Source organism: Microcebus murinus, chromosome 16, assembly GCF_040939455.1.
Source record: "Microcebus murinus isolate Inina chromosome 16, M.murinus_Inina_mat1.0, whole genome shotgun sequence".
NCBI lineage: Eukaryota > Metazoa > Chordata > Mammalia > Primates > Cheirogaleidae > Microcebus > Microcebus murinus.
The window spans coordinates 65,762,348-65,903,299 of NC_134119.1; the positions used below are offsets into that span (position 1 = coordinate 65,762,348).

At 48.1% G+C, this 140,952-nt stretch overlaps 4 protein-coding genes across 11 annotated transcripts; 3 read left to right on the forward strand and 1 right to left on the reverse strand.

The window, feature by feature from the left end:
- Nucleotides 1-273: 273 nt before the first annotated feature.
- On the forward strand, nucleotides 274-73,576 carry SAE1 (SUMO1 activating enzyme subunit 1). Its single transcript, XM_012761524.2, has 9 exons — nucleotides 274-479; nucleotides 14,217-14,328; nucleotides 20,923-21,096; nucleotides 23,156-23,298; nucleotides 25,280-25,379; nucleotides 35,628-35,733; nucleotides 58,294-58,438; nucleotides 69,171-69,240; nucleotides 72,586-73,576. Exons 1-9 carry the CDS (start codon nucleotides 382-384, stop codon nucleotides 72,676-72,678), a joined length of 1,041 nt encoding a protein of 346 aa, XP_012616978.1. The 5' UTR covers nucleotides 274-381; the 3' UTR covers nucleotides 72,679-73,576.
- Nucleotides 73,577-82,368: 8,792 nt separating this feature from the next.
- Nucleotides 82,369-90,035, reverse strand: BBC3 (BCL2 binding component 3). The gene is made up of 4 exons (XM_012761525.3): nucleotides 89,738-90,035; nucleotides 86,970-87,258; nucleotides 85,339-85,529; nucleotides 82,369-83,439 (listed from the first exon to the last, which is right to left on the reverse strand). Exons 2-4 carry the CDS (start codon nucleotides 87,241-87,243, stop codon nucleotides 83,323-83,325), a joined length of 582 nt encoding a protein of 193 aa, XP_012616979.3. The 5' UTR covers nucleotides 87,244-87,258; nucleotides 89,738-90,035; the 3' UTR covers nucleotides 82,369-83,322.
- Nucleotides 90,036-106,847: 16,812 nt separating this feature from the next.
- Nucleotides 106,848-120,082, forward strand: CCDC9 (coiled-coil domain containing 9). Of its 8 annotated transcripts, XM_075993195.1 has the most exons (15): nucleotides 106,851-107,496; nucleotides 109,100-109,173; nucleotides 109,314-109,414; nucleotides 110,994-111,095; nucleotides 111,220-111,462; nucleotides 113,489-113,572; nucleotides 113,665-113,838; nucleotides 114,538-114,719; nucleotides 116,109-116,155; nucleotides 116,281-116,416; nucleotides 116,813-116,906; nucleotides 116,984-117,395; nucleotides 117,763-117,855; nucleotides 119,323-119,372; nucleotides 119,938-120,082. In XM_075993195.1, the coding sequence occupies exons 1-15, from the start codon at nucleotides 107,417-107,419 to the stop codon at nucleotides 119,953-119,955; spliced, it is 1,890 nt and encodes a 629-aa protein (XP_075849310.1). In that variant the 5' UTR covers nucleotides 106,851-107,416; the 3' UTR covers nucleotides 119,956-120,082. The 8 variants fall into 8 exon arrangements, with proteins under 8 accessions (XP_075849309.1, XP_075849308.1, XP_075849311.1 ...); XM_075993194.1 differs by lacking the exon at nucleotides 119,938-120,082 and having other exon boundaries at nucleotides 106,848-107,496; nucleotides 110,994-111,092; nucleotides 119,323-119,926; XM_075993193.1 differs by lacking the exon at nucleotides 119,938-120,082 and having other exon boundaries at nucleotides 106,849-107,496; nucleotides 119,323-119,926.
- A 77-nt stretch (nucleotides 120,083-120,159) lies between these two features.
- INAFM1 (InaF motif containing 1) lies at nucleotides 120,160-121,542 on the forward strand. The gene has a single exon (XM_012761578.3). It carries the CDS (start codon nucleotides 120,473-120,475, stop codon nucleotides 121,160-121,162), a length of 690 nt encoding a protein of 229 aa, XP_012617032.2. The 5' UTR covers nucleotides 120,160-120,472; the 3' UTR covers nucleotides 121,163-121,542.
- Nucleotides 121,543-140,952: the final 19,410 nt, after the last annotated feature.

Below are 140,952 nucleotides of genomic sequence, written 5' to 3' on the forward strand. Positions count from 1 at the left end.
TTGGCTGTCGCATTCACCATTCTATTTCACAACACCCTATATACCATATCTCAGTAGGAGCCCCTTAAATATTTGCAGTATTTAACAGCCTCATAAGTGACCACGTGGGCATCCCCGTGGGGCCGTAAGCCGCGCCATTTTTTTTGCCAGGATTGGCTGGAGTCTCTGTAACTCTACGACGTGACCGGCAGTCGGCAGCCCGCTTTTGAAGCCCGGGAGATATACCAGGGCCCGCGTTCGCGCGGGAGCTACTGCGCAGGCGCGGGCCCCGGCGCAGGCGCAGAGTGGCCCGGGCGCGCTGCCGGCGGCGGTTGGCGGCGCGCGACGCCGGTGAGCGGTTGGAGTGAGCAGGGCCGAGAGGAGGCAGCGAGAGCCGGCGCCATGGTGGAGAAGGAGGAGGCCGGCGGCGGTATCAGCGAGGAGGAGGCAGCGCAGTATGACCGGCAGATCCGCCTGTGGGGACTGGAGGCCCAGAAACGGTCAGGGCCGGCGCGGCTTGCGGCGCCAAGGGTCTGGAGGGGGCGTCTAGTCGGAGGCGTTTCGCGGCCCTGAGGGAGTGGGAAGATCTGGTTTGAAGAGAGAAGGCGGGAATTAATGTGCCCAGGGATCGTAGCGCTCTTTAGGGGACTGGAGGGGGTGATTGTGTACGTTTCTGGAAGGTGTGGGCAGTGGGGACGCCCCAGGAAGGTAGGAGGGCTGTTCGAGGGAGTGAGGCCTCTGACTCGGGCGTGGGGAGGTCCTGAGGCAGGAAGGGGATTCAAACTCGGGGAATCGGACGCTCGAAAGTGGTGTTGGTGGGGTTCAGCTCGCGGGTGGGGGTTAAGGAAATAAGGAGCCAGAGATACCTGGAAAGGGCGAAGGAGGGGCGTAGTTCATTCATTGGTATGTAATGGGAACCTGGCACGTTACCTCAAATGGGAATCTTGAGAGGTTCAGAGGGTCTGTGGTGGGGCTGGAAGTATCATGAAAGGTTGCTGTGTCGAGCGAGGGGTTGGGGCTGTGTCAGAGAGGAGACAGAGGTTGAGCATTGTGGAGTAGGTGGGATATTGAGGAGTACTTAGTTATCTGAGGGGGATGAGGTCTCTGAAAGAGGTGATCGATTCGATCATATAATTATTTTATTTTATTTTTTTTATTTGAGACAGAGTCTTGCTTTGTTGCCCAGGCTAGAGTGAGTGCCGTGGCGTCAGCCTAGCTCACAGCAACCTCAAACTCCTGGGCTCAAGCGATCCTTCTGCCTCAGCCTCCCGAGTAGCTGGGACTACAGGCATGCGCCACCATGCCCGGCTAATTTTTTCTATATATATATATATATTAGTTGGCCAATTAATTTCTTTCTATTTATAGTAGAGATGGGGTCTTGCTCTTGCTCAGGCTGGTTTCTAACTCCTGACCTCGAGTGATCCGCCTGCCTCGGCCTCCCAGGGTGCTAGGATTACAGGTGTGAGCCATGGCGCCTGGCCCCAATCATATAATTATTTAGCACCTACCATAGGCATAGTTCTAGGCACTGAGCATTTGTCAGTGAGGCAAACAGGCTTCCCCATATGGCTCTTACATTCCGATGGGGCAGACAACAAACCCAAATAACATGTGAGGTAATACAAGTGCTAGAGAGAAAAATGGAGCAAAAATATTGATTGATCAATAAAGGCTGGTGAAGTGGGAGAGGTGTTTTGATAGAGTGGCCAATAAAGTCCTCTGAAGAGGTAACATTGAGGTTCAGATCTGTATGAAAGGAAAGAGCCATGTGGCTGTCTGGAAGAACTTTCCTAGCAAAATGAATAGCAAGTGCAAAATCCCAGAGGCCCAGGGATGCTTGGCAAATCAGAGAAATTAGGGTGCCTGGAACCTAATGAATTGAAGAATAGCTTTTATTCTGAGTGTGCTAGGAAACCCACTGAAGTGTTTTGAGTTTAGGAGTAACGTAATCTGGTTGTATTTTAAAAGGATCACTCTTGCTGTGTGGAGAATAGGTTCAAGTGTGCAGAGTTGGAAGTACAGATTCCAGTTAGACTGTTGCAGTAATCCAGTTGAGACAAAAAGTATGGTGGCTTGAAACTCTAGAGAAGGGATCAAATATATATTCTGGATATATTTTGAAGGTAGAGGGAACAGGATTTACCGAAGGATTCAATGTGAGGTTTGAGAAGTAGAAGTCAAGGATGACTCCAGTGTTTTTGGCCTGAGTACCTGGAATGATGGAATTGCCATTTACTGAGATGGGTAGGTTAGGTGGGCTTAGAAGAATGAGTTCTCTTTTGGACTTAGTTTTAGATGTTTTTTATACATCTAAGTAGAAATAAGTGAGTGGTTGAGTTCAGATGGGAGGTCTGGATGATGGGAGGGATATGTGATGTGAATATGGAGTGTAGAATCAGAAGAATTTAGTGTGAGGGTGTGGGAGCTTTCAGAAGTTTTTGGTGAGATAGAGTGAATGTGTGGGGGTGGGATGGGAGTTACCTCAGGCTTATTTCATGTGTGTGGGGTCTTCAGGGGTGTGGGTATGTCATAAGGAGACATTAACATAATCGGTCAGAGGACTGAAGGCACCTCAAATAGAAGATTGGGAATTAAGTGATGAGAATGTGCCTTAAGACATAGATAGATTGATTGATTTCAGAGATCCTTATTTTCTGGAAAGGGGACTTATGGGAGTTGGAGGAGACTTTGAGGGCATAGAAACCTTTGGGTGTTAGGAGAGCTAATGGGTTGGGGATGGGATCCTAAGTGGAGTAGAGTACTAAGTATACAAGGAGTTGGGGATAGCAGGTAGTTTTATTTGAGCAGCGGCAGAGTTGGTAAGGATTAAACTGGAATGTAGTGAGGGAAGTTTCAGAGTGGTGGGAATGATTTATCTGAGGAGCAGTAAAGAATGGATGGGAGCACCTGAGTGGGAGATGACCTAAGGGACACAAATCAAGGTCAGGATATCGAATTCTTGGGAGGCAGGAGTTATTCTTAGGGAGTGGAGCTATACTAAATTTGGTAGAGAATCTGAAAAGGGTTGGCTGAGGGTCTTGGAAAGGAGGGAAGAAGTTATCTGTAATTTCTAATTTCTGTATTTGTAGACAGTCTTAGAGAGTTTATTAAAGTGTTCTCATGTCCATTTTAAACCGAGTCTCATAGCAGCTCTCTGGCGTAGGAATGGCAGTGATTTCCTTCACAAACTGACTTGCCTCTAAAGGGGCTCTGGGTGGTATAGGAGAACTCTGGGGCTGGGATTTCTTTGTGAAATGGAAGCCCTGGGAAAGGGCAGACTGATAAGATGTACTGAATGTGGGACATTGTATAAGACAACTGCACTGCTTCTTTTCCAGAAGTGTGTCATGGAAAAAACAAGTGAAGGGACTTGAAGATTAAAAGAGAGTACAGAGGTGTAGCCAAATGTGTATGAACTTGGCTGGATCCTGGTTCAAAAAGAGAACTATAAAAAATATTTAAACACCTAAAGCCGGGTGTGGTGGCTCATGCTTATAATCCCAGCATTTTGGGAGACTTGAGGTGGAAGGATCACTTGGGAGTTCTAGACCTGCCTGGGCAATGTAGGGGAGACCTCATGCCTACATACTAACTAACTAACTAAATATATACATACATATAATCTTTTAGACAATATGTGAAATTTGAATATTTGGTCCTGTTTAGATTTTGGGGAATTATTTTCTAGATGTGAAAATGGTATGGTTGTGAAGGAGAATATATTACTTTTGGAGATACATGCCAAAAGTATAAGGTGTCATGATGTATTTATGTAGGTGTATGGATAAAGTCAATAAGGCAGAATGTTAATTCTTTCAACTTTTCTGTGCATTTGAGAATTTTTATAATGAGAAGTTGGGGGAAATATCTTCTCCTTTCCAAGACCTGGAGATTTCAATTTCTGATTTCTAGCTTCTCTCTTTTTTTTTTTTTTGACTTAGAGTCTCACTCTGTTGCCCGGGCTAGAGTGCCTTGGTGTCAGCCTAGCTCACAGCAACCTCAAACTCCTGGGCTCAAGTGATCCTCCTGCCTCAGCCTCTGGAGTAGCTGGGACTACAGGCATGCGCCACCATGCCCAGCTAATTTTTTCTATATATTTTTAGTTGGCCAATTAATTTCTGTCTATTTTTATTGGAGACGATGTCTTGCTCTTGCTCAGGCTGGTTTCAAACTCCTGACCTTGAGCAATCCACCTGCCTTGGCCTCCCAGAGTGCTAGGATTACACAGGTGAGCCACCATGCCCGGTCTCTAGCTTCTCTTGACAAATAGAAAGACCAGACATCTACGTTGGTTGGAGCTAAGTAGATGTTGCCTCTTTTACACAGGGCAGGTTTGTCATTGGTTCCACCAGTGAAGCTTTACTCTTCCAATGTATCTGCCTGGCACCTATAAGCATGTGAGTTTGCATGTCTTGCCATGGTGCGTGGAGCCCATTTTGTGGCTGAGGTTCAAGAAAGGGAACCAGCATTCCCAAGGTCACATACCAACTAACTGGAAGATTTAGACTTGAGTCTCTAACTGCAGGTTCACTGCTATTTCTTTGACAGCTCATTTTCTACAATAGAGGCAAGCTGGCTGCTGTGTATGTTCTCAGAATGTGAGCACCAGCAGTTTTTGCACTGCTTGTCACACCAAGGCATGTCTAATTTTTCTTCTTGCGTGCAGCAGTATTTTATCCCTGGTCTAAAAATGAGGAAGGGAGTGTGATTGGAAAGAGAGGGAGATAGATTGTAAGCATCATGCTGGCAAAGCACTGTGTAAATGTTTGTTTTTGTTTTATTTTTCTTTCTTCTTTTCCCAACATTCACCCTATGTGAAATAAATGTTTGTTTTTGACGACAGGGTCTTGCTCTCTTGCCCAGGATAGAGTGCAGGGGGGTGATTATAGCTCACTACAACCTCAAACTCCTGGGCTCAAGCAGTCCTGCCTCAGCCTCGTAAGTAGCTGCAACTACAGATACCTGCCACCACACCCAGCTAATTTTTCAATTTTTTGTAGAGACTGGGTCTTGCTTTTGGCTGATCTTGAACTCTGGAGCTCAAATGTTCCTCCTGCCTTGGCCTCCCAGAGTGCTAGGATTACAGGCGTGAGCCACTGCCTCTAGCCAGCATCTCCATTTTAAAATATTATACTCATTACCCATTACTGCTGCTATTCAAAAGAACTTATGTTGGTTTCATAGGCCATATGTTTTTCATAAAAGAGATTGAGCATGTATGTACTGTGTACTAGATAGAGGCCAATCCTGGTTGTTTCGTATAAGGACAACTTTATTGTGATTAACAGCTGAGTTTGAATCTCAGCTCCAGAACTTTCTAGTTATTTAAACTTGGATACATTTAACTTCTCTGTGCTTTGGTTTTTTCATTTATCAAATGGAGATAATAGAATCTGCCTTATAAGATTGTTGAGAAGTAAATGAGATAATGCATGGATAGTGTCTGCTCACAGAAAGCATCAGTAAATTACAGCTACAATTATTTGACAAGTATAAATCACCAGCAACAAAAGGGAAGATACATAGGAAGTAGGTTGAGAAAAATAAAGCAAAAGTAAAGCAGGAGTCAGACAGAGGGAGAGTAATTGAACCATTTAAGTTCCCAAGGTTTTTAGAAAACTGTCTTTTTGTGTGTGTGACAAGGTCTCACTACGTTGCCTGGGCTGGAGTAGAGTGCAGTGGCATCATCATAACTCACTGCAACCTCAAACTCATGGGCTCAAGTGGTCCTCCTGTCTCCGCCTCCACAGTAGCTGGGACTACAGGCAGGTATCACCAAGCTCGGCTAATTTTTTAAATTTTTTGTAGGGATGGATCTTGCTGTGTTGCTAAGGCTGGTCTCGAACTGAACTTGTGGGCTCAAGTGATCCTCCCCCTTTGGCCTCCCAAAGTCCTAGGATTACAGATGTGAACCATTACTACCAGCCAAAAACTGTCTTTTTAAATTAAATTCAGATTGCCATGCTATAACCGAAATTATTTCTTTATTTGAGGGTCTTAAAATATAGCACAGTGGTTTATGTTATGGCCTCTGAAGTTAGATCAACTATTCATTTAACCTTTGTGTCTCACATTTCCTTATCAGTAAATGAGATGATAATACCTAGTTGTTGTGAGGATTATTTATTACTGTATTTGATGGAAGCATGAGCTGAAATATAATAAATCTCTTTATAAAAAGTGCTGTTGAGTGATTAGCAAACTCTCTTTGAACCAAGACTTCTAGTAAAGAGAGCTTGAATGTTGAAGACTTAGGAGGAAGTGCAGTTTATTTTGCTCATTTAGAACTTATGTGACAGGCACTACTCTAAGTGCTTTGCAAACATTTATTTGTTTAATTTTTGTAACAGCCTTGAGAGTTGGATACCACTATCATTCCCAAGGTGGCACAGTGGCAGAGTGCACACTGAAGAGGAGGAGGTGATGATGATGGTAACACTGTCTGATTGTTGCTTTTATTTTATTTATTTACTTATTTTGAGACAGAGTCTCACTTTGTTGCCCAGGCTAGAGTGAGTGTCGTGGCATGGTGTCAGCCTCCTGGTTTCGAACTCCTGACCTTGAGCAATCTGCCCGCCTCGGCCTGCCAGAGTGCTAGGATTACAGGCGTGAGCCACCGCGCCAGGCCTGATTGTTGATTTTAAGTATGTGAGGCTCAGGTGTGGTTGAGAAATAGGGAGGTGAAGAAGCTATGGATGGTGGCCTTCCCTGCAGGGAAGGAGTGGGTACTTGAGCTTAGTGAGGAGGGAGCTGGCATAGTATAGTTCATCCCGGTGCCTGATAATGTATTTTTACCTCTATTCAAAATTTTTGACAGAAAGTGTTATTGAACCTCTTAATTTAATTTAAGTAATTTATTTTTTAGATTTTATTTTAGTAGATTTAGGGGATACAAATGATTTTTTGGGGGGGCCTGGTATGGTGGCACACATCTGTAATCTAAGCACTCTGGGAGGCTGAGGTCAGAGAATCTCTTGAGCTTAGGAGTTCCAGACCAGCTGAGCACTAGTAGAAGTCAAAGGGGAGAACAAATCAGCAAATATTTTTTAGAAAGTACTGTATGCAGGCAGCATGGGAAAAGGAATGAGACAGGAAAAATCGTAGATGATGATCACAACCAAATTCTGATTCCCATTCTGGCCAGTCATTAGCTGTGAGAACTTGGACACCTCTTTTCAGCCTCAGTTTTCTCCTTTCTCAAGGCAGACATAAGTCCTTTCCTGTGATGGCCTACACCGAGGTGGTTGGACATTTAGGGAGAGAAAATTGTATGCAATGTTTAGGGTGTATATACTTTTTTCTTAGGGAGAAAAATGATGAAGAACCAAGGTCAAGTTTTCTTTTCTCTTTTTTTTGAGACAGAGTCTCACTTTGTTGCCCAGGCTAGAGTGAGTGCCATGGCATCAAGTTCAAGGTTATTCTTTTTCTTTTCTTTTCTTTTTCTTTCTTTTTTTTTATTGTATTCTCTCTATTCTCTCTCTTTCTCTCTCTTTTTTTTTTTTTTTTTTTTTTTTACCTGTTTCACCAGATAAAAGTCAAGTTTTCAATGAGGTATATATAATGTGCCTAGATCAGTGCCTGGAAGTTAGAGAGCTCTCTGTGAATGGCAGTTACTGCCATTGTTACCAGTATTCTATTAATATATGCATAATATGTTGTGATGTAATTTTATATTTATTTGTGATATTAAGAAGCAGTATAACTTAGTGTTTAAGAATATAGACTCTTTTGCCAGATATTTGAAGGAGACTCTAAAAAAAGAAAAAAAAAATTTAGACTCTGGAGCAGTATTTCCTGATTCCTGCTTTGCCATTGGATATCTGTGGTCTTCAGCAAGTTCCTGACAGCTCTGTGCCTCTGCATATTAGTTTCTTATTGCTGCTGTAACAATAATGACACCCACCCCCAAGATGTCCACACCCTAACCTCTGGGACCTATGAATATTACCTTACATGGCAAAAGGGACTTGACAAATATGATTAAATTAAGGATTTTTTGAGGGTGGGGAGATTAAATTATCTGGATGGGTCCAATGTAATCACAAGGGTCCTTTAAAAAAGGAGGCAAAAGTCAGGCGAGGTGGCACACACCTGTACTCCTAGCTGCTCAGGAGGCTGAGGCAGGAGGACTGTTCGAGCCAAGGAGTCCAAGGCCAGACTGGGCAACAGAGCGAGACCCCATCTCTTAAAAAAAAAAAGGGAGGCAGAAGGGTCAGAATCAAGGGAAGGAACTGTGATGACAGAAGTCATCGTCTGATGGATTTGAAGACGCTGTGCTGCTGGCTTTGGAGGCAGAAGGGGCTACCAGCCAAGGAATGCAGGTGGCCTCTGGACACTAGAAAAGTAAAGCAAATAGATTCTCCTCTAGAGCTTCCACAGGAGCCTGGCCCTGTTGACACGGTGATTTTAGCACAGCGAAACGGATTTCAGACTTCTGACCTCCAAAGCTGAAAGAGAATAAATGTGTGTTGTTTTAAGCCACTGAGTTTGTAGTAATTTGTTACTAGAAGGGGACTTGCTACATCAGAGTGTGAATAATAATAGCCGACATTCATTAAGTGCTGACTGTGTGCCAGGTGCTGTTTAAAGCACTTTCGTGTAATTGAGCTATAAATAAACTGTAGTCTCAGGGCCCCTAGCATAGTTAAGGATTAAAAACATAAACATGATATTCAGCGGTGATGGCAGTTGAATAAAAAAAACTCCAAAGTCTGTAGAGCTATGTAGGAATGTAGGTCATGGAGAGGAGATTGGTTGTCAGAGACATTTATATGTCACTATTGCTGGAAGAGTTCAGGGGAGGGAGTGCTCACGTGAGTCTGCCATGAAGAGAAAGGGCTATTTGAGAAAATGACATTCGAGTTGGGTTTTGAAGTCTGGGGGAAAGGCTTGGCCAGACATAGAGAGGAAGAGATGGTGCATTTCAGGTGGGTGGAATGTTGTGATTTAAAGTATGAAGGTGGGAAACCGGAGACATGTTTGGGAGTGAGTAAAGTTATCTGGTACTAGTGGGAGCTAAGGCTGGTAAAATAGAATAGAGCCAATACTGATTTATTTTTTGTCAGGTTTTTTTTTTGTTTTAAATCAGAATCAAACCTGTTTTCTGAGCCCTTTTATAATTAAGGCAATGGAGATTGAGGAGAAGTTCAGTAAATTCAAGTAACATTTATTGAACACGTTATATGCCAGGTATTATGCTGGGTGCTGTTGCATGTACATTTTACTAGGTTGTCGAGTGGATTAAAAGTAGTATCCCCATTTTACAGATGGATAAAGTTTAGAGAGATCCTGTAGTCTTCTAGGGCACCCAGTTGGGAAGCAGCGGAGCCAGAATTCAAACCCAAGTCTTCACACTTATAAGGAACTAGTAGTGATTGGCAATGCTCATTGCTGACGGAACATCAAGGAGAACAAGCCTGAGAAAGTTAGAGGGTTTCGAGAGTAGGAGGCCATTGGTAATGTGTTTTTTTTTGTTTGTTTGTTTTTAAGACGGTCTCACTTTGTTGCCCAGGCTAGAGTGAGTGCTGTGGCGTCACCCTAGCTCACAGCAACCTCAATCTCCTGGGCTCAAGCAATCCTGCTGCCTCAGCCTCCTGAGTAGCTGGGACTACAGCCATGCACCACGATGCCCGCCTAATTTTTTCTATATATATTAGTTGGCCAATTAATTTCTTTTTCTTTTTTTTTTTTTGAGACAGAGTCTCGGTTTGTTGCCCAGGCTAGAGTGAATGCCATGGTGTCAGCCTAGCTCACAGCAACCTCAAACTCCTGGGCTCAAGCAATCCTCCTGCCTCAGCCTCCCAAGTAGCTGGGACTACAGCCATGTGCCACCATGCCTGGCTGGTTTTTTCTATATATATTAGTTGGCCAATTAATTTCTTTCTGTTTATAGTAGAGACGGGGTCTCGCTCTTGCTCAGGCTGGTTTCAAACTCCTGACCTCGAGCAATCCACCCGCCTCGGCCTCCCAGAGTGCTAGGTTTATAGGTGTGAGCCATGGCACCTGGCCCCTTGGTAATGGTTGAAGGTACAGATTCCCAGAGGAGAGCTGGGCTGTGCTAGCCATCCATGAGCTACTTGAGTAGCCAAACAGGACAAGACCCAGTCACTTAGACTGAAAGAGAACTTGGAAGGTGGAATTCCAGGTGTGGCAGTGGCAGGGCCAGGTGAAGGGAGGGCTTGTAGATTACCAGGAACAGCAGAGACCTAGAGGGTGCAGCTAATGCAAGGGTGCTCAGCCTTTCTGATGTCAGAGGTTTGATGTGTGTAGAATATTCTCTTTGGAAATATTGCTTCTTATGTACATGCTGACTTGTGAGGGTTTGGAGGTCCTCTGGGAAGTCTATAGCTTTCCTTCCCCCTTCCACTCTTTGATACAATGCCATAAGTCTGTGTGAGAGACCTGCTTGTTGCTAGCATGTTATTTACCTTGCTTGCTTGCTTGTAAGCCCTCCTCCTAATTCACTCCTTCTAAGGAAGTGGAATTGTCACTTTAAAGGCTCATGTCTGCTAACCTGTGACATGGCAGTGGAAGGCCCCATAGAAAAAAAGCAGTAATGGAGAAGCTGAGATCCAGACACATGATTTTGAGAGTAATGTCAATATCTACCATGTCCAAGTTTTACACTTTGATTGTATCAGCAAAGGAAATCCAAAATTTTCTAGCATTAAGAATCAATACATGGGAGGCCGAGGCGGGCAGATTGCTCAAGGTCAGGAGTTTGAAACCAGCCTGAGCAAGAGCGAGACCCCGTCTCTACTATAAATAGAAAGAAATTAATTGGCCAACTAATATATATAGAAAAAATTAGCCGGGCATGGTGGTGCGTGCCTGTAGTCCCAGCTACTTGGGAGGCTGAGGCAGGAGGATCACTTGAGCCCAGGAGTTTAGGTTGCTATGAGCTAGGCTGATGCCATGGCACTCACTCTAGCCTGGGCAACAAAGTGAGACTCTGTCCCAAAAAAAAAAAAAAGAATCAGTGGGTTGGCTAGAATGATCCAAAGTTGGTGGGGTGGGGTGGAGGAATCAATATAGGATTTTTTTTTTTTGAGACAGAGTTCCACTCTGTTGCCTGGGTTAGAGTGACGGTGGCGTAAGCCTAGCTCACAGCAATTTCAAACTCCTGGGCTCAAGCGATCCTGCTGCCTCAGCCTCCTGAGTAGCTGGGACTACAGGCATGTGCCATCACGTCTAGCAAATGTTTTCTTTCTATTTTTAGTAGAGACAGGGGTCTTGCTCTTGCTCAGGCTGGTCTCGAACTCCTGAGCTCAAACGATCCGTCCGCCTCGGCCTGCCAGAGTGCTAGGATTACAGGCGTGAGCCATTGCACCCGGCCTATAGGATTTTATTTTATCTGCCATCATTATTAAAGGTTCCTGGTCTAATTACATGCAAGTGCTGTGCCCATAAGAGAGTCATTTTTGGAAAAGAGTTTCTGCATGTTCTCCATAATACTGATATTTGGAGAGAATCTATTACATAAATTAATAACAAACTCATCGGCCAGCAGGAGTTGAATTTATGTGAGACTATTCTTAGTTCTTACTGATCCTTTTCAATGTGAATAATCATACATTTGCTGCAGAAATATTAATGAGTTTGTTTACAGGATGCTGCCCAACATTCTGATGGGTTGTTTCATGATACATGACATAAAGTCTATATCTCCTTTCTGAAATTTAAAAAATTATAATTCTGAAACACTTCTGTCTAGTTCAAGAGATTTTGGATAAGATATAGTAGACCTATCCTTCCTCCTGCTGAGTTAAGTCTTGGGATGACCCAACCTCTGACTGCCTTTTTTAATTTTAATTTTATTTTTTAAAATTTTTATTTTTTGAGACAGAGTCTCACTCTGTTTCCTGGGCTAGAGTGCCATGGCGTCAGCCTAGCTCACAGCAACCTCAAACTCCTGGGCTCAAGCGGTCCTCCTGTCTTAGCCTCCCAAGTAGCTGGGACTACAGGCACATGCCACCACGCTGGGGGTCTCACTCTTGCTCAGGCTGGTTTTGAACTCTCGAGCTCATGCATTCCTCCTGCTTTGGCCTCCTAGAGTGTTAGGATTACAGGTGTGAGCCAATGTGCCCGCTCAGCCTTTTTTTATTTAAAAATTTTTTTTAGATTTGCTCTGTCACCTAGGCTGGAGTGCAATGGTGCAATCATAGCTCACTGTAATCTCGGATTTCTGGGTTCAAGTAGTACTACTGTCTCAGCCTGTCAAGTAGCTGGACTATAGGTGTGTGCCACATCCAGCTAATTTTCTTATTTTTAAAATTTTTTTGTAGAGATGGGGCCTCACTATGTTGCCCAGGCTGGTCTTGAACTCCTGAGCTCCTGCCTTTGCCTCCTAAAGTGCTGGTATTACAGGAATGAGCCACTGTGGCTAGTCCCGACTGCCTTTTTTTTTTTTTTTTTTTTTTGAGACAGAGTCTCACTTTGTTGCCCAGGCTAGAGTGAGTGCTGTGGCGTCAGCCTAGCTCACGACAACCTCAAACTCCTGGGCTCAAGCGATCCTCCTGCCTCAGCCTCCCAAGTAGCTGGGACTACAGGCATGTACCACCATGCCCGGCTAATGTTTTCTATATATATATTAGTTGGCCAATTAATTTCTTTCTATTTATAGTAGAAACAGGGTCTTGCTCAGGCTGGTTTCGAACTCCAGCCTGCTTCGGTCTTCCAGAGTGCTAGGATTACAGGCGTGAGGCACCACGCCCGGCCTCTGACAGCCATTTTTAAGCCTCATCTTCTGTCATTTTACAGACTTGGGAAGATCTAAGCAATTCCTGTATATATCCTCTTTTCATGCCACCATGTATTTTGCTTGTGTATTATAGCTTAAATAGGCTCCCTTCTCACCACCTCTTCTGCTGTTATACTAGTCTGAGCCACCACCATCCTTTCTCGCTTGAGTGACTCCTGCTTGCTCCCTAGCTCTCCATCATGCTTAGAAGAAAATCCAGAATCCTTCCATTGCCTTCACGATGGGCCCCCTGGTTCTGTCTGTCCTTATTTCTAACTCTTTAGCCTCTCTGTCCTTCATTTCCCTGGAAAATGCCAAGCACTCCTCTGCTTCAGGGTTGCTGTTTTCTGTCTGAAATGCTCCGCTTGCAAATATCTGTGTGGTGGTCCGTTGTTTCATTTTGATTTTTGCTCTAATAGCATGTACTCAGAAAGGCTTTTATGATCACTCTGTCTAAAATAGCATCTTCTCTGCATGTACTACTAGTCCTCTAGAAATAAGTCTGTTTAAAGTAAAGCAACTTGAAACTCTACACAGGGCTTGTTTTCCAAAGAAGTAGTATTGTTTAGAGGAGTAAAATTATAAGCCCAACCCATATGTGTTATAAAACTGTTTTGAAAAGTGAGGGTTGTGAATAGAAATGTAGTGCCCGAGTCACAATCCACTTAAAACTTGTAACAAATACAGATAAATTAAAAAGTAAAAATATAAAATAAAATAGCATCCTCCATCATCCTTGATCCTTATCATGCTTGATTTTTACCACTTTTTTTTTTTAAAGACAGTCTTGCTCAACTGTTGGGCTCTCGCTGGGAGCCGGGCCCTGTAGCTGAGCGCTAAATTTAAATATTATAAATTTGTTATTAATTTAAAAAAAAAGAAAAAGAAAAAAAAATAAAGACAGTCTTGTTCTTTTGCCCTGGGTAGAGTGCAGTGGTGTCATTGTAGCTTACTGCAACCTCAAACTTCTGGGCTTAAGTGGTCCTCCTGCCTCAGCCTCCTGAGTACCTGGGAGTACAGGCCCATGATGTGCCTCTAGCCTGGCTGATTTTTCTATTTTTAGTAGAGATGGGGTCTCGCTCTTGCTCAGGCTGGTTTCGAATTCCTGACCTTGAGCGATCCTCCCACCTCAGCCTTCCAGAGTGCTAGGATTACAGGTGTGAGCCACCTCCCCTGGCCTTTCAGCACTTTTTGTTGTATTGCTTGTCTCTGTATTTGTTTAGCTGTCTCTTCCTCTGGGAGGGCAGGGACTATGTCTGTCAAATACTGTTGTATTTGCACACTAACTTAGAGCGGTGTCTGGCTTAGTAGATACTCAGTAAATATTTGTTAAATGAATTGTTCTTTGCAGTATGGATCGGAGCCTGTATAGATTTGAAGCTATGATGCTTCAGTTTTCACTATAGGAAACCAAAATGATTTCCCTGTTGATTTGTTCTGTGATCCATCAAGCTTCACTGTTCTGTATCATCAGGTAACAATGTCTGCCTTACAGGCTGCGGGCCTCCCGGGTGCTTCTTGTCGGCATGAAAGGACTTGGGGCTGAAATTGCCAAGAATCTCATCCTGGCAGGAGTGAAAGGACTGACCATGCTGGATCATGAACAGGTGCGATATTATCACCTCATCACTCCCCTGCCCCAGCTCCCCTCTTCGATATGAACACTAGCAGATTTTGTGAGTGCCTACTTGTGCCATCAGGGCTGTGTAAGGAGGGCTAGCATGAATGAACTACAGCCTTTGTTCCAGGTGCTGGCGCCGGTTTCGAATTCCAGCTGAACTATATCTAGCTGGATGACCAGTGGAGATTCACATCACCTTATTGAGCTTGCCTGTCTCTAAAATGGAGTTAATAGCATCTCCTTTGGTGGGTATTTGTGAGGAGTAGAGAAGTGGTTTTCCATGTGTGTCTAAAAATTGCCTGATTGAAAATGCAGAGTTGCCTGAGAGGCTTTGTTAGGGTGTAGCCTTCATCTCCAGTGATTCTGATTCAGATCTTAGAGGAGGCTCAGGAATATGTACATTGAAAAGGTGTCTCAGGAGATTTTGATGTTTATGGTCTACAAACATTATTTTGAAAAAATGGTTTAGAATGTGTGTGGACTGCATAGCATTATGCTTGTACATAACAAGCATCTAATAATGCTAATTACCTGACATAGTGCTGTTTGATTAATATTATAGAAGTGCCCAACTCCAGCGGAGCTTTCTTTGACTGCCTCATAGTCAAGGTGAAAGTAAGTGCTTTTGCTATCTCCTTGTACCTCAGTGACATTTTAGTTTTCTTTTATAAAAAATTTCAAATATATATATAAAAGTAGAGAGAATAATATTAATACTTGATACCCATCTACCTCGCTTCTCCAGATACTGATATTTTGTTGAATTTTTTTTTTTTTTTTTTTTTTTTTTGAGACAGAGTCTCGCTTTGTTGCCCAGGCTAGAGTGAGTGCCATAGCATCAGCCTAGCTCACAGCAACCTCAAACTCCTGGGCTCAAGCGATCCTCCTGCCTCAGCCTCCCAAGTAGCTGGGACTACAGGCATGTACCACCATGCCCGGCTAATTTTTTCTATATATATTAGTTGGCCAATTAATTTCTTTCTATTTATAGTAGAGACGGGGTCTTGCTCTTGCTCAGGCTGGTTTCGAACTCCTGACCTTGAGCAATCCACCCGCCTCGGCCTCCCAGAGTGCTAGGATTACAGGCGTGAGCCACCACGCCCGGGCTTATTTTGTTGAATTTTTAAATCTCCTTCCATATATATATATATATATATATATTTTTTTTTTTTTTTTTTGCACAACATTTTAAAGCAAATTCCAGAAATCATGGCTTTTCTTGGGAGGTAAAATACTTCAAAGATTGTGATGTCACATTATATTATTTGTATCTTTCTTTTTAGGCAATGAACAGGGTTCCTGTCATGAGACTACTAAGTAACTAGCACACAGTGTAAAGTGTGTAAAGTGTATAGGCTCTGTGGACAAAAGTGAATGTTAATGAAAATTTTAAAAGCTCATCTTGTTTTGGGGTTCAGGAGAAAAACAATGTGGAATTATTTTTTTAAAATTATTACTACAATATGAAGAGAAATGTGGGTTGGCTCACTTAATATTACAGCTATAAGTTGGATTTTGAATGGAATTTAAAATCCTAAGAAGAAAATTCCTGCAAGCAAGCTGCCAGGTTTTTAATGGTCAGGGCACTGACTGCTTTGACATCTCCCCAACGGCGGTGCCCTCTAGAGGCAGGAACACCCCTTGGGGGAAGAACTTGTATAGAAGAGGATTAAGAGCAGAGAGACCTAAGGAAGGACTGTGCCTAACTAAGAAGGCCCTTGGTACAGAAAAATGAAACCACATGGGGATCGTGACTTCCGTATCTGGTTACATGAACCTGAGAATGGGGGACAATCATATAACAATGAGAGGTGTGGTTTTGATCCCACATCAGCACGGTGTGATGAGTGCTGCCCAGTGCCGCAGTAAACAGGCTGATTGTCATCCTTCATCTCTTTCCTTGGCGGCCTTATGGTCCCTTCCACCTGCCTAACACAGTGGTTCTCAACGCTAGCTGCACTTTAGAATGATCAGTAAGTTTTGTGGCTTTTTAAATTTTTTTTTTTAAAGAGACATGGTCACCCAAGCTGGAGGGCAGTGGTGTGATCGTAGCTTATTGTAACCTCAAAGTCCTGGGCTGGAGTGATCCTCCTGCATTGGCCTCCCAAGGTGCTAGGATTATAGGCATGAGTCACCACTTCTGGCCCAGGCAGTTAATTAAAAATAAAAGTTCTCAAGGTGAATCTAATAGCCAGGAAGGATTGAGAACCACTGGTTTCATATGGCCTGGTCCCAGTCAAGTTATGCAACCAGACTTCCATCAGATAAATTTAACGCTTTGTGTACACACTATGCTTATTTTCCCCTTTGCAATTGATTTGTGCTCTTTCCCTAACTAGGAGCTCCCCAGGAAGACAGTGCCACAACAGTGCAAAGGCTTTGGAATCATGCAGACTTGGGCTCAAAAATCCCAGCTCCTCGAGCTGGAAAAGGGACTTAAATTGCTCAGACTCAGTTTGTTCATCTCTAAAATGAAGATGTTAATGCCTGCCCCTTAGAGCTTTTTATTTGGTTACATTCAACAAGTATCTGAGAGTACCTGCTGGGCATCCTGATGTCTGCTAGGTCAAGGTTTGTTTCCCATTCTCAAGTTGGTTTTTTTTCTTTTTTTTTGAGACAAGGTCTTGCTGTGTCACCCAGGTTGGAGTACAGTGGCCTGATCATGGCTCACTGTATTCTGGAATTCCTGGGCTCAAGTAATCCTCCTGCCTTAGCCTCCTGAGTAGCTAGGACTACAGGTATACGCTACCACGCCTGGCTAATTTTTTTGTTTGTTTGTTTGTTTGTTTGTTTGTTTGTTTTTGAGACAGAGTCTCACTTTGTTGCCCAGGCTAGAGTGAGTGCCGTGGCTGTCAGCCTAGCTCTCAGCAACCTCAAACTCCTGGGCTCAAGCGATCCTGCTGCCTCAGCCTCCTGAGTAGCTGGGACAACAGGCATGTGCCACCATGCCTGGCTAATTTTTTCTATATATATTAGTTGACCAATTAATTTCTTTCTATTTATAGTAGAGATGGGGGTCTCGCTCTTGCTCAGGTTGGTTTCAAACTCCTGAGCTCAAACGATCCGCCCACCTCGGCCTCCCAGAGAGCTAGGATTACAGGCGTGAGCCACCACGCCCGGCCACGCCTGGCTAATTTTAAAATTTTTTGTAGAGACAAAGTCTAACTTTGTTGCCCAGGCTGTTCTGAAACTCTTGGCCTCAAGCAGTCCTCCCAGTTTAGCTTTCCAAGGTGTTGGGATTACAGGTGTGAGCCATTGTATCTGGCCACAAGTTTTTTTGTTTTTTTTTTAAGAAATAGGGTCTCACTGTGTTGCCCAGGCTAGAGTGCAGTGGCTATTCATAGGCTCCATCGTAGTGCACTGTCGCCTCAAACTCGGGCTCAAGTGATCTTCCCACTTCAGCCTCTCCAGTAGCTTGGCCTATGGTGTGAACCAGTGCACCTGGCCTCCATTCTCAAGTTTTATTGAGAAACCAGAGCAGGGTACCTAACTCAGGTTGTGATGCAGAGACATGTGAAAGGTGTCCTGGTATTCCAATGTGTTTTTGAAGAACAAGGAGGGGTTTATCAAGTTAAGGGGCTATGTTTTAGGCAGGGGACATTAGCAGCGGCACAAAGGCATCCAGTAGCATGATAGGTATGGAATATAACAAGCAGTTTAGTGTTTTTAGAGTGTGAGACACAAAATGGTGGGGGTTGGGGCGGGTCGCAGGTGAGGTCTAGGTCAGAAGGGCCTGCTAGGAAACCCCATGGGAAGCTTTTACTTAATCCTCTAAGTCAGGGTTCCTCAAACTTTTTAAACGGGGCCAGTTCACTGTCCCTCAGACCGTTGGAGGGCTGTTGGAGAATGCGGTGCACATTCCACACATGTGCACTGTGGGCCTGGGATGAGTCGGCTGCTAAGGAGGACAGGCAGCGGTGGCAAAAATACCTGGTGGGCTGGATAAATGTTCTTGGCAGGCCGCATGTGGCTCACTGGCCGTAGTTTGAGGACCCCTGTTAGAGGAAATGGCTGGTGGGTAGTTTAATAAAAGACTCAAATGCATCAGGAGAAATCTGCACCAGTGAGAGTGATTTGAAAAATAACAGCAGATTTTGGTAGAAACTAAAAGAGGCATTGAGTTGGTTTATGGAGCTATGCAGAGTGAACATACAGATGAGTGGTTCTGAGATGGGGACAGCCATACCTATGAGGGCCCAAATAGAGACTAGAATTTGTAGCGAGGGCGGAGGAGAGCTTAGCAAGGAAGGTGTTATCTGAAGACTTGAAGTAATAACAACTCAAACTGATGGAGTGATTTGTAAGTGCATGTTTTTATTAGCATCCCCATTTTACATGTGACTCCTGCATTCTTGGTCAAGATCACACTAGTAAGAGGTTGAACAAGGATTTGAATGAAAGACTTTAATCCAGCCTGAATTATTCCAGAGCCCCTGCTGTTAACCATCGTGATGCACAGCCTCTCAGCACATAATGAGATCCCTGAGGAAGCAGGATGATGGGTCAGGGACCGTTGGTAGAGAGTCTGTCATGGGGAGAGGGCCGGCTCATTTTCTGGGAGGCTGGGAAGGTGAGGTTGAGTGTGTGCTGTGGATAGTTGGTAGGAGAAGATGAAGGGAGATTATTTCTGTTGAACTGGACTTGGTGAAGGGGCTAGGTCATTTGCAGAGATTAATGGTTGGTTTAGATGTTTAATGTGTGAAGAAGTATTTTGTGAGCAGTATGGAATCTGTAAGCCTACTGATGGCTATTAGGGGATTATGTTATTCTGTCTTTTGAGGCTCTGCTCTACTGATATCCAGCCTTAGGGATGAAATCATTTTTCTGCTCTAGCTTCCGCTCTCTCTCCTTTCTGAATTGTAATTGAGTTTAAGAGTTCTTTTTTTTTTTTTTTTTGAGACAGTCTCACTTTTGTTGCCCTGGCTAGAGTGAGTGCCTGGCGTCAGCCTAGCTCACAGCAACCTCAAACTCCTGGGCTCAAGTGATCCTCCTGCCTCAGCCTCCCAAGTAGCGGGGACTACAGGCATGCACCACCATGCCCGACTAATTTTTTTTTTGTATATATATTTTTAGTTGGTCAATTAATTTCTTTCTATTTTTAGTAGAGACGGTGTCTCGCTCAGGCTGGTTTCGAACTCCTGACCTGGAGCAATCCGCATGCCTGGGCCTCCCAGAGTGCTAGGATTACAGGCGTGAGCCACCACGCCCGGCCAAGAGTTCTTTTTTATTTTAAGGAGACAGTCTTGCTCTGTCACCCAGGCTGGAATGCAGTGGCATCATCATAGTTCACTACAACCTGAAACTCTTGGGCTCAGGCAATCCTGCCTCGGCATCCCAAGTAGATAGGGCTATAGCCGTGCCACAACGTCCAGCTAATTTTTCTATTTTTTTTTTTTTTTTTTTTTTTGAGACAGAGTCTCACTCTGTTGCCCAGGCTAGAGTGAGTGCCGTGGCGTCAGCCTAGCTCACAGCAACCTCAAACTCCTGGCTCAAGCAATCCTCCTGCCTCAGGCTCCCAAGTAGCTGGGACTACAGGCATTCGCCACCATGCCCGGCTAATTTTTTGTATATATTAGTTGGCCAATTAATTTCTTTCTATTTATAGTAGAGACGGGGTCTCGCTCTTGCTCAGGCTGGTTTCGAACTCCTGACCTCGAGCAATCCACCCGCCTCGGCCTCCCAGAGAGCTAGGATTACAGGCGTGAGCCACCGCGCCCGGCCTATTTTTTTTTGTAGAAACAGAGCCACACAGCAATCTGTGGAAAAGTGATCTCAACAGGACTTGTTTGTTTTCTTTATCTTAACATATCAATCAAAAGAAGGAAAAAAGAAGCCCTCATATTTTTTGTTTTGTAGAAACAGCCTAGTTTAGGCTGGTCTTGAACTCCTGAGCTCAAATGATCCTCCCACATCTCAGTGTCCTAGAGTGTTAAGATTACAGGTGTGAGCCATGGCACCTCGCCAAGAATTCATTTTGAATCCAGTCACAGCGGTAGGTGCCTATAGTCCCAGGTACTTGGGAGGCTGAGGTGGGAGGATCGCTTGATGTCAGGAGTTCGAGGCTGCACTGTGCTGTGATGGAGCCTGTGACCAACTACTGAACTACCAGCTTGTGCAATGTACCAAGACTCTGTTTTTTAAAAAAAAATTTTTTTAAATGTTCGTTTTGAGCATTCTTAATTGTGTCTGATTTTCGCACTGGTCTGAGATGCTGGAATGCTTAGGATTGGGCACAGTGGTAGGTATTTAGTCAATTCTTTCCACTGGTAATCAGTGGTTTTGTTGGCAGTTACAAATTTAAGTGGAAGAGGAAAGCATAGACTTTTCTGTTCAGAATAAATTTTTTTTTTGTAAACACAAGGGGGTGCTCTTTAACTGTCAGTGACCAATAAAAGAAGTTTAATGTCCTATTTTCAAACCTCAGAAGGAACGAGAGAGTAGGAAGCCTGAGTTAAGTAAATTGCTGCAGGAACAGTAATGCAATTAGACGGTAGGTATTTTAGCTATCCTTTAAAATTGAGAAGGTGTCTTTGAGATTTATTTTCCAAAATATTCAAGAATGAAAAAATATTATTCCTAGGTATCTCCAGAAGATCCCGGAGCTCAGTTCCTGATTCGTACTGGGTCTGTTGGCCGAAATAGGGCTGAAGCCTCTTTGGAAAGAGCCCAGAACCTCAACCCCATGGTGGATGTGAAGGTGGACACTGAGGACATAGAAAAGAAACCTGAGTCATTTTTCACTGAGTTTGATGCTGTAAGTTTCTTAGCATAAAATCTGCTATGGGAATTATGCAAATTAAGGCACTAGTTATATATATACCAGGTGATATTAGAGCATTCAAATCTCAAACTTTAAGCTTTTTCCCAAGTAAATTTGTAAGTTGTTCTGTTCTTTAGGCTTAGTATATTGCAGGAATGTGTTGCTAGAGAGGTCCAGTCTGTTGGATCTGCTGAAACTGTTAGCGACTTGCTGTCTGCTGGCTTCTTCTCTGGGCATATGTTCTCCTAGACCAGGTTTCATCTTTGGTGTTTTGTCTTCCTTCCAGAATCTTTGCATAGCTTTAATCCATGTTATTGCAAATGTTTTCTTCCGAAAACTGAACAAGTTGGTGATTAATTTCTGTGGTAGAGGCATTTTTTTGTTAGAAATATCAAGCTACAGCTTGTGTTTTGTCTTAAGAAAGAGCACACCTGATCTTGGTCTGTCTATGTCTGTCTGTCTGTTTTGCACAGTCACTATGACCATGTTGCCATGGATAACTAGACAAAATCACTGTGGTCTTAAGCCAAAGGAGGCATATCTAACCTCATTGGGTTTCATTGCCAGATCTATGCAGAGGTGAAAGGATAAATTCAGTTATATGTTGGTGTCTCTGACTTTTCAGATATAGTTCCCCGTACCCTAAACAAGCTTAATGAATCTTGGATAACTGTGAAATAGTCACAGATGAGCTACTTGTTTTTTAAATGAAAGGCCTCATTACAGGAGAGGTTAGAATTTGGGTTGGATAGTTTGTTTTTCACACTATTATATTTCATACGTGCATCTGTTCAAATATGTGCTTGGAATGATGGATCATCTGTGCATTTGTCCTGTTTTCTTTTTTTCCAGTCCCTTCTATTTTTTAACTCCAGGTATTGGGACACTTTCCATTTGGACATGTCTCTTCGTTTTCTTATCCATAGTAACCACATTTAGTTTATTCTAGGTGTCCCTTGAACTTGCAGAATTAGAGAAAGGGTTTGTTAAAACTGAAGCATGAGGCCAGTTGATTGTATAATACATGTGCATGGGGCCAGGATGACTGCCTTGTGGGCCATGTTTGGCTGGTCCTTGTAGGTTTTATAGTCGCTTTTGACTCTACAGGGTTCCATTTGATCAATTGGTTGCTTGTTCACCTGTGGCTTTCTTGCCTTTTAGATGTGATTTTTCCTTGGGTGGCTGCATCCTTTGAAACACTAAAGGAACACATTTCTCTGTGAGTGTTATTTCAGTATTCAGGCTGCTAGACAACAGCAAAGAGGGTCTATCAAATGAAAATGTTCTTTTGTTCAGGAGAAAGCATGTGCAATTTGGAAGTTGTCTTTTGACCATGATCAGAAGGCTGCTCCCGAAAAGATAGTTTTGTGCAGAACTTAGTCATTTCCAATACCTCACCTTATTGGAACACAACCTAGAAGCCCCAGAGCAACATTGATAATTCCACTGAGTGAATCACCAGTTCATTGTCTAAGTCTGAATGGAAGGTCAGTTAGTCTGTAACCTTTTCTTTTGTCCTTAAATTCAGATAAAGTTCCACACAGCTATCTGTGGAAAAGTGATCTCAACAGGACTTGTTTATCTTCTTTATCTTAACATATCAATCAAAAGAGGAAAAATAAAAAGCCCTCATATTTAAACATGACCTTTGGATCAATTAAGAAAAGTGGTTTTGCTTTTCACAGTAGTTTATTTGGATTTTAATAGATTTAAGAGTTTAGAAATAACTTGCTAAATTTTTTATCCATGAAAATTATGAAATGTGTTCATGGATTAGGGGAAACCAGTGTATTGATTGGCTTTTGCTTTCTAGCCAAAGACATTGTATTTTGGTTGCATGAAGTGATGATCTCATAATTTACATTTTCTACACACTGAAACCTGTAACATTTCTTTTGTCGTCTAACCATAGGACCCAAAGAACCTGTTGTACCAGTTTGAAATGGTCTTTAAACATGCCCAGAGAGACTGTTCATTAAGATTTATTTAGACATCAGGGCAGTGATTCACAGTTTGCAAAACTCACACCCAGCCAATTTCTTTCTTTCTGCAGGTGTGTCTGACTTGTTGTTCCAGGGATGTCATAGTTAAAATTGACCAGATCTGTCACAAAAATAGCATCAAATTCTTTACAGGAGATGTTTTTGGCTACCATGGATACACATTTGCCAATCTTGGAGAGCATGAGTTTGTAGAGTAAGTGTTGGGAAAGGAGGGGAGAACATAACATTTTCAAAATTTAGTTTTATTTACTGATAGGAAAAGGAAAGTATTTTACTTTAATACTTAGAACATTCTAAAACTGAGTCATTAACAACTTACTCTGAGTACAGTAGATTGTGAATTCGGAATTGTAGAAGATACAGCCTTCCAAATGGTCTAATCTAAAGACTAAAGCAAGCAAAGTTCTACAGCAATCAGAGTATACCACATGGGTATTTATTTGATCAGTCTGGACTTCAGGTGGTAAAGTCATATTTTCTGCATAGAGAAGGCTTGCTTGGATTGTAAGCTTGGTCTTGTGTGTTTCAGGTTGAGAGATAGTAAAATGAATATGAAATAGTTAGATGGCTAACTCTGTAGGCACATTCAGCCAAAGTCAACCTTGTAAAAGCATTGAAGTCCAGACACTGCTTTGGTGGAACAAAAAGATCATATCCTCTCATTTTGAACACTGAGGCTACAGACCTTGGTAATTCTCACATGATGGGACCTGTAGTGTTTTGAATTTGTAGTTTCTAGATGAAAGATGGCAGATGATACAGTATTGTAAAGCTATATGAGTTGGTTTTTTTGGCTGCGATTTCTGGCCCCTCCTCGCCAATTTGCTAATGAGAGGCTGAGAGAAGCCCTGTGTGGTGGGGTGGAGCTTCCTATCAAGAGACTGAGAACTGCTCTTTTGTTCAGCCTCTCAGGCAAGTCCCTGAAATTTCTCTGGTCTGCAACTTTCTTGCCTGTAAAATCAAGATGGAGAAAGGGCAGACATGTTCCAGATAGCTCCTAATTCCAATGTTTTATGGCTAAAGGAAAATCTAGTTCTTTTGGGCACATTATGAATGGATAAAGAAGTCAGCAGTGGTAGAAAGCAGGACAGATGTTGATGATGATTTTTTGAGATAGGGTTTCTGTTGCTCAGGACAGAAGTACAGTGGCATGATCATAGCTCACTGCAACCTCACATTCCTGGTCTCAAGTGATCCTCCTGCCTCTGAGCCTCCCGAGTAGCTGGGACTACAGGCGTGCACCAAGATGCCTGGCTAATTTTTCTAGTTTTAGTAGAGATGGGAGTCTTGCTCTTGTTCAGATTGGTCTCAAACTCTAGACCTCAAATGATCCTCCTGCATTGGCCTCCCAGAGTGCTAGAATTACAGGTGTGAGCCACTGTGCCTGGCCCAGTCCAGATTGTTTCATTTTATTTTGTTTTGTTTTGTTTTGTTTATTGAGACAGAGTCTCACTGTGTTGCCTGGGCTAGAATGCTGTGGCATCAGCCTAGCTCACAGCAACCTCGAACTCCTGGGCTCAAGCAAACCTCCTGCCTCAGCCTCCTGAGTAGCTGGGACTACAGGCATGCACCACCATGCGCGGCTAATTTTTTCTATATATATTGGTTGTCCAATTAATTTCTTTCTATTTATAGTCAAGACGTGGTCTCACTCTTGCTTGGGCTGGTTTTGAACTCCTGACCTTGAACGATCTGCCCGCCTCGACCTCCCAGAGTGCTAGGATTATAGGCATGAGCCTCCGCGCCCGGCCTATTTTATTATTTATTTTTCTTTTCTTTTGCAACATGGATGAACCTTGAAGGCCACATTATTTTAATATGAGCTCCCCGCAGCAGAGGAGAGGAGTTGAATTGGGCTGTTTATTTCATGATTGAGGTAGAATGTCTCCAAAGTACTCACTTTTGTTTATTGAAAGCTTCTATGTCAGGTGTAGTGTGCTGAGCAGTACATATTACTGTATTTCTCCTCTTACAGTAATCAGGAATTGGTATTCCCACAGACTGGCTAACTGATTCATCAGGTAATCAGTGGCAGAGCTGGGATTTGAACCCAGGTCTGTCTGACTCCAAAGCTTTTACCCTTAACCATTATCTGTAAGCTAGTGATATTCATGTTATTCTAATGCCATGATTCATGGGGTAGAACTTGATTTCCTTTCCTTATCATCCTCCAGGGAGAAAACCAAAGTTGCCAAAGTTAGCCAAGGAGTAGAAGATGGACCTGATACCAAGAGAACAAAACTTGATTCTTCCGAAACAACTATGGTCAAAAAGGTATGTGTAATGGCGGGTAGAGCAGAGGTCAGAAACCCTGGGACCTTATAGGGGATGGGCAATTACAATTGCAAATGAGAGAAGTGAGCTCTGTAGAGTAGCCTGGAAAGGAGGGGCCGGTGCCTGTCCCATCTAAAGAGACACTGCCCCTGCCTAGTGCCAGCCAGCTGTTGCCATGAGGGAATGAGGCCCAGTGATTCTAGATATGATTTTTTTGAGAGAATCAAAAATGCAGATTTTTGTATGCTGTGCCTCAAACTTTTATTTATTTATTTATTTATTTATTTTTGAGACAGAGTCTCACTTTGTTGCCCAGGCTAGAGTGAGTGCCATGGCACTAGCCTAGCTCACAGCAACCTCAAATTCCTGTGCTCAAGTGATCTTCCTACCTCAGCCTCCAGAGTAGCTAGAACTACAGGCATGCACCACCATGCCCGGCTAATTTTTTTTTTTTTTTTTTTTTTTGAGACAGAGTCTCGCTTTGTTGCCCAGGCCAGAGTGAGTGCCGTGGCGTCAGCCTCGCTCACAGCAACCTCAAACTCCTGGGCTCGAGTGATCCTTCTGCCTCAGCCTCCCGGGTAGCTGGGACTACAGGCATGCGCCACCATGCCCGGCTAATTTTTTTATATATATATATATCAGTTGGCCAATTAATTTCTTTCTATTTATAGTAGAGACGGGGTCTCGCTCTTGCTCAGGCTGGTTTCGAACTCCTGACCTTGAGCAATCCGCCCGCCTCGGCCTCCCAAGAGCTAGGATTACAGGCGTGAGCCACAGCGCCCGGCCTCCGGCTAATTTTTTTTCTAGATATATTAGTTGGCCAATTAATTTCTTTCTATTTATAGTAGAGAAGGGTCTCACTCTTACTCAGGCTGGTTTACTCCTGCCCTTGAGCAATCCCTCCCAGAGTGCTAGGATTACAAAGGTGTGAGTCCTCAAACTTTTAAATACTGACAACCTAACTCAAATTGATTTGAATGCTATTCTGGTCAACACTGTGGATGCCAAACAGAACATGCCCAAAGGACTTATTTGGTCTGTAGGCCACCAATTTTGACCACTGGTGTATGGACTAGTATCAGAAAGACTGGTTTTGAGCAGAGGCCATTAATTTTGTACTGATTTTTAATCTAGATTGACAATTTAATAAAGTCCTAAGTGGGCAGGAGCCAGTTTAAACTTTAATTGCTAAATTGTTTTGCCTGTTTAAAAAAAGTTTTTTGCCTTGTTTTCTTTTTTACCCAACAACCTTTAATAAGAAAAGCTTTCAGTGTTGACAGATGTTATCAGGTGTGTTTTGTTTATTTGTTTGAGACAGGGTCTTGCTCTGTTACCTGAGTGCAGTGGCATCATCATAGCTTATTGCAGCCTCAAACTACTGACCTGAAGTGATCTTCCCACCCTAGCCCCTCAAAGTGCTATGATTATAGGCATGAGGCACCATGCCCAATCAGGCATATATATATGTGTGTGTCATATATATTATATATATATATTATATTATATTATATTATATTATATATATTATTTTTTGAGACAAGGTATGGCTCTGTTGCTGAGGCTAGAGTGCAATGATGTCATCATAATTCATTGTAACCTCACACTCCTGGGCTCATGCAATCTTTCTGCCTCAGCCTCCCTAGTAACTGGGACCACAGGCACATGCCACCATGCCCAGCTAATTTTTTTTTTTTTTTTTGAGACAGAGTCTCACTTCCATTGCCCGGGCTACAGTGCCATGGTGTCAGCTTAGCTCACAGCAACCTCAAACTCCTGGGCTCAGGCAATTCTCCTGCCTCAGCCTCCCTAGTAGCTGGGACTACAGGCATGTGCCACCAGCCACCATGCCTGGGTTCTCGCTCTTACTCAGGCTGGTCTCGAACTCCTGACCTTGGGCAATCCACCCATCTCAGCCTCCCAGAGTGCTAGGATTATAGGCGTGAGCCACCACGCCTGGCTCCAGCTAATTTTTTTAATCTTTTGTAGAGTTGGGAGTTTTGTTGGTTGTTGTCCAGGCTCTGGTGTATATTTTTTAATGTAGTTCATGTCTGGGGTTTAGCTTCTATTTGGATCAGGTGCAATAATTAAATTCATTTTGTAGAAAGAAGTGGGAAAGGGATCAGAAAACAATGGTTTCTGTGGCAAGTGTTGGAATTTGAGACGGTAACTATGCAATGGGAAAAATAAGATGAAGGAGCCAGAATTGGCTGAGTAGAACTCACAGGAAAGGCATCACCAAGCCCATATTTACTCTTTGCTCTGTAGAGTAAATGTGGAGGAAAAAAAGCAGCTAAATGTTGAGAAAAACATTTAAATGTTGAGGAAAAAAACAGCTGGTCAGAATGTAGAGTTAAAATTGCTCTAAAGGGGGATTCTAAAGAGTGCAGAAACCACAAAAGAGACTGCAGAAAACCGCAAAAGTGGAACTCTTTAGAGTTTCCAGCAAGACAGCATTGGAGGTTTTCTTTCTCTTGCTTTTTGTGTTTGTACTGGAATAGTTTGGTGCTGTGTGATACAGAGGAATTATTAAGCCCTAATTTTAGTGTCTATTCACAGGACCATAATTATCCAGAGTGAACCTTGGTGTTTTGGCGAAAACTTGGGGTCTTTTTCTGTCTTTCTTTCCTTTTGAGGCCCAGTCAAGCTGTATCTGAATAGCTCCGTGAGTTTGGTGGGGGGAGATAAATTGTTAACAAACGGAGGAATACAAAAGCAGCTTTGTGGGTGCTGTCAGTTTATAAATCACACTCTCTTACAAGTGTGACACTTGGCCTTGGTGTGAAGGGTTTTATGGCTTAAGGGCCTTCTCTGATTGAGGCAGGTCTTTCACATTCAAATAGGGACAGCTCAGCCTAGCTTTGTTAGCCATTCACAGCTGGAAGTTTCCCTGGAGTCAGTTCTGATGGTGCACACTGGGGTGGATCTGGAGACCTTTTTTGGGAGCCACTTTATCTAGCTATGAGGAGAATGTGGGCAGCCCAGGCAGGCACTCCGCAACCTTCGCGTACCATTCCTTAGGGCTCTACAGTCACAGAGCTTTTTGTGCAGCCTCTTCCTACGTGAAGGTATCAAAATATTCCCCAGCTGACATTGTTAGTCAGCTGTTATACATGGACAATTCAGGCTTGGATTCCAGCCCTGAGCCCTTAAGGTTGTGAGGCATTCAGTGCATTCCTGGTGACAATCCCTGGGATTCCAAACCTTGTCTTTGTGCTGCCTCACCAAGAGCCCTCTGGGAGGACTAGGCTGAACTGGGTTTTGGCCATGGCGTTTCCACCTTGTAATATAATACTAATACGTCTTCTCTATTTGGGCGGAGATGACCCTGTGATTTCAAACATTTTTTCCTACTTGAAGATTCCTTGGTTCAGATTCTGCCCTTTTGCCTGATTGTACAGAATAACTATTTGGGTTGTGCTCAGAGGGCAGGATGGGGGTGGGGAAGCAGCCACTTCCTGTTTCCTGTGAAAGGTTTCTGGTTAGGGTTCCCTTCCCCTCCCCCCTTTCCTTAGGTTTAACCAAATGTTGTAAAGCCACTATCGCTTCAAGGTACACATTGTGCTCCTAAATTAGAAATGTTAAAAAACAAAGAGGAAAAACAGAGCTTGTGGTTTTCACACCCTCTAGGAAGATACTGGGCCTTTCTAGCACCTGTGTGGCAGGAAAATGCCTGGCCCAGAGATAGGTGCTCAGTTGTTTGTTTGCTTCCTTTGGTGCTCAGAACTTGTGAGACAGGATTCATCAGAGTCAGGTCTTGGGCACAAGTGTGATACCGACACTACTGTGCATCAGATAAAGGAAAGAGCAATGAGGTGGCGGTGAGGAAGTATCCAGAAAGATTTCTCAGAGGAAGAGTTGTTTGTGTTGGCATGTGAAGGGCAAGCTTGCCAACACCAAAGCCAGAGGAAATAGAATAAAGAAAAAGAGTCACTCTGGCTTCCCTTGTTCTAAAACAGCCAGCTCTTTCTATGATTACAAAATGCCTACTGTGTGCAAGGCACTATATGGGTGCAGGGAAGCGCATCTGGTCTTGTTGTCTAAATCTGTAGCTGATGGAGAAGCGAGGAGAAATTAAATGACCTATCCAAGATTACACAGCTGCAGAAGAAGGAATAGGCAGAGAGAAGCCCAGACAGTGGATGAGGGCACAAGCGCACTCCTTGCCTTACAAGGGGAATCCTCCTGGAGTTTCTAAGGTAGTTTGACATTTTCTGAGAATGGTGGGATAAAATATGTGAAAATCGGGATAATTCTGGAAAACCTTTAGGTTAAAAGGCCGCTGTCATGGTCCCATGTTCACATTTCTTTATTGTGCCTCGTCTGTGTTGTTAGGGGCTGCCAGAGATGATTAGATGCCTGACAGTGGTTACTGTCTGTAATAGCTCTTTAAAAATTAAACACAAAGTATGATGTGTTCGTAATGTGCTAAGAAATAACAGATTTAATTTTACTTCTCCTGAAATAGTAGGTGACTAATTCAGGGTACTGTTAATACTCTTATCATGAATCAGTTGAGAAATTCCACAGTAGAGAGGTGATTCATTCTTTCAATTCCCTCTTTCTGAGCCTTTTGTTGACAACTCTCATCCTCCTCTCATGCCCATTATTAAAGAAATAGTTTACGGAATCCACTAAGGAGTGTGTAACAACTCACCTGCCGAAAAAATTTAAAAAAGAAAAGAAAAGAAATAGTTTAGTGCTCCCTCTTCATATGCACCTTTTTCCCAACGCTCATCACATTTGATTACTTGTTGCTGTCTCTCCCCTTAGACTTACAGCTCTACAAGGGCAGGACAGTTTCATTTGCTGCCAGACTTCCACCCTAGTACCTAGCATAGTCACATTCAGAAAAGATTTGTTCAGTGTAGTTGTGGCTATTACTGATTATTGGGGCATAACAGGACAACTCTGGAAGAGATTATTGTAATTCAAAAAAACAATTTATTGAATTAATTTTCTTTGTTATTAGCTAAATGAATTGACCTTATAGTATATTAGTTCTCATAGTTTAGGTTATTTGAGCTGAGAGAACAGAATTCTGAAGAAGACAAGGGTGTCCAGAAATATTTAGAAGCAGTCCAGTTGCCGGACTGGAACTCCTGGGCCAGAGAGCTTCAAGACCCTGCCAGTTACCAGAATCCTTTGATTTGGAAGGGTAGGAATAGGGTAATGCAGGGTACAAATTTGCAAAGTTGGTGGAGTACTGATAGCAGGTTTTCCAGGTAGGAGAGTAAGTTGGGGTAGGGAGTGCTAGGGGTGCCATGTCTCTCGGGGGATAAGTTTCAGGGCTCTAGGGGTCAGGGGGGTACTCTAATATCTCAGCATAGTCTAGTCTATGTTTTTTTATTGTGATATTTGATGCATAAAAGAAGACATGCAACATCAGTGCAAGTCAGAGGACAAATCAACAAAGAAACACAATCCAACTTTAAAATTCACACATACATTTCAATACTTTTGTACTGATCCATGTGTTTCCTTTTCTATCTTTTACCTGTTCTCCCTCCTCTGTGGTTATCAGTTAGGTAACCCCAGGGCTGCTGGTATGTGTGTGTGGTTTAAAAAACACCTGGAAAAGGCAGATACAGCCCTGCTTGGCTTCCTGCTCTATCATGTGTTTATTGTAAATCTAAACAATGAAATAGAACTTATGCAATATTTTAGGCATAAATCAAGGGTGATATTGCTAACCACCGTGGACTCACTACCCAGTTTGAAGATCAGACATTACCATTGTGGGTGAGGCCCTCTGGCTATCTCTTCCCCAACAAAAGTAACTGCTATCCTCAGTTGCGTATCTCATTCCCATGCTTTTCTTCTTACTACACATGTATTTCCAAGTAATATATAGAATTTCTTTGCATACTTTTTAACTTCTTAAAAATTGGTTTCATATTGTATGCATGCTGCCACCTGCTTTTTTTTTTTTTTTTTTTGAGACAGAGTCTCACTTTTGTTGCCCAGGCTAGAGTGAGTGCCGTGGCGTCAGCCTAGCTCACAGCAACCTCAAACTCCTGGGCTCAAGCGATCCTCCTGCCTCAGCCTCCCAAGTAGCTGGGACTACAGGCATGTGCCACCATGCCCGGCTAATTTTTTGTATATATATTTTTAGTTGGTCAATTAATTTCTTTCTATTTTTAGTAGAGACGGGGGTCTCGCTCAGGATGGTTTCGAACTCCCAACCTCGAGCAATCCGCCCGCCTCGGCCTCCCAGAGTGCTAGGATTACAGGCGTGAGCCACCGCGCCCGGCCTGCCACCTGCTTTTTAGGAGCAGCAACCTGTTTGTCAGGCCATCTGTTTTATATGTAGTTCTAGGGCTTTACTTACTATCCATTGTGGTGGCCATTAGCCACAAGTAGCTATTTAAATGAAATTAATTAAGATTAAACAAACAAAAATTCAGTTTCCTAGTCTTTCTCACCACATTTCCAGCGCTCAGTAGGTACATGTGGCTATTGGCATTTGCATTGCACAGCGCAGATTCAAAATGTTTCTGTCATTGTAGCAGGTTCTCTTGGATAGCACTGCAGGGCACTCTCATTCTTTTTCTATTTCTTGTGTGAATATATTAGTATTTACTTATCCATTCTTCTATTGATGAACATTTAGGTATGTAAGTTTTTGCTGTTAAAAATTGTGCTGCAGTAACCATGTTGTGTATGAGTGTCTTTAAATAATCTTCTTGGATAATTGCTGATTTCTCTAGGGTATATTACCTGGGAGTAAAATTAGGATAAGGGCATCTTCAACTTTATCAGACCCTGCTAAGTTACTCTCAAGAAGTTTTATCACTCTGGGAGGCTGAGGCGGGCGGATTGCTCAGGTCAGGAGTTCAAAACCAGCCTGAGCGAGACCCCGTCTCTACCATAAAAATAGAAAGAAATTAATTGGCCAACTAATATATATAATATAAAAAAAAAATCAGCCGGGCATGGTGGCGCATGCCTGTAGTCCCAGCTACTCAGGAGGCTGAGGCAGGAGGATGGCTTGAGCCCAGGAGTTTGAGATTGCTGTGAGCTAGGCTGACACCACGGCACTCACTCTAGCCTAGGCAAGAAAGCGAGACTCTGTCTCAAAAAAAAAAAAAAAAAGAAGTTTATCAATTTATATTCCAAAAACAGCAGTATGTAATAACAGTAACATTTGGTAACGTGAGGCTTTTTTGCCACTGTGCTGAGTGTGAAAACTGTCTGTTGATTGTGGTTATCATTTGTTAGAATGCTTTTGAAAGTTTTTGGACATAGAAATCTGCAATTTTGAAAGTTGTTTAAATTCTGATTTACATTCATTTTTGTGTCCAGAACTATATCACCTGTTACTGATGTTCAGCCTGATTTAAAGAGTAAAATAAGCCTATAATCCCAAATATGGAAAATAAGGAACAAATTGAGAAAATGTGAATTCTATTGCCCAATACTAACATTCCATTTGGTATTTTTTCTGTGTATATACATAACAAAATTGGAGTACTAATTAACATTTTAATACATGTATGATATGTACATATATAGTCAGCCCTCTGGTTCATTGGGTTGCACAATTGTGGATTTGACCAACTGTGGATTGAAAATATTTGGAAAAAAATCTGTGTCTGTTCTGAACATGTACAGACTTTTTTCCTTGTTGTTATTCCCTAAAGGATACAGTATAGCAACTGTTTACATAGCATTTACATTGTATTTGGCAGTATAAGTAATCTAGAGCTGACTTTAAGTATATGGGAGGGAGTGTGTAGGTTACATGCAAATACCCCACTGTTTTATTTCAAGGACCTGAGCAGTCCCAGACTTTGGAATCCTTGGAGGCCCTGGGACCAGTTCCCCATGAATACTGAGAGACAACTGTACATGTGTATGTGTTATATATCTGTCTGTATATGGTTTTGTCTTTTGCTCTTTTCACTCAATATTTTTTCATAAGCACTCCCCAAATCTTCACATCTATATTGGAAGAGCATGATTTTAAATGGCTGCATCCATCTTCTTCTTTTGCCTCACTGTAATGTTTTACCCGTGTCCTGTTGTACTGATATTATTGTACTTTCCTACTATTCTAAATGGCTTCTCACAACCATAATTTGATGGTTGATAGGCTATGTGGAGAATTCATCCTTTATATTTACTCATGGGCTTCTTTTTGGTAAATGAAAGTCAGGTTAAATCCTTTCAGCTCATGGGTATTTATTGAAAATCTAGTTTCTTCACTATGCCTTTCACTGTGGTCTCTCCCTGAGGAAACTGACACACCCATTTGAGGAGAGGAGGTCAGTTAATGCTGTGAGAGGGCTTGTTACTAGTCTTAACTGGACTATCAGACTGAAGTCCTCAAGCCCAGAATTGTCAGGGAAGGAAATGGATAAGTAGAGGGGAGTGGGTCAGGATTCTAGGCAGAGGGATACAGGAGCCGAGGACATGGGGAAGTGGAGGCATAAGATAGGTGTGTAACTTTACCTGAGTTAGTGTGTTCACTCAGTGGATGGTGAATGTACTACCTGACAGACACTGTGGAATACCTCAACTGAAAAACTCTTCATTCCTTGAAAGCACTGTTGAGTATGTTTTCTCCTTACAACACCAATGTTAGTGGGGTGGGTAAGCAAGTATCACCTTCTTCATCCGTGCTGCTACAGATTTGGTGACTTGGTTAAGTTTAGTTTTGTTTTTAATTGTTATGAGTGACACTAGTAGGCTTTGGGTAGTCTGAACCAAAAGGGACATTAATTGGAGTGCAAGAAGCCATGAATAACTACTGTCATCTGAGAAGGGTAATAAAGACTAGGGCCCCTGGGGAGCCCTGGAGGCAGTAGAAATTTGTGGCCTTTCCCTTTAGAGCCCTGTCATTAATGTGTCTCCTTATTCCAGCTTTCACATTTTCAATTCCCAGGAGAATCTGATTGGCCTGTCTGGGGCTATGTGCCCACCTCTGGCTGTCACATGTGGTTGGAGGGTTAGTGCACATTACAGACAGGGCCACTGGGGGCCTCCTCCAGATCTCCAGATACCAGGAAACTGCCTACCACAGACAGGCCCAAGAGAAGTACATTAACTTGCCTAAGGTCCTAAGCGGGATGCAGAACTATTGCTAGTTCTTAGACCCAGGCAGAAAGGGCTTCTATCCTTGGACCCAGTGTACTAGAAGGTCACTCTACAGAGTCTTGGAAATGTGCCTACCCAGAACCTGTACCTTTCTGCCCTACTCCTAGACTGCACTCTGGGTACCTGATACCCCTGGACTCTATTGCCCCAACCCCAAGACAACCCCAAGCTTACTTCTCAGGATTTTTTGTGATCTTCCCTGGTCTGCTTTCAGCATACAGCCTTGCCACAATGTCCAAATGCCTAGACCTAAGGAGTGGATGTTGGTAAGGAAGGATAAGCTGGGTGACCACACTCAAGTTAAAGCCTCTTGTAGTATGGGACAGAGCCAGAGGTGGGAAGAAGAGGTGGCATGAATAGGGACCAGCTTTCTCAGTTTGCCTTGTTCTGGCATAAAACTCCCAAGGAGTGTAGATTTCAAATTTTGATCCAGGAAGCCTTCCAGGTGTTTATAAAGGAGGTATATTTGTCAAGGCAAGAGAATATAATATATTTTATATAACAGCTTTTGGTATAATTTATAACCAAGTATGTAGACATGATATATGGGTCTTTTTTTTTTTTTTTTTTGAGACAGAATCTCACAGTGTTGCTCAGGCTAAGTGAGTGCCATGGCGTCAGCCTAGCTCACAGCAACCTCAATCTCCTGGGCTCAAGTGATCCTCCTGCCTCAGCCTCCTGAGTAGCTAGGACTACAGGCATGCGCCACCATGCCCGGCTAATTTTTTTCTATATATATTAGTTGGCCAATTAATTTCTTTCTATTTTTAGTAGAGACGGGGGGTCTCACTCTTGCTCAGGCTGGTTTTGAACTCCTGACCTTGAGCAGTCCTCCCACCTCAGCTTCCCAGAGTGCTAGGATTCAGGTGTGAGCCACCACACCTGGCCTGGAACCAGGTCTTTAGGAGCTTAGCTCTGTCTTCCTTCAGTGCAGTAAATCCATGGTTTCCATCACATTGTCCCCAGTGCCGAGAGGAGCACACAGTAAGTGCTCAACAAGCATATCTTGGTTTGAGAGGGTATCATCCTCTTTTAATGATCAGTAAACTTTAAATAATGAAATTTCTTTGAGACACAGACAAGCTACTGCGTTGTCATTTAAAGCAAGAATATTTTATCCCTAATCAGTTCTGCCTTTTTTTTTTTTAACAGAAGATAGTCTTCTGCCCTGTTAAAGAAGCGCTGGAGGTAGACTGGAACAGTGATAAAGGAAAGGCACAACTGAAGCGCACAACTCCTGATTACTTTCTCCTTCAAGGTGAGCACTCAAAGCAGACCTCCCCCAGGGAGGGCTTTGGCTCTGATTTCTGCAAATGTGGCTGCAGAGTCCAGGTTGTTTTGTGATGTTTGCTCTGAGTCAAATTCCTCATTAGCTAGTTGTCAGTGACCGCCTGAGAGATGCAGAGTGAATGGGGATGGAGCTCCTCATTGACCTCTGGGTTCTAATGACTTGCTTTAGACCTGCACTCTAAAGTCGATCCTGAGATAATAGTGTCACAAATAAAGCAACTTCTCTTCACCATTTCTCCCTCTTCAGAATTCTTTCTTGGGCTCAAAACCAGCCTCACTCTCATGAAAGGTGGGGTTTTTCTGTCCCCTCACTTAAAGTTAATGAGCTACTTTTCAGTCCATCCTTGCTGGTACTCAGGGGGCTGCTAGCTAAGTATTAATTGGCTTATCAGTATTGTTCCTGTGCCTGGCACTTTTAATTTTTTTTTTTTTTTTTTTTTTTTTGAGACAAAGTCTCTCTTTGTTGTCCAGGCTAGAATGAGTGCCATGGCATCCAAGCTCATAGCAACCTCGAACTCCTGGGCTCAAGCAATCCTCCTGCCTCAGCCTCCCAAGTAGCTGGGACTACAGGCATGAGCCACCATGCCCAGCTAATTTTTTTGTATATATATTTTTAGTTGGTCAATTAATTTCTTTCTATTTTCAGTAGAGACGGGGTCTCGCTCTTGCTCAGGCTGGTTTCAAACTCCTGTCCTCGAGCGATCTGCTCGTCTTGACCTCCCAGAGTGCTAGGATTACAGGCATAAGCCACCGTACCCGGCCAATTTTTAAAATATTATTTTAGAAATAATAATTATAAACAATGAGTGCTTAGTACAGGTCATTGGGGGTAGGTACTATTATTAATACTATCCCTGTTTTACAAACAAGGTAGCGAAGGCACAGAGAAATTAAGGTTATCCATGTTCTCAAGATCACGTAGCAAGTAAGTATAAAAGTAACTTGTATTGTAGAAACTACCAGAAAAGCACAAAGAAGAAAAAAATTTCCTTGACATTTTTGTGCTTTGGGATTGTGCTTCCAGACTTTTTTTTCATGTCTTGATACATGTAGCATAATATTACACAGGATACTAGAGTCCTAGAGCCACCTGTGCCCGCCCCATCTGTCCACTCCAAGGCCTGAGAGAGTCAGTTTCTCTGCTTAACTATATCCCATTTGTAGGTATACTCTTTGATAGAGAGGTGTGGCTTTTATTTAGTAAATATGCAAATCATCTTCTGGCTGCATTCAGCCAGTCTTCAGCCCTCTTTTCCCCAGGGCTTATTTCATTGACAACTGTATGCCTACCTCTTCCTTCCTTCTCCATGCAAACTCCAGAAGTATATCCCCCACGGTCGTCAGGACAGACGATTGTTGAATATGGTATAAAAAAATTCCTTGCTCCCCAAACCATATATGTATATGTGTGTGTGTGTGTGTGTGTATTTATTTTTTATTTTATTTATCTATTTTTTTGAGACAGAGTCTCGCTTTGTTGCCCAGGCTAGAGTGAGTGCCGTGGTGTCAGCCTAGCTCACAGCAACCTCAAACTCAAGGGATCCTGCTGTCTCAGCCTCCCAAGTAGCTGGGACTACAGGCATGCACCACCATGCCCGGCTAATTTTTTTTTTTTTTTAGTTGGTCAATTAATTTCTTTCTATTTTTAGTAGAGATGGGGTCTCGCTCAGGCTGGTTTCAAACTTCTGACCTTGAGCGATATGCCCGCCTCGGCCTCCCAGAGTGCTAGGATTACAGGTGTGAGCCACTATGCCCGGCCTCTAATTGAGTACTGTGTGAGATACAAGGTGATAAGAGCATCCAGCTTCCATTCTCTGTGCTCTGTGTATTAGCTCATTAAATTCTTACAACATCCATAGGAGGTAGCCAATGTACCCCATTTATAGATGTTTTTAAAAGGCACAGACTGATGAAGACCAAGGTATTGTGACTGTCCCTACACTCTGGGAGCTGGTCATTGAGCAGAGGAAGCCAAACTAATATTTTAGAGCAAAGTGAATATTTAATGCAGAAGCTGCTGACCATTGCCCTCAGAAGTTACAAGGGACTGCAAGGTGGCTCACGCCTATAATCCTAGCACTCTAGGAGTCCGAAACAGGAAGATTGCTTCAGGTCAGGAGTTCAAGACCGATTTGAGAAGAGCGAAACCCTGTCTCTACAAAAACTAGAAAACTTAGCTGGGTGTGCTGCCATGCACCTATAGTCCCAACTACCTGGGAGGCTGAGGCAGGAGGATCACTTGAGCCCAGGAGTTTGAAGTTAGCTATGATGATGCCAATGCACTCTAGCCAGGGTGAGAGAGTGATAGATACCCTGTCTCAAAAACAAAAACAAACAAAAAAGTTATAAAGGACTGGAGGAGGAGACAAATCATTGAGGAAGAAGCACTAGCTTTAACAATATGACCCACAGGGCAGACAGTGATGCACAGTTGTTGAGGACGGGAATAGGCAAAACAGACCTGGCTCTGCCATATTTTTAGTGGGTGATCTGGAGTTGCTAACTTAAATTGCCCGAGCCTCAATTTCCCCCCTGCAGAGGGCAGTGTTAATAGCAGTTCCTTCAGAGGGCTTTGTGATACACACAGAAAACACCCAGACCAGAGCATGTCCTAGAGAACTGTGTTGTCTGTGAAGCTATGAGCATTTTTCTTTCTTTTTTTGTGTACACTTTGCAGCTATGTAGTATAAGGTTTGACAATGATTCAATTTACCCTTAATTTGATCCTTTAGTAGGTATTATTAGCATGACAGCAGTCTTAGTTTAGGGCTTTGGATATGGTGATCAAAACTATATTCATGGCCAGGCTTGGTGGCTCACGCCTGTAATCCTAGCACTCTGGGAGGCCGAGGCGGGCGGATTGCTCAAGGTCAGGAGTTCGAAACCAGCCTGAGCAAGAGCAAGACCTCGTCTCTACTATAAATAAAAAAAAGAAATTAATTGGCCAACTAATATACATAGAAAAAATTAGCCGGGCATGGTGGTGCATGCCTGTAGTCCCAGCTACTAGGGAGGCTGAGGCAGGAGGATCACTTGAGCCCAGGAGTTTGAGGTTGCTGTGAGCTAGGCTGGCGCCACGGCACTCACTCTAGCCTGGCAACAAAGTGAGACACTGTCTCAAAAAAAAAAAAAAAAAAAAAAAAAAAAACTATATTCATACTTGCAGATGGTAACTTGGGAAAAGTTAAAATAAAATAAATTTTTAAAAAATGATAAAAACTACATTCATTTGTTAATAATCATAGAATTTTTTGTTGACATGGTGAAAAGCACATACAAGTTATCATTATAACTATTTTTAAGTGTACAAGTCAGTAATAATCATAGAATTTCAGGAGAAGGCAACCCCACATATTGTCTAGGCCAAAAATGAAAAATACATGCTTTCCATTCCTCCTTCCATCCCTCACCTGTGAAGATGTGGCTAGAAGAGCCATTATCATTGGCCACTGTATCTAAACCATCAAGCCACTTTCCTCATGGCCTCAGAATCCTTTACATAGCATTGCATGCAGTCTCTGTTAATTAGCACTTCTCAATGCTATTTAGGACAACTCTCTTTTTATGATATAAGACCTAGTTGGGAAGTGACTCTACATGGTTGTACAAGTTAGTGGTGCTCTTAGGTCTAAAACCCAAGTTTGCTGAGTCTTCAGGGTCTAGTTCCTTCATAGCACACACAGTGCCCTTCCTGATTTTTGTATAGCCAACAGAACCTTTCCTGGCCTTTTCTCTTAGCAGCAGATGACAAGTCCCAGCCTTTATTGTATGTTATCACGTACATATTGCCCCTGTCGGTCTTTCTGAGCTGTTAGGTCTTTCCAGAGGTACTGCAAACACTACAAGGAGTGTTCCAAATACAGTGAGCACAAGAGCCTGGTTTTCTTTCTGTTAATGCATACTAGGTTAACTCCTTGGACCACCTGTTAGACTATAGGTTCCAGAACCAGAGGGAAATGACTCTTATGGTCTCTGTCCTGGGTTATTCTTATCAGCTGAGAACCCTCAGCTTGTAACTATTAAGCTGACTTTCTATGGGTATATCACGTTATTCTTACATTCAGAGAAATGCTCCCTCCCATTTTCTGCCTGGCTATTCATATCACTGAGATTCTCTTGGAATTTGACCTCATTGGACTTTTTTTTTTTTTTTGAGACAGAGTCTCACTCTGTTGCCCTGGCTAGAGTGAGTGTCGTGGGTGTCAGCCTAGCTCACAGCAACCTCAAACTCCTGAGCTCAAGTGATCCTTATGCCTCAGCCTCCCAAGTAGCTGGGACTACAGGTGTGCACCACCATGCCTGGCTAATATTTTCTGTATTTTTTTTTTAATTGAGACGGGGTCTCCCTATGTTGCCCAGGGTGGAGTGCAGTGGCTATTCATAGCGCAGTGCCACTACTGATCAGCACAGGAGTTTTGAACTGCTCTGTTTCCGACCTGGGTCGGTTTACCCCTCCTTAGGCAACCTGATGGTCCCCGGCTCCCAGGAGGTCACCATATTGATGCCGAACTTAGTGTAGACACCCATTGGCATAGTGCACTGCAGCCCAGAACTCCTAGGCTCAAGTGATCCTCCCATCTCAGCCTCCTGAGTAGCTGTGACTATAAGGCCCACGCCACCGCGTTCGGCAATTTTTTCTGTTTTTAATAGAGATGAGATCTCACTCTTGTTCAGGCTGGTATTGAACTTCTGAGCTCAAGTGAGCCACCGCGCCTGGCCTAATTTTTATATTTTTAACATCTTTATTGAGGTAAGATATCAAGGTTTACTCACTTTAAGTGTATTTCCTTAAAATTTTTTTAAAAAATTATTTCATTAATCAAACACAATCCTCTAGTCAGTCACAAAATTTGATTGTAGTTACAATCACGTTCTTACGACAGCCTGTTGTAATTGTCAACCATAGCATTAAAGGTGCAGTACAGCTAGAGGGATGGGCAGTGGTGTGTCATGGGAAAAACACAGGCTTTGGAGACTGAGCTTGGCCTGAGCTTGGGTCACAGCTCCCACTACAATCTCATCTGGGATAACATTTGGTGTGTGAACTTTGGATCCTGGATCCTGACCTGTTACAGAGGCTAAGGGAGAATCCCACTTTCCCTCAGCTATCAGGAAGATAATGTACTGGTGATTGTGAAAGGTGTCAGTACCAGGGACATGGCTTTTATACCATTTTCATTTTCCTCTTTGGCTCTCTTCTGAACATTTTATAATCACATACTGAGTAGCACCAGGAAGGGTTTTTAAAATTAAGGTTTAGCACATTAGAAATGAATATAATTAAAAACTGGCCTTGATTTTGCCTGCTATAAAGTCAAACCTCAGTAAAATTCTCACTTTCGGATGTGGGGTGGCTTTGGGGAATATCCAGTGTGAGTGGTAAACTTTGCAGGAAGTATTTTATTTTTTTTTTTTTTTTGTTTAGCTTATTATGGAGGTACAAGTGTTAAGATTACATATATTGCCCATGCCTCCCTCCCCCCTTGAGTAAGAGCTTCAAGCATGTCCATCCCCCAAATGTGGAAGTATTTTTTTTTCATGTTTATGGCACCTAAGAATGGTTATTATGTGTTGAATACTACTTGCTGAATTACCTGGCTCTGTGCTAAGAAGTTGACATACTCTTTAATAGTCTTGTGACAACCTTTGAAGTATAGTTATTACCCTATTTTCCTATATGGCGGCTGCGATTGAGAATGGGTGTGACTGTTCAAATCAACACATAATTGGTTTTATAGGCAGAGTCGGAATTTAGACCATGAGGTCTGTGTGGTATGTGGACTATGCTCTCAACCTTTATAATATACATCTCTAAGCAAAGAGATTTTGTTACATTTCACATATGCTGCTCTGTGTGTTAGGGAAACAGGATCGCCACTATGCTGCAGAAAACTCTGGTTCTGATCGTGTATTAGACACAGAGATTATCTGACTTCTGCCTCAGATAGTGGTCTTCTTTTTTCCCCAAGAAATATTTGAATTTTATTTCTTTTAGAAAAGTATGATAATCCTAGCTCTCTGGGAGGCCAAGGTGGGAGGATTGCTCAAGGTCAGGAGTTCGAAACCAGCCTGAGCAAGAGCGAGACCCCCGTCTCTACTATAAATAGAAAGAAATTAATTGGCCAACTAAAATATATATAGAAAAAAAAATTAGCCGGGCATGGTGGCGCATGCCTGTAGTCCCAGCTACTCGAGAGGCTGAGGCAGAAGGATTGCTTGAGCCCAGGAGTTTGAGGTTGCTGTGAGCTAGGCTGACACTATGGCACACACTCTAGCCTGGGCAACAAAGTGAGACTCTGTCTCAAAAAAGAAAAGTGTGATAGGTCCAGGCGCTGTGGTTTATGCCTATAATCCTAGCACATTGAGAGACTGAGGCAGGAGGATTGCTTGAGCCCAGGAGTTTGAGGCTGCAGTGAGCTATGATGATGCCATTGCACTCTAGCCTAGGTGACAGAGTGAGACCCTATCTCAAAAAAAGAAAAGTATAGTAAAAATTATCAAGCAACTCACAAAGGTGTAAAATGTTTTTTTATTAAACTCTCTCCGTTTTTTTCCTCTTCCAAATTTCTGGGGACAGTACTATTAAGAATTTCTTGGCCAGGTGTGGTGGCTTACGCCTATAATCCTAGCACTCTGGGATGCCGAGGCAGGAGGATCCTTTGAGCTCAGGAGTTCAAGACCAGCCTGAGCAAGAGCAAGACCCCATCTCTACTAAAAAAATAGAAAAAATTAGCTGGACATCTAAAATATCTATAAAAAAGTAGCCGGGCATGGTGCCCCATGTCTATAGTCCCAGCTACTTGGGATAGGGTTAACTCTAGCCCAGGCAACAGAGTGAGACTCTGTCTCAAAAAAGAAAAAAGAAGAATTTCTTGACGATCCTCTTAAAAAATCAAGTTACAGTCATGCAGTGAGTGTGTGTGTTAAACACTCGTTGGCAGCTTGCTTTTTTATATTAATATTTAATTGATCTGGAAAGATCTTGGAGCGTATATAGAAGGATCTCCTCCTGTCTTCTTGGCTTCATAATGTAGTATACCTTTGGATGCACCGTCATCTATGACCAGTCTCATGTTGAAGGGCATGTAAGTTGTTTTCAGTTTTTCTCGGTCCTTGAAACTTATTCCTAAGATTTTTTCTAGGAATGTGACTAATGTGACCTGATAATGCCTTAGCAATCCTAGTGAGGACAGGGTACTTTACTGGATTGCACACTAAGAGGATACTTCACGAAGTTGGATTTACCATTGCCTAATGTAGCATGTAGTCGGTGCTCAATAAATATTTTTTGCATTGGTTATTGCTTGTCTGGTTATTTGTTCCACTCTAGAGGGAGAGCTATGTTCCCACTGGTGCCCCCCACAGGATCCTCTTGCCTGCCTGCTGCTGGCCCCTTCTCACCATTCCCGTACCCACCAGGCTTTTCATTCCAATATCTTCCTGGCCTTGACCTACCACTTACTCATAGGTAGACGTTTCTTAGTGCACCATTCACAATTCAGCTTCCAGGGAAGCAGCTGCCCTGTGCTGTCCGTGTGCATGCACTTGCCTTGTTTGGGTATTAAATGTTTTTCCAGTTTACTTAATAAGTTAGTGGCCAGGCCAAATAAATGCTTCCTGCTGCATTTCTCCAGTGTCTTAAGAGTTGGCCTCACCATCTGTGAGCAAAAGGTCTCATCTTTTTATTATTCTCCCATGGCATGTTGCAAAACATTAAGCGTGAGCTGGTTTCCTGTGGCAAAAAGTTGACTTTGATTTGTTCTTTTTGAGGTTACTGTGAGTTTATCATAACAGGAGTGCTAAAAATATCAGGTCTGGTATGGAAACAGCATTCACTTACCAGCGTGAACAATAACATGCAGGTTTAGCTGAGAGCAGGGAGAAATGGACTTCATCTCAAGATGAGAATTACTTATCAGAGAATCCTTGGCAATCTTAGCTTTCTCAGTTTCTGTTCTGATGAGTTGTGGAAAAGTACTCAGGCCATTTTTCAGCCATAGAATTGAAGCTTAAAATAATCTTAGACCAAACATTTTGTGAGCACCTGCTATGTGCCAGATCCCATGGCTGGGAATCATCAGAGGAGGAAGAATAGAATATGTCTCCTTGCCAGTGGAAAAGACAAACAGAAAATTCAACTCCTTGTCGGAGGGCTGTAACAAAGGGCTATAGAAAAAGCTATTGCATTGTATTGTTTGGTTTTTCAATACACTTGAATTATTCCATAATAATGAAAAGTAAACTGTTACGGGAGCTCAGGGAACTGAGGGTCTGTCCATCTCTGGGGAGTTGTGAAGTCTTGACAGAGGAGGAGACAGCTGGATTTTAAAGGACAGGCGGCCGGGCGAGGTGGCTCACGCCTGTAATCCTAGCCTCTGGGAGGCTGAGGTGGGAGGATTGCTTGAGGTCAGGAGTTCAAAACCAACATGAGCAAGAGTGAGACCCCTCTCTGCTATAAATAGAAAGAAATTTATTGGCCAACTAATATATATAGAAAAAATTAGCCGGCCATGGTGGCGCATGCCTGTAGTCCCAGCTACTCGGGAGGCTGAGACAGGATTGCTTGGGCTCAGGAGTTTGAGGTTGCTGTGAGCTAGGCTGATGCCATGGCACTTACTCTAGCCTGGGCAACAAAGCGAGACTCTGTCTCAAAATAAATAAATAAATAAATAAATAAATAAAATAAATTTTAAAAAAATAAAGGACAGGCATTTGCTTGGTGGTAAGGAGAGGTGGGACTATTGGGAGGCACAGCAGCAACAAAGGGCCAGGAGGACAGAGACGGAGACAGAGAGTTGGAGCTTAGGGGGACCTGGCCAGTGGTTTCCCAGTTGATAGGATATTAGAATCACCCAGGGAACACTTGAAAAATGCACATTCCAGGTCTAGCTCAGACTGACTGAATCAAAATACCTGAGGGTGACTTGCATCTCTACATTTTTCCTAAAGCTCCCAGGTTTCAGAAGGATCCAAGTTAGGGAAAACTGCTGCCATTGGAGGATGGGAACCTACCTATATCCAAGATAAAAGCCTTTGCTTACTCATTTGTGTATTTATCTAAAAATGTATTCAGTACTATATTTCAAATGAAAACATTATTACACTGAGGAGGGTAGAGGAACTAACCCAAGTAGCTCTTCTTTCGTTTTTGTTTTTTTGCCAAGTCCTGAAGAAATTGAACAAAGTAGCTCTTGAATATAGTATTTTGACTTGTATACCCTAAGATAAAAGAAAAAAAAACTCTAAATATTTAACTCTAGTTAGTAGGTTTGTTTTTCACAGTGGTATGGGTTAGCAATGCTGAAATTACTTTTTATTCTAGGATTGAGCGTGTAGATATAGTGTGGCTAATGAGAATCAAGTTTTCTCATTGTCAGAAAAGCATTTTCCTGTGAATATGAAAGGCGGGAAAAGCTAGAAGGAGCTCTATGGTATTCAATTGGAATTGGAGTTACCAGGATGAACTCAGAGTTTCTTTCTTTTCTTTCTTTCTTGTACTGGCCAGGCGCAGTGGCTCACGCCTGTAATCCTAGCACTCTGGGAGGCCAAGGCGGGCGGATTGCTCAAGGTCAGGAATTCGAAACCAGCCTAAGCAAGAGCGAGACCCCGTGTCTACTATAAAAAGAAAGAAGTTAATTGGCCAACTAATATACATAGAAAAAATTAGCTGGGCATGGTGGCGCATGCCTGTAGTCCCAGCTACTCGGGAGGCTGAGGCAGCAGGATTGCTTGAGCCCAGGAGTTTGAGGTTGCTGTGAGTTAGGCTGACGCCACGGCACTCACTGTAGCCTGGGCAACAAAGCGAGACTCTGTCTCAAAAAAAAAAAAAAAAGAAGTATGGCCAGGGGTAGGGGGAAGGCAGGTATCTATGGTTTCTTATATGTAGATATAGAAACAAATGTATATATATGTATTCTCAACAGTTTGTTGAAAGGGTTTAGATGCAAATATATCCCAGTAGCAATGAAGGCATTCATACTCAGATCATACTATTAATATCTTTCTCTACTAATTGGAATCAAGGCTCGTTGAAATGGCTGATTCCCCAGCTGAGATAGGAAAATTACAGGTGAGCTTGGAATATTCTGCTATGCCAGAAAGTAAAGAAGTGCTTTAAAAATGATGGGAGCAAGCCTGGGCGTGGAGGCTCATGCCTGTAATCCTAGCACTCTGGGAGGCTGGGGCGGGAGGATCCCTTGAGTTCAGGAGTTCAAGACCAGCGTGAATCCCCATCTCTACTAAAAATAGAAAAAATTAGCAGGGTGTGGTGGCACTCAGGAGGCTGAGGCAGGAGGATCACATGAGCACCAGGAGTTTGAGGTTACACTAAGCTGTGATCACACCATTGTACTTTAGCCAGAGTGAGACTCTGTGTCAAAAAAAAAAAAAAAAAAGAATGATGGGGGCATATCAAATGAATAAGAATAATAACCAATAAATGTAGAAGGAATGATAAAGATAAAAAATTTTACATTTGACCTTAACTATAATGGCAAAAATAGTTTTAAGCAAGAATCATCGGTAAATGCTAAAACAAATGGAGAAAATTTGCTGCAAAACAGTATAGGTGATTCCTCATAAGATATTTTTAAATTAGTTACAAAGAGAGACATTAGAGAACACTGGCAGATTGTACCTACACCAAGTGATCAAAGTTAACATTCTGGGACAAATAGATCTCATGCCTCCTGGTATGATGTGCTGAGGAGGACAGATCACTCTGGAATTCCTGTCCAGTGTGTGTGATCTGAGTCTAATGATGAGGAGACATCAGACAAACTCAAATTGAGGAACATTCTTGAAAATATATGGCGTGTGCTTTCCAAAAGTATCAAGAAGGACTAAGGAACTGTTCTAGATTAAAGGAGAATAAGAGATATAACTAAATGGAATGTGTAACCCTGTATTGGATCCGATAGCAGTGGATGGGTTTGGTTTTGCTTTTTGCTCTAAAGGACATTAGTGGAACAGTTGATAAAATTTGAAAAAGGTCTATAGATTAAATCTTAGTTCTGTCTCAGTGTTATTTGTACAATTTTGATAGTTGTTTTGTGGTTATGTAAGAGGAAATATACACTGAAATATTTAGGGGCAAATTATTTTCAAATTATTCAGAAAAAGAAAATTGTTCAATATGTAGAGATAAATGATGACAAATGTGGGTAGAATGTTAACATTTGGGGAGTTCTAGTGACGTTATATCGGATTTCTGTGTCTAATTTTTGTAATTTTTCCATAAATCTAAAATTATTCCAGAATAAAATTTAAAAAGGGGTGTGGGAATCCCCAACTCTTAACACCTGGAAAATCCCCGATATTAGAAGGCTGGTTGTATGATACCTGCAAAGAGCTTAGATCTGAGCTGAGTCCTTACGAAGGCTCCTTTAGCAATACATCATCATCTCTTCAGATCTGAGGATAGGAGTCTTAATCTGAAATTCATTGTGTATATTTGCCTCTGGAAAGGAACCATATAGGTTCCCCCAGATTTTTAAAGGCATCTGAGGTCTCACTGTTGTGGGAGAAATACCACACCTCTTGAGTGAGAAGAGCAAAGCCCTAATGAATCAAACAGCGATAGTAAGAACCATTCCACTGCTGACTAAGGATCATGCGGAAAGAGGCTGGGATGGGCTCCAGTTTGGGCACTTGGCTCTGCAAAAAGAATTTTCTCTGCCAAGCAGTAGTGTCAGGCAGACTGTAGGGGGGTGTGTTTGCACCACATATAAACAATTAACGGTGTTAACTGCAAACAAACCCTCAGCTTTTGTCAAGAGCTGGGCAGGACCTTACTAGGAATGCAAATGGTGGCTGGGAGTTGAGGTACTATAGGAGGCAGAGGACATCCATGGTGGCCTAAGGTGAGTCACTTTGCCCTGCTGAGCCTCCTTGGAGTAAAGATAAGGTATGAGATGTGCCTAAGATACTACCCAAGTATACTCCAAGTCAAAATGAGTCTGTTGAAAATCAGTGTTCCAAGTTGATTTATTAGTTTTGTTCTGAACCATTTGCCATTTTCTGTTTTCTGCAGAGTGTTGAGTTCAAGGTCTTGATTGGCAGCCCCTTTCACATAGAGCCCCAGTCATGCACTCTGAGTCTCTGTGGGAGTGGCATCTGCATTCATCCTCCTGCCCTCTTCCCTACCTCATATTTATATCACATCATCTCAGTGGCTTAGCTGCTATAGCAGCCTCCTAGCTGGTCTTTGCCTTCACATCTTCTAATCCATTTTCTTTACTGGTCACCAGACTGATCAGTCTAAAAACCCAAACCCTAACCATGATTCTCTTTTGCCCTCAGGATACAATTCAGACTCCCTGAATTGGCATCCTAGATCTAGGGCCAGCTGACCTCCTTTTCTCCTTTCTGCTTCCTTCTGCCCTCCTTGGACCCTGTACTAGTGTCATATTGAACTATTTGCTATCTCCTAGACATGTCACTCCCTTATTTCTCCATGTTTCTGTTACTTCTGCCTCAAATATCCTGCTTTAGCCTTTCCTCTTATCCTCCCTGCTCAGCTTCACTATTGTCTTAGGAACCTAACTCCCTACGTCTGAGTTAGACTTTCTTCCCCCGGAATCCATAGCATTCTCTGGACAGTCAGCACTCTCTGTGCTGACTGAGGGCAGCACAGGCCTGTGGCAGAGCAGGGGCTTAGTACATGTGGACTGGTTCATGGCGCTGGCCACCTGTCCCAAGTGTGGAGAATCTGGCCTATTCTTTTCTTGCTTGTTTTTTGTTCTGTTGCCCAGGCTAGAGTGCAGTGGCATCATCATAGCTGACCACAGCCTGAAACTCCTGGGCTCAAGCGATCCTCCTACCCTAGTCTCCCAAGTAGCTGGGATATAGGTGTATGGTCATCATGCCTGGCTAATTTTTTTAAAAATTTTTTTCTAGATACAGGAGGTCTCACTGTGTCACTCAGGCTGGTCTCGAACTCTTCGCCTCAAGTAGTCCTCCCACCCTGGCCTCTCAAAGTGCTGGGATTATAGCTGTGTCACCGCACCTGTGTTCTGTGATTTTTACATGACTCTGTCTCTAGACCCCAGCTTGATTTGGTGATCATTTCTCTTCAGAAGAAACTTCTTATATTAACTTTTTAACCGTTGCAAACCAGGCCATAGGCAGCCATTGCTGTTGGGGAATGGCGTTCCTCAGTGGGGTTTTGGTGTCCAGCAATGACAAGAACTGCTGAGAAGAGACAGCCACAGGGAAATGGGTTCCGATAATGGGGGAGCAGCTGAGTGCTTGTTGATTTGCTGCTGTCATGACCACAAATGTTTAAAAATAATTTGTACAGAGAAAGAAAAAAGCAGTGGTTGGCGTCTGAGTCTGTGTATGCCACTGTCTTATCGGTGGTACAGAACGCAGAGACCACAGTCATTCAGAAAGGAAGAAGGCACTGCCATGCAGAGAGGAGAGGTGAGGGGAAGGGCAGAGGTGACCCACATCACAGTTAGTGCTTTCCAGTGGATAGAGCTTGTGAGAGAACAGATTCAGGTTACTCACTGACTCCACTCCTGAATCTGTAAAATAGGCCCAGCCCCAAGGATTCACACATACTGTGAATTATTAATTTTGGGTTGTATACTTTATGGGCATCGTAATCACATTAAATCTTCATAACGCCCTTATGAGATCTGTACTTTTACCCATTTTCACATGAGGAAATTGAACCTTGGAGAGGTTAAGTCTTTTGTCCAGGGTCATCAAACCCAGTAAGTGTTAGAGTCAAAACTTGAGCCAAAGCTGTCAGGCAGTCATCCACACAAAGCCTTGTGTTTAAGCATCACCCAACTAAAGTGCTCAGTCTTTAATTATTATCATTATTAATAATATCATTATGACCCTCATTTTATCTGAACCTCACACGCACCCCGTGACATTTTCTTATTCTACTTTTGCTGAGAGGAAACTGAGGCCCACCGAGATCAGATCACAATAATGGGCAACATTGTCAGCAACCTGCCTTGTTTTTTCTTTGCAGGCCCACATCTCCCCCACCCCTGGCATTAGTCTGTGTTTCAGCCCCAAGGCCCAGCTGCAATTCTTGTTTAAAGCCTCACATCTTTTCTCTGACTGTCAGACAACAGTCACGGGAATGTCCTGTGCCATCTTCTCTCGGCAAAAGCGGTTGGCAGACAGCAACAGATGCCCAGAGTCAAGGTCATGTGCCACTCAAGTGCTGGGCTGGAGAAAAGACCCTCTCTCCCTGCTGCTTGTGACCAGGCAGGGTGGGTCTGAATGTAGAAGGCACTGTCAGAGTAGCTATGTGACTAGAGGGTGCAGTTGGCAAAGCCATGCACTCAGTGGGGGGTGAGTCCGTGGAATTTTATACTGTGTCTTCTGCACAGTTTTCCTCCGCATTTTAGATTGTTTTTGTTCTCCTCTTTTTGTAAATTAGTCTTTTCATACTAGTTAGAATATTCCACTTTAAAGGTGAGAGTCAACTCAGGAATCATTTGACTTTTTTTTTTTGAGACAGTCTCGCTCTGTCACTTAGGCCAGATGATGATGATTATTATTAATTTATTTATTGAGACAGGGTTTTTGCTGCCCAGGATAGAAGTACAGTGGCATTATCATAGTTCACTGCAACCTCAAACTCCTGGGCTCAAGCGATCCTCCTGCCTCAGCTTCCTGAGTAGCTGGGACTACAGGCATGTGCCACCATGCCCGGCTAATTTTTTTTCGTGCTCTTGCTCAGGATGGTCTCAAACCCTTGGCCTCAAGCAATCCTCCCACCTTGGCCTCCCAGAGTGCTAGTATTGTAGACATGAGCCACCTCACCCAGCCTCATTTGACATTTTTAAAGGGGAGGAATAGAGTTATTTGGCTGGGACTAGCATCTGAATGGATGGTTTGCATTTTTCTAAACTGATGGCCTCTGAGATGGGGGCGCCAAATTCATTTGAAGTGATTTTTTTATTTTAAGCATGTCTTCTGTGTTATTTCTGTGCCCAAGGTGGGAGTATAACTTAGAGGTTAGGAGTGTGGTGACTTCTGGCTGGGCAAGGTGGCTCATGCCTATAGACCCAGCTACTCAGGAGGCTGAGGCAGGAGGATCGCTTAAGGCCAGGTGTTTGAAGCTACAGTGAACTATGATAATGCCATTGTACTCTAGTCCAGGCAATACAGTGAGACGCTGTCAAAAAAAAAAAGGAAAGAAAGAAATTAGCTGGGCATTGTGGTGCTCATCTATAGTCCCAGCTGAGGCAGGAGGATCACTTGAGCCCAGTAGTTCCAAGTGAGCTATGTCTAAGCCACTCCACTCTAGCCTGAGCATTAGAGTGAGATCCTGTTTCTTTAAAAAAAAAAAAAAAAGGCCAGGCATAGTAGCTCACGCCTGTAATCCTAGCACTCTGGGAGGCCAAGGTGGGTGGATTGCTGGAGGTCAGGAGTTCGAAACCAACCTGAGCAAGAGTGAGACCCCATCTCTACTAAAAATAGAAAGAAATTAATTGGCCAACTAAAAATATATTTAAAAAAATTAGCCAGGCATGGTGGTGCATGCCTGTAGTCCCAGCTACTCGGGAGGCTGAGGCAGGAAGATTGCTTAAGCCCAGGAATTTGAGGTTGCTGTGAGCTAGGCTGATGCCACAGCACTCTAGCCCAGGCAAGAGTGAGACTCTGCCTCAAAAAAAAAAAAAAAAAATATATATATATATATATAAAATTCAACCATCGATTAAGAGTCATGACTTTTTGTAAAAATCCTTAATACCACATTTTCCCATGCGTTGCTGAGCATTCATGCTCCTATCAGCTGTGGGTGAGGATGTAGGTCCCTTAGCTTTCTCGCTTGGGTTGAGTAATGTTGGTCTTTAATTTGGTAGGCAAAAGATGGCATCTGGTTTTGAGGTTGTTTCTGAGAAAAAGTACTCTTTCCCCATCAACAACTTTCATCTGGCTGCCTCAGAATCTCCTCAGAGAGAGTGAGGCGCAGAGGAGAGGCAGCTGCTGCTTTGCCTGTTTTGAGCTCATACATGGTGAGGTCACAGACTAGGTTTCATTGGAGAGACGAAAGGGTGGGCAGGACTTGGAGCACAAAAGGGGACATTTCAGGGGAAGTCTTCAGGGGCAGCCACTCAGGAGGTGAAGTTTTCTAGAGAAAGAGATCAAAGCACCGTGTGGCTCTGGTGGCAGGCAGGCTTATGAGTGTGCCCTCTGTAGATTGTGAGCTCCACATGTGAGGCAGGGCCTGGGGCTGTCTGGGTCACCTCTGGGTCCTCAGCACAGCTCAGCATAGGAGTGGGATAGAACTCCAGTGCTGAGGAAATGTGTGTGGAATTCATGCATATTTCTCAGTTTCTGGGTTAATGAGGAAAACTGAGAGTGAGGTAAACAGAGGAAAGTAATGTGGAGCTGGACTGAGCCAATGAGGCTAAGAACCAAAATCATGGTGGCTTCCATGAAATGTCCCTGTCTCCCCCAGCCCAGCTATGTTCCACCTTTGAGCTTCCTGCCCACTGGTCAGCCTGCACCTTGGCCCTCAGATGGTGACTTTGAAAGCAGGACTTCCATCTTATTTCCGTCTTGAGGGCAGGTGTGGTGCATTGTGAATCTTTTTCTTTTTCCTTTTTCTCACTGGATATTTGATGTCCGGCGTGATTGTAAATACTGACTGGAATTTCTTATTGTAAATAAGAAACGGAACCATCTTGAATACCTTAAACTATTCAATTCAGTTAGTAACAGAGCAGGCCGGCTTTGGATTTGGGAGGGCCTTGTGTCACTTTATTGTGAGCCACCCTCCCTAGTTTTCCCTCATTCTCCAAACACTGAGGCTTCTTGTGTAACATATTCTTCAGTGCCTGCTGTGGGGCAAGCCCTGTGCCAGGTGTTAGGTGTGTAGTGGTGAACAAAACAGACATGGTCTCTGCCCCATGGAGCATAAAATTCTCGTGGAGGAGACAAGGCAGTCGTTGTGCAAATTAATTTCCATGGGTGAATATAAAATCCCAAACTGGGAGTAAAAGCCATGAAGGGAGAGAGCAGGGTGCTGAGTGCGAATGTCAGGAGACAGCGAGGTCCAGTCAATTTCATGTCCAGAGCTCACAGCTAAGTTAGTGGCAACACAGTTAAATGAACTGCTGTGTGACACAGAGGTTACCAGAGCAAGTGTGTTGGCTTTTCTACGCCGTTTGTGGACATTGTTTAAGAGCAGTGACAATTCTGGCAAACTGTCATTTACTAAGTGCTCGCACTGCCCCAAGCACTGTCCTAGGTACTTTATACATATTTGTTCATTGAATCCTTAAACCTCACAAGGTAAGTGCTCTTAGGATTCCCATTTTACACAGGAGGCTCAGAGGCCTTTTCTTGCCCAGAGTCACAGTAAGTAGAACAGGGATCCAGCCCAGGCTCCAGAGCTGTGCTCTTAACTGCAACACCCTGCCTGTCCCCAGGCTTGGGATGGGCTTTGCAGAGAGGAGGCGCAGCAGGCCCAAAGAGCAGCAGCATGGACTTGCCAAGTGTGAGAGGGTGGGACAGGCAAATATTCAGGGGCTGGGGGCCTTGAGGACTGAGGTCGTTGTGCCTGGTCACATGACAAGATACCTCATTACGCCCCCTAATACTCTCATAGCTCCTTTTCTCATTAGCACGTTTTGTTATCTTCTGTGTAGTAGTTTTTGTTGCTCTCCCTCATGAAATGCTCTGAGAGGGCAGAGTGCCTGCTGTCCCCTGCCCAACCTAGGACCTTGCACAAAGTGATTGCTCAGTATGTATTTATTGAATGAACACTCGACTAGGTGTAGGCCCAGAGTTTTGCCTTAGTGGATAGGCTGTTATCTAAGAGGATGACTGTACTTTTGTTTTCCTGGAAGTTTACGTAACCCAGGAGTAGAGCAGATTTCCAGGCTGTTGCCAGAGATAATGAGTCTCCATTAAGCGAGCCAGCTTTGGGAGAAGGAGTCTATGTGTGGTTGGGGAGAGCCCAAGAGATTGGGGCCAGGGTGTCTGGCAGAGTAAAGCTTTAGGCATCAGTCAGGCAAATGAGCTTTTGAATAGACTTGGTTTCCACCTCCCCCAGTTGAACTGTTTTGGGGAGCAGCAGTTGGGTTGGGAGCTGATTTGTGACACTGACTTCATTTTCTTCATATTAAAATACTTTGGGTAATTAAAAAATACTTCCTTATTTGGTATGTTAGTGATTACATTAAATATAAGCATAATATTTGAATGCAATAAAAAGTAAGTATTTAATAGCAACAAACTGATTAATAGTGCTTTCCAAATTCCTGTTATAGCACTAATCTGATGTTCTGAGTTCAAATTAAATTTGAATGTTTAAATTCTTTTGCAAAGGTGGTAGTAAATCCACAGATACATACTTTTTTTCTTTTAAATACATGAAACTACCTGGGTGCAGTGGCTCATGCCTATAATCCTAGCACTTTGGGAGGCTGAGGCAGGAGGATTGTTTTAGGCCAGGAGTTCAAGACCAGCCTGGGCAACATAGTAATAATCTGTCTCTAAAAAGAAAAAGTTAGCCAGGCGTGGTGATCCCAGCTACTCAGGAGGCTGAGGCAGGAGGATCGCCTGAGCCTAGAAATTAGAGGTTATAGTGAGCTATGATCACACCACTGCACTCTAGCCAGAGTTACAGAGCGAGACCCTATCTCTAAAAAAACAAAAAAACATGAAACCATACTTGGTTTGTCTTTTTTCCAAGTTGACTTTTTCCATTACATGGACAGGTCCTGAACCTAAGCAGACACTAGCCCATCACCTCCAGTGATGAATGTCATTCCCCCAGATTTCAGCAACCTCAGTTAATTAAAAGGTTCATATGAAGTTAATCAAGTTTGGAACTCTAATTTTGTGCAGTGTTTGGATACGATTCGATGAGTCATCTTTTGGCAGAGTAGTTCTCTATCCCTGACAGTGTTTGATCTTAACAGAACGGTTTTATAATCTGTAAACTGGTGGGGAGGCACTCTTCAGAAATGCAGAGTCAACAGTGATGTGTGTGTGTGTGTGTGTGTGTGTGCTTGGCTCTTTGGGAGGGGTGGGAAGCAGAACAAAGAGGAGAATTTAATAAGCAAGAACTTGTCATGGGCTGGGGTCAGTTCTGAGGCTGTTGCCTGTCTAGAACACGGGCTTCTTCCTGCCCCTTCTCCACCCCTGCTAACTGGAGTGCTGACCTTCGAAAAAGAGTGAAAAAGGCAGCTCTGTTTGCTTTGCTGCAAATAAGTGGCTGGACTGACTGGCCCCCTTCCCAGAAGCCCTGAGAGGACTTCAGATGTGGTCAGCGAGGTATGTGGATGGTGCCAGCCTGCCGGCTCTCGTCCAAGCAAACTGCACAGGGAACAGGCAAGGGGCCCAGAGAAACTGAGGGGCCAGCTGCTGGCTGCCTGTGCTCCTCCTCTTAGTGCCATCTTATTTCTTCTAAGATAAAGCTATTCTTACTTTCTAAAGATTGATGGGCAAGGCTTTGTATGATCTGTGCCTCCACTTCTCACCCACTGAACTTAACATCTTAAAATTAACAGACCAGCTGCAAGAGGGCAGAGCCCATCAGGAAAATGCATCTCTCAGAAATATGGTCAAATGGAGGGCCCCCTGAAGCAGGGGGGGCAGGGGGGGCGATGTGCAAAGAGCCAGACCACTTGGAGTCCTGGGTGCTATGTTCCTACACGGACCTGCTGTTTCTTTTGGATCCCATTAGGGTTAAGAAGCACAGATTCTGAAGCCAGATTTGAGTTTACATTTCTGCTCCACTACTTCTTGGCAGTTACAATGACCAAGTCACTTAATGTCTCTGAATTTCAGTTTCCTGATCTGTAAAGCAGAGAAGGCAATAGTAATTACCCACCTCACTAGGCTATTACAAAGATCGAATGAGTGAACACATGTGAATATTTAGCATGGTGCCTAGCACATGGTAGGCACCATAATGGTTTGGGCTTTGATGCTCCCAGAACAATATTTTCTAACCAAAAAATGAAAAGCTTTGTGACAAGGGCTGAAAAAATTACCTCCTCTTCTTGGTCCCTTGTGACAGTTGGTGCTTCCAACCCAGTGACACAGAAATAAGATCACACAGGAGGCAGCCAACATGACCTCCTGGTGCTGTTCACCACTCTGGCAGCTTGAGAGCAAGCAGCCACCCCTGCTCAGGCAACACAGATACCCATTCTGGGTCTTGTTGCCCTGTTGTCTCAGGAGTGACTGACAGGAATAGCCATTGACATTCAGTACATTCCAATCAGAGTATCCTCTGCCTTAGCTGCGCTAGCAGGTGTCCTGATTCGTTTGTTTTCCTGGGACATTGTTGGAAAAGGGGTTTGGCACAGACAGGGAGTAACTGGCATTTCTGCAGTCTTTTCACCACCCTGCCCCCAGATGCTCACTTGATTGCCTTTCTCTACTGCAAATTGAGATAGCAGCAACACATTTGCAAAGTTAGAAGTTAAGCTTGGGTGATAGCAGATCAGTGTTAGCCAACATCCAATTTGTCGTTGCTTTGATTTGACTGCCAAGTATTCAGGTAGAAGTGAGGGTTCCAAAAGCTGTGTTCTTGAGAAAGAGAAAAGTAACATTTCCAGACAGCAAATAGTATTCAAAATAAATGGGTGTTTTGGAGCTTTTTGTTTGTTTTTTAACTTCTAATATGCAGAGCCTTATACTGGGCATATATGTGATGGTTGCCAGAGAAACACAGACCAGGGGCCTTTGTCTGACATTGGCACTGAGGAAAACATAGCCCAGAGGCAGGTTGTGTCTTCTTTTACTTGGGCTTCTGTGCTTTGAGAACTTGGGACCCTTTATAACCCACTTGTAAACTTCTCTCAGGGTTCAGTGGAACCACCTGTTGTGGCCCCTAAATTCTCTAACCACCCGGTTTATTCTCCCAACGGTCGCCGTCGTAGATGCACAGACCAGGGCTCCCTCATTTGCCTTTGTACCTTTAGCCCCACAGGTCTGCCTGGCACATCGTCGGTGCTGGTTGAATGAATGAATTCTTGTTACTTGGAAAGTGGTTCTCATCCCCAATCTGCTCATCACCAAAACTGTTTGTGAGTCTTTAAAAAGTATGACTCTGATTCATTAGTCTGGGTTCCAAATACTTGCATTTTTAAAGAGGTTCCTGGGAACTTAAGATTGTCCGAGTTTCAATCTACCTAAATTTTTAGAGAAGGAATCCTTTGTACTAATGGAGAGTATAGTTTACTGAATAAGCTTACTTTTTCAGTCAGCAAATACTGATGAGACATAAGTGAAAGTACTTTGCAAACTGTAAAGTCCCCTCTCCAAGTACTGTCCCAGAGCACCCAGGGCTTGAACCTAGAAGATCCCCATGTTTCTACTTCTACCCTGAAATGGCCTGTGTGATACGGGAGAAGGAGTGTTGCCCTTAGGAGGGACAAGGCTCAGGCCAGCTGTAACCCCTTCTTTGGGGAGCATGTAGGTGACAAGAATGCCTGCCCACATGGCATGTAGGTAACCTCATGGAGAGGGTGTAGTTGACAGTGGAAGATGCTTGTATTTTGATCAGTCTTATGTTCCTGTCTGTGTCTTTTTGTTTGGACTAAAATTTCTGGCCTTGTTGGGGTCTCCTTACACAGTAGCTCTCACTCACACCCATCATCTGAACCTTTCCTCTGGTTCACCACCAAAATTAAACATCCATTTCTGGGGGTTGACATAGTTTTTGTACTAAGGGAGGTTTTGTTACTGTTGACCTGCCTGTCTGATGAGTCTGAGTACTTGGCTGGCCTCTCTGGCTGAAGCAGCCTTTGAACTGCTGCCTAGAATGCATGCCTCCTGCTCCTGACCTCTCTTCTGGGTCTTAATAGAAACTTTTCCCTCTGCTGGAAGCTTCTGCTTCCCTCCTCCCCAGAAACTCACAAACACTTCAATCAATTGTTATTTCCTCAGAGAAGCCTTCTTGACACCACCCTGCAGATGGTGTCAGACCATCTATTATGCTATCACAGCACTTCTCACAGCAAGGTTAGATAGGCAATGATTTGATTGCCTACCTATCTAACTATATTTGTCGAATAAATGAAAAATGTATTACCTTTCACTTGGCCCACATTTTATTTTTTTATTTTTATTTTTTATTTTTTTGAGACAGAGTCTCACTTTGTTGCCCAGGCTAGAGTGAGTGCCCTGGCGTCAGCCCAGCTCAAAGCAACCTCAATCTCATGGGCTCAAGGGATCCTCCTGCCTCAGCCTCCCAAGTAGCTGGGACTACAGGCATGCGCCACCATGCCTGGCTCATTTTTTCTATATATATGTTAGTTGGCCAATTAATTTCTTTCTATTTATAGTGGAGACGGGGTCTCGCTCTTGCTCAGGCTGGTTTTGAACTCCTGACCTCGAGCAATCCGCCCACCTCGGTCTCCCAGAGTGCTAGGATTACAGGCGTGAGCCACCGCGCCCGGCCTCCCACTTGCCCCACATTTTAATTAATGTAATACTTCCTACAAAATAAAAATTTTTAATTATCAGTATCTATGAATATTCATTATAAAGAGACTGGCTTTATAACCTACCTTCTTTTTCCCTTTCCCAGTGCTCCTGAAGTTCCGCACAGATAAAGGAAGAGATCCTAGTTGTGATACGTATGGGGAAGATTCTGAGCTGTTGCTCCAGATACGGAATGATGTGCTTGACTCGCTGGGTGTGAGTCCTGACCTGCTTCCTGAGGACTTTGTCAGGTTGGTCTCAGTATTTATCACAGTTTGGTCCGGAGAGAGAAACATGTTTTCAGGATTTTTCTTGATTGGGGAAAACCTTTATGGAGACCCAAAGCCCTGAGGAAAGCCCCCTTTGCTGCCTTCTGCCACCTCCTGCAAAGTTCTGCCTCTCCACTAATGTAATAGTTTACAGAAGATACAGAGAGGGGCAGATTCTATTTTTTGCAATATGTATTTTATATTCACATGGTTCAAAATACGAGGCAAGGAAGTGTGAGATCTATAAACACTCCTTAGGATTCCAGCATGTGGAGCTGTAGGTACAGTTTAGCGAACCAGTTGTCTGCTCACTTGTGTTTAGACTGCTCTTATTGCATAATGCTGCAGTGTGTGACCTTGTGTCAGACGTGTACAGGTATAACTGCAGGATAAATTAGTAGAAAGGAAATTGCTGCGTCAAAGGAATATGATTTATCATTTGGTAGATATTGCCACTCTGCATTGTATTGGTAGCCTATCAGTTTATGGCCCCAGCAGCAAAGGCAGCCATGTTCCTAGCATCTACTCTGTCCCTTGGGGATTGGGATACTTTACTTAGGTGACTAGTGTTCTGCTCTATACACAGTCAAACTTAGGTTTTGATTAGAGAAGATCACGTGGTGGCTAGGTCATGATCTCCTTCCAGGCAATTCTGGAATCATCTGCTCACTCTTAATTCCCTTTCCATGTCTTTAGGGACTTTAGGGCTTTGCTGTGCCTCCAGGTTGTAGGAATAATAATAATAGCTACAATTTATTGAGTAGTCATTGTGTGCCAGGCATCACGTAGTAATACACAAACAACATTCTACCCTGGGTCTCACCACACTGCTACTGTCTAGTAGCAGCATACTACCTTGGTTTCTTTTCAACAGTAATGTCAATCAAAATCAAAGTCCCTTCTTTCTTTTTTTTTTGAGACAGAGTCTCACTTTGTTGCCCAGGCTAGAGTGAGTGCCGTGGCGTCAGCTTAGCTCACAGCAACCTCAATCTCCTGGGCTCAAGCGATCCTCCTGCCTCAGCCTCCTGAGTAGCTGGGACTACAGGCATGCGCCACCATGCCCGGCTAATTTTTTGTATATATATTTTTAGTTGGTCGATTAATTTCTTTTTATTTTTGGTAGAGACAGGGTCTCGCTCAGGCTGGTTTTGAACTCCTGACCTCGAGCAATCCGCCCTCCTCGGCCTCCCAGAGTGCTAGGATTACAGGCAGTGTGCCCGGCCCCCTTCTTTCCTTAGTCCTTCCTTTCTTCACTTCTGGCTGGGAACCTCCCGTAGACTCTTAACAAACCCTACCCTATTTAGAGCCAGCAGTGGTATCTGAACCACCTGTGGAGCTCTGAACCAAAAAGCCATCGTCCAAAACTAGGCAGCAGTTTACAAGGCACTTTTGTAACATTGGCACGGTTGGGTCAGGGCCTGATGACACTGCAGGCTTGGGTGAGTCCCTGTCCTGTGCTGACACAGCTGGGCACTCATTGCATGGTGGAGGAAGGACCAGTGTAGCAAGTGTTTCTCTTCTGTGCTTCACAGCAGGAGGAGGGACTGGGTCACACAGGGCATCAGTTCCAGCAGACCCAGCCAGGCAGTCAGCAGCAAGCCGACGCTGCTTGCTGTACTGGTGCCGGGTGCCGGGCCGTGAGCGTGCAGCCGAGTGGCTAATTTGGGCATTTAGAGTGATGAACGGTCTGGCTCTGCATCACCGGCCAGCAGAGTTGAAGGCTCTGCTTCCCAGAAGGGGAAAGCCACAGGCTAATGAGCTGCTGGCCGCTTCTCTCTCCGAAGTGTTTGCTTCCCTGCCCACCCTCTTTGCAGAAACCACTTTCCCACGTCTAGGTCTCATGTGCTCAGGCGCTCCCACTCTATTGCCTTTCTAAGTAAGAGGGGTTCGGTGGGCTCTTGAAGTCTGTCTGTAGATAGGCCGCGAGATGGGATAGGGATGCGATAGGGATGCCGGCGAGGAAATGAGGCTCCGTCTCGCAGCTGAGCTCCGCTCACGATTGCCTGCTGCCACCGCCCCGAGCAGGGCGTGCAGGAGGGAAGCCTGTGCACAAGTCTTCCTCTCCCTCATCCGTCTGCCAGCTCCCTGTGCCGTCCTTTACGTTATGTTATTTATTCTCTCTTCAGAGAACTTTGTTGTTTTTCTCATTATGAAAGTAACAGATGCCCAGTACCAGAAATTGTAAAATGGAAGAAAGGATGGATGGTCCATAATCCCAGACACTGCAACATTTCGGGGTTTAGCCTCACAAACATTTCTGTATTTACTTATGTTTTTTTCTCATTTTAAATATCAAATGGGATCATACTATCTATACTGTTTGATAGCGTTTTCTCCAAGAATATGGACCTGTTTGTGTCTATAAATATAGATTGATATCACTAATATTTCATGTTTCATTGTCTGGACATACGGTTATTTAACCAATGCTTTATTGGTAGATATTTATGTTATTTATATTCTTTTACTTTTATAAACACTTTTGATAAACATGCATAATTTGTATATTTATATAACTTTACTGGGTTTTAAAATATTTTTTTATTGAGGTAAAATACACTTAACATAAAATTATCATTTTAATTTTTTTTTTTTTTTTCTTTTTAATGTGAGACAGAGTCTCACTTTGTTGCCCAGGCTAGAGTGAGTGCCGTGGCATCAGCCTAGCTCACAGCAACCTCAATCTCCTGGGCTCAAGCGATCCTCCTGCCTCAGCCTCCCGAGTACCTGGGACTACAGGCATGCACCACCATGCCTGGCTAATTTTTTGTATATATATTTTTAGTTGGTCGATTAATTTCTTTCTATTTTTAGTAGAGATGGGGTTTCGCTCAGGCTGGTTTTTGGACTCCTGACCTTGAGCAATCTACCCGCCTTGGCCTCATTTTTTTTTTTTTTTTTTTTATTTTATTTTTTTTATAGAGACGGGGTCTCGCTCTTGCTCAGGCTGGTTTCGAACTCCTGACCTCGAGCAATCCGCCCGCCTCGGCCTCCCAGAGAGCTAGGATTACAGGCGTGAGCCACCGCACCCGGCCTCTGGCTTCATTTTTTTTAAAATTTTTTTTTATTTTATTTTATTTTTTGAGACAGAGTCTCGCTTTGTTGCCCAGGCTAGAGTGAGTGCCGTGGCATCAGCCTAGCTCACAGCAACCTCAAGCTCCTGGGCTTAAGCGATCCTGCTGCCTCAGCCTCCCAAGTAGCTGGGACTACAGGCATGCGCCACCATGCCCGGCTAATTTTTTTTATATATATTAGTTGGCCAATTAATTTCTTTCTATTTATAGTAGAGACGGGGTCTTGCTCTTGCTGGTTTCGAACTCCTGACCTCGAGCAGTCCGCCTACCTCGGCCTCCCAGAGTGCTAGGTTTATAGGCGTGAGCCACCGCGCCCGGCCTCGGCCTCATTTTAACTATTTTTGGTCTATAAATCTTTGGCATTATCATGTAACCATCACCACTATCCATTTCCAGAATGTTTTCACCTTCCCAAGCTATAACTCCATACCCATTAAACATTAACTCCACACTTCCTCCTCCTCCTAGCCCCTCTGGTATACTGTCTGGCTGGTACACTGGTAACCTCGAGTATATAGTTTCTGTCTCTATGAATTTGACTATTCTAGTTACCGCATGTAAGTGGAATCATACAGTATTTATCCTTTGTGAATTTAATGGTTTTTAAATTACACAAATAGTATATATGTTTGTTACAGAAAAGTCAGATGGCACAGAATAAACTCAAATATGACAGTGCAGGTCACTCATAATTCTATTCCCCAGAGAAAACCTGGAACCATTTGTTGTCACTTGGTTATCCCAGCATATGTAAAATCAACAAAATGCTTTATAGATTTTTTCTTTTATTGGGAGGGAGACAGGTTCTCACTCTGTTGCCAGGGCTACAGTGCAGTGGTGTCATCATAACTCACTGCAATCTCAAACTCCTGGGCTCAAGCCATCCTGCTGCCTCAGCCTTCCAAGTAGTTGGGACTACATGTTTACACCACCATGCCTGGCTAATTCTTCTATATTTTGTAGAGATGGGGTCTCGCTCTTGCTCAGGCTGGTCAAAGTCCTGATTTCAAGTGATCCTCCTGCCTCAGCCTCCCAGAGTGCTAGGATTACAGGCGTGAGCCACCATGCCTGGCCTGCTTTATAGGGGTTTTATTTTTTTCTTCTTTTTTGGGGGGGGGGCATGTCATTATTTAAACAATGCTTTATAGGTTTTTAAAAAATATTCATAATATTTGTTGTTAATAAAGGTGATTGAAAAAGGTATGACCTTTTTAGGAAATATAGAAACCTTTTAGAAATATAGAAAGAGCCTTTAAAATGTTCTCTTTTTGGCCTACTAATTTTGCTCGTTTATAATGAGAATATACCCTGAAGAAATAATGCCAAATAATATGAGCAAACATTTTTGTACAAAAGATAATCATTATGTTATATATAAGAATGAGAGATTAGGCCAAGCATGGTGGCTCACACCTGTAATCCTAGCACTCTGGGAGGCCGAGGCGGGCAGACTGCTCGAGGTCAGGAGTTCAAAACCAGCCTAAGCAAGTAAGCGAAACCCCATCTCTACTATAAATAGAAAGAAATTATTTGGCCAACTAAAAATATATAGAAAAAATTAGCCAGGCATGGTGGCGCATGCCTGTAGTCCCAGCTACTCAGGAGGCTAAGGCAGGAGGATTGCTTGGGCCCAGGAGTTTGAGGTTGCTGTGAACTAGGCTGATGCCATGGCACTCACTCTAGCCTGGGCAACAAAGCGAGAGACTCTGTCTCAAAAAAAAAAAAGAAGCAGAATGAGAGATCAGAAATGCATTAAAGGCATAAAGGTATAGAACAATGCAGTATTATATAGGGCTCAAAATGATGTTTGTTATAAAAAAGGCAAACATAGAAAAATTGAGGCCGGGCGCTGTGGCTCACGCCTGTAATCCTAGCTCTTGGGAGGCCGAGGCGGGCGGATTGCTCAAGGTCAGGAGTTCGAAACCAGCCTGAGCAAGAGCGAGACCCCATCTCTACTATAAATAGAAAGAAATTAATTGGCCAACTGATATATATATAAAAAATTAGCCGGGCATGGTGGCGCATGCCTGTAGTCCCAGCTACCCGGGAGGCTGAGGCAGAAGGATCACTCGAGCCCAGGAGTTTGAGGTTGCTGTGAGCTAGGCTGACGCCACGGCACTCACTCTAGCCTGGGCAACAAAGTGAGACTCTGTCTCAAAAAAAAGAAAAAGAAAAAGAAAAATTGAAAGGATGGTACAATAGTGAATACCTATTATCTGCTCAGCTAGCTTCAGTTAGCATTTTGCTTTTTGTTTTGTGAGGGTTGTGACATCATGATGACATGATACTTAAAAATACATCAAAACTCATCTGTTGCATTTGTGTCTTCTATCTCTTTTAATCTAGGATAATGGTTGGCAAACTGTCTTGCCACCTGTTTTTGTAAATAAAGTTTTATTGGCACACTTACTCATTTACATATTATATGTGACAGCTTTTGTGCTACACCAGAGTTAAATAGTTGTAACAGAGACCATATGGCCTATAAAGCTGAAAATATTTATTATCTGGTTCTTTACAGAGAAAGTTTTTCAACTCCTTATCTAGAATGGTTAACTGATTTGTCTGATTATTGTGATGACGTTTGTTTTGTCTTATTCAATTTTTATTATTTATATTCAGGCACAGTAAAATTTTTTCTTTATGGTGTGTTTTTAAAAAATTCACATTTAGTAAAATTTATTCCTTTTTAGTACACAATTCTGAGGTGTTTGTTGGGGGTATTCAGTTCTATGAATTTATTTAAAGATATAGATCACTACCACAATCAAGATACAGATTGCTTTTTTTTTTTTTTTTTTTTTTTTTTGAGGCAGAGTCTCACTCTGTTGCCTGGGCTCAAACAATCCTCTGTCTCGACCTCCAGAGTAGCTGGGACTACAGGCATGCGCCACTATGCCTGGCTAATTTTTTCTATATATTTTTAGTTGGCCGATTAATTTCTTTCTATTTTTAGTAGAGACGGGGGAGGGGGGGATCTTGCTCTTGCTCAGGCTGATTTCGAACTCCTGATCTGGAGCGATCCTCCCATCTCAGCCTCCCAGAGTGCTAGGGTTACACCATGCCCGGCCAAGATACAGTTCACTTTGATCATACCACAAAATTCTCTGAAGATGCCTTGCTTTAGTCGGCCCCCTTGCTACCTGCAACCACTGATCTAGTCTCTATCCCTGGAGTTCTGCCTTTTTCATAATAGGATATAAATGGTATTCAGAGTCTTTTGAGTCTGGCTTTTTTTACTTAGCTTAATGCATTTGAGATTCATTCATGTGGTATAAATTAAAAGCTTGTTCCTTTTTATTACCCAGTAGTATTTTATTGTATGGATATACCACAGTTTGTCTGTTTGCCAGATGAAGGACACTTGGATTGTTTTTGGCAATTATGACTAAAGCCAGTATAAATATTCATATGTTCTTGTATGAACATAAGTTTTCATATTCACTGGGGTATATAATTGCTGAATCATATGATAACACTACGTTTAACATTTTGAGGAACTGCCAAACTGTTTTCCATAGTGGCCACAATATAGTCTTAGCAGCAATGTATGAGGGTTCTCCACATCCTTGCCAGAGAGTGTCACTGTCTCTTTTATTTTAGCCTTTGGGAGTGTTAAATTGTAGTTTATTGTGGTTTTTTTTTTTTTTTCTTATTGTAGTTTTGAATTGCGTTTCCCTAATGACTAATGACATAGACCATCTTTTTATGTGCTTGTTGGCAATTTGTGTATCTTCTTTGGAGAGATGCCTATTGAGATCATTTGCCCATTTTAAAATTGTTATCTTTTATTGTTAATTTGTAAGAGTTCTCTATATACTCTGTATACAAGTCAGATACATGATTTGCAAATATCTTCTCCCATTCTGTGGATTGTCTTTTCACTTTCTTGATGATATCCTTTGAAATACAAGTTTTCAATTTTTATAAAATATAATTTCTCTATTTTTTCTTTTTTTCACACGTACCTTTGCTGTCATAGCTAATAAAGTATTAATTCAACAAGATCATGAAGATTTACTTTATTTTTTTTTCTAAGAGTTTCATGTTTTAGCTCTTATATTTAGACCTGTGACTCACTTTGAGTTAATTTTTGTACATGAAGGTAAGGGTCCAACTTATTCTTTTGCATATCAAGATACTAGCACCATTTGTTGAAAAAATTTTCTTTCCCCATTGAGTGGTCTTGGTACCACTGTCAAAAATCCATTGACTATATATGTAAAGCTTTATTTTGGGTCTCAGGTTTATTCCATTGATATGTATTTCTGTCCTTGTGCCAATATGATGCTGTCTTGATTACTGTATCTTTGTGTAATAAGCTTTAAAATGGGAAAGTATGAGTTCTCCTAACCATTTGCTCTTTTTTTTTTAAGATTGTTTTGACTATTCTGGGTCTCTTGCATTCCCATCTGAATTTTTTTTAAGAGACAAGGTCTTGCTATGTTTGCCCAGGTTTATCATGAACTCAAGTGAACAGAGCTCAAGTGATCTTTCCACCTCAGCCTCCTAAGTAGCTGGGACTACAGGTATGCGATACTGTGCCCGGCCCCATCTGAATTTTTTTTTTTTTCTTTTTCCTTTTTTTTTTTTTTTTTTTTTTTCTTTTTTGAAGTATCTCTTCTGTGCTACCCATCTGAATTTTAGTGTGAGTTTATCCTTTTCTACAACAAAAGCAGCTGTAATTTTGATAGGGATTATGTTGCATATGTAGATTAATTGGAGGAGTATTGCTATCTTAACAATATTAAGTCTTCCAGTCCATGAACATGGGATATCTTTCCATTTGTTTAGATCTTCTATAATTTCTTTTAATAATGTTTTGTAGGCTTCAGAATATAAATTTTATGCTTTCTTTGGTAAATTTATTCCTAAGTATTTTATTCTTTTGGATGTGATCATAAATGGTGGAGTTATTTTCTTGATTTCATTTTCAGAATGTTTATTACTAGAAGTATAGCTGATTTTTTTTTTTTTTTTTTTTGAGACAGAGTCTCACTTTGTTGCCCAGGTTAGAGTGAGTGCCGTGGCGTCAGCCTAGCTCACAGCAACCTCAAACTCCTGGGCTCAAGCAATCCTCCTGCCTCAGCCTCCCAAGTAGCTGGGACTACAGGCATGCGCCACCATGCCTGGCTAATTTTTTCAAAATATATTAGTTGGCCAATTAATTTCTTTCTATTTATAGTAGAGACGGGGTCTCGCTCTTGCTCAGGCTGGTTTCGAACTCCTGACCTTGAGCAATCCACCCGCCTCGGCCTCCCAGAGAGCTAGGATTACAGGCGTGAGCCACCGCGCCCGGCCTATAGCTGATTTTTGTATATTGATCTTCAATCCTGCAACCTTATCGAACTCATTTCATAGTTTTTCTGTGTATTGCTTAGGATTTTCTGTACACTGGATCATGTCATCTGAGAATATATCATTTCTTCCTTTCCCATCTGGATGTCTTATTTCTTTTTCCTTCTTAATTGCCTTCATCTCAACCTCCAATGCAATCTTGAATATCAGTGGTAATAGTAGACATCCTTTCTTATTCCTTATCTTAGGGGGAAAGCTGTCAGTCTTTTACTCTTAAGTATAATGTTGGTTGGGGTTTTTTGGTTTGTTAGTTTATTTGGTTTGGAGACAGAGTCTCACTCAGTCTTCCAGGCTACCAGGCTGGATGGCATCATCATAGTTTACTGCAACCTCAAACTCCTGGGCTCAAATGATCTTCCTGCCTCAGCCTTCCAAATAGTTTGTACTACAAGTGTATGTCACCATACATGGCTTTATACACACACACACACACACGCGCACACACACACTATTTTTAGTGGAGATGGGGTCTTACTCTTGCTCAGGCTGGTCTCGAACTCCTGAGCTCAAGCGATCCTCCTTCCTCAGCCTCCCAGAGTGATAGGATTACAGGCGTGAGTCACTGCATCCTGCCTGTTAATTGTGGTTTTGACCTTTATTCAATTAATATGACATGTACTACATTGATTTTTTTTTTTTTTTTTTTTTTTTAAGATGTTAAACCTGCCCGGGCACAGTGGCTCACGCCTGTAATCCTAGCTCTCTGGGAGGCCGAGGCGGGCGGATCGTTTGAGTTCAGGAGTTCGAAACCAGCCTGAGCAAGAGCGAGACCCCGTCTCTACTATAAATAGAAAGAAATTAATTGGCCAACTAATATATATATATATAATTAGCCGGGCATGGTGGCACGTGCCTGTAGTCCCAGCTACTCGGGAGGCTGAGGCAGGAGGATTGCTTGAGCCCAGGAGTTTGAGGTTGCTGTGAGCTAGGCTGACGCCACGACACTCACTCTAGCCTGGGCAACAAAGGGAGACTCTGTCTCAAAAAGAAAAACAGAAAAGGAAGCTGAGCATGGTAGCAGGCATCTGTAGTTCTAGCTACTTAGGAGGTTGAGGTGACAGGATCCAGGAGTTCAAGGCTAGCCTGCGCAACATGGTGAGACACTGTCTCTAAAATTAAAAACAGAAAAGGAAAAATATCCCCACTTTTGATTATCTTTGAATAATAGAATTATGGGTGATGACGGTTCTTTGCTGCAGTTCTCCATATATGGTAGAGCTCTGTAGTGGACTTCGAAGAGCAGGAAGGAAAGTGAACTGTGCGGCCAAACAGAATGGGAGTGCTGTGATCCTGGGCGGGGTGTGAGGAGGCAGACACCTTCAGAGACAGCTGGTGGGAGTCGGAGTGGACACAGCCTTTCTGGAGGGCATCTTGGCGATACATAGCAAGACCTAGCACTCTATATTTAGAATTTTGCTATAAGGAATTACTTGGCCACCTGTGCCAAGATGAATGATTACAGTGTTGAACAGCTTAAATATCCCTCAATAGGTTATAGAACAGAAGGAATAATAGTTGGTATTATTCGAGTTTAAAATTATATCTATTTAGATATGCACACTTTTTTTTTTAAGTATCTAGAAGGATGTGCGCCACACTGGGAGGATTGTAGGCAGTCTTGGTGGTAGCGTCCCTTAGTGAGGCTTTCCCTCTCACCTGTCTCTGTTCCCCTTCGCTTGGTAACATACACCTTTATGTTCAGGAGTGGGAGAGGCAGAGCACACTTCCCTGGGGAGGTGGTAGAAGAAAGTATTCTGCTCTGCAGGCTGGGTGACAATAGCGTCAGTGCCCCATCCTGGCCCAGAAAAGGGTTGGTTTCTGTGTGTGTTGTGAACACTTCTGCCCTCCTGTCTTGATTTCAGGCCCCAGATTTCCCATGCCCCTTACATGTTAACACAGGCTTGTTCCCTGACATTTGTCTGGGAGTAGCATATAGAACACACCACCCATTATGGGTAAGAAGAGAATTGCAGGAATGTGACCAGGGCTGTAAAACATCTGATATTTGTAGGACCTTATTTTTAGGAAGCACAGATATAGTCTTTCCTTTAACTTAAAAAAGTATTATGAAAGAATTCTGCTTGTCAAAGTTCAGAGGTCTTTCCCAGCCACTTACGGTTTCATTTTCACGCCTAGATGCCAGCATTAGCACTGCTATGTGAATCGACCCCTCCTGGTAAGAGATGTTTTTCTGCAGGAGAGCCCACTGCCGATCTTTCCCAGATGTCGTCTGCGCTCCTGTTCCCCAGCGCTCTGTTTCACTTGTCTTCCTTCTCTTTTAGGTACTGCTTCTCTGAGATGGCCCCAGTGTGTGCGGTGGTTGGAGGAATTCTAGCACAGGAAATTGTGAAGGTAAAAAGTCACTGTGGAGCAGAAGACAGTTGCCCAACACACCGTGACTTTGTCCGTGTGCCAGCAGAGACCACCCGGGCTGTCTTAGCAGCCTGCTTTCTCTCACCCCACTCACCTTTGCTTCATGCCTGACCCTTTTCCACACCAGCCGGTTCTTTCCAGCCCATCCAGGTGGCCATTCAGCGAGTGACATTGAACACCTGCTCTGAGCTTAGCTCAGAGCTGGACAGTGCTTTTAAGGTGCCATCCACTATCCCCTGGGTTACCTGCGGTTAGCTAGTGCATATTGCATTGGTCAGGGCTCCTGCTTCTCACGGCTCTAGGAAGTAGGTACCACTGGGATCCCCGTTTAAGAGAAAAACACTGAGGCCCAGAATAGAACCTGTGCTCGTAACCTCTATCCAGTTTCTCCCCATCCATCACCATGGCGTCAGAGCCCACTTTTTAACCTACATCATAGGGGTTTTTAGAGAGGGGAGAAAAGTCCTGCAAGGCTCTATGCAGGGTGACCCGTGACTGCGTTAGGTAGGGAAATATCTCATACTGAGTCACATTACCGATAACTAGCACAGCTCTTGAGTCTCTTGGAACATGTGGGTTGCTAAAACTGTAGCATGCCTCTAAATATATTTATTTTCTTTAGGGACATTGATATTTGCCCCAAGAAGTTAAATTTGCTTTGTGGGCTCCTGCCTGCTATAGTGGGCTTGCAGTGATGGTGTGTCCCTTTCTTTCAGTGGGCACTGAGGCGATGTGGAGGGAAGAGAAGCATGCGGTGGCCATACCTGTTTCCTTGGCCACATGTTCTGCTTATCCCAGAGTGCTGTGAAAATTCCGGTTTATATGCCCAATCTGAGAAGGCTGTAGTGGCTGCCCAGAGGACTGTATTGTAAAGGATTCTGGGGCTGCCTGTAGACAGACTCGGCAGGAGAGAGTGCAGTGATGGAGAGGCCATCAATGGGATGGGGAGTGGGAACATGCAGATTTTCGTTGCCTAAAATAATGACACCACCACCGCCACCACCAATGATAATAGCACTTATTGAAAGCCCATGATGCACACACAAAGCCACAGTTTTTCCCATGGATAACCTTATTTCGTCATACAGCGACCCTGTGAGGTCAGAGCTGTAGTGACTGCTGCTGTCGCCATCACCTACTGCTGTGGGCAGGGACACCTGCCGTGGGTGGTGTGGACAGAGAAAAAGAAACATGATTTCAACCTATGGAAGCATGACCGGACAGCAGATATGGATAGAAAATACGGTGTTTGGAAGGATGTAAGAAAGGTAGGAAGCAAAGATGATCGCCCTCTAACACGCAGTGTGTACTTTTTATGGGTTTATAAAGCAGGAACTGAGGTGCAAAGAAGGGAAGTCGCTGCCCAGGCTAGTCAGGCTGGCTGTTCTGGTTTCTGGGCCTATGCTGCTCACCGCTTGCCAGTTGTGCCACAGGTGTCACCCCTTAATGGCACCCCCATCCAGAGACTCTGTGTGGACCCCAGGGCCACTCTCCTTGCACCCTCAGCCTCACTTTTATACCTCACCTTGAGAAGCTGCTCCTTGAATTTCTCATGTGGGATGGAATAGCTAGAAGTCAGGGCAGGTGGCCCTGACCCCATCGTTTGTGGCGGCTTCTCTACATCCCCATCCTAGTGCAGCCCCCTCCTTCCTGCCTGCTGGGGACAGCTGTTGCCCAGCGTCCTATTTCTGTTTATCCCAGATAGCCAAAGTACTCTGCATTCTTGGTTGCTGGGCGTGTTTGGAATCTCCTCCTACCCCATCTTGCTTAGGAAGTGCTTTACCTTTTGCCCCATGTTCACCCCATGCCCTGCTCTCGGCCCCGCCACTCCCCCCTACTCAGCACAGGTCCAGCCGTCAGCCAGCTGGCAGGAGCGCCCTGTGGTTGAGGGCCCCACACTCGCCCTTTGCTGTCTGACCCTGCCTACAAAAAGCACACTGGTGTCAGAGGGCGATCATCTGCTTCCTACCTTTCTTACGTCCTTCCAAACGCCGTGTTGGATATCCGTATCTGCTGTCCTGTCGTGCTCCCTTAGGTTTAAATCATATTTCTTTTCTTCCATCCCCACTAACCGTGGCAGGTGTCCCTGCCCACAGTAGCAGAGGGGATAGTGAAAGCGGCAGTCACGCCAGGCTCCATGTTCAAACGTATGTCATCTCCTGTAACTTGAGTTTGGGTTCCAGCAGTTCCAACTGTGGGCGTTGAGCCCTTCCACCTGCCTGACTTCACGGGATCTGCACACATTGGTGAAAGCCCCCTGGCCTTCACCAGCAGCTTCCGCTCGCTCCGAATTTCCCATGTGCGGGCAGGTGCTTTTCACTCGCCTGTTTTCTGTGCAGGCCCAGAAAAGCAAACTTCTGTCTGATGCAAGCTCCATGCAGACAGAGACCTTCTCAGAATCTTTAATGTCTCGCATAATACCTGGCACACAGTAGGTGCTTAATAAAATTTCCCTGGATGAATGGCTGGATAACCACTTGTGGTGGGAGTAATCGTCCCCATTTTACAGATGAGGCAGGGGAATGAGATGGGTACTCAATTCAAGGAGGAATAGTCCCGGATGTGTGGAGCCTGTTCCTGACCTCCTCAAGGAGGTCACCTTCCTTATGAACGATGGGACAGTGTTCCCGGGAACCATGAAGCCCTGCCCTGGCCCCTTGCTTAAGTGATATTCTCTTTAAATGGCAGCTTATAGTAAACTTTCAACCCCCTTGGGTTAAGCACCAAGCTCTGATAACCCTACAAGATAATCACTGTTGCCGTCGCTGAGTGGTATCGCCCAGGCCCTCTGCATCCCAACCGTGGCCCTCTGTGGAAAGCTGGCAGCATTGTGTCCTCATGGAAGAGCTGCCTCTGCATCAGTGTGTGTCCCTTGAGTAAATGTGTCCCCTAGGGTGGTAAAGGCTGAGGCCTAAGATGTGTTGAAATGAACAGCTGCCTTTCTCAGTGGAATAGTCACGAAGAATCGTTTGTGCTGTTTGCTGTGCGGTGGGGAAGGTGGGACTTCGCACTAGCCGTGGTTTAGACACTCAGATACGCGGCTTCTCTCAATCCCCAGGATAATACGGTTGTGATGCTCAGGTTACTCACAGAGTAAGGAAGGTTCAGAGAAGTGAAGCGATCTCCCCATGATCTCTCCACACAGCTGGGAGGGACAGAGGAAAGAGAGGACAATCAAAATTGTCTCCAGACGTTGCCGCGTGGGCCCTGGGGAGCAAAGTGGACTCCAGTTGAGAGCCACTGCCCTGGCCTGCGCTGAGAACATTCCCCCGGCGTGTCCCTTCACAACACAGAGCTGAATCCTCTGTTCGTTTCTCTCCCCAGGCGCTGTCTCAGAGGGACCCTCCTCACAACAACTTCTTCTTCTTTGATGGCATGAAGGGGAGTGGCATTGTGGAGTGCCTCGGCCCCAAGTGAGTCCAAGGCTTGGTGGCCCTGGAGATGGTGACCCACAGCAGGCCCACATGTATTCCCTGTCCCCTACCCCTGTCAGACGAGGGACAAGTGAAGTCACTGGCCCAATATGAATCATTTCTGCCAGCAAGGAAGTGGTGCTTTTGTCACCAGCAGCTGCTGCATACAAGGGCGCAGGGACGACTGTCTCCACTCCAACACTGTTCAGGCTATCTGCCACCCCAGGCCTGCCAGCTCCCCTGAGTGGCGATCACCTTAAGGCACCCCTCTGCCCCCTCTCTGTCTTGGTGCCGTCACGGCGTCACCAGCCCTCTGGGGCATTGCTGGAGGTGCCTGCCAGGAACCAGCACGGCCTGTTGCTTAGGAGCCGCTTGCCACCTTCTTGGACTTATTCCCCACCTGATGTCACACAGAAAGGAGCGTGACTTCAGGTGGGGAATAAGGCCCAGGCCCGATGAAACACCAGTGGAACCACAGTTCCAAATGCAGACAGGTGCCCCGAGAGGAAAGCGCGACAGGCGGAATGTGTTTCCTCCAGAGTTTGAGATCCTGACAAACAACAGGTGGCATCTGGTGGGCCGTTGTTGAGTTTAGTTAGGATTAGTCATGTTCCAGCCTGGATTGCGAAGAGAGGAAATGTTACCACGTCGTGGATGTTAGGGGAAGACCTTGCGAGCTGAGTATCAGTGAGAGCTTGTTTTAAAAAGGCGGATGCCTGGGGCTCGGGCTGGGGTGGAGGAACCGCAGTCCCTGATGCAGCACAGACGGTTCTGGAAGCTGTTCCATTTAAAGGCTGTGTCATTTCTTCATTACCCCCTGAACTGCAGCTGTTTGTGTTTTATATGTTTTCTGTGTTTTCTTTGGTTCTTTTATTAATAAAAGGAATGATAATAGAAATAAAGTTATTTGTTTTAGTATTTGCTTGTTTTTCTTCCACTTTAGAAAATTCTTACAGGGCATGATCTTACCAGTTGCCTTAAGAGTTCTCCCCTCTGTCCCCATTCCTGCCACCATTTTTTCCGGGTGATGCAGCAAGAGTTAGATTGCTCAAATTCTAGAGTGTGTCGATGCTTCTGGTTCCATTTGTCTGTTGAGTAATTCAGCTCACTAGTGGACATTTCAGTGGCAAGAATTATAATAAGAAATAAAACAGTTGATATTAGTGCTACCATCTATTTTTTATTTATTTATTTATTTTTGCTTTGTTTTTTTTTTTTTTTTTACTACCATCTTTTTTGTGGATTCTCTATATGCCAGGCATTGTCCGAAGTAAAAGTGGGTGATGGCCCCATTGTAAAGTTAGGAGCTGGGTGCGGTACTGGTAGGATTGTTACTCAGGAGGCAGGAGGATGGCTTGAGACTAGCCTGGGCAACATAATGAGACCCTGTCTCAAAGAAAAAAAAAATTAAGTGACGTTTGACATGCCCAAGTCCCATGGCTGGTAAGGCCAGAGCATTCATTGGAACACCAAGTTTGTCTTGACTGGGCAGCCAGAGCGCATTCCAGTTCCCCTCACTCTTTTATTTTTGAGTAAGAGTCTCACTCTGTTGCCCTGGCTAGAGTGAGTGCCGTGGCGTCAGCCTAGCTCACAGCAACCTCAAACTCCTGGGCTCAAGCGATCCTCCTGCCTCAGCCTCCCGAGTAGCTGGGACTACAGGCATGCGCCACCATGCCCGGCTAATTTTGCTACACATATTTAGTTGTCCAGCTTACAGGCGTGAGCCACTGCGCCCGTTCCCCTCACTCTTGCTCGTGTTTCTCCTTAATGTAGAATGCTGCTTGATTTAAATAGTCCCTTTCCTGTTTCAATCCTGCTGCAGTCAGCGGGGAAATATTAATAAATGAGTCTCCACTGGGAAAAGGAACTTGATCCCCAACCGTCCGCCACCCCTGCTCCTACCCTAGGTGGGGCTGGGGCTACATTTCTGGAAGAGGTCCCTGTCTGTGCACCTTTAGTGCCAGGATCAGCAGTTTCATTGCTGTGTGAAAATCTCCCCTGGTCTTTGAATTTTAAGCTAATTACACTCTTGACTTTGCAATGCATGGCCTTGATCACAAGGGGGAGCAGGTGAGTCTGAATGGATAAAAACACAATTGTCATTGTAGAATCTTCCCTGAAGCTTTTTAAACTTTTCCACCCTGTACCTCTTACGGCACAGTTCGAGTCATCCAGAGAGGACTCCTCAGGACTCACGGGGAGATAAGAGGTGGTGCTTGAAGTGGCCAGCCCTGCGAGAAATGAGTCTAGTTTTTTCAAGTGTCATAAACTCCCATATTACATGTTTGTACTATCATAAAAATGGATTTTTCACTGGGCGTGGTGGCTCATACCTATAATCCTAGCACTTTGGGAGGCCAAGGAGGGAGGACTGCTTGAGCTCAGGAGTTTGAGACCAGCCTAAGCAAGAGTGAGACCCCATCTCTACTAAAAATCGAAAAATTAGCTGGCTGTGGTGGAGCCCAGGAGTCTGAGGTTGCTGTGAGCTATGATGATGCCACTGTACTCTATCCCAGTGAAAGAGTGAGACTCTGTCTCATAAGAAAAAAAAGAAAAATGATCCAGGCATGGTGGTGCATGCTTGAAATCCCAGCTACTTGGGAGGCTGAGGCAGGAGGACCGCTTGAGGTCAGGAGTCTGAGGTTGCAGTGAGTTATAATGACACCACTGCACTCTAGCCCAGGCAACAGAGCAAGATCCCCAAAAATGGATCCCCATAAGTCTCCAGGAAAGTACACAACGATTATCCTGTGGTTTCTAGTACCTCCGGGAGGCACGTAGCCCACTTGGGAAGGAGGATCTCATCTGCAAAGGTGAAAATACTTTTGGGGTGCTGGCATCACCAAATGAAAGCAAAAGTGACCTGCCTCTGTGACTGCCAGATTTCTTCATACCACAGTTCTGTTGTCTCGGGTGTGTGTGTGGTAGCCAAACTGCCAAGTGCTCACTGCGGTGAGGTCATTGAAGCCTCAGAACATTCTAGGGGAATAGGTGCCACTCAAGTAAGTTACGAAGCTATAAAATTACAACACAATAAAAAGGTTTCAGTCTCATCACACCTCTACATTCCATGGTTTCCCTTTGCAGTGCTCTTTTGCTGCTCTTCCCTTTCGCTGCTCTTTTTTATTTATTTATTTATTTTTGAGACAGTCTCGCTGTGTCACCCAAGCTAGAATGCAGTGGTGTCATCACAGCTGTTATCTCAAACTCCTGGGCTCAAGCAATTCTCCCTCAGCCTCCCAAGTAGCTGGGACTACAGGCTCATGCCACTATGCCTGGCTCATTTTTTCTATTTTTTGTAGAGACGGGGTCTCACTCTTGCTCAGGCTGGTCCTCCAACCTCAAGCGATCCTCCCTTCTAAGGGCCTCCCAAAGTGCTAGGATTATAGGCGTGAGCCGCTGCGCCCCATCACGTGTGTGTGTGGTGAACATAAATGTGTATCTATTGGCCTATGTCCTACTAGCCCATTACAGGGGTGGAAGTAGAGGCCTAGGTTGCAGTTGGGAAGTCAAAAGTTTAATAATAATAACTAGGCCGGGCGCGGTGGCTCACGCCTGTAATCCTAGCACTCTGGGAAGCCGAGGCGGACGGATTGCTTGAGGTCAGGAGTTCGAAACCAGCATGAGCAAGAGCGAGACCCCATCTCTACTAAAAAATAGAAATTAGCCGGGCATGGTGGCGCATGCCTGTAGTCCCAGCTACTCGGGAGGCTGAGGCAGGAGGATCGCTTGAGCCCAGGAGTTTGAGGTTGCTGTGAGCTAGGCTGATGCCACGGCACTCACTCTAACCTGGGCAAGAAAGTGAGACTCCGTCTCAAAAAAAAAAAAAAAAAAAAAAATACATTCAAGCAATGTACAAGCCTAAGGAGTAAAAGGATGAATCTCCATGCAGCTCCGTGTTAGCCACAGAACGGACAGCTGATTTCACAGCTAAACTCTTGTTTTTGGAGACAAACATGAGATGCTTTTTGAACATGTTAGCTGTGTCCCCTTTCACACGTACTCCTGGAGGTCACCTCTGGCAACTGTTGAGAGTCAGTCCTTACAGACTACCACATTCAAAGCGAGACTCTACCACTTAGCTGTGTGATTAGGGGAAAGTGATGGTTTTTGTCCTTCTGTTGCCCCGTCTGTAAAATGGGGTTACCAGTAGTACATTCCTCACATGTGTGGGGATTAAATGGATTAACCCATGCTGTGCGTAGAAATTGCTCAGTGTTAGCTACTATGATGCATATTCATAAATAACTATTTTTCGGCGACATGTTTGTTTCGCAGTACGTCTTGGAGATCCTTGTCAGTGCCTCGTGCATCAAATTCCCAAACCGCAGATAAACCATAAGCTATTTAATCAGTCTGCTGATGAGTGATGTTGACCTTGTTTTCTTTGTGCATACTTAGGAAAGACTCCCCAAAGCCAAATTCCAGGGGTAGAGAGTATAGAAATGTGTTTTAGGTGTTGCTTTTCAAAAGGCCGTAAGGTGGTAGCATTTGCAGTGACCAGTTTTGGTTTTGGGTGTTTGTTTTTTGGGTGGTTTTTTTTTTTTCTTTACATTTTTGTTGTTGTTTGAATACATAATTCATGTGGTACAGAATTGAAAGGTTTACAGAAATACACAGTAGGCCGGGCGCGGTGGCTCACGCCTGTAATCCTAGCTCTCTGGGAGGCCGAGGCAGGCGGATCGCTCGAGGTCAGGAGTTCGAAACCAGCCTGAGCAAGAGTGAGACCCCGTCTCTACTATAGATAGAAAGAAATTAATTGGCCAACTAATACATATAGAAAAAATTAGCCGGGCATGGTGGCGCATGCCTGTATCCCAGCTACTTGGGAGGCTGAGGCAGGAGGATTGCTTGAGCCCAGGAGTTTGAGGTTGCTGTGAGCTAGGCTGACGCCACGGCACTCACTCTAGCCTGGGCAACAAAGCGAGACTCTGTCTCAAAAAAAAAAAAAAAAAAAAAAAGACACAGTAATATTTTTTAAGGTGGGAAAAAAAAAAACAGTCGTATGAACAGTGCAAGGTCTTTTCTTTCCAGAAACAACCTTTGCAGACTGGGAACATTTGGAAGCAGATTTAGGGTGCTGGTTCCACGCTGGGACTAGTTTACTAGATTTTGCCTAGTTTGCAAGTGGTAATGGCTTAGCTGAGGGGCTCCCTGCCAAGTCCTCTGTATCTCAGCCCTACTAAGTTGTGAACCACTCAGCACTTTGGTCCCAAGGCAGAAGGCTACATATGACCTACCTGTTTCCCTTTGGAACAACTGATCCCTCCCTCCCTTTTTGTTTTTCTAGGAGCCCTTTGGACTTAGAAAATGTGGCCTTCTGTGGCCGTGACTGTCCCTAGGTCTCTGCCTCTATTTAGCTAACCTAAGTGGTGGGGTGGGATTTCCCACTTTTAGTCTTAGAATATGATAGGTTTCATTCTATAAAAAAGGAAGAGGTGAAAGTTCTATTTCTGGTATGGTAGAGTAAGTTTCTACCAGACAAGCCCTTCTGAAGATAACTATAAATTCTAGACCAAAAAAAAAAAAAAAAAACTACAGCTATTTGACAGCTCCAGAGAGTAAAATCAAGCAGGTAGATGTACCCAAACCCTAAAAGAAAAAAATTTTAAAAAAGCAAGAAAAAAATTTAAAAAAAAAACACAAAAAAACACAAGCATGGCCAGGCGGGGTGGCTCACGCCTGTAATCCTAGCACTCTGGGAGGCTGAAGTGGGCGGATTGCTCAAGGTTAGGAGTTCGAAACCAGCCTGAGCAAGAGCGAGACCACGTCTCTAACATAAATAGAAATTAATTGGCCAACTGATATATATAGAAAAAATTAGCCGGGCATGGTGGCGCATGCCTGTAGTCCCAGCTACTCAGGAGGCTGAGGCAGAAGGATCGCTTGAGCCCAGGAGTTTGAGGTTGCTGTGAGCTAGGCTGACGCCACGGCACTCACTCTAGCCTGGGCACCAAAGTGAGACTCTTGTCTCAAAAAAAAAAAAAAAAAATGATGGAGGCCACTGCGGGCACCATGGCTCATGCCAGTAATCCTAGCACTCTGAAAGTCTGAGGCGGGAGGATCGTTTGAGCTCAGGAGTTCTAGACCAGCCTGAGCAAGGGCGAGATCCCATCTCTATTAAAACAATGCAAAGAAATTCGCTGGAAAATAAAATATAAGGAAAGAAATGATGGAGGCCAGAAAACAGTGAAACTATCTTTACAATGCTAAAGAAAACTGTCAACCTGTGAAAAACGTCCTTCAAGATGTTGAAATAGATACTTTCAGATAGAAGAAAACTAAGAGAATTTGGGCAGCAGAAATACACTGTAAGAAATGCTAATGGAAGCTTTTCAGGCTTAAGGGAATGATACAGGGAGAAACTTGGAACATCAGGATGGATTGAAGAGCACTGGAGATGGAAAATTAAAAAAAAAAAATTTTCCTGTGTTTCTTAGAAATTTATATGACTGTTTAAAGTAAATATTACATTGTTTTGTAATCGTGTATGTAGACGTGGACTAGGTGTGGTGGGTGGCTCATGCCTGTAATCCCAATACTTTGGGAGGGAGAGGCGGTAGGATTATTTGAGGCCAGGAGTTCGAGACCAGCCTGGGCAATATAATGACATAATAAGACCCCTGTCTCTACTTAAAAAAAAAAATTATCTGGGTGTAGTGGTATGTACCTGTAGTCCCAGCTACTTGGGAGGCTGCGACAGGACGATCATTTATGCCCAGGAATTTGAGGTTGCAGTGAACTATGATCACACCACTGTACTACAGCCTGTGTGACAGAGACCTTGTCTCTAAGAAATGATTATGTAGATGTAACCCATATGACAAGTATAACATTAAAACAAAGGATGCGGGAGCAGAGGGTAAGTGGACCTATAACGTCTAAAGTTTTCTACGCTGTAAGTGGACTGGCATCATACTAACTAGACCCTGAAGTAGGCAAGGGTGTGTTTTTGTAACTCCTAGTGTAGTATTAAAAAGGAAATGCTAGGCTGGGCGTGGGGGCTCACACCTGTAATCCTAGCACCATGGGAGGCCGAGGAAGGCGCATTGCTCAAGGTCAGGAGTTTGAAACCAGCCTCAGCAAGATTGAGACTCTGTCTCTACTATAAATAGAAAGAAAGTAAATGGCCAACTAAAATTACATAGAAAAAATTAGCTGGGCATGGTGGCGCATGCCTGTAGTCCCAGCTACTCAGGAGGCTGAGGCAGGAGGATCACCTGAGCCCAGGAGTTTGAGGTTGCTGTGAGCTAGGCTGATGCCATGGCACTCACTCTAGCCTGGACAACAAGCGAGACTCTGTCTCAAAAAAAAAAAAAAGGAAATGCTAAGAGATATGGTTAAAACACCATAAATTTAAATGGAATAATTTTAATGGATAATTTAATAATTTTAAATGGATAACTTTAAATGGAATTTTCAAGTTAATCCAAGAGAAGGCAGGAAAGGAGAAATGGGAAACCAAATGGTAGAACTAAATTCACCCATATCAATGATTCCATGAACTATTTTATTTGAAAGGAGAGGCGGCGGTGGGGACAGGTTGCATCCTCTACCTAGGGTACAAGCATGTGCAGCCGGGGAGACCAGGCAGGGCTTTGTCGCCATGTAGCCTGGGTATGGACACTCACCATGGCCTTGGCCCTGTTCGCAGTGCTTAAGCATGGAGACCGACAGAAGGAATGATACACACCCATGTTCCCATCATTCTGCCACTCCCATATTTTTGCTCACCATTGTTTGCTTTCTCATGTTGGTGAAGTTCTAGGTCATTCTAGCTAAGTGCTGTTGTATGACTACATCGGTCATTCTGTTCTATGACTAGATCAGACTTTACCCTCTCAACCGACGTTGGGTACTTCTATGGTTGGTTTGTTTTGAGACAGAGTCTCACTTTGTTCTTTGAGTGAGTGCCGTGGTGTCAGCCTAGCTCACAGCAACCTCAAACTCCTGGGCTCAAACGATCCTCCTGCCTCAGCCTCCCGATAGCTGGGACTACAGGCATGCGCCACCATGCCTGGCTAATTTTTTCTATATAGTTTTAGTTGGCCAATTAATTTGTTTCTATTTTTAGTAGAGACGGGGTCTCACTCTTGCTCAGTCTGGTCTCGAACTCCTGAGCTCAAATGATCCTCCCGCCTTGGTCTCCCAGAGTGCTAGGATTACAGCATGCACCAGCGTGCACAGCCGATTTCTGTTCATTATAAACTAACTACCCAAGGCCGGGCGCAGTGCCTCACACCTGTAATCCTAGCACTCTGGGAGGCCGAGGTGGGCGGATTGCTCAAGGTCAGGAGTTCGAAACCAGCCTGAGCAAGAGCGACACCCCGTCTGTACTATAAATAGGAAGAAATTAATTGGCCAACTAATATATATAGAAAAAATTAGCCGGGCATGGTGGCGCATGCCTGTAGTCCCAGCTATTTGGGAGGGTGAGACAGGAGGATTGCTTGAGCCCAGGAGTTTGAGGTTGCTGTGGGCGAGCCTGAAGCCAGGGCACTCACTCTAGCCTGGGCAACAGAGTGAGACTCTGTCTCAAAAAAAAGAAAGAAAGAAAGGAATGTATTGGCTCATGAGTCTAGAGGTTGGAAAGTCCAAGATTGAGGGGTCCGCATTCCGTGTGGGGCTTCCTGCAGTGTCATCACGTGGCGCAGGGCAGCTCTTGGGAGAGGGAGGTGGGGAATTAGGTTTCCAGCACATGAACTTCAGGGGTCACACTTAAACCACAGCACATGGTGGTGTCACATTCCTGTCCAAAGGGGTTCCAGCTTACCATGCTCTGGCCTTCCAGGAGGCCCATTTCCGCTGAGCACCCTGCGCTGAGCAGCACAGCCAGCCAGGAAGGGGCAGAGCTGGGGTACAAGTTATGCACCCTGCCGCTCACTGAGGTCTGCGCCAATCAGCTGTGGGAGGGGCCCAAGGCCTGCACGTGGCCAGTCGTGGCCAGTCACCCTGTTTTCAGGAGGGTAACAGTAGGAGCTCCCGTTTCTAGAGTCACTCATCGGGGCATCCTGTGCCAGGTGGGTGGGAGGCCTCACTCAGATCTTAGCTCCAGGAGCCCCTCCAGCCGGGGAGGCAGCCCAAGTCTGACCCCAGTGCAAGGCCAGATCTCTCCCTCTGCCCGGTGAGGGCAGGGACAAGGTCTGTCTCATGACCAACGTCTCCAGCACTTGTCACAGTGATGGCTCTGAGTAAGTGATGGGTCATTCATTCATTCAACATCAAGCCGTTTGTCTTGGTGCTCATTCGCATTTTGTTTTTGGAGACAGAGTCTCACTTTGTTGCCCAGGCTAGAGTGAGTGCCGTGGCGTCAGCCTAGCTCACAGCAACCTCAAACTCCTGAGCTCAAGCGATCCTCCTGCCTCAGCCTCCCGAGTAGCTGGGACCACAGGCATGCGCCACCATGCCCGGCTAATTTTTTTCTATATATATTAGTTGGCCAATTAGTTTCTTCCTATTTATAGTAGGGACGGGGTCTCGCTCTTGCTCAGGCTGGTTTCGAACTCCTGACCTCGAGCAATCCGCCCGCTCTGCCTCCCAGAGAGCTAGGATTACGGGCGTGAGCCACCGCGCTCGGCCACCTTCGCCTTTCTTTAGCTATGGCTACGGTGCCTTGGGAGCCCCTCTGCCGCCCCTCCCAGTGCTCCCAGAGCGCCCCAAGGCCGTGCCTCGTGCAATGGCAGCAGAAAGAGTATCCACTGTTCCAATCTGATTTTATTGAAAAGGAAACATACAAAAATCATGTACAAAAAAAATTAACCAAACATGTACAGAAAATTCATTCCGGTATCTACAGCAGCGCATATACAGTATTTTACAGGCTGGGCCATCCCTCCCCGCTCCCAGACTCCTCCCTCTTCTGAGATCCCCCCTCCCTGACTCCCGGTCTTCCCCCCAGCGCTTCGCCCTGGGGGCTAAGGCTGGGGCGGCTTCAGCCCAAATCTCCCACCCCCCAAATGAATGCCAGTGGTCACACGTGCTCTCTCTAAACCTATGCAATGGGACTGATGGGGCGGGGGTGGTCACGGGCAGAGCACAGGATTCACAGTCTGGGCCCCTCCTGGCCACCCCCCATGAAGGTGAGGCAGGCACGCCCCCACCCGCCGCTGGCTCGGGGAACATGGCTGGGCGGCCAGCGGAGCCCCCCATTCTCTGTCTCCAGGAGGCTAGTGGTCAGGTTTGGCTCATTTGCTCTTCACGGGCCCCCTCCCCTGGAGGAGGGGGCAAAGCACCAGGGGCCTGCGGCCAGGCCCAAAGTGAAGGAGCACTGGGAGGAGACCCCCGCAGTGTCACCCCTGCAGCTGGAACGGGCAGCCAGCACCAGCAGCCTTTCCTGAGATGGTGGTGGGCGGCAGAGGCGGGCGGCTCAGTCCCCACCCCCTCGGTCACCGCCGCCTTCAGATGCTCAATCCGTCAGCCCTCCCCCCCTGGCCTCTTGCCAGGGGACCCAGGAGTCCACATCTCCGTCAGTGCACCCCAGGTGGCTGGGGCTGGAGTGGCTGTCTCGGCCCCGCCCCTGGGACGGGCAGGGCTGGTAGTCCAGTATGCTACATGGTGCAGAAAGAGTCCCCCGTGCTGGCCAGGGTGTCAGGAGGTGAGAGGGTCCTGCCCCCCAAGTCTCCGACGTCCACCGGGCGGGTGCAGGCACCTAATTGGGCTCCATCTCAGGGGCTCTGTGGCCCCTGGGTAGGGGCAGGAGTCCCATGATGAGATTGTACAGGACCCTCCAGGGCGAGGGGCGGTGTCTCTGCTGCTCCTCTTGTCTCTGGGGAAGAAGGAAGAAGGGGAGGTTAGCCGGGCCAGCGGCGACAGAATGTGGGGTCACGCGGAAGGGTAGAGAGGGGTGAGGTTACTTCCACCAAACGTATCCCAGCTCCTCCGCCCACCCGGGCCACAGGAGACCAGGAGGGAGAGGACATGGAACTCTCTGCGCAGAGCCCGGGGGGACAGGGCAGGCACTCTGCACACCTTAGCTGTGACCACCCTCCTTTGCTGTGCAGACAAGAAAGCCACCCACCCGAGTCCCGCCAGGGCTGAACTGCAACTCGTCCTGCCCGCCCCTGAAAAGCTGGTGAGATGGGGAGAAAGGAGCAGGGAGCCCATAGTCTCAGCAGTTCTAGAACAATCTGTGGAAGGAGAGTTCTAGAACAATCTGTTCCCAGTTCACCACCTGTGCTGAGGCTTCGCATAAGGACTTCCAGGCAGAGCTGGGATGCGTGTGACCTCAGGGAAATCCCTGCCCTGTCCCCAGTGGCAGGATGAGGACTACGGATAGCCCAGCTCAGCTCCAAAACGCCAGGCAGTGGGAACGGAGGAAGGGAGCCAGGCACAAGGAGAGACTCCGCACCAGCAAAAATGAAAAATATTAAGAAATATCCGAATAGCTCCAGCAGTCTCCCACAGACAGCCCACACTGAGCGCAGAGCCGGGCCCTGTGCCAGGCAGGGTCCACCTAGCCCCCAGAGACAGAGGGGAGGAGAAATCCATTTCACAGGGCAGCTAAATGTCCCTAAGGTCCCCGCAGGCCAGGCAGGGAGACGCTTCCTCAACACTCCCACCAACTCTTGCGGCCACATGGCCCAGCAAGGCTGCAAGCTAGCAATGGCCGAGCAAGGCCGATGGCAGGCAGGCCACTCGGGTGTCCACTCTGGGGACACACCCAGGGGCGCACCCGGAGATGTGCATCAGTTGGAAGGGGAAAAAGCCTACAAATCAAATCTGAAATATACTTTAAACTATATCCTAGGTATCCCCTGCTGGGGATCCTGTGCCCATCCAATAGAATACTATGTAGCAGTGAAAATGGATGAATGCAGGCGCCCGGGCCCACATGGGTGAATCTCAAACGCGACACCGAGGGGACAAGCAGCTGGCAGAGAACAAACACTGCAGCTTGCACGTTCAGCTAAAAATGCCCCGTAATCCTACGCATTGTTCCCGGCCTGGTAAATGCGCAGTAAGAGACCCGGCACCTGCAGGGGACCGAGGCATGCCAACTTGAAGGTTTCCTTTGCAAGGAGAGAGGGGACAGGGATGGGGAGGGGCACAAAGAGCTTCACAACATCCGTGTTTTTGTTTTGTTCTGAGTCTTAGGGAGCAGGAATGCGGCTGCACTGCAGCCCGGGCAGAGCGGGGCGGTGGGCGCAGGATGTTTGTCACTCTCGGCCCTGCAGGCCTCCAGCGTTGTTTGAAAGAGGCAGCCGAGGGTTTGGGGGGCGGGGCTCCCGCGGGGGCGGGGCTCCCGGGCCCTCCCTCCCCTCCCCCAGCCCGCCCGGCGCCCGGGAAGCGGAGCGCGCGCTGCGGCCGCGCGGGAGCGGGAGCCGGGGGCGGGCGCGGCCACGCCGCCGCTGCTGACTCACCGGCTATAAATAGCCGCGGATATATGAGCCGCTCCGCCGAGCGCCGCCCTCAGTCCCCGCGGCCGCGGGCCACGGGCGCGGCGCGGCTCTCGCGGCGGCCTCGGTGCCGCCAGGGCCGTGCCAGCCGTGTCGCAGGGCCCGCCGGCGGATCCGCGGGCACGCCGCCCCCGCCCCCACCTGCCCGTCCCCGGCGCGACCCCGCCGCGCAGGGCGGCAGCAGCTGCCGCACATCTGGCGGGGCCCGCCTGCAGCCCCCTCCCCGGCGGGAAGTCCCACCTGCCGTCTGCCCCTCCCCCAGCACTTACCCGCCGCTCGTACTGCGCGTTGAGGTCGTCCGCCATCCGCCGCAGCTGGGCCCCGATCTCCCGGGCCCACTGCTCCTCCTCCCCACGCACTCCCGGGGCCGCCTGGGTGGGACCGCCCGCCAGGGCCCCCGGGGCGCTGGGGACGGGCGACTCCAGGTGCTGCTCTGCCAGCGAGAGCGAGGGCTGAGGACCTTCGAGAAGCAGAGGGGCGCGGTCACCACCCACCAGGCCTCAGGCCCTGGGCGCCCAGGAGGGACCCGGTAGCCAGGGCCTGCTGCCCCTTCCCCGGCCGCCTGCGCGCGCCGTCCCCGCCTCATTTCTAGCGATTCCTTTCTCCCCTCTTAGAGCCAGATTTCCTGACTCCTCCTTCCCAAGCACTAGAAAGCGGTGAGGGGACCTGGGAAGGCCTCTCTGGGGTCACCTGTCTGACCCCAGCTGACTCTCCACTGCCCGTGTCGGGCTGCAAGGCCTTCCTCTTATCCGACCTAAGGACCTGTGTTCCACTACGGGAGCAAATGTCGCCTGTTCCATTAGACAGACAGGGATACTGAGGCCCGTCCTTAAAAAGTGTCCCAAGGTCATTCAGGGATACAGCGACTGACCCCACCCAGAGTCACAAGCCTCAGGTCTCCTTCCCTCTCGTGTCCAACCACAGTGAGGCCACACCCCCGGATGTGGCAAAGTCCTGGAGACCAGAAGGCCAGACCGTGGCGGCTTCAGAGCACGGGCCTGGGGGTTGGGACGCGGGAGAGGCCTTCCTGCCCCACCCCCACCCCTTCTGAGCTCCCCGGAGGTCTCTCCGCGCCACCCCCTGACCCCCGGGTTTTCAGCTTGTCCCACCACACCAGGTCCTGGCATGAGGGTTCACTAAGGCCCAAAACCAGGGCGTCAATTTCCACGTCCGTGACTCTGGTCTGCAAATCGGGATCCTTGTCCCCCGCAGCCTGGAACTGAGTTTTCTCTTTTCTTACACCCCTGGGCTCCCGGGACTGGGTGGGGGATGGGGGGACCGGGACAATCGTTCCCCTGCTACCCAGTGTGCGGGCGGGGAGGAGGTCCCCGGGCACCACAGGGTTAACAGCCCATCAGGCAGGGGACCTTTAACCCTTCCCTCCCCAGACTCACCCACTCCCCGAGGGGACTTTCCCAACACAATGGCCCCTCCCCCTCTCCTTCCTCCTCCCGGACCGTGGACAGGGCCAGCGCGGCCCAAAGAGATGCAAATAAAGGCCGGGGGCCCTCGACCCCTCCCCAAAGTCCAGAGGTGACAGTCCTCCCACTCTGCCCACACTTTCTTCCACTGCAGTCGTCAAGGGGGTCACGGGGACCCAGGCTGGGGGAGGGGAGCTGGGAAACAGCTGCTGCCTGAGGCCCGGAAAAGGCAGCGGGCTGCCACCCGGGGACTGCAGTCAGATTCCAGGAGGGACTTCCCGCTCGACCTGCCCCCGCCGCCCCCAGACTCCCACTCGGTCTTCCTGCTTCTTGCAACACAAAGACCACGTTGGCCACACCCTCCCAGTGGCCCGGCCGGGCTCCGCCACCCCTCCGCTCCCACTTCTGCAGTTCCTGCGTGGCTCTCGGGCCTCTCCTTCCCCGGCTCCCTCGGGCGCGGGCGTGGGGCGGGCACTCACCTTCCGGGCGCGGGCCTCGGGGCCGGCTGCGGGGACCCCCAGGCCAGCGGGGGCCCCCCAGGGCGGCGGTGACGGCGGGCGGGGCGGTGGGGGCGCAGAGGTAGGCGGCGGGGAGCAGGGCGGGGGCGGCGGGGGCAGCGGGCAGGCCGGGCTCGCAGAGGCCGCAGGACACAGCCGAGGGCACCAGGCGGCCGAGCGGGAAGGGGCGCGGGCCGTCGCGGGCCAGGCCCTCTACGGGCTCCGGGGAGCTGCCCTCCTGGCGTGCGCGGGCCATGGCGCTCCCTGGGGCCTGCGGGACACGAGGGAGGGGCAGGTCAGCCGGGAAGTGCGGGGGGCACCCGGGCCCCACCGCGCCCCCTCCCCGGCTCAGATCCTAGGCGGAGGGGGGCCGGTGCGTGTGATGCGGAGGGGTGATGGCCCCCCAAGACACACCCAACTGGATGACACAGGCATGGGGCTGCCAGGACAGCCTCCCATACACACGGAGATGGGCACACGAGTGACCAGGAGGTCCAGGACCCGGGCGGAGGGGTCCGCAGGTGTGTGTGTCTGCGGGTTGTGGCAGCGCGCAGCACAAATCCACTCTACCGCGGACCCACACAGAGCGCGGGCTGGTGGGACAAACTTGGGGACACAGTGATGGGCACACAGGAGGGCAGGAGGCCAGGAGGGCTCCGCAACACACACGGGGACTCACACAGGACCCAGATGAGAAGACTGCTGGGGGTGTGTATGGGGAGTGTGTGAAGAGTTCACGACACACACACACACTCGCACCTGGCCAGCCTGACCTCCCACCCTGTCTCCTCGCACTTGCACACAAACGTTGAGATGATCCAGTCTTAGACACTGCTAGTGACTACACAAGACACACACACAGGGCCCATCGCAAGCACTCTGCGCACACTGCACACCGGCTGGCACACCCCTCTGACCCCCAACACGTGTGTGCAAACTGTCAAAGTCTCACACGCTGACCCACTACGGCTATGCCCAGGGACACACACCGACACAATGCAGCTGTCACAAACCCACACAACATAGGCACTGCCTGAATTCTCCAACAACACGCCCCTCTCCACACGCATACACCCCGAGATAAGACCCGCACACCCCAGGACTCACATACATGCCAACACGAAACAGACACCCACGGACACACATGGCTCCACGCCACCAAAACACACCCACATGTCACCAACTCTCGGAGCTCAAGACAGGTAAATCAGGCACATGCCATCAGACACCAAGGCATCACCGATGACACGCAGACACCATCGCACCCTCCTCTCCTAACCCCAAAACACCATCAGCAACTGTGGGCACGGACACACACACTCACACGCACACGCATGCCCGACGGCTAACTCTAATCCCGCACAGCCCGGCGGCAGCGCACACACCTCGAGCTCCGACAGCAAACACTGGTCTCACGTGACTGACATAAACACTACACACACGCAGCCCACATGACACACATGAGCCAGCGATCGCAGAGACAAGCCCCTCAGACCCAACACACACACGCACACACACACAGACTCAGACACAGCTCCATCCAAGAGGCTGTCACCAGCACCCGCCGCCTGCACGGCGCAGACCCCACAGAGCCTCGGTCCTCAATTCCCAGACGCTGGTGCCAGACGCAGCAGCCAAACACAGACGGAGACAGCCCCCCGCCACGCACACACACCTGACAACTCACACAGTCACCTGGACAGAAAACAGGCGTCAGCATGCAGCAGGCACACCGTGAGACGCGCAGGGCAAAGGGACATGCCCCGGAGACACGCGCAGGGAGACAGCCACAGACAAGCCAGGACACACAAACACCATGGTCAGGAAAGACACACGCACAGAAACACACAAGCGGCTCACTCAAGCAACACACAAACACACCAGGATCACACGCACCCAGGCAACACCGACTCCCACGACTCGTCACCCCCAAACAGCACACGCGGACAACTCTCAGGGACAGCACACACACAGGTACGCCCAGCCCGCGGGCACAGCGCACAGTGACAGAACCCCGCGCAAACACACGCGGAGACTCACGCCTGCACCCCGACGGGTCAGGAACCCCAACATTCCTCTGGATCGACACCGCCACTCCCTGCAGACCCCAGCACAAACTCGGAGGCAGACACACGCACACACCCAGGCGAGACACCTGCAGATCCACAACCCCGCACACGCGCGCTCCCACGGCGGTCCCAGACGCCCCCTCCGCTGTCACAGCACCCCCCCACCGCCGCCACGTGCGCCCGCCCCGCCCGCCAGGCGAGCGCGGGGCCAATAACCGGCTGTTGCTGGGGCGCAGCCCCCGCCCGCAGAAGCCGCAGACTCCGCGGCCCGCGAGCCGCCCCCTGTCGCCGCCCCCAGCGGGTGCGCGCCCTGGGTGTGGCCGCCCCTCTGTGCCGCCCCCCCCGCCCCTCCCGGACAGGGGGCTGGGGCAACCTGGGGTCGACTCTCCTCCCCGGGCCACACTGGCCACCAGGGGGCGCTGCCGAGCCCGCACCCCATTGTTTGTAAACAAACCCGCCAGACCGCTGAGGCACCTGTGCGCCCAGACTGGGCGCCCGACTGCCTAAGTGCCTCCCGCCCAGCGACCCACTCCGGGCTCCCTCGTGGGGGTGGGGGGAGGCAAGGTGTAGCAATGCAGGGCGCCCGCACCGCTCTCTGAGTGCACGCCCGTCACCTCCTCCAGGGAGCCCACCGGGCCTGAACGATCGCCACCGGCGGGGATTCCGGGTGCTCACACTCACCCCGGGGGCATGAACACGCCGGAGGGGGCGGCGATGGGGGCGGGCGGCTTCCTTCGGGAGGGCGCGCCCGCCGAGCACCGCTCGCTGCGGCGGCCGCTGCTGCTGCTGCTCTAACTGCAGTGGCGGCTGCTGCTGCTGCTGCTGCTGCGCTCCGGGCCGCGGGCGCGTCCGCGTCGTGGCCGCCGCCGCCGATCTCGCTGGTGTCGCCGCCGCTGCCGCCGGGCGCCCGCTCGCATGTGGCTCGCGCCGCGTCTCAGGCCGCCCGGCGGATCCCGGGCCCGCTCCGCGGCCGCCCCGCCCCGCCCCGCCCCGCCCCTGCCCGGCGGGTCCCACGCCCCGCCCCCGCGTGACGCCACGGCCCCGCCCGCCGCCGCGGACAAGTCGGGACTTGCAGGCGCGCGCCGCGCCCCCCTCCGCGCGGGGGGTTCCCTGCAGCCCGGGCGGAGGACCGAGCGCGGGCGGGGACGCCCAGACGCCGGGACAGTCGGACACACACTGACACACTGACACACTGACTGGGACCCACGGATCCACACCCCCAGAGACCAGAGACTCACACACCCACGGACCGACTGGCGCTCCGGGGTACACAAAGTCACGTGCTCACAGAGCCAAAGGGACGGAGATTCACGGCCACGTAGATGCACACTATGGACAGGGCCATAGCACGCAAACTCACACACCGATGGGACACACACCTAGACACAAATACACAGACTGACTAGCAGACGGGCAAACTGACACAACGACAGGCCACAACTGATGAGCACAGCGAGCCCCACGACTGTGTTCACAAACGTCCCCACTGAGCACTCACAACACACACACACACACACACACAGTGGTGCACCCACACAGACACTGGCTCAGTGCTTACCAGGAAATACAAACTTCCTGATAGGCACAGTTGGGGACACACAGACACAGTCACCTGTTACGGGACACCTGGACACACAGCCTAATCCAACCCGTACTCCCACAGGGGCACACGCAAACACACCCCTGCAACGTCAGTGCTAGCACATTGCCACTATCAGAAAGTGGCACTCAGAGCATAGAGCAAATCAGACATAGAAGAAACTGACACCCCTACACATAGTCACAAAGTCACACCTGTGACGGGTTCCTGCTAACTGGCCCACCGACAGGACACAGGACGCACTCTGGAGCACGCACACCTGGCCACGCTCACCGCGAATATGGCCCGGGACACACCGCGAGAAGGAAGCCCTGGGTGCCTGGCACGGACATGCCCGGGCAGACCCCACACCAAATTTCATCCTGTCTCGTGGCTTTCTGTTCCCTTTCCCTTTTCACTTTCTCACACGGTCACTTCCCTCCCCCGCTCTGATTCTGTGACTTTTGTCCTTTCTTCCCCGAAAGCCCTGGACTCCTACCTCCCCTGCACTGTCCAGTCCCCCTGGATCTCGCCCAAACTAATCACCTGGGGAGAGAGTGAGTCACCCTGGAGTGCCCAGCGCTGGGCTGGCTGAGAAAGGGTGTCAGACCTCTCCCACTTGGCTCCCTGTGCCACCAGGCCCTTAGATGGCAGAAAAGAAGCAGGAAATCCAAATCTCATGTGAAATCTCCCTAAGTTAAATATTGGGGACTCATCAACTTTCCTTCCTCCTTCCCTTTCCTCAGTCATTCATTCATTCCCCTTTCCTTCCTCCCAGTGCTTTTCAAACTGGGGTCATAAATAAACTGAAGATTATGAAATCACTTTTGTGGATCTTGTTTGTGTTTTTTTTTCCACTTGAGTTTATTGAGGTGTATTTGCACATAATATAATTCACTTTTTTTTTTTTTTTGAGACAAGGTCTCACTTTGTCACCCAGTCTAGAGTATAGTGGCTTTATCATAGCTCACTGCAACCTTAAGCTTCTGAGCTCAAGCCAGCCTCCTGGTTTAGCCTCCCAAGTAGCTGGGACTACAGGCATGCGCCACCACAGCTGGCTAATTTTTTTTTTTTTTTTTTGAGACAGAGTCTCGCTTTGTTGCCTAGGCTAGAGTGAGTACCGTGGCGTTAGCCCAGCTCACAGCAACCTCAAACTCCTGGGCTCAAGCAATCCTTCTGCCTCAGCCTCCCAAGTAGCTGGGACTACAGGCATGCGCCACCATGCCTGGCTCATTTTTCTATATATATTAGTTGGCCAATTAATGTCTTTCTATTTATAGTAGAGACGGGGTCTCGCTCTTGCTCAGGCTGGTTTTGAACTCCTGACCTCGAGCAATCCACCTGCCTCGGCCTCCCAGAGAGCTAGGATTACAGGTGTGAGCCACCGCGCCCAGCCCTGGCTAATTTTTTTAGCTTTTTTTTTTTTGAGACGGAGTCTCACTCTTTTGCCAGGGTAGAGTGCCATGGCGTCAGCCTAGCTCACAGCAACCTCAAACTCCTGGGCTCAAGCGATCCTTCTGCCTCAGCCTCCCGAGTAGCTGGGACTACAGGCATGCGCCACCATGCCCGGCTAATTTTTTCTATATATTTTTAGTTGGCCAATTAATTTGTTTCTATTTATAGTAAAGACGGGGTCTCACTCTTGCTCAGGCTGGTCTCAAACTCCTGACTTTGAGTGATCCTCCCGCCTTGGCCTCCTAGAGTGCTAGGATTACAAGCATGAGCCACCCCGCCCAGCCCTGGCTAATTTCTAAAAAATAAATTCTTGTAGAGGCCTGGCTTGGTGGCTCACTCCTGTAATCCTAGCACTCTGGGAGGCCGAGGCAGGTGGATCACTCAAGGTCAGGAGTTTGAGACCAGCCTGAGCAAGAGCGAGACCCCGTCTCTACTTAAAGTAGAAAGAACGTAATTGGCCAACTAATATATATAGACAAAACTAACCGGGCATGGTGGCACATGCCTGTAGTCCCAGCTACTTCTGAAGGCTGAGGCAGGAGGATCACTTGAGCCTAGGAGTTCGAGGTTGCTATGAGCCAGCCTGACGCCACAGCATTCTATCTTGGGCAACAGAGTGAGACTCTGTCTCAAAAAAAAAAAAAATTTTTTTTTTTTTTTTTTGTAGAGATGGACTTTATCTTTGGTATCTAGGCTGGTCTTGAACTCCTGGCCTCAAGGGATCCTCCTGCCTTGGCCTACTCAAAGTGTTGGGATTACAGGTGTGAGCCACTGCACCCAACAAATTCACTCGTTTTAGGTGTATAGTTGGTGAGTCTTGACAAAAGTGCACATTGCATACCCCCACAATTGAGGTAGAGACTATTCCCATTGCCCCAAATACTTCCATTGTGACCCTTTCTAGTAACTTTAGTGGCCCTTGAGAATTTTTTAAAAATACATTATTGAATACAATTTTTAAAAATCATAAAGTCAAGAGAAAGTGCTCTTTTGTGAAAATGTTATTTGTATACATACAGTGAGTACACACCAGATTGCAAAGAAAGTATATTTCTGATTGCTGATCCAGTTCTTTGAGCAATGCTATTTTAGACACTTATTAATTGAGATCATGCATGGAAGTTATTTAGTGCAGAATTGGAAACAGTGCCTAGTAAATGTTAGCTAGTATCACTAATATAACTAATTATTGCCCAGTGTTTGCTTTGTGCCTGACAGTCGAGGGGGGGGCAGGCTCTAGCCCTCTGCTAGTTCATGGCCCAGCCTGCACCCTTACTCACCAATCAGTGCCCTCAGGCTGCCCAAGGCAGCACTAGATACCAGGAGGCCAGATGTTCTAGAGTGTTCTTCTGAGAAGAAAATGAGTATGGAGGACAGCGAGAATCTGGCTTGATGGCTGGAGGTGGGAGAGAGTGGGAGAGGCCCAAGTGTCTCCTAGGCCTTAAGCATGTCACCAGTCAAGATCCTCCCGATTATCTAGTTCAGACCCTGTCCCGAATTCTGGCATCCTATCACACCCCACTAAGGTCTCAAATTCAAGAGCCATCATTAAATAAATGAGAGAGATGAGTCCAGTGGGAGACAACAGGGAGCGGTGGGGATTGTGGCTAAGTGGAAAAAGTGGCATCCAAATTCAAAATGTCAAACTGTGTGGGCAAAGAAAAAAAAAGTTTGTGGCTGGGTCAAGGGCTGCCTTTCTAAGACCCCCCCTAATACCCTTGGGGAACAGGGAGAGAGCAGGCATCTTCCCTACCCTAGCAGGTCTCCAGGGATCAAGGGATCAGGGAAGTGGAGGGAGTCCCAAAGAGCCAGAAAATTGGGGGAGGGGGACAGTTGGGCTTAGCTTAGACCAGGGTGTCTCAGCCTTAGCTCTATTGACATTTTGGGCTGAATGACTCTTTGTTGTCGGGGGGCTGTCTTGGGCACTGTGGGATGCTAGTAGCACCCCTTCCCTTTGTGACAACCGAAAATACCTCTAGACATTGCCAAATATTCCCTAAAGGGGGCAAAAATCGCCCCAGACTGAAAACAATTGGCCAAGACAAATCAGCCAGAGTTCCCAGGGCTGTGACCTGTCCCCACAAGCCTGCATGCAGATCTCACTACAGAGCCTGGGTTCTGAGTCTCCGAGGCCTGAGTTAGAATTCCCAGTTCTGCCACCTGCTGGCTATGTGTGAGGTTGGGGTTGGGCAAGTGGTCACGGTCTCCGTGCCTTAGTTTCCTCATCTGTGAGTTGGGACAGCAAAAGTCCCATAAGATTGTGCGGAGTGTGAAGGACAATAAAAATAAAGTACTAGGGCATACTGGATGCTTAATACATGCTCCTACGACCAGTGGGAGGTCCCCTGACTCTCTGAGAATCCAAACAAGGACCTGGAGGTAAGATCCTTAGGCTGGGGCCTGGGTTTCAAACCGGTGGCCTGCGGGCCAGCCACTAGTGTGCTTTCTTAATCTGTATATTTCTCATTTTGAGTATTAATGCCTCTCACGGGGCCTCACAGCACAGAGGGGTGATAAAGCACCCAGACATTGGAGCTAGTCCACCTGGGTTCAAATGATGACCTTGAGCCAGTAGCTTCCCCTCTCTGTGCCTCAGTTTCCTCATCTGTGCCAAGGGGATCTCCATAGGACCAAAAATATGGTGATGATTAAATGAGTTAATGTTTGTAACAGACTCAGAACTGTGCTCGGCAGTAGTAGGCCCGGCGTGAAGTGCTGGTTCAAGAGACTAGGTGTCCCGGCTAGTTTACTGCAGATGCGACCGTCCCCAAGATCTGGTCTGCCATTCCGGGGAAGGAGATTTCGCAGCACGGGAAGAGGGGGAGTTGGGAAGGACTTAACTTTTCACTGCGGGGCCTGAACCTGAGTCCCGGCTTTCCGTGGCGGGGACCGGGCCTCCTGGGGTGCCCTGGGCGCGGCGGCCCTGCAGCCCGGAGGCTGGACCGGAGCTGGGTGGGGGCTGGGCGGGGGCGCCGGCGTCCGCGGGTCCGAGCGGCCGGCGCGCGTGTGAAGGTTACCGCTTCCCGGCGGGCGGGGGCCGCGCGCTGTTGCTGGGGTCTGCGGGGCCTGCCTGCGCCCGCGCCCCCCCTCCTTCCCGGCCAGCCAGTGAGCGGTACCCGCCGCCGTTGCCAGGGGAAACTCGCCGCCCCGTTACCCAGCAACAAGCCTGGCCCAACCAGGCGCGAGGACCCTCAGGCCCCGCCCGCCGCTGCCCACTGCGTGCCCAATGCCAGGCGGGCAGAGCCGGCCCGGCTCCCGGAGACGGCGAGCGCGCTCATTGGCCGCGCCGCGCCCGCCCGCCCGCCGGATCTAGGGGAGCCCTCGGCGCGGGGGGCGGGGAGCCGGCCCCGGGGAGCCGCCGGGGCGCGGCCTGCCAGCCTGCGGCCGGCTGGGGTGAGACCGGGGCTGGGCACCGTCCACCGCCGTGCCCCTCCTGCCCTACACCCTTGGGTGAGGATGGGCACTTGGGGCGGACTGGAAACAGGGCTGCGCATCCTGTCCCTAACCCCAGGAAGTTGGCCTTGTGAAAATAAGACGCCAAGTGTCCCCCTTCCAGAAGGAGACCTGAGCATCCTGGCCCCAGGGAGACAGGGACTGGTCGTCCCCACAAACAGCATTCAGGCGTCGTGGCTCTTGGATTAGGGGCTGAGGATCCTTCCCGGAAGAGAACCCAGGCGTCTTGACCCCATAAAAATAGGGGTGCCCCTGTCCCCTCTAAAAGGCCCGGGGCGTGTCTGCTCCTGTGAAAGTTAGGATGCCACCCCCATAGAAAACGTGGCCTCAGGCCTTTGAGCCCCAGGCCCCAAGATGCCTCAGAGCTCCCTGGCATCCCGGTCCTCACATGTTGATACTGGAAGACACTCCTGTCCCCTACAGTCACCAGGCCCTCAGGTGTCCAATTCACCCGGATGACCACCTGCCCAGCTCCAAGGTGCAGACCTGCCCACTTCCCTTCCCTCTGAGCCCTTTCCCCCAGGGTCCGGTGTGTTGGTCTCCCAGGAGCCGGGTGTGTGACTTCAGAGCCACTTTCTCTACTCCTTGGCACCTGACCTCCCCCCTCTGTGCCTGGGTCCCAGGCCTCATGGTGCCAAGGAATCTGGAGTCCAAGCCCGGAGTCTCAGGTCCTCCAGACACTTGGCGAGACAGCGGTGTGGCGAGGGAGGGAGGAAGGGGGCACTGGGTCTCCCCAGCGCCAGACCCTGGGATGCCCGAGCCCCCAGGTCTGCAAGATCCAGCCTCTTGGCACCGGTAGGTGGCCATCGTGGATCCGGGCAGGGCTGGGAGCCCCCAGCCTCAAGGGACCTGGATGTGAGTCCCTGGGTCACTTCCCAGAGACCCACATTCCTCAGCCCCTTCCCTCCCCAGGGAGTCCCAAGGCAGCCGAGCCCTCGGCTCCAGCCCGGGCTCCAGCCCCCAGCTCCCGGCTCGGTGAGCCCAGGTGCGGCCGCCCCTACCCTGGTACCTGGGGGGGCGGAGTCGAGGATTACTCAGCCTCCAGAATGAGGCGATGACATCATCCTGGGGGGGGTGACTAATGGCCGCGATGGGGGGGCGGGGAAGTTTACCCGGTAACAGCGGCTGCCGCTCGCCCCGCCCCCGGGAAGGGCCAGGAGGGGGAGGCAGAGCGCGCGCGCGCACACACACACACACACACGCACACACACACACACACACACAAACACACACACGCACACACACACACACAAGCCCACCCAGCACCCCTCCCCCAGCGTCCCACATCCAAGTCTCCTGGGGCAAGGGCAGGGATGGGTGTGTGTGTGTGTGTGTGTGTGTGTGATTGTGTTTGTGTGCTGGAGAGTTCTCTTTAGGTCTGTGGTCAGTGTGCTGTTGTGTCAGCATATTAGGGTGGCGGTTGTGGCAGTATGCTATTGTGTGTCAGTGTGATGGTGTCACCATGCTACATTTGTCACAATGCTACATGTGTCATGGGGCTGCTGTGACAATGTGATTGTGTGTCAGTATGCTGTTGTGTGATGTTCTGGTGTGCTGTGTGTGAGTGTGATGGTGCGACGAGCATGCTGTTCTGTGCAGTGTGTGGTGCGTGTCAGTGAGACGGTGTGGGTCCATGTGATTGTGCTTGTGTGACACTGGATTGTGTGTTTCAGAGTGATGTGTGTCAGTGGGAAGGTTTATGAATGTGCCATGTCACTATACTGTTGTGTTAGTGTAGTTGTATGTACCTTGGCAATGCTGTGTGTTGGCGACATTGTGCGTATGTCATGGTGATGGTGTGTGTGCATTCAATGCTCTGTGTACATGAGACTGTGTGTGCCACTGTGTGTGTCACTGGTATTTGTGTTATGCTGTGTGTGGTGGGACTGTGTGTCAGTGTGACAGTGTGTGCCAACGTGCTTTACCGTGTGTTGGGGAAGATGTGCATGCATGTTACTATTATTGTGTGTGTCTGGACAACGTTGTGTATGGTGGGATCATGTGTGTGACATTGTGATTGCTTCTGAAATATGTGCCTGTGGGGCTGTGTGTCACAGAGAATGTGTGCATTTGTGCAATGTGTACACCACTGTGGTTGTGTTTATCAGAGTGACGTTGTGTGTCCATGGGACTGTGTATATGTTAGTCAGATTGTGTGTGTCTGCACAGTCTTGTGTCTCATTGTGATTGAATGTGTCGTTGTTGTGATTGTATCACTGTGATAGCAAGTGTCAGGGCCAATTAGCTGTGGGGTTGTGAGGGTGTCACTGTGTTGATTGTGTGGCACTGATATTGCGCGTCTTGGGGTGATGTGTCCTAGAGACTGTGCATATGTCATAAAGGTGACCTGTGCCTGGGCAGCGCTGTGTGTCACTGTGATTGTGGGTTTGGGCAGTGCTGTGTGTCCTGGGACTGTGTCTGTGTCGCTGCGATTTTGTGTGTCTGTGTGATGCTGTGTGTCACTACATGCTTCTGGGACCGTGCGTTTGTCGCTGTGTGTGTCATTGTGATTGTGGGGGAGCGATGCTGCGTGTCCCTGGGACAGTGTGTGTGTGTGCGTGTGTGCGTGTGCGCGTGTGCGCGCGCGCCACTGCGATGGTGTCAGCGCGCTTCTCGGGGTGTCGGGGGAAGGTGCGCGTGTCTCCAGGCCTCCTGCCCGAGAACAGCAGCGCTGCGCTCTGATTGGCTGCCGCCTCGCCAGTGAGGAGCTCCCGAATCCTGCGGTAACTTGGTAACTTGGTGACTCGGCCCGCCGCAGCCGCGGGGCTGGGGGCGGGGGCTGGGGGGCTGGGGGGCTGGGGGCAGGGCGACCCCTGGCCTGGGCGCCCCTCTCGGCCCTGCCTCGCCCCTGCATGCCCACCTCACTCTCTGCGTCCCAGTCCTCTACTCTGGCTCCGTCTCCCTCACCTTGTGTCGCTGTCCCTATCTCCGCCACTCGCTTGGTCTCTCTGTCTCTGTCTCCCCCTTATTTATCTCTCCCTATCTCTGTCTCCCTGTGGCTCTCTGTCTCCCAGGTCCCAGCTTTGCTTCTTCCTTCTCTGTCTCACCCATCCACCTTGCCAGGACTGTCTCTGTCTTCCCTTTTCTGTCTCTGTCAACACCATCTCTGTCTCTGTCTCCCTTTGTCTCTGTCTGTCTCTGTCTCCCTCTGTCTCTGTCTTCCCATCCGACTTTCTTGGACTGTCTCTCCCTGAATCTGTCTCTGTCTCCCCCTCGTCTGCCTCAGTCTCTCCACCTGTGTCCCCCCTTCCCACCTCTTGTCTCTGTCTCTCTTTCCCGCCTCCTCTTCCCCAGCCTCTCCCTCTAGCACTCCCACGCCCAGAATTCGCTTTCCATTCTTTGGAGACAGCCAGGGGACCCTTCGCGACGTGACCCGGCAGCAGGCCCCACGCAGGGCAGACTGCAGGAAGGACTTCCCGCCGCGGCGCAGCGCCCGAGCTTTATCGCTTGGGCCAGGCGGAGGCCAGGCGGCCCCGCGGCTTCCGGAGCGCCGGGGCGGGATGAGCTCACTGCAAGTTGGCTTGGATTTCATCAGCTTCCTCTGGCGGAGGCGCCCCCGCTCCGCTCCAGGCGCGGGCCGCGCGGCGCGTCCGCCGGGCAGCTGCTGCCCCCGGGCGGCGACAGGCGGGAGCGCAGGCGCCGCGCGAGGAGCCCGCCTTGGCTCCGGGTGACCCGCGCTCTGCACGGGCGAGCAGGCCCAGACCCGCAGACTCGCGTCTGCAGCCCCGCGTCCGACTGGGGGCGTGAGGTCGGAGAGGGGAAGCCGGCCACCGAAGGTCACATGCCTGCTGATCCCGACCCAGCCTTTCTGGGCTTATGAAATGGAGGGCAGGCGGGGTGCTTGTCACCCCCAAGATGTCAGTGGGCATTTATTCTTCTATTCATTCATTCATTCATTCATTCATTCATTCATTCATTCATTCATTCAGAGTCTGCAAGCGAGGCCCCCTCTGTGCCAGGCCCTGGGGACACCGCTGTGTGCAAAACAGACAAACATCCCGCCGTCCTGGGCCGACACCTGGTCGGGGACACCCTGGTCGGGGACCATAAAGCACACAGACAACACCGAGTGTGTCTCCAAGCGGGAAACAGGAGCAGGGCGGGCTCAGGAGTGCTCGGGGAGGGTCTCATGACAAAGTGGCATTCGAGTAAAAGCCCCAAAGGAGGAGGGGGAGGGAAGAGTGCTTCCAGCCGAGGGAAGAGCAGGTGCGAAGGCTCCGAGGCCAGAGTGGGCGTGTCTGGGATGGTGAAGGGACACCGTGCTGGAAGGGCTGGAAGGGAATGAGCGAGGGCAGGGGGGCGGCAGGGGAGGCGGGAGCCCAGGCCGGCCTTTAAGCAGAGCAGGGATGCACGCTGACTTGGACTCTAACGGGCGCCCTCTGGCGGCCAGGTGGGAGACAGGCTGCGGGGCAGAGAGCGGGAAGCCCAGGGACACTGTCACGCCTCATGGCTGGAGGTGGCGTCCACTGGGCGAGGGTGGAGGCTGTGGGGTCAGATTTGGGACGTATTTTGAAAATGGAGCTGATAGGATCAGGGCTGATGGGATTGGCCGAGGCACAGGGTGTGGATGTGAGGGACAGAAGGGAGTTTAGGGGGTTCCAGGTTTTGGCTGCAGCGACCAGAAGGATGAAGGTGCTGAGAGACCAATCATCATCGTCACCACGGTTGCGCCTCTCACATTCTGTGCACCCACTAAGTGCTGGGCGCTGCGCCAGCTCGGTGCTTTACGTGCGTGACCGGGTCAAATCCATAGGACCGGCCGGGCGCGGTGGCTCACGCCTGTAATCCTGGCACTCTGGGAGGCTGAGGCGGGAGGATCACTCAAGGTCAGGAGTTCGAAACCAGCCTGAGCAAGAGCGAGACCCCGTCTCTACTATAAATAGCAAGAAATTAATTGGCCAACTAAAAATATATAGAAAAAATTAGCCGGGCATGGTGGTGCATGCCTGTAGTCCCAGCTACTCAGGAGGCTGAGGCAGGAGGATCACCTGAGCCCAGGAGTGTGAGGTTGCTGTGAGCTAGGCTGAGGCCACGGCACTCACTCTAGCCTGGGCAACAAAGTGAGACTCTGTCTCAAAAAAAAAAAAATAAATAAAAAGAAATAAAAAGAAAGTAGAGCCTATGTGATTCGCTCAACAGTTATTTGTGGACTCAATGGATAATAGATAATAGTAATAATAGCTGGATGTGGTAGCTAACACCTGTAACCCCAGCACTTTGGGAGGCCAAGGCAGGAGGATTGTTTAAGGCCAGGAGTTTGAGACCAGCCTGAGCATCATAGTGAGACTCTGTCTCTAAAAAATTTGTTTTAAATTGTCCAGACAGGGTGATCTGCACCTGTAGTCCCAGATACTTGGGAGGCTGAGGTGGAGGATCGCTTGAGTCCAGGAATTTGAGGATACAGTGAGCTATGATTGTGTCACTGCGCTCCAGCCTGGATGACAGCGTGAGAATCTGCCTCTCGCATTTTTTAAAAATTAATTTTATTTTTTGGAGACAGAGTCTCCATTTTTTTTTCTATTTTTGGTTGCCTGGCTAATTTCTTTTTCTATCTTTTAGTAGAGACAGAGTCTCACTCTTCCTCAGGCTGGTCTCGAACTCCTGAGCTCAAGCGATCCTCCCTCCTCGGCCTCCCAGAGTGCTAGGATTACAGGCGTGAGCCACCGAGCCTGGCCAAGAACCTGTCTTTTAAAGAAAAAACAACCGCCCCTCAAAAAAAAAAACAAACCAAAAAACCAAAAAAACACACAAACCCAGATAATAGCTGATAGCACACATAGCATTCATCTGGCACTGTTCTTGGCACTTTGTTTCATTTAACCCTCAAAACGTGCTCTCATTAGTGCTGTTTTACACGTTTTTCACACTGAAACACAGAAAGGTTAAGTACTTTGTCCAGTCATAGGACTACTAATAACTATACTAATTTATTTATTTGAGACAGAGTCTCACTCTGTTGCCCGGGCTAGAGTGTCGTGGCATCGGCCTAGCTCACAGCAACCTCCAACTCCTGGGCTCAAGCGATCCTCCTGCCTCAGCCTCCCGAGTAGCTGGGAAGACAGGCATGCGCCACCATGCCCGGCTAATTTGTTTTATATATTTTTAGTCACCTGGCTAATTTCCTTCTGTTTTTAGTAGAGACAGGGTCTTGCTCTTGCTCAGGCTGGTCTTGAACCCCTGAGCTCAAACAATCCACCTGCCTCAGCCTCCCAGAGTGCTAGAATTACAGGCCTGAGCCACCGCGCCCGGCCTATGCTAATTTATGGTAGAGGCAGTATAGTGGCCTCTGGGAATCAGAAAGTCCCTTCTGGGTTCAAGTCCCAGCTCACGGTGTCCCTGGGCTTTGGTTTCTTGCTGTGTTACACGGGGATTAGAAGCATACCCTTGACACGGACTTGCAGGATGCATTGATGAGTTAGTGCATGTAACACAAGTGAGCCCAAGATGTGGAAATTGCTCATTAAATGTTGATACAGACAGGGCTGGGGACTCAGCGATACTCAAGTCACACAGGACCTTAAACCAATCATGATAAAATAATGCACATACTCATTCAGGCACCCCGAGAGACCTGTTGGCTTTGAGTCCCGGGCTGCCTCCTCCAGGCAGGACTAGAGGATTGCCTCCCTGCCTCCCCCCAGCCTCATACGAGCTCATCTGCTTTGTACCCTGCCCTGAGCTGTTTCTGTCGGAGAATGTGCTGCCTTTTGCCTCCTGCCTGCCAGGCCTGGCAGGGCCTGCCTCAGTTTCCCTCTCCAGGTGAGCCCAAAGGCGCCGCCTCTGTCCTCTCCACCTCCTTCGACTGCTCCCTGGCCAGGCCGGCATCCGCAGAGCATTGGGAAGCCCCATATTCAACTGGCTCGTCTCCGTCTTTCACTCAGTTCTGTGCTCCAGTGTCACCTCCTCAGAGAGGCCCTCCCCGTCCATCCTTGTCCCTCCACTCTATTCACTCCACAGCGCTCCTGTTCCATATTCATTTCTTTAGCTATTTACTGTCTGTCTCTTCCTGGAGAAAGTGAGCCCCACGCGGGAGAGACAGCCTCATTCCCATTTCACAGATCGGAAAACCAGAAGGAGGCCTGGCACCAAGCAGGTTTTCAAGGTTTCAGGACCATTTGTGGAATGAAAGAATGCCCGCGTCTCCCGCCGCAGGGAGCGCCGCACCGCCCCCTGGTGGCGGTGGGAAACACCGCGGCCCGCAAGACTCAAATTTCCTGAGACCCTCAGTCAGCCCTCAGCAGCTACATAATTTTTTTCTTCTTCTTCTTCTTCCTTCCTTCCTTCCTTCCTTCCTTCCTTCCTTCCTTCCTTCCTTCCTTCCTTCCTTCCTTCCTTCCTTCCTTCCTTCCTTCCTTCCTTCCTTCCTTCCTTCCTTCCTTCCTTCCTTCCTTCCTCCCTCCCTCCCTCCCTCCCTCCCTCCCTTCCTTCCCTCCTTTCTTTCTTTCTTTCCTTATTTATTTTTTGAGACAGAGACTCGCTTTGTTGAGTGCCATGGCATCAGCCTAGCTCACAGCAACCTCAAACTCCTGGGCTCAAGCGATCCTCCTGCCTCAGCTTCCCAAGTAGCTGGGACCACAGGCATGCACCACCATGCCTGGCTAATTTTTTCTATATATATTAGTTGGCCAATTAATTTCCTTCTATTTATAGTAGAGACGGGTCTCGCTCTTGCTCAGGCTGGTTTCGAACTCCTGACCTTGAGCAATCTGCCTGCCTCGGCCTCCCAGAGTGTTAGGATTACAGGTGTGAGCCACCGCGCCCGGCCTCTTTTTTTTAAAATCTATCTCTGACCAAGGAAGAATTGCAACTATGTACTAATGCTAGAACTTAACTTCATTCCATGTGCAAACACAAAGTATGTTTTATGATGATTTCTTGAACTTTTATTTTATTTTACCTTTATTTTTTCCATTTTTTCAGACAAGGTCTCCTCTGGCGCCAGGGCTGACTGCTGTGGCGTCAGCCTAGCTCACAGCAACCTCAAACTCCTGGGCTCAAGCGATCCTCCTGCCTCAGCCTCCCGAGTAGCTGGGCCTATAGGTGTGCACCATGATGTCCAGCTAATTTTTTTATTTTTAGTAGAAACGGGGTCTGGCTCTTGCTCAGGCTGGTCTTGAACTCCTGAGCTCAAGTGATCCTCCTACCTCGGCCTCCCAGAGTGCTAGGATTACAGGCGTGAGCCACTGCACCCGGCCCTGTCTGGCTTTTTTTTAGCTTGATGTTTGGAGATTCATGCCTGTTGTTGTGGGTAGGGGTAGACTGTTCACTTTCATTGCTGTAGAGTACTCCTTTGTGCGAAGGCAGCACAATATAATTATCCAGTCTCTTGGAGACAGGCATTTGGGTTGTTTCCAGTTTGGGGCTGTGTCAACTTGCTTAGGGCTGCCATCACAAAGAATTACAGACTGGGGGATGGACACGCTTGAAGCTCTGACTCGGGTGGGGCAAAGGCAATATACGTAACCTAAACATTTGTACCCCTGTAATATGCTGAAATTAAAAAAAAAATATTGGCCAGGTATGGTGGTTTGTGCCTGTGGTTCCAGCTACTTGGGAGGCTGAGGCAGGAGGATCGCTTGAGCTCAGAAGTTCAAGGCTGCTGTGAGCTATGATCGTGCCATTGCAGCCCAGCCTGGGCAGAAGAGTGAGACCCTGTCTCTTTACAAAAAGAAAAAAAGGATTTTGGGAGGACACAACTGAGCAACTCAGCCCATAACACGAACTATTATGTCAAAGCTGCTGTGAACATTCGTGCACATGATAGGTCTTTTGGTGGCACGTGCTTGCATTTCTGTTGCATAAATACTTCAGAGAGGAATTGCTGGCTCATAGAGTGTGTATGCTGAGCTGTGGTAGAACCTACTCACGGTGGTTGGACCATTTTACATTCCCTCCAGCAGCAGATGGGAGTTCCAACTGTCCCATGTCCTTATCCGACTTGATATTGTCTGTCTTTTTCTTTTTTTCTTTTTTTTGATGCAGAGTCTCACTCTGTTGCCCCGGCTAGAGTGCTGTGGCGTCATCACAGCTCACTGTGGCCTCAAACTCCTGGGTTCAAGCGATCCTCCTGCCTCAGCCTCCCGAGTAGCTGGGACTACAGGCATGTGCCACCATGCCTGGCTAGTTTTTCTATATTTTGTAGACACAGAGTCTTGCTATGTTGCTCAGGCTGGTCTCAAACTCCTGGCCTCAAGTGATGCTACCACCTAGAACTCCTAAAGTGCTAGGATTACATGTGTGAGCCACCACCCTCACATGTACTTTTTGTTCTGTGACAAGTCTCCCTCTGGCTCCCTCTTATACGACCCTTTGGATTCCACTGGGGCCAGCCAGATAATCCAGGATAATCCCCCATCTCAAGATCCTTAATTTAATCAGAGCTGCAACATTCCTTTTGCATATAACATTCACAAGTCCCCAGGATCGGGACATGGGTATCTTTGGGAGTCATTATTCAGTCTACCACACCCCTCTCCAATAGCCCAATGAGGTGGGCACTGTCATTATCCTCATTTTCTGGCAGAACACTGAGAGTCCCAGAGAAGTTAAGTAACTTCCCCAGGGTCCCATGGTGCAGGTGGCAGAGCTGGGATTGGAACCCATGAAACCTCGACCTGAGTCCGTGAGCTCACCTGTTCTCCACCGTGTCTCTCTGAGGTCAGGCAGATCTGGGTTAGGATTCCGGGTTGGCTGCTGAGTAGGTAGGTGGGTGACTCAGGGCCAGTGCCATCCACTCTCTGGACTTGTGCCTTCATCTCTAAGACAGGCATGACAGCATCCACCTCCTTGGCTGGCTGGGAGTGACAAAGAGGTGGAGAGTGACACTCTAGGTGCCACACTTCCATAGCTCTGTCCAACAACCGGGGAGATGCCCTTTCAATCTTTTTTTTTTTTTTTTTGAGACAGAATCTCACTTTGTTGCCCAGGCTAGAGTGAGTGCCGTGGCGTCAGCCTAGCTCACAGCAACCTCCAACTCCTGGGCTCAAGTGATCCTCCTGCCTCAGCCTCCCGAGTAGCTGGGACTACAGGCATGCGCCACCATGCCCGGGTAATTTTTTTCTATATATTTTTAGTTGGCCAATTAATTTCTATTTGTAGTAGAGATGGGGTCGCGCTCTTGCTCAGGCTGGTTTCGAACTCCTGACCTTGAGCAATCCTCCCGCCTCGGCCTCCCAGAGTGCTAGGATTACAGGTGTGAGCCATTGCGCCTGGCCTGTCCTTGTGATCTTATTTTACTTCTTTATTCTTTTTTTTCCAAGAGTGCTTCCAAATTTGATAAGCTTCAGGCCCACATTACCTGGGTCTGTCTCTGTTCATTGAGAACTTATAATGCGTCAGGCCTTGTACCTAGTACCTTATGTGCGTTAAGTCGTTAATCTACTGAATTTTGCACACCGCATTTCATAGAGAGGTGTTATCATCTGTATGATGAAACTGAACTCCAGAAAAATTTTGTACTGTGTGTTGCCCAAGGTTACACAGCTGGTAAGTGACAGAGTCGAAATTCAAACCCAGGCCTTCGGGCTTCAGAGTCCATACTGTTAATTTTGACATTACATGCCTTTAAATAAAATTTTTTATTTTATTTTATTTTTTTTAGAGACAGGGTCTCTCTCTGTTGCTCAGCCTGGAGTGCAGTGGTGTGATGATAGCTCACTGCAGCCTCCAACTCCTGCCTCAGCCTCTCAAAGCACTGGGATTACAGGTATGAGGCACCATGCACAGCTTTACATGCCCTTTCAAGAAAGGCTACAGATCATGCACTCAAAAAGATGTGTGTCTGTAGAAGTTCAATGCAGCATTGTTGGCAGTGCTCCCAAATTGGAAACAAAACAAATGCCCATAAGACCAAATGAGCCAAATTATGGCCGATATATAAGATGGAATATCACACAACAGTTTAAAATGTTGTCAACCATCTACTGTTACGTTAAAGATATGGAATTCCAGTATGTATATATATGTTTTATTTTATACAAATGGAATAAAACAGTAGTAATAAAGATTCACCCATTCATTCAACAAATATGTTTTTTTTTTTTTTTTTTTTTTTGAGACAGAGTCTCTCTTTGTTGCCCAGGCTAGAGTGAGTGCTGTGGCGTCAGCCTGGCTCACAGCAACCTCAAACTCCTGGGCTCAAGCGATCCTCCTGCCTCAGCCTCCTGAGTAGCTGGGACTACAGGCATGTGCCACCATGCCCGGCTAATTTTTTTCTATATATTTTTAATTGTTCAGCTAATTTATTTCTATTATTATTATTATTATTATTATTAGTAGTAGTAGTAGTAGTAGAGACAGGGTCTCGCTCTTGCTCAGGCTGGTTTCGAACTCCTGAGCTCAAAGGATCCTCCCTCCTCGGCCTCCCAGAATGCTAAGATTACAGGCATGAGCCACCTTGCCGGGCCCTTCCTCCTCATCTTGACTCCGTCTCCACTTTTCCCCCAACACAGAGCCTGGCACTAAATGTTGATTTAGAGAATGAACCAATAATTCTAGCGGTTGATAATTTTAACTTCTAAAACTGACTCCAAGGTTTTATTGGTAGGAGGCGGTCAAACCAGGTCAGGCTTCCCGTTGTCACAGCCCAGTGCCTGGCTCCTACTTATTGGAACCAGGAATGATGGGCTACAGGTGGAATCAGCTTGAACAAAGAGGTAGAGGGGAAACAGTGACGTCTGTGTCTTCTCTTCCTGGAAGAAGGTAATCCAGAAAGAAGGAAGTTGAATAAGCTTCCGGATCCCCAGTGCAGATCAGGTCTACCTGCTCCGGCCTCCACCCGCGGGGGCGCGGCTCCTTTAAGGCTCCCGGAAACGGGCCAACTGGGCCGGAAATGACCCTCTTTATTTCCCCTCCTCACGTGGTGCGGGCAGGAAATGACGCAAAAGGCCCGGGAGCTGCGGACGCAGAGGCCGACGGAGCCGGAGTTGCGGACGCCGCGGGGTCTCCGGGACAGGTGACCGGAGGAGGGGGCCAGGAGTGCGCCCAGAGAGGGCGGGGCCTAAAGCCCCACGTGGGGGGAGCGGGAGCAGGCGCGGGCGGGATAGTGAGCAGCCGGCGGGGGCGGGGCCAGAATACTCTGCGGGGGGCGGGGCGGGACGCCCACATGGGGAGCTGTCGGGGCGGGACGGGCCAGGCTGCGGGCGGGGCCAGGGTATGGGGTGGGCTGCTGGGGCGGGGCCTAAAAGTTGTGTCCGTGTTGGGGGCGTGGCCAGAACGCCGGCCGAAAACGCTGGGGGCGCGGCCAGAAAGTTTTGCTTCAGCTGGAAGTGGATACAGATCATTGGCGGGAAGTCGGGGGTGGATCCAGAGCGTGGCGGGGCCAAAATGTGGCGGGGCGCCAGGGGGTGGGGCCAGGGTCCTGTTGGGGCATGCTGGGGGTGGAGCCAGAAAGTTGTGCCTGAGCAAGGGGCGCGGCCAGAGCGTTGGCGGGGAAGGTGGCAGATGTGCTGGAACCTTGTCTGGAGAAGCCGGGGGCGGAGCTAGATGCTCACGCTAAGAGGCGGGGGCGGGACCAGAAAGTTGACAGGTTTAGTCGGAGGCGGGGCCAGAGCGTGGGCTGGCGAAGCTGGGGGCGGGGCCTGAATAGTAAGGTGAGAAGGCGTAGCCGAGCTCAGGCTGCGCCTGGGGGGCCAGGGGGCGGGGCCAGGGGGTTGCCTGGGAAGTTGGAGGCGAGGCCAAGTTAATGATGGAAGAGTGTGGGCGGGGCCAGAAGCCTGGCGGGAAAGGTGGGGCCAAAAAGTTTTTCCCTAGCGGAGGGCGGGGCCAAAGCCGCTTCCGGGATCCCGGGCGCCGGGCCCTGGTGTTCGCAGGCAGGCTGGGCTGGTCTGGGGCTTTTCACTGAAAATCGGGGGCGAGCCTAGGAAGTTTTGTTCTCATTGGAACGGGTGAAGTATTTATTGGGAAGGTCAAGCCAGGTCCAGGAAGCCTTGCCAGTGGGTACTGGGCCTGTTTTCAGAATCTTTTCGAGGGATGTGGGAGGCGGCCGTAGCTTTCTCAGGACGCGGGAGGCGGGGCTGGGACGTCCTGAGGGACGCGCGGACTTAGAATGTTCTCTGAGAGTATAGGGTTTGAACTTTGAGGGTAGGGTTGGGCATGTTTCTAAAGCTTACTAGGCAGAGCTAGAACGTTCACTCGATGTGAGCAACACCAGAATGGGCACGAGAAAGTGTGTTTGGAACTTTCTGGTGCAGGTTGTGCAGCTTGAGCTCTCTTGAGGTAGGGGACCCAAGCTAAAACTCTTACCATAGGGACGGGCAGCCTTTGGAGGAGAGCAGTTTTGGATGTTTCCTTACGCGGTTGGGTTGGGCCAGAACATTCCCAAGGTGGATTTGACAACAGTGTTTACAAGGGAAGAGGGTGAGTCCACAAAGATCATGAAGGAGCAGAGTCTACATTTTTCCAGGGGCAGGGCTAGCTCTTGAAGAGGAGTGAGAGTGAAGGTTAGAATTCTCTTGGGGTATAGGTTTTTTTTGTGTGTGTGTATGTGAGGATCCCCCAATAGGATGAAGCAGATGGGGGGGCATTGGCCTTAGTCCTTCTGTCCCTTCTGCCCTCAGGAACCCTCAGTGCTGTATCCAGATTCTGCAGGGGAGGTTTGCTGGTACCCTGGCCCTGCCCAGCCATCGAAATGGTGAGACTAAAAGTGGGGTCTCTAGAATTTGAGCTTTGGGGAGGAAGACAGTATCCAGGGGACAGACTCTGGATTGAATGGCCCTGGTGTGGGTGGAGAGTTTTTTCCCCATCCTTCAACTGCCTCCTGGTCTCAGGCAGCCACACTGGATTTGAAATCAAAGGAAGAGAAGGATGCTGAATTGGACAAGAGGATCGAGGCTCTTCGGAGGAAGAATGAGGCCCTCATCCGGCGCTACCAGGTGCCCTAGCCCTGCCCTGGGAGACCCCATCCCCTCTCTTCCCCGCAGTGAGTTTTTCTCACCTCTCCCTTCCTTAAAACCTTTTCATGGCTCTGCTTCATCGTCAGGATAAGAGCCAAAGGCCTTAGCCTGACATTCCTTCCTTCATTCCATTATTCATTCATTCATTTGCAAATATGCACCAAGGTGTCACTGTACCAGGCCCTGTGCTGCTAGTGATATAGCCTTGACTGAGACAGGCCCAGGCCTGCTCTTCTAGGGCTCAAGGCTAGTCAGGGAGACTGCCCTGTCCTCATTCATTGATGAGCTACCAAGGACAAGGGTGAATGAGGGACTTTGGGGGTGTTTGAGAATCCAGAGGGGGCTCCTGACCCAACATGGGGACATGAGGGCGGGCTTCCTAGAGGAGGGCACTCAGAGGCCTGCATGGTGAGTAGACATTAGCCAGTTGAAAAGGAGAGGGGAACGTGTTTTAGGCAGAGGGAACAGTTCATGTAAATACTTGGAAGCAAGACAGAGCTTAGAGCTTAAAGTTGGAGCGTTAGTTGGGGGAGAATTGACCTGGAGAGGTCAGCAGTGACCCCGAATGCCACCAGGCTCAGAGTTTCAGACTCTCCTGAGCACACTGGGGAGCCATGGAGGGCTTTATCTGGGGGCACTAGGTCAGAATAGTTTTTTAGGCAGACCCCTCTGCCTGCTTTATGGCAGTGGACAGGAGGAGGCAATAGTGGAGACCAGAGACCAAGGAGGAAGCTGGGGCAGAAACCCTAGGGGGAGAGGAGGTGTCTGGCTCAGGACAGGGCTGTTGAGGGTGACACGATTATCCATGGGTAGTGGGAGGAGGAGGGAGGGTCCAGGACAAGGCCACAGAGCAGGTGGCGGGCTGTCCCTGAGACAGGATCTGGCAAGAGGCATGGGTTTCATTTATTCATTCTTCATGCATTCATTCATTAATAAACAATTGAGTTTCTCTTGTGTGCCAGGCAGTGTTTTAGGCTTGGGGTATAAGTCAGTGAACAAAGTAGACACATTGCTGTCTCAGGTAGATTGTTACAGTAAGGGAGGTAGACAGTAAGCAAAATGCACAGGATGCCAGGTACTGGATGACAGCAGCGGGGGAGCTGGTTTCTACAGGGCGGTGGGGAGGCCTCCCTGGGAAGGCAGCATTTGAGCAGAGACCCGAGGGAGGGAGAGGTTGAAGGCTCTCTGGGGAAAGGGTGTTCCTGGCGGAGGGATCAGCCAGTGCAAAGGCCCATAGGCAAGTCTGAGCCCGGCATGTTCTGGAAACAGTGAGGAAGCCAGAGTGATCAAGGGGGAGAGGCTGAGCGAGGAGGAAACGAGACCAGATCCTGGAGGGTCCCATAGGCTGTGGAAGGCTCTTACTCCGAGGTGGGCATCACAGGAAGGCTCTGAGCAGGAGAGCAACATGACAGAGTTTGAGGGATGATGCTGAAATGACCAGTTTTGAGAGAGGCCTGGGCTGGGGTCAGACTTAGGAGGGATTCAGGGAGGCTGTGGGAGTCCAGATGGCAGACAGGGCACCTGATCCCTGCCCCCCCCACCGACTGCTTGTTCCCAGGAGATTGAAGAGGACCGCAAGAAAGCTGAACTCGAGGGAGTGGCAGTGACAGCTCCCCGGAAGGGCCGCTTTGTGGAGAAGGAGAACATGGCGGTCGAGGTGGTGAGCTCATCTCCAGGGCCGGTGGGTGGCCTCCATCCTGGTAGCTGCCCTCTCTGGGCATGGGCTGTCCCATCCCAGTCTCTTTGCCCCAGCGACTGTACTTTTCCCCTTTCCCCTCTTCCAGGAGAAGAGCCTGGGTCCTTCCCGGAGGTCTCCTGGGACCTCTCGGCCCCCAGGGGCTAGCAAGGGGGGCCGGACGCCTCCACAACAGGGAGGCCGGGCAGGCATGGGCCGGACATCCCGCAGCTGGGAGGACAGTCCTGGGGAGCAACCTCGAGGAGGAGCTGGGGGCCGTGGCCGCAGGGGCCGTGGCCGGGGGTCCCCTCATCTCTCTGGAGACGGCTCAGCTGCTGACCGCAAATCCAAGGTAGGAGCCACGCAGGGCTGGAAGCCCCGGTTTGGGACTGCCTTGTCTTCTTTTTCTCTGTTCCTACTCTCGAGTGGACTGTTTTTTCCGTTTGTCTTTAGAGGTGTGTGTGTGTGTGTCTTTCTCTCTTTCCCTCCCCTTCCCTGCAATTCTCTCTCCCTCCCCTCCCCCTACCCTTGTGCTCTCTGTGTCTCCTTTTTCTCCCTGTCTGGTGTGTGCTCACCTGCCTGTCCTTTCTGCCCTTCTCTGTCTCTTGCCTTTCTGGCACCGTGCATCTGTCAGGCGGGCACTGACGGGTGAGCTCGTGCTCGTGGGCTCCTTGTGGTGCTCTCTCTGTGCCTGTCTCAATCCCTGAGTTTGCTTGTGGGGAGCAGTGACCTCACCAGCGTGCAGGGCAGCAGGGCGAGAGGCTGCCTAGCACAGCGGCTCACAGCCCGATGGGGACTTGGGTACCACCTGCCCTGATCAGCTCACTCCCCACTCCCGACTCCACGTGAGCCTCTGGTTCTCGCACTTACGCAGAAATAAGAATGAGATTTAAAGATCATTGTGAGCATTCTGTGACGTCGGGCATCCAAGGCCTCAGAGTAAGCACTCAGTAAGCGTGGGTGTTTGCTGTGCTAAGCTGCTGTCACAGAAAGATAAGATCCCAAAATGCTGCGGCCTAAATAGAGTGGAAGTTTATTTCTCTCTTATGTGTTGAGCCCTGTGGCGAGGCAAGTGGCCCAGGTGGGGAGACCCTGCTCCATAAGGTCACTCAGGGACCCAGGTTCCTGGCTTTTGTTGCTTGTTGGTCCCCTAGGACAGGGTCATTGTTTGCATTGGGAAAGCTGGGTCGCTAACACAATTGAGGTCCAGGTCCCACAAAGGGGAAAAAAGGGTTTTATCGCTTCTCACATGCTATTGATGAGAACTGCAACACCTGGTCATGCTCAGCCGCAAAGGAGACTGGGAAATGAAAACATCATCTCCAGCTGGTTGGCCTTGTGCTCATCTGAAATTGTGTTACTGTGGAGGAAGGGGTCGTGGGGGGCTCCCTTAGCCGTCTGCCAGGTTACTGTTACTACCACCATTACTGCTGTGGCCACCATGGTTTGTCCCCAGCACCCTGACACTGAACTCCCAGGTTTAGTGATTGCTAGAAGGACTCAAGAGGCTCTGCATGTATCTTAGTCATGGCTTAGAGTTGTCACAGTGAAAGGACTCAGAGCAGACACAGCAAGGGGAAGAGGTGCCCGGGCTACAGTCTGGAGGAAAGCAGGTGCGAGCTGCCGAGTCCTCCCTGTGGAGCCACAAGGGACACGCTTAATTCTTCTAGCACTGAATGGTGACAACACGTGTCTACCGGGACGCTCGTGAGGAGTTTTTAATTGGAGACAGTCACATATGTCCCCTCTGTCTCGTACATACCAAAACTTCAGACCCCAGGGGGGACGGCGGGCGTGCAGTGTGTACCGTGCTGTCAGCACAGTCTAGGCACAGTGAGCCGCTCTCTCAGTTCACTGTTGGCTGGGAACACCATGCGGGCACATTGCCAGACTCCAGCCAGGGGCTGCCTTGCAAGCAGGCCTGTCCCAGGGGAGCAGTCTCAGTCCTGCTGTGCCAACCCTCTTCTGCACAGGGGTTGAGTAGTCTGTCTTTTTTTTTTTTTTTTTGAGACAGAGTCTCACTTTGTTGTCCAGGCTAGAGTGAGTGCCGTGGCGTCAGCCTAGCTTACAGCAACCTCAAACTCCTGGGCTTGAGCGATCCTTCTGCCTCAGCCTCCCGAGTAGCTGGGACTACAGGCATGCGCCACCATGCCCGGCTAATTTTTTATATATATATATCAGTTGGCCAATTAATTTCTTTCTATTTATAGTAGAGACGGGGTCTCGCTCTTGCTCAGGCTGGTTTTGAACTCCTGACCTTGAGCAATCCGCCCGCCTCGGCCTCCCAAGAGCTAGGATTACAGGCGTGAGCCATAGCGCCCGGCCGAGTAGTCTGTCTTGATGCCAGGTGTCTCCATCTTTGTCCCCCTGTCCCCCAGGAGTGGGAGGAGCGGCGCAGGCAGAACATTGAGAAGATGAACGAGGAGATGGAGAAGATTGCAGAGTACGAGCGCAACCAGCGGGTCAGTAGTTGGGCGTCCTTGTTCCCGAGCAGGGCAGAGCTGCCCGAGCCCCTGGGGTGCCCACCAACCCTTCCTCCCCTGGCTGCCTGCAGGAAGGGGTGCTTGAGCCAAACCCCGTGCGGAACTTCCTGGATGACCCCCGGCGTCGCAGCGGGCCCCTGGAGGAGCCGGAGCGGGACCGCCGGGAGGGTAGTCGCCGGCATGGGCGCAACTGGGGGGGCCCCGACTTCGAGCGGGTGCGCTGCGGCCTAGATCATGAGCGGCAGGTGGGTGCTGGCAGCAGGGGCACCCGGGGCACTCTGTGGTTCTGCCAGGGACTGAGTGCACGGCAGACGGGGACCACAGTGTCTCTCTGGCCGGTAGCACAGAATTTTAACTCTTAAGGATTTGGGACATGCTTTGATTCCTGCCAGGGCGAGTCTCCCTCATTCTTGATAATCGGAGCATTTATGGAGCAGCCTCCGTGTGGCTGTGTGAGGGGTAGGGATCCAGCCCAGGAGAGGAGGGACAGGCACCGTCCCTGCAATCAGTGGTTCGTCCCCAAGTGGCCTGTCGGCTCTTCTGCTGGTTTCACACTGTTGCCGTTACAGCTTTATGGTTTTGGGGTTTCACCTTGTTACAAACTAGCCACCTGCTGTGTGCCAGGCACTGCTTTGGATGAGAGTTATGGACAAAAGCCCCTGCCCTGGAGACGTTTGTCCTGGTAGGAACTAAATAAATGGAAATGCAGTGAGGTGTCAGGGCAATCCCAAATGCTGTGAAGGAAAGTCCGGCAGGGTCAGGGGACAGAGGGGTGCTTCTTAAGCAAGAGAGGGCTGGGAGGGCCTCTGGGAGGAGGTGCCACTTGGGTGGACCTGGTCCTGTGTCCGCTTTGTGACCTTGAGCCAGTGGGTCCACCTCTGAGTTGAGGGGCGGGGTGGGGTGGGTTTGGATCGCTGGTGACTGCTTGTCACCGGGTGGCACAGGGCCGGCGGGCCGGCCTGAGTGGTGCTGGAGACATGACGCTGTCCATGACGGGCCGGGAGCGCTCAGAGTACCTGCGCTGGAAGCAGGAGCGGGAGAAGATCGACCAGGAGCGGCTGCAGAGACACCGCAAGCCCACCGGCCAGTGGCGGCGGGAGTGGGACGCCGAGAAGACCGAGGGGATGTGAGTCTCCTACCCGCCTGTTGGGCTCCTCCTCGAACTTGACCTGACCCCTACCTCCTTTGCCTTTCTCTGGTTTCTCCGCCTATATGTGGCAGTGAGTGAGTACGACATCCCAGTGGTGCTGAGTGACGGCCACCAAGTCTCAGTGGCACGCGTGAAAGCATTTCTGTCCCACGTGCTTGGGGTGAGCTGGCCTCGGCTGATCCAGGCTGGGCGTTAAGCTGTGGGTCCCGCGGGGCTTGGCCCCTCAGGTCAGGCTGGACTCAGTCTGCTCCCTTTTGAGTCCCAGGAAACATCTAGTCAGTGATTGCATCATTGTCATAAGGACCAACTCCCATAGCCAAAAAGAAGTTTCTGGAAGAGCCGATGAAAGGCAGTCTTTAAAAATCGGCAGCTTTTGGTTTAATCTCATCCTCCATTTTTTGCTGCCTGGGAAGTTTTCTTACACCTATAACTATTATTTTTGGCTCCAACTAAAAATGAGGATTTTGTCTGTTTGCCTGGTGGTCGGGAGCATTGTTTTCCTTTTGAATTGTGAGCCAAGCACAGGCAGGTGGGAGAATTATTTTGCAGATACCGTAGCCAGTGTTGCTAAGGAATAGGTTTGTGGGGGAATGCTCTCAGGGTTTAGGATGAGGACGTCATTGTTTTTCTTTTGTGTCCCCAATGCAGTCTGCAGCAAGTCTAATGAATGACTGTGTGCATTGCTTTTGTCAGCAAATATTTTAAAATTTTTTTAGCATCTTTCTTTTTTTCTTACCATTGATACCACAATGCTTAATATTGTCAGCAAAGATACATTGAGTCTCTCCTATGTTTCATGGAAGGTTCTAGGTGATGGGGAAACAGCAGTGAACAAAATGTTAATGCCTTCATGGAACTTAGTGTCTGATGGGAGAAAGAGCAGAGTATTGAAGCAGAGTGGGAAAACGGGGCTGGGATTGTCATTTTAGACTTAGATATTATGTGTAAAATTATTTTAGATGGGGGTTCAGGCAGGGACCTCACCAAGCCCCTGAAAGGTTGGGGAAGAATGGTCCAGAAACAGTTGGGAGGCCCTGTGGCAGAGAGCTGGGGAGCTGCGAGGGTGACAGGGAGAGAGAGGCCAGGCAGAGAGCTGGGTGTCATGAACCTTGGCTGGGGTCTGTGGTACCACCCCCCCCAAAGTTTTTGTTTTGAGGCCAGTCAAATCTTTTTCTGTTTGTCACTAGGATGTCAGATTTGCCTTTCCACCTGGTCTCGTGCCACGTCTAATCAGTGTCCGCTGTCTGGCTGACCTTCTGTCTCTCTGATCTGTTTGCTGACCTTGATCCCTCCCCTTCTCTCTCTCCAACCCTCCTGCTCCCTTGTTCCTCCACCTGCCCCCTCACCCTTTCTCTGTCCTCACAGGTTCAAGGATGGCCCAGCCCCTGCCCACGAGCCGTCCCACCGCTATGGTGCGTGGGTGACCTTGGGTGGGGGGAGGCAGCTGGCTGGGCCAGGCCGGCCCTGGCCAGGCCTGGGGGTGGAGAGGTGGGTGTGCCATGGCCCCTCCCCTGACCCCTCCTGGGTTCTGTTGCAGACGACCAGGCCTGGGCCCGGCCCCCCAAGCCCCCGACATTTGGGGAGTTCCTGTCCCAGCACAAAGCTGAGGTCAGCAGTCGCAGGAGAAGAAAGAGCAGCCGGCCCCAGGCCAAGGCAGCCCCCCGTGCCTACAGGTGGGGGCGCCCTTCCCCAGCATTTTCCCTCCTCCAGGGCTGTCCCTGGCCCGTTCTCTGACTTGCCTGTGAATGTATAGGTCCATCTGTCTGTCCCTGTCTTGGCCAAGCTTGGTTATCTCTCAGGGACTGGGTTTTAGGGGTTTGGGTATGGCTCTTGGCCTTACCCTCATCTGTCCCCTTTCCCCCTTCCACCCATCTCCCCTCTTGCCATATGTCCCCCCTTCTGTCTCTCTGTCTTTGACACTTGAGGACACACGTCCACCACTCTCTCAGTGCTCCAACATGCTGGGTCCTCTCTGGGCAGCTCCTCCATGGGGAGAGGTGGGAGGTATGCAGCCCCTTCCTCCTGTCCCCCTCCGCCTGGGCCTCACCCTTTTCCGCTGTCCCCTCCAGTGACCATGATGACCGCTGGGAGACGAAAGAGGAGGCAGTGTCCCCAGCCCCAGAGGCCCCACAGCCCACCTCCCCCCCGGAGACGCCTACGCAGGTGAGGCCTGGCTGCTGCCGGGCGGGGTGTGGGGGGGTGCCTGGGGCTGCACCTCCCTGACCTGCCTGTTCCCACAGCCACCCGAGACCCCTGCCCCTGCCCCTGCCCGCCGGCCTCCTGAGGATGAGGGCGAGGAGGACGAGGGGGAGGAGGATGAAGAGTGGGAGGACATGAGTGAGGATGTGAGTGAGGACGAGGATGAGGAAGATATCGAGGAGGAAGTCGAGGAGGAAGACGACGGTGACGAGGAGGAAGAACCAGCCCAGGACCACCAACCCCAAGAGCCTGACCCTGCCGGGAACCCCACCAGTGAGCCGGCTGACAGAGTGTCCGCCAGCCCCGAGGAGCTGCTGCCACTTGCCCAGGCCCCTGCCACACCTTCCAGCTCCTTCTCACCACCTGGCGGCCACCAGCCTGTGTCCGATTGGGGTGAAGAGATGGAGCTGAATTCTCCCCGGACCGCCCACCCGGCTGCAGCCCTCTCTTCGGGTGAGGCCTGGCCTTTCGGGAATGCATGAAGCTGGCTGCCCGCGTGTGCTTGCATGCCCCGGGGGTGTGGCTGGCAGTGGAGATGCTTGGGGGCTGGGCCCCAGGACCCCGTGTGCCCAACAGCTCTGGTGGCTGGGAAGGGCAGTCCATTGCCCCCTGTAGTGTCATGCCTGTCTCTGGAACGCCCACTCCCTGAGCCTGCCCCAGGGCCATTCAGAGCCCCCTACCCAATAAAGAATTCACATCCTCAAATGACATCCCCCTAAGTGTGTCCTTCAGCCCCTCTAACTCCCCTCTAACTTCCCCTGGGCCTTCTCTTGGGGTGGGGAGATGTGGGAGGGGCTTAACTGGGCCTCCCCTTCCCCAGGAGGTGACCAGCCAGCCCCTGCCTCCCTGGAGAGTGGGCCCAGCCTCCCAGGAACCCAGAAAGCTGAAGAGGAGGGGTCTGAGGCAACTCCAGGTGGGGGAGCGCAGAGGGTGGGGGGAGGTGGAAGTGGCCACCTTCCTCTTCCTCTGGGGCTAAGGGGCAGAAGGGCTTGGGTGAGGCTCCAGCAGGAGTGTGTGGGGGTAGCACTTGGTGAGGTCAGAATGTGGCCAGGCTACGGATGGGATTGCTGTGGATGATGGGGCCATGGGGGTGGGGCTACCGGGTGGAAGCGGTGGGGAAGTGGAGGGAGGATGGCATTAGAATTTAGTGGTCCATGAGCCAGGCGGATTGCTCAAGGTCAGCAGTTTGAAACCAGCCTGAGCAAGAGTGAGACCTTGTCTCTGCTATAAATAGAAAGAAATTAATTGGCCACTTAATATATATAGAAAAAATTAGCCGGGCATGGTGGCACATGCCTGTAGTCTCAGCTACTCGGGAGGCTGAGGCTGGAGGATCGCTTGAGCCCAGGAGTTTGAGGTTGCTGTGAGCTAGGCTGACGCCACGGCACTCACTCTAGCCTGGGCAACAAAGTGAGACTCTGTCTCAAAAAAAAAAAAAAAAGAATTTAGAGGTCCAGCCTGCTCAAGAGTGAGATCCCGTCTCTACAAAATATAGAAAAATTAGCCAGGTGTGGTGGGGTGCACCTGTAGCCCCAGCTGTTCGGGAGGCTTAGGCTGGAGGATCGCTTGAGCTCAGGAGTTGGAGGTTGCAGTGAGCTATGATGCCTTGGCACTCTAACCCTAGCAACAGAACTTGTCTCAAAAAGAAAAAATAAAAAAAAATTGACCCCAGGGCTTTTTGGAAGCGAGATACAGGTAATGCGGTGGGGCTGGGTACTTTGAAATTTGAACTAGCCCTAAAAGTTAAAAAAGAGCAGAGGGGTGGAGGAATGGATTTAGCTCTGGGTGGGATTAGTTTTGAGGTGCAAATAAGTGGGGTGGATAAATTAGAAATGCGGACCCGATTAGAATTTGGAACCAACAGAATGGGAGCAAGAAGGGGAACCCCCCAACCTCACTTCCACTGGGCAGGCCCAGATTTCAAAGCAGGGACCTCCCCCCCCCCATGTGGGATTAGGATTGGGGCACAGCGAGGAAGGAAGGGCTGGTTAGAATGTCCGGTGGCGGTGGCGGGGAAGGAAAGGGGAGGGCGGTGCTGTAGGACTCGCTTGATGGAGGTTAGGACTGGGAGATGGGGCTGGGATGAGAAGGGACATTTTGGGTTGGTGGGTGGGCAGGGCCCAAGCGCTCTGTCTTTGGCCACCTGTTGGCTGGGTTACGGCTACCCCAGCGTTTCCTCGATTGTAAACAGGGTTACGTTGGAGGTGTCTGCTGCTTCGTGCATCCACTGAGAGGATTAGAGGAGTCTGTGGCCCATAAACCGCTTAGCGCGGGGCAGCTGCGACAGACTCGATTGGGATGGGCGTGACTAGACGGGGGAGGGGTCCTGGGACTGGGAGAGGAGTGTTCCCCCTCGTCTGATCCTCCCTTCTTTCCCCAGAGGCAGGCCCCGAGGGCCAGGAGACAGCGGAGATCACTGACTTCCAGAGGGTGCGTTTCTGCAAGGTGGTGGCGGCCGCTCCGCCACCGGGGGCCGCCCGCTGACCGCGCCCGCGGGACCATGGCCTCCAGCCTCCGCGCTCTGCACTAACCTCCCGCCGCCTCGCTCCTCTGTCCTCTGCTTCTGCCACACTCCAGCCAGGAGAGGGTTAAATGTAAGGGGGGAGGAGCCAGGGTCAGTGAACGGGGAGGGGCCAGGGCAGTAGTCTGAATTTTTGAGAACTCGGTCCAGTCCCTAGAAGTGGGGGACATCGCCTCCGTGTTAGCCTCCCATGGAGGCCGTTGGGGGCGCTAGGTGCAGTCCCAGGCCTAATTTCCCGCCTCCAGGAGCTTACATCCGGGGCATGGCAAATAGCCGGCGACTCTTCCGAAGGGCTTGAATCTCGGGCGTCAGCCTCGTCTCTATTAAACGCAGTGCTTCCGCTAACCCTCGAACTTCGTTTCTGGCGGAGACAGCCTGGGTTGCTGTGCTTGGCGGGCTTCTCCGTGGCGGAAGAGGCGGGAGGAAGGGGTCTTCCTTCTCCACCCACCCTGATACGTCTCCCCCCTCCCGCAGGCCTCCCCGAATTCCTGAAGACGCTGCTGGGAGGGGACTGAAGCTTCCCCGCCTTGATGGGGAGGGGGCGTCAGGAGGGGTTTATCTGGATTTCCAGCCTGTGTTCTCCCCCGTCCCCACTCTGCACCCCGCGTCTCTCGGGAGAGGGAGAGATTGAAGGAGTGGGGAGGAGCTGGGGGAAGGGGCGCGTTGGGGCGAGGGGCGGAGCCGGGCCCTCTGGGGTGGGGTCAGACCTCAGGACCCCTGCGAGGGCGGCTGACTGCGTGGAAGAGGAGGCAGCTGGTGCCAGGAGGGGCGGGGCTAGGGTGCATGGGCGGGGCCAGAGTTCTGGCAGGCGGAGCTAGAACGCGGCAGGGGTAGCATGTGGGAGTGGGGTTAGGCCTCTGCGAACCGATCTGGATGGGGCCTCCTAACGCTGATGAGGGGGCCACCGGTGGGGGCGTGGCCAGAATGCCGTGGGGGAGCCCGTGGAGTGAGGAGAAAAGGGGCTCGGACTGCGATGTGTTGAGGCCAGGGGGGAAGAGCGCGGGTGCGAATGCTGGAGTGGACAGTCGGGAGCATGGGAGAAGACTGGGCTAAGGCTGAGGGGCGGAGTTGCAGCGCTGGGCGAGGCTCGAGTGTGGAAAGGGGGCGGGCTTGGGGGCGGGGCCGGGCGGGCCCACGCCTGGAAGGCCCGCCCCTCGGGGGCGTGACCACGCCTGGCGGGGCGGGGTCGGGGCGGGCGGTTGGGACCGCTAGGCGGTCCTGGGGGGCCGTGCGGGGCGGGGCCTGTGCGGCCGCGGTGCGGGCCGAGTGGGCTGCGGGGATGCGAGGCACGAGCTGTGTGGGCGGTGGCGGCGAAAGCCCCGGCGGCTCCGGGCTGAGCGAGGGCCCGCGGGGTCGCTGGCTGCGCCTGGCCCCGGTCTGCGCCTACTTCCTCTGCGTCTCGCTGGCCGCCGTGCTGCTAGCCGTGTACTACGGGCTCATCTGGGTCCCCACGCGGCCCCCCGCGGGCCCCGCCGGCCCGCTGCCCAGCGCGCCGTCCCCTCCGTGCGCTGCCCGCCCGGGCGCGCCGCCTGCTCCAGCTCCCGCCGCTGCGTCCATCTCCTGCCTCCTGGGAGCCCCTGGCGGGCCGCGACCCCAGCTCCAGCTGCCACCGAGCCGCCGCCGTCGCCGCCGCAGCGACCCCAGCCGTGGCCAAAGTCGCCAGACGCCCAGAGAGACGCCAGAGGCCGCGGGGGGGTGAGGACCCGGGTAACCCTCCCTTCCACCCCAACCCGGACCATCAGCCCTCGAGAGCCCGGTGCTCCATGCCGCGGATGCGCCGGCCTCGGTGGGCCCTGGCTTCCTCTTAATGACATCGCCCAGCGTCTCCGGAGCCATCGTCGTCATCCTGAAGAATGGGGGGTAAGGGGGTGTCGGCTCCGGGCCTCACCCCTTGCAGCTCCTCCGCTGTCAGGCGGGGTCCTCCACCATCTGGTCCGCTGTCAGGCGGACCCCATCCTGACTTCTGCCTCCTGTCTTCCCCCTCTAGGATTCTGAGCACAGAGCCTATAGCTCACCCTTCTCATCTCCCCGAATCTCTGTGTCTGTCTGTCCACCTGCAATAAACTCCAGCCCCAGGTGCCTCGTGCTGTGTCTGTCCTGTTGTCTGCAGAGATGTCGCCTCCCAAGTTTGTGAGGGGAAGTCCCTGGGGTGTAGCCTTTGTCTTTCTTGCCCCTGGTGGGCTGTGTGGGTTTTTCCCTTTCCTTTTTTTTTTTTTTTCTCAACACCTGCTGTGTGAGGTTTTTCCCTTTCCTTAGGAGGCCTTTCTCTTCTTTCATCGCCCTTGTGTAATTTGGAGCTGGGAGAGAGGCTTATCAACAACAGGGCCTTTGAAGGTCAGACAGTGTGAAGGACTTCCTCATGTTCTATGTGCTTGGGGCAGAGGACAAGTGTCTTTCTGGAGAGAAGCACTGGTCTCTGTAACATGTTACTTCTCACTGTAACGTGCCCTCGAGTTACAGCATGGGAGACAGGAGAAGGTGGGATGATTTGGGGACAAGAACTGAGGTTCTGGGAGTTGCTGTTAGTATGATTAGCACGTCAGAGACGAGGCCAAATCGCCCTGGGATCTCAGCTCGCTGCTGGGAGGGAATGATGCGTGCCTTCTTCCTGGGGTTAGAGAGATGAGGGTAGACGGGGCTGGTTGTGGCACTTCTCTGCTTCTGGAAACCTCAGAGCAAGTTACCAGATCACCGCGCTGCCTTTGAAGATCAGTACAACCTCTCTGGCTTGCAATGCTGAGTAACCAAGGCTGAGAAACTCAGGTCTAGCTTCTGGGGAAGGAGTCAGAGGTAGCTGTGTCCATATTCCCTCCTGGAAGACTGAGGCCTGGCTCTGGGCAGGGCCTGGGGTCTGGCATGCAGGAGGCTGTTTTCCTGTCCAGCCAACCCCCTTGGGCTGGAGGCGCTCCCAGGAGAGTGGAGCTGAGCCTCTGCTGTCAGACTGGGAGAGGTGACTGTAGACAGTGGAATTTGGGGAGCCAGCACCTCTTTATAGTGAGTAATAGGTGGTGGCTAGGAGCACTGACTTCGGGGCCAAACTGCCCAGGTTCAAATCTCACCCAGCTTGTCTTCTCATTGCCTGTGTGACATCGGGCAGGTTATGCCATCTCTCTGGTCTTGGAAAATGAAGACAGGGAGAGTGCTTAGAGAGAGGCTCCGAGGAATAAATAAGCTAGTGATCTAAAGCCCTGAGAATGGTGTCACATGTCTCTCCACCACCTCTGTCCCTTGGAGCTTGGATCCCGAGGGATATCTAGTTGGCCCAAAGCCCTGGACATCAGTACATGCCAAGTTAGAAGGAGGGACCTCTCCGTTCCCACGCCCCCCCCACCCCCCCATAGAGTTTCTAGCTTTCCCCTCCCAGGCCCATTTTTCCTAATCATTCTTTGTTTTTGTATCTCTTCTCTCTTTTTTCTTTCTGTGTTCGTCTCTGCATCTCAGTCTTTGTGTGTGTCCCTGCGTCTGTCCCTGACGTCCCTCAGTGTTGTCTGTCTCTCCCTCTGTCTCACCTCTATTGCTTTCTGACCCTAGCTCGCTCGCTCTTCTCCCCTCCGCACTTCTCTCCCCATCTTGCCCCAACATCTTCTCCCAAGTTGCTCTCCCTTTCCTGTCCCCAATGCCACCCACCCATGTCCCCACCTCCTTCTCCTCCAACCCCCCCAGCCTCAGCCTCCCTGCCCTTCCCCTGTCTCCTCCTCTTCCTTTTTCCTTCTCCTATTTCTCAGTCTCTCTTCTGGTCTCTATCTTTTAGTCTTTCATTTAACAAATATTTTTCGAGCATCTACTGTGTACTGGGCTTATTTTAAACACCAGAGACATGGCAGTGAACAAAATAGGCAAACATTTCTGCTCTTTGGGACTGACATGTTAGTGGGGAAACAGACAAGAAATATAGTTAACAACTTGAATCTATGGCATGTCAGGTGGTTATAAGCACAAAGAAGAAAAATGAAGGAGGGTAAAGTATAGGGAGTGAGGAAGAAGCTGGTTTATGGGTAGAAGCTTGAGGCAGGTGAGGATGGGGCAGCAGGAACAGGAAGTGCAAAGGCCCTGAGGCTTGTTCAGGGACCGGTAAAGAGGCCACTGTGGCTGGAACTAGATGGAGTGAGGGGCTGAGCGGGAGGAGGAGATGAGGGCAGAGACAATGGCATGTTGGTCAGGGCTTCATGGGCCATGGTGTGCACTTGGGTGTTGGCTGGGGAGGAGGGGAAAAGTGGTCAAAATATATAGTGGTAAAATAGTATAAAGTTTCCCATTTTAATCGAAAGCGCACAGTTCAGTGGAATTAAGTACATTCACAGTGCTTTGCAGTCATCACCCCCAGCCACCTCCAGAATGTCTTCATCTTCCCCGAATGAGACCCCGTACCCATTAAACACCAACTCTCCCCTCAGCCCCTGGCAACCACAAGTCTACTTCCTGTCCATATGAACTTGCTTATTCTGGACATTTCATATAAAAGGAATCACAGGATATGTAGCTTTTTGTGTCCAGCGTCGACTCCGCATCCTGTTTTCAGGCTCCATCCATGCCAAAGCCTATATCGGTGCTCACTGCTTCCTGTGGCTGAGGAACATTCCATGGGATGCATGTACCACGTTTGGCTTACCTGTTCAGTATCTGATGGCCTTTCGGGTTGCTTCCACCTTCTGGCTATTGCGAATAGTGCTGCTATGAACATTTGTGGACAAGATTGTGTTTGAACACCTGTTTTTAATTTTTATGGGTACCCAGGAGTGGAATTGCTGAGTTCTTTGATAACCTGTGTATAATTTACTGAGGAACCACCAAAAAAAAAAAAAAATATATATATATATATATATTTTTTGAGATACACTCGATGGATTGGTTGTGGGGTGGGAGAGAGGGTCAAGCTTGACGTCAAGGTTGGGCTGGGGCCAGGCGCAGTGGCTCAAGCCTGTAATCCTAGCACTCTGGGGGTCCGAGGTGGCCGGATTGCTGGAGGTCAGGAGTTCGAAACCAGCCTGAGCAAGAGCAAGACCCCCGTCTCTACTAAAAATAGAAAGAAATTAATTGGCCAACTAATATATAGAGAAAAAGAAAATTAGCCGGGCATGATGGCACATGCCTGTAGTCCCAGCTACTCGGGAGACTGAGGCAGGAGGATTGCTTGAGCCCAGGAGATGGAGGTTGCTGTATGCTAGGCTGATGCCACGGCACTCACTCTAACCTGGGCAACAGAGAGAGACTCGGTCTCAAAAAAAAAAAAAAAAAAAAAAAGAAGATTGGGCCTGGTCACCTAGGGGGATAGGAAGACCCATGCTGGGACCAGAGACTGCGGAGCATCGAGGTTTAGGGTGTTCAGTGCCTTCTCCTTTTCATGTCTCCCTTCCTGTCTCCTGCAGACTCACTGCGTTCTCTCCCCTGGGCTTCTCCTATGTCTGTCCCTTCTCTCCTGCCTCCAGTTCTAAATTATAGTGATTAAAAGGGACATGGCCCTCTGCAACCTCCCACTGGCTTTCCACCTTTAACAGTCCGGGGGAAACTTGAAAAGATCAATGCCTGCCCTTCATGGATTTTAGGATTTCACAAAGGTTCTCTTGTAACTTCACTTCTCTGCCTCAGTCTCTTTATCCATAAAAGGGGACAATAATACTCCCAGCTTTGCAGAGGGGTTGTGAAAATTCTAGGCAAGACCCGTGTCTACCTTTAGCAGAGAGGTGACACAAATGAGGGGCTGAACGGAGACTTGAGGGCCCGGCAATCTGATCCCAGATCCTCTGCTCTTAACCCCTATCTTGTGTCCCTGGGGACTCTGTTATGACAGTTCGGGTCCTGTGGAAAGCAGATGCCAAGACCGGATCAGATGTGCAAAAAATTTCTGTCACTGGCTGGGAGCAGCCCGAGGGAGGCATGGGTGGCCTTGGCAGTCATGCCATGGGGCTTGCCAGACAGCTGTGATCGGGCAGCAGGATCTCTTAAAAGGAGAGCCGAGCAGGTCCCCAGCCTGGGGACCTAAACTGTTTCCAATTCTTTCTGTGCGCAGAGCTGGCTTCATGCTCAAGCTTCTTCCCCTCAAGGCAGTAGGCCAAGAGCCCAGAGATTCGGACCCTGAGGGCCGCGGTGACATACAGAGGCCTGAACTCCACTGGTGACCAAAAGGGCTTTCCTTCAATCTGATTGGATCAACGTGGGTCACATGACAAGTTGGGAGCCAATGCCTGTACCAAGGCGACTGTCAGGTGTTGGTTGGTTAAGGCTTAGGTTCCTGGACCACTCACGTGCAAGTGAAGGCGGGCTTACTGTGAAGCTTTGGGCCAATCAGGATCCAGCAGGGCCCAGCCCCGGATCTGGCCTCAGCCTGTGGACATCTCAATTTGGCAGTCCAACTGCAAGGGCCGGGGATGCCAATAGGGGGCGCTCTAGGGCCACCGTTTCCTGGATCCTGACCCCCTATACCCGATCCCCGCTTTTCCTCCATCCCCAACCCTGGAATGGAAAATTTACAATTAAAGCAGGAATATATGTGTTTATAAACGTAAGGAGCCTGCTAGTCAAATCCCTTGTCTAAAATCCCAAATTCCCCAAATCTCTGACCACCAACAATTCTTTTGGGGGTAATTTTGCCCCAGTCTCACATGGTGGGAAATCAAATAATATGAGCTATTTTTACTCTTTATCTCCTTTAGTGCGAATATTCACATACTTTGCTGCAAAAATATTAACATATCTGATGGAGGGGGCGCCTGCCGTGGGCCTCTGAGATCCATATATTACATAATATACGGCATTTGCTTAGAATCACCTTTCTAAAATTGGAACAATTCTTTTTTTTTTTTTTTTAGACTAGTCAAGTGCAGTAGTGAGAAGGGGGAAAGAGTAGCACAAGGAGTTCAATCTGTAACTGACTGTGAGCAGTCACTTGGGATAACTCACTGCCTCTGACCAGCCTAAAATTGGAACAATTCAGAGTTCTGAAACACATCTGTCCCCAGGGACTGCAGCCGAGGGATTGTGGACTTGTCATCTGGGCCGTTGCCAAACCTAGATTCATCTTAATTATTTGTTCAACATTTATTTAATGGCTTTGGGAAAAACGCCCAATTTTCCATTACAGGTTTTTAAAAAATCGACAGTGACATTGACTTACTAAGTTCCCTTTGTTAATGACACGTTCTTTTTAGTGTTGTGTGTGTGTCTGTGAAAGTGTGTCTGTATGAGTGTGTCCGTGTGTGAGAGTGTGTTTGTGTGCGACAGTATTTCTGGGTGCATATGTGGGGCTGTGTGAGGTTTTTCTGTGTGTGTGTTTGTGTGTGCGTCTGTATGACTGTGTGTATGAAATGTGTTTGTACGCATGTCTAGTTGAGTCTGTGTGTGATTGTGTGAGTGTGCCACTGTGTGTGTGTGTGCATGTGCATGAGCAGAGGCATGGTGCAGTTTTTAAGTTTGGTGGGGATTTTGTTTTGTTTTGTGTTTTGGAGACAGGATCTCGCTCTGTTGCCCCGGCTAGAATGTAGTGGTGCCATCATAGCTCACAGCAACCTCAAACTCCCGGGCTCAAGCGATCCTCCTGCCTCCAGAGTAGCTGAGACTACAGGCACGAGCCCCCCCCCACACACCCCCACCAGCTAATTTTTCTATTTTTTAGTAGAGATGGGGCGGAGATGGGGCTGTCTCCCTCTTACTCAGGCTGGTCTCGAACTCCTGAGCTCAAGCGTTCCTTCTGCCTCAGCTTTCCAAAGTGCTAGGATTACAGGCGTGAGCCACCGTGCTGGGCTGGTTTAAAGTTTATATGCTGAAAGAACGTCTTCATTTCAGCAACCATCTGCACTTCTGCTTGGGAATTTCAGCGGACTCTACAAAATGACTTTGCAGAGAAGTTTTGTGCTGTCAAGCAATACCTTTATTGCCACTAGAGGTCGCCTGTCTACTCCTGAGGAAACATTGCCATTTCCATTTTTTTACATTCCTGGAAGTTTGCAAACTCTTCCAGAGATGGGAGGTGGAGGGTAGGCGCTGGGGGCTGGGGAATGGGGCTGGGTGGAAGGAGGTGGATGAGAGGTGCAGGATTGGAGGCTAAAAGACAATACGTGCAAGAGGGACCTTGCTTAGCCAGTGAAACATGCCATGAACTCAACTGTCCACACTTGATGCACCACTGAAAAAAATTCTGCAGTGGAAGAGGAGATTGCTGCTTTAAAGAAGGAAGTATAACTCCTAGTATCGGTTTGCTATTGCTGTGTAACAAACGACCCCAAAACTCACTGGCTTAAAACAATAAAATATTTTTTATGAGTCTGTATGCGGGGTGGGGGTTGGCTGAATTCGTTGGGCTCAATTAACTGTGGCTCTGCTTCTTGTATCTCTCATTGTCTTCTGGGACCAGCGGGCAAGCCTGGACATGTCCCTCTTATGATTACGAGAGAAGTAAGAGAATGCAAGTGACAGCCAGCAATGTCCCCTGAGGCCTGGGCTCAGAATTGGTAACACTGTTACTTTTGCCTCTTTCTTTTTTTTTTTTTTTTTTTTTTTTTTGAGACAGAGTCTTGCTTTCTTGCCTAGGCTAGAGTGAGTGCCGTGGCGTCAGCCTAGCTCACAGCAACCTCAAACTCCTGGGCTCAAGCGATCCTCCTGCCTCAGCCTCCCGAGTAGCTGGGACTACAGGCATGCGCCACCATGCCCGGCTGATTTTTATATTATATATATTAGTTGGCCAATTAATTTCTTTCTATTTTTATGGTAGAGATAGGGTCTCGCTCAGGCTGGTTTTGAACTCCTGACCTTGAGCAATCCACCGGCCTCGGCCTCCCAGAGTGCTAGGATTACAGGCGTGAGCCACCGCGCCCGGCCTCATCTTAACAGTACACAAAGGTACATGTACAGGGATGCCCATGGCTTCGTGCTTTTTCTCTCTTCTTCGTTGTTGAGATTGTTTACCAGAATGTATTTATGAATCACTTGAATAATTTGTAAAAGGAGAAATGCTATGTTAATTGCTAGACGTTCAGTTTCTCTTGAACTCCAATAATGCAAAAACGATAGCAGGAAAATCAAACTCCTGCTGAGAGGATGCTATTCATAGTTAGAAGAGATGTCTGGTGAAAGATTTGGATATGGGCTGCTCAGATTCCCATTGGGGGTTGCTATGGCTTGAATGTTTGTCCCTCCAAAACTCATCTTGAAAGCCGGTTGCCACCGTGGTGGTTCAGGAGGTGGGACACTGGGAGGTGGTAGCGACATGGGGGCTCTGCCCCATGGGTGAGATTAATACCATCATAAAAGAGCAAGTTTGGCCCTCTCTGGCCCCTTTGCCCTTCCACTTTGGCTATGTAAAGATGAAGCATTCCTCCCCTCCATAGCATGCAGTGTTCAAAGAGCCATCTTGCAATCAGAATAACCAAACCGGCTTGATATTGGACTTCCCAGCCTCCAGAACTGAGAGCCAGTGACATTCTGCTTATAAATTACCCATCCATCGTATTCTATTCTAGCAGCACAAAACGGACTAAGATGGTGGGTGGATCCTGACCCTCAAGGTGATGCTATTGGAAGGTGGAGCCTTTGGGGATCAGCACAATTGTAGAACAGACTGCAGAGAGTTGGCTAGTCACTTCTGCTACATGAGGATGCAGTGAGATGCATCCTAGGAGGAAGCAGGCCCTCACCAGACACCAAAGCTACTGCTGCCTTGATCTTGGACTTCCCAGCCTCCAGAACCATGGGAAACAAATTTCTGTTCCTTATCAGCTACCCAGTTTACGTAATTTTTGTTACAGCAGCCTGCATAGACTAAGGCAGTGCCTTCCAGATTTGCTTCAGCATTTGAGCGGAGGTCTTGCTCCTTTGGGGGTAGCCCCCAGCCAAGGACTGAGCCACAGGGCTACCAGGGTCTTTCCATTTGTGCCCCATGTGGGAATCCTATCATGGGTAGTCTCTGCTGTTCTGGGGCTCCCCGTTGGGATGGATGAGATTTGTCAAACCTTTGTCATGGTCCTGACAGCTCCCTCACCTCAATCCTGCTTCCATTGTTTTCCTTTCGGTGTTCCTCTACAACATGGTTACTTCTCCTGCCCCCCAACCTCCTGCTGGCCTTTTTCCCATTGCACAAGTCCAACCAGAAGCCTGAGGACAGGGGAGGGGTGACACCTCTAGGCAGAGCCAGGCGGAGAGGTGATCTGGGGCACACGAGAATGGCCAGCTCAGCATGCTGTGGTGCCACTGAACTGCGCCCTTAAAAATGGTTAAAATGGGCCGGGCGCGGTGGCTCACGCCTGTAATCCTAGCACTCTGGGAGGCCGAGGCGGGCGGATTGCTCGAGGTCAGGAGTTCGAAACCAGCCTGAGCAAGAGCAAGACCCCGTCTCTACTATAAATAGAAAGAAATTAATTGGCCAACTAATATATATATATAAAAATTAGCCGGGCGTGGTGGTGCATGCCTGTAGTCCCAGCTACTCGGGAGGCTGAGGCAGGAGGATCGCTTGAGCCCAGGAGTTTGAGGTTGCTGTGAGCTAGGCTGACGCCACGGCACTCACTCTAGCCTGTGCAACAAGGCGAGACTCTGTCTCAAAAAAAAAAAAAAAACAAAAAAAAAAAACCAAAAATGGTTAAAATTAAAAATTGAAGAAATAAGCCTGGTGTGGTGGCTCATGCCTGTAATCCTAGCACTCTGGGAGGCTGAGGCGGGAGGATTGTTTGAGCTCAGGAGTTAGAGACCAGCTTGAGCAACAATGAGACCCTGTCTCTACTAAAAATAGAGAGAAATTAACTGGACAACTTAAAAAATACATAGAAAAAATTAGCTAGGCACGGTGGCACATGCCTGTAGTCCCAGCTACTCAGGAGGCTGAGGCAGGAGGATCGCTTGAGCCCAGGAGTTTGAGGTTGCTGTGAGCTAGGCTGACGCCATGGCACTCACTCTAGCCTGGGCAACAAAGTGAGACTCTGTCTCACAAAGAAATTGAATAAATAATAAAAAAGTGAGTCTCTGGGAGAAATGAAGGTGATGTCCCCCTCTCTGTACAGTGACAGAGGATGACATGTTATTCTGCATCAGATAGTAGTTCAAATAATCTGAGTAGATCCGATATAAAACTTAAAAATTCTTAAAAATATTAACCTTGTTTTCCTGCTGGTATGAGAACTTGCATAACTATTTTTTTTTTTTTGAGACAGAGTCTCGCTTTGTTGCCCAGGCTAGAGTGAGTGCCGTGGCGTCAGCCTAGCTCACAGCAACCTCAAACTCCTGGGCTCATGCGATCCTCCTGCCTCAGCCTCCCGAGTAGCTGGGACTACAGGCATGCGCCACCATGCCCGGCTAATTTTTTCTATATATATTAGTTGGCCAATTAATTTCTTTCTATTTATAGTAGAGACGGGGTCTCGCTCAGGCTGGTTTCGAACTCCTGACCTCGAGCAATCCGCCCGCCTCGGCCTCCCAGAGTGCTAGGATTACAGGCGTGAGCCACCTCGCCCGGCTGTTTTCTCTATTTTTATTCTAGAACAGAGAAGCACTCATCCCTCAGATAAGAGAAAGGTAGATACACATCTTGACGTGGAAATTTCTGTCCCGGGTAAGGTAATAAAATGATCGAATCTTCTCCTTCCTGCGGGAACACTCGGATTCGCCTTTAGGGGTTGACCGTGGCATGAATACACAGCTGATCCACGTCTAACTGGATTATTTGGGATATAGATTCAATTGCTGTCTTGGAGACTCAAAATAACAGTGGCTTAAATAAGATAAAGGTTTGTTTGTCCCTCCCCTAACATCTCAGTGGGAGCAAAGTGGCAGGATGGTGGCTGCACATTATCAGAGCCCTGGTGTCCCTCCTGGCACTGCTTTCATCTACGTGGTCCAGGACGTTTTATGGATGTGACCAAATACCAGCCAGTTTGGGCCGGGTGCAGTGGCTCGTGCCTGTAACCCTAACACTCTGGGAGGCCGAGGCGGGCGGATAGCTTGAGGTCATGAGTTCGAAACCAGCCTGAGCAAGAGCGAGACCTAATCTCTACTATAAATAGAAAGAAATTAATTGGCCAACTAATATATATAGAAAAATTAGCCGGGCATGGTGGCGCATGCCTGTAGTCCCAGCTACTCGGGAGGCTGAGGCAGGAGGATCGCTTGAGCCCAGGAGTTTGAGGTTGCTGTGAGCTAGGCTGAGGCCACGGCACTCACTCTAGCCTGGGCCACAAAGCGAGACTCTGTCTCAAAAAAAAAATAAATAAATAAATAAAAAATACAAATAAATAAATAAATACCAGCCAGTTTGAAGGGGAAGAGTGAATCCATCCAGAAGTTGGAAGCATCATCTCTGCTCACATCCTACTGGTCATACGTGTTTCAATGGCCACACCTACTCGCAAAAGAAGATGGCAGAGGTCATCTTTGGTTGGGTGCCCATGTGTTTAGCTGGATGCAGGGGGAAAATGGAGACTTTGGGGCCACTATTAATGTCTCCCCATCCCCAAGTGGGGTTTGGTCTTCTTGGATTGTTTGAACTGATAGCGAGTGGGATTCCATATAGGTAATGCTGGTACAGCTGGGACAGGGACCCCAGCGCACCGGCCGGTGGGGCGGATACACTGAGACAGCAGGGGTGGCAGTGGAGAAAGACGTTTAGTTTGCAAGGTGCCATGCAAGGAGCTGGGAGTAATATTACAAATCCATCTCCCCAGGAATTTGGGAGAAAGGGCTTTTAAAGATAGTTTGAGGGCAAGAGGCAGGGAATGGGCCTGCTGATTGGCCGGCGATGAACTCATAGGGTCGGGAAGCAGAGATTACCTTCTCAGTTGGGAGGTTTCCTGGATGGGGGGGGGTCTCGAGGCTGTTGTTTCCATTTCCACGCCTGTCCACAGGTCTGGTTGGCACAAGTGGGTCCCCCCTCTGCTCCCCAGAATTCAGAGTCTGAAAAATACGGCAATGACCCAGTTTTAGGAGCCAGTTCTGGGGTTTGCGACAGCAACGTTATCTATAGAAGTAGTGGGGGAGTCACAAACCTTGAGCCTGTCAGGGGGGATAGTGTCATTAAGCAGTGACCATTTACAGGGAGCAATGGCTGGGTAACTTCTGGCTATCTCTATTCTTTTATAAAAATCAGACTTTGGGCCGGGCGTGGTGGCTCACGCCTGTAATCCTAGCACTTTGGGAGGCCGAGGCGGGCGGATTGCTCAAGGTCAGGAGTTCGAAACCAGCCTGAGCGAGACCCCGTCTCTACCAAAAATAGAAATAAATTAATTGACCAACTAAAATATATATATAGAAAAAATTAGCCAGGCATGGTGGTGCATGCCTGTAGTCCCAGCTACTCGGGAGGCTGAGGCAGGAGGATTGCTTGAGCCCTGGAGATTGAGGTTGCTGTGAGCTAGGCTGACGCCACGGCACTCACTCTAGCCTGGGCAACAGAGTGAGATTCTGTCTCAAAAAAAAAAAAAAATCAGACTTTGATTACTAGTAATATTTATACCTTGTGGTATAAATATTACTAGTATTTAGTAATATTAAAATTAGTAAAATATCTACAGTTTTATTTTATTTATTTATTTATTTTTGAGACAGAGTCTCGATTTTGTTGCCCAGGCTAGAGTGAGTGCCGTGGCGTCAGCCTAGCTCACAGCAACCTCAAACTCCTGAGCTCAAGCGATCCTCCTGCCTCAGCCTCCCCAGTAGCTGGGACTACAGGCACGCACCACCATGCCTGGCTAATTTTCTCTCCCTATATATATATTAGTTGGCCAATTAATTTCTTTCTATTTATAGTAGAGATGGGGTCTCACTTTTGCTCAGGCTGGTTTCGAACTCCTGACCTCGAGCAATCCACCTGCCTTGGCCTTCCAGAGTGCTAGGATTACAGGCGTGAGCCACCGCACCCGGCCTCTACATTATTTTAATATGATGGTTTCAATATGAATGCCACTGAGTCTGGAAATTGAGAGGGAGTGATCTGGCAGCAAAAGTCTTTCCAGTGGCTTCTTCCTTAGTGTCCTGATTGGTAGTTAATAAAATCTAAGTAAAAATCTGGCTCAAGGCTGGGGACAACTTTTATGATTTTGGCAATGTTGCAAGTTGTCACCTCTCTAGGGTGAGGGGGCAGGCAGTTGGGATGGCGTTAAAAGAGACTTGAAGCTTCTGCAGCAGGGAGCTGGCGGATCGTAGAAATAAGATAGGATTGCAGAGAAGGCAGAAGTAAAGGTTATTGAGCATTGAGCGAGCGTGTCCCCAAACTGTCCCACTGTGAACCTGTTTACAGAAGCTCTCTCTAGAGAGTTTACTTTCTCATCTCCCTCCCAGGCGTCCAAGTCTGATATTAGTTAGTGTGGGCAAGTCTAGATGCTGTGACAGACACATCTCAAAGTCTCTGTGGCGTAACATAACATAAGAGAGCCGGCGCTGATGCTCCCGGTTGGCAGGTGAGCAACCTTCCTTCCACGTAGTGACTCAGGGACCCAGGATCTTCCATCGTGTGGCTCTTCCATCTCATGGGGCCATGGTGGTCTCCACTAGGTCCTCTGTGTTCCCATATCAGAAGGGGAAGATGTCATGTGAGGGGGCTTCACAGGAGGTTTTTAATGGATGAGCCTGAAAACAGCATTTATTACTTCTATGCATGTTCCATTGCAAGGAGCTCAGTCACATGGCCACACGGAACTGAAAGGGAGGCTGGGAAATGTAGTCCAGGTGGTGCCCAGCAGGCAGAGGAAACAGGTTTATTTGAGCACGTAGCAATTTGGCTCTGCCAAACCCTGTCCTCCCACTCTATGGTGCATCCAAGCTGCCCTAACCAGTTTTACAAATTCCCTACATATTGCCCAATGGACTCCTTTGAATCCTTATATTGCTTTGTTTCTTGGAGATTTTGGTGTTACTGATGTTTCCTTTTGCCTTGACATTCTCCTGCTGGTGTCTAGCGTCCATCCTGATTTTCACACTCCAAGCTCTTTTCTTCTGATTGTGACTGATTTCCCGAGAACACACTAGATGATGCCTCTGCCCACCGACCAGCTGAATAATAGTAAGTTTTTCTTATTATAATGAGAGCGTCCAATAACCACGTGCCTCACACCACCACTACTCTCATCACCGTAGCTACATGACCTCACTTGACCTGAGAGCCACCCCATGGTGTAGGTTTCAATATACCCATTTTAAGGGTGAGGAAACTGAGTCTCAGGGAGGTCAAGTCACTTGCTGAAGGTCACACAGCTCACAGGTAGAATCTGAAGCAAGCATTCTGGCCCCTGAATCTGTACTTTCATATTTTTTAAATTTATTTATTTATTTTTTTGAGACAGAGTCTCACTCTGTTGCCCAGGCTAGAGTGAGTGCCGTGGCATCAGCCTAGCTCACAGCAACCTCAATCTCCTGGGCTCAAACGATCCTCCTGCCTCAGCCTCCCGAGTAGCTGGGACTACAGGCATGCGCCACCATGCCCGGCTAATTTTTTCTATATATATTAGTTGGCCAATTAATTTCTATTTATAGTAGAGACGGGGTCTTGCTCTTTCTCAGGCTGGTTTCGAACTCCTGACCTCGAGCAATCCTCCTGCCTCGGCCTCCCAGAGTGCTAGGATTACAGGCGTGAGCCACCGCGCCCGGCCTAAATTTATTTTTATTTATTGTTTTTGAGACAGAGTCTCACTCTCGTTGCCCCGGCTACAGTGTCGTGACATCGGCCTAGCTCACAGCAACCTCAAATTCTTGGGCTCAAGTGATCCTCCTGCCTCAGCCTCCCGAGTAGCTGAGACTACAGGCATGCGCCACCCACCATGCCCGACTAATTTTTTTTTTCTATATATATTAGTCGGCCAATTAATTTCTTTCTATTTTTAGTAGAGACGGGGTCTCGCTGTTGCTCGGGCTGGTCTCGAACTCCTGAGCTCAAATGATCTGCCCACCTCGGCCTCCCAGGGTTACAGGTGTGAGCCACTGCGCCCGGCTGTACTTTCAGAATTTTGAAAAGATATTTTACTTTTATTTTTTCAGTTTCTGAAGCAAAAAAAAAAAAAAAAAATCAGAGTTCACAGCACAGTAAATCCAATTTTTTGTTATCTAACATTTTATCAAGGCTGACATTTGAAAAAATGTAAGCTGACTCAATGTAGGTGTTTAAAAACTACCTCTTTTAGAACATTTTTCTTTAGAGAGAAAATGGCCCACACATATGTCCATAGACTTATGTCCTCTGATGAGCTATCTTTTATTATTTTAGTGTCTGGCATGACTGACATATTACCGCCTCTCTCTTGAGAGGATTGAATGATTATAGTTGGAGCCACCAACTTCACCACTGAGGAATAAAATTAAACTTTGTTCAACTAAAATACATGATCATCCCTTACATAAAATTCAATGCAATGTGTGGTTTAGAAAGCAAAATGTTGGCAATAATTTAGGATATGTTCTAACTATGCAGGAACATTCTAGAACAGCATTGTCTAACAGAAACAAATACAAGCTACTTAGGTACTTTAAAATTTTAGTAGCTTGCACTTGCTATAGATAGGAAAAAAAAATTTTAGTAGCTGTATTAAACAAACAAAAAGAAAAGGATGAGGCCAGGCATAGTGGGGTGTACCTGGATCCCAGCTACTCAGGAGCCTGAGGCGGGAGGATTGCTTAAGCACAGGAGTTCGAGGCCAGCCTGGAAAACACAGCAAGATCCTGTCTCTAAAAAAGAAAAATAAATCAAACAAAAGGGTGAAATTAATTTTAGTAATATATTTTATTTAATTTGCCATATTAAAAATGCTATAATTTAAATAAGTAATCAATAAACAATTATTAAGGAGATATTTTGAATTTCTTTTTATTTTATATTTATTTTTAATTTTTTTTTTTTTTTTTGAGACAGAGTCTCACTCTGTTGCCCAGGCTAGAGTGAGTGCTGTGGCATCAGCCTAGCTCACAGCAACCTCAAACTCCTGGGCTTAAGCGATCCTCCTGCCTCAGCCTCCGGAGTAGCTGGCACTACAGGCATGCGCCACCATGCCTGACTAATTTTTTGTATATATATTTTTAGTTGGTCAATTAATTTCTTTCTATTTTTAGTAGAGACGGGGGTCTCATTCTTACTCAGGCTGGTTTCAAACTCCTGACCTCGAGCAATCCTCTCTCCTTGGCCTCCCAGAGTGCTAGGATTACAGGCGTGAGCCACCACACACCGGCCTTGAATTTCTTTTCAAACTTTTTGAAATCCCGGCTGTATTTTATACTCACAGCCCATTTCAATTTGGAAGAGCCATATTAGCCATTAATGTGACACTTGAAATGTGGCTAATGGCGGTCACGTTGAACATCATGGAACTAGAAACTACCTGGAAATGTTTGGGAAAGTGATTAGCCAGTGCCGTTGGGTTTTTCCATCACAGAGAGAGAGAGAAATGGCTGAGGTTGCATAGTATGACCCTGGAAACTCACAGCAGCTACAGAGACATTTCTGCTAAACTAATCAAAATGCATCATTGGATTCTCAATTCCTGGAAAGCGAAGTCTCATTCCACATCTGGAACAAGTTAATCTTAAATAATTAAGAGACTCTGGGAGTGAGAATAGTTCATTACTATTAGGGGATATCATATTTTGGGTGAATGTTTGCTGAGTATAATATGCATACAGAAAAGTGCTCACACCATGCAAATGACTTGATAAATTTTCAGAAGCTGAGCACTCCTGTGTAATCAGCACCCACATAAAGAAACCGAACTTGAACAACCCCCAGAAGTTCGCTTTGTCCCCTCTTCCAGGCTGTCCCTACCAATGATAACCACTAACCTGACTTCTTTGTGTGTGTGTGTGTGTGTGTGCCAATAAAACTTTATTTGCAAAACAGGCAGTGGGCTGAATTTGGCACGTGGGCGACCTCTGATTGATAGGTTAGGGCCGATGGTAGATGTTATTACTGAACTGAGCTCACCAATAGCATTGAGGGTGATAAAATTCGGAAGTAATAGAAGCCAGGCAGTGGCATTTAAAAATCAGAAGCAAAGTGAATGCAATGATCCTAATGAGCATCAAGGTTAGATCGGCAGCCAATAGGGCCTGACTTGCAGAGAGGTTTGGAGACGGTTAATAAAAAACTGTACCAAGAGGCAAGGTAGATGGTAAGCCCACAAGGGTTTTCTCGATTTATACAATCAAGAGAAATCAATGATAGATTTTCAAGAGACTAGGAACAGCTGCCTTAATATACAATCACAGTGCCCTGCCCATTTAAAAAAGTATTCTGCTTACATAATAGTTGTATATCTTTGTAGGGTACATGTGATGTTTTGAAACAGGCATACAATGCGAATTCATCAAATCAGGATAATTGGCGTATCCATCACTGCAGGCATTTATTATTTCTTTGTGATCACTAACCTGACTTCTGACACCACTGATTAATTTTGCTTGTTTTTGTACTTCATAAATGGAATCATGCAGCAGAGACTACTTTTGAATAACTGGTTTCTGTTGCTCAACGTAATGTTTGTGAAATTGATGCATGTGTTGTGTTTAAGTGTAGATCATTCATTCTCATTGTACAATATTCTACTGTGTGATATATCCATTTATCCATTCTGTTGTTAATGGAAATTTGGGTAGCTTCCAGTTTCTGGTTATTCCAAATGAATACTGTGAATTATAAACTATGCTGTGAACATTCAGTATGTGTCTTTTGGTACCCATAGATGGGGGTCTTCAGAAAGTTCATGAAAAATGCATAGTATGAAAAAAAACATGGAAGGATTTAAAAAATGTTTTGCATCAAAATAAACTTGTACTAACTTGTTATAAGATGTCTGGACATGGCTGGGTGTAGTGGCTCACGCCGGTAATCCTAGCACTCTGGGAGGCCGAGGCGGATGGATTGCTCAAGGTCAGGAGTTCGAAACCAGCCTGAGCAAGAGCGAGACCCTGTCTCAACTAAAAATGGAAAGATATTAATTGGCCAACTAAAAATATATAGACAAAATTAGCTGGGCATGGTGGCGCATGCCTGTAGTCTCAGCTACTCGGGAGGCTGAGGCAGGAGGATTGCTTGAGCCCAGGAGTTTGAGGTTGCTGTGAGCTAGGCTGATGCCACGGCACTCACTCTAGCCTGGGCAACAGAGTGAGACTCTGTCTCAAAAAACAAAAACAAAAACAAATTGATCCATGGATTACCTTAGTATGTCTGAAATAAAAGATAAAAAGAAAGAATAAATATTGTTAAATATATATATTTTTAAATAAAATGAAATATTTTTTAAAAATATAAAAAGAGGCCAGGTGCGGTGGCTCATGCTTGTAATTCTAGCACTCTGGGAGGCCGAGGCAGGAGGATTGTTCGAGGTCAGGAGTTCGAAACCTACCAGTCTCTACTATAAATAGAAAGAAATTAGCTGGACAACTAATATATATATATATATATATATAGAAATAATTAGCCGGGCATGGTGGCGCATGCCTGTAGTCCCAGCTACTCGGGAGGCTGAGACAGGAGGATCGCTTGAGCCCAGGAGTTTGAGGTTGTCGTGAGCTAGGCTGACGCCACGGCACTCACTCTAGCCTGGCAACAAAGTGAGACTCTGTCTCAAAAAAAATATATATATATGTATATGTATATATATATATATATATATATATATATATATATAAATAAAAACAAATTGATGGTAAAGTTTCGGTGAAAGAATGGCGAAATCATTGATGCTTCACAAAGAGTTTATGAGGACCATTCCCCAAAGGAATCAACAGTTTACAAATGGATGACTCATTTTAAGAAGAGATCAAATGATGTTGAAGACGAAGCTTGCAGCAGCAGATCATCCACGTCAATTTGCAAGGACAAAATTAATCTTGGTGCCCTAATTGAAGAGGACTGACAACAGCAGAAACGATAGCCAACACTACAGGCGCCTCGATTGTTTCAGCTCACACAATTCTGGCTGCAAAGTTAGAAGGTGAGCAAACTTTCCACTCATCGGGTGCCAAAACCATTGCACTTAGGTCAGCTGCAGGCAAGAGCAGAGCTTCCCGTGGAAATTTTAAACAAGGGAGATCAGGATCCTGAAGCACTTCTTGGAAGAATTGTAACAGGAAGAATTGTAACAAAACATGGCTTTCCAGTATGATCCGGAAGACAAAGCACAATCAAAGCCATGGCTACCAAGAGGTGGACATGTCCAGCCAAAGCAAAAGCGGACCAGTCAAGCGCAGAGGTCATGGCAGCAGTTTTAGGGACTGCTCGAGGCATTTTGCTTGTTGGCTGTCTGGAGGGCCAAAGAACAATCATGTCTGCTTATTATGAAACCGTCCAAATTAAAATAATATAGAGCTACAAGGTATAAACAGTAATCAAAGTGTGATTTTTATAAAAGTATAGACATAGCAAGAAGTTAACCAGACACTGTCGCTTAACTTCCCTGCTGCTATAACTGGTCACTGCCTAATGGCACCATCCTCCCTGACAGGTGCAAGGCTTGTGACTGCCCCACTACTTGTATGGATGACTTTGCTGTTGTAAGTACTAAGACTGATTTTTTTTTTTTTTTTTTTTTTTGAGACAGAGTCTCACTCTGTTGCCCAGGCTAGAGTGAGTGCCATGGCATCAGCCTAGCTCACAGCAACCTCAAACTCCTGGGCTCAAGCGATCCTACTGCCTCAGCCTCCTGAGTAGCTGGGACTACAGGCATGCGCCACCATGCCTGGCTAATTTTTTCTATATATATTAGTTGGCCAGTTAATTCTTTCTATTTTTAGTAGAGATGGGCTCTCGCTCTTGCTCAGGCTGGTTTCGAACTCCTGACCTCGAGAGCAATCCTCCTGCCTCGGCCTCCCAGAGTGCTAGGATTACAGGTGTGAGCCACCACGCCTGGCCTTGGCCACTCTTTGGTACTCCCCATCTCTTCCTGTCACCCCCCTCCCACCCCGCCATGCCCCCTGCGCCTCACCTCTCATCTCTTGTTACCTCTTTTTCTGCGTCTCTTCTCTGCCCTCTCTCTAAAGATGGCATTCTGATCAATGTCCTCACCAGTCTAGTTTCCCCTAAACACCTCTCTAGTTGCATGTATACATTTGGCTAAATTTCTTATGCTTTTGTAAGTAATCCATTTTTTTTTCTGGAGTCTTTTGTGGTTTTCTTGAGTTCTTGGATATATTGAAATATTACTAATATTTGTTTGGTTTCGTCATTTTCCCACTTGTGCATTGTGCAGCAAACATTTCAGTATGAAGTATTGTGTCTTTAGTCCTCGGAAATTCTCAGTTAATTGTTAATTATTATTATTATTAATTATTATAATAATTACTATATTATTATTATTTGCATAGTGTTTTCTTAGTCACTCTCTCTTTGCCCTTTCTCGGGGCAATTCCACTGGATGGAGGTTAGAACTTTTATTTATATCATCCACACATCTTGATTTTTTTTCCTTTCCATTTCCCTCTCTCTGTCCCTTCCTGAGGCTTCGGGAATAGTATTGTCGCCTTGCTCGTTCATCTTTCAGCTCTATCTATTCTGCTATTCATCACAGCTATTGAGCTCCTCATTTCAATAATTATACT

What these genes read in the sequence shown, in the direction of transcription:
- SAE1 (XM_012761524.2), top strand. Translation starts at nt 382, where the DNA reads ATGGTGGAGAAGGAGGAGGCCGGCGGCGGTATCAGCGAGGAGGAGGCA. An exon ending in GGAGAGCATGAGTTTGTAGA is followed by an intron (nt 23,299 to 25,279) that starts GTAAGTGTTGGG and finishes ATCATCCTCCAG; the next exon opens with GGAGAAAACCAAAGTTGCCA. An exon ending in TAGCACAGGAAATTGTGAAG is followed by an intron (nt 69,241 to 72,585) that starts GTAAAAAGTCAC and finishes TTCTCTCCCCAG; the next exon opens with GCGCTGTCTCAGAGGGACCC.
- BBC3 (XM_012761525.3), bottom strand. Translation starts at nt 87,243, where the DNA reads ATGGCCCGCGCACGCCAGGAGGGCAGCTCCCCGGAGCCCGTAGAGGGC. An exon ending in CCGAGGCCCGCGCCCGGAAG is followed by an intron (nt 85,530 to 86,969) that starts GTGAGTGCCCGC and finishes TGCTTCTCGAAG; the next exon opens with GTCCTCAGCCCTCGCTCTCG. An exon ending in ACGCGCAGTACGAGCGGCGG is followed by an intron (nt 83,440 to 85,338) that starts GTAAGTGCTGGG and finishes CTTCTTCCCCAG; the next exon opens with AGACAAGAGGAGCAGCAGAG.
- CCDC9 (XM_075993193.1), top strand. Translation starts at nt 107,417, where the DNA reads ATGACGCAAAAGGCCCGGGAGCTGCGGACGCAGAGGCCGACGGAGCCG. An exon ending in AGTACGAGCGCAACCAGCGG is followed by an intron (nt 113,573 to 113,664) that starts GTCAGTAGTTGG and finishes GGCTGCCTGCAG; the next exon opens with GAAGGGGTGCTTGAGCCAAA. An exon ending in CGAGCCGTCCCACCGCTATG is followed by an intron (nt 116,156 to 116,280) that starts GTGCGTGGGTGA and finishes GTTCTGTTGCAG; the next exon opens with ACGACCAGGCCTGGGCCCGG.
- INAFM1 (XM_012761578.3), top strand. Translation starts at nt 120,473, where the DNA reads ATGCTGGAGTGGACAGTCGGGAGCATGGGAGAAGACTGGGCTAAGGCT.